Source organism: Eptatretus burgeri, chromosome 16 (assembly GCF_056783735.1).
Source record: "Eptatretus burgeri isolate ZD-2024b chromosome 16, Ebu_testis_v1, whole genome shotgun sequence".
NCBI lineage: Eukaryota > Metazoa > Chordata > Myxini > Myxiniformes > Myxinidae > Eptatretus > Eptatretus burgeri.
In genome coordinates, this window is record NC_140976.1 from 4464926 (window position 1) to 4609104 (window position 144179).

The window sequence follows — 144179 nt, forward strand, 5'->3', positions numbered from 1 at the left end:
CAATTACTTACAGTGGGGAGAACAAGTATTTGATACACTGCCAATTTTGCAGGTTTTCCCACTTACAAAGCACGTAGAGGTCTGTAATTTTTATCATAGATACACTTCAACTGTGAAAGACGGAATCTAAAACAAAAATCCTGAAAATCACATTGTATGATTTTAAATAATTAATTTGTATTTTATTGCATGAAATAAGTATTTGATAAATCAGAAAAACAGAACTTAATATTTGGTACTGAAACCTTTGTTTGCAATTACAGAGATCAGACATTTCCTGTAGTTCTTAACCAGGTTTGCACAGACTGCAGCAGGGATTTTGGCCCACTCCTCCATACAGATCTTCTCCAGATCCTTCAGGTTTCGGGGCTGTCGCTGGGCAACACAGACTTTCAGCTCCCTCCAAAGATTTTTCTATTGGGTTCAGGTCTGGAGACTGGCTCGGCCACTCCAGCACCTTGAGATGCTTCTTAGGGAGCCACTCCTTAGTTGCCCTGGCTGTGTGTTTCGGGTCGTTGTCATGCTGGAAGACCCAGCCACGCCCCATCTTCAATGCTCTTGTTGAGGGAAGGAGGTTGTTGGCCAAGATCTCGTGATACATGACCCCATCCATCCTCCCCTCAATACGGTGCAGTCGTCCTGTCCCCTTTGCAGAAAAGCATCCCCAAAGAATGATGTTTCCACCTCCATGCCTTACGGTTGGGATGGTGTTCTTGGGGTTGTACTCATCCTTCTTCTTCCTCCAAACATGGCGAGTGGAGTTTAAACCAAAAAGCTCTATTTTGGTCTCATCAGACCACATGACCTTCTCCCATTCCTCCTCTGGATCATCCAGATGGTCATTGGCAAACTTCAGACGGGCCTGGACATGCGCTGGCTTGAGCAGAGGGACCTTGCGTGCGCTGCACGATTTTAATCCATGACGGCGTAGTGTGTTACTTATGGTTTTCTTTGATACCGTGGTCCCAGCTCTCTTCAGGTCATTGACCTGGTCCTGCCGTGTAGTTCTGGGCTGATGCCTCACCTTTCTCATGATCATTGAGGCTCCACGAGGTGAGATCTTGCATGGAGCCCCAGACCGAGGGAGATTGACTGTTATCTTGAACTTCTTCCATTTTCTAATAATTGCGCCAACAGTTGTTGCCTTCTCACCAAGCTGCTTGCCTATTGTCCTGTAGCCCATCCCAGCCTTGTGCAAGTCTACAATTTTGTCCCTGATGTCCTTAGACAGCTCTCTGGTCTTGCCCATTGTGGAGAGGTTGGAGTCTGATTGATTGAATGTGGACAGCTGTCTTTTATGCAGATAACGAGTTCAAACAGGTGCAGTTAATACAGGTAATGAGTGGAGAATGGGAGGGCTTCTTAAAGACAAAACTAACAGGTCTGTGAGAGGCGGAATTCTTACTTGTTGGTCGGTGATCAAATACTTATTTCATGCAATAAAATGCAAATTAATTATTTTAAAAATCATACAATGTGATTTTCAGGATTTTTGTTTTAGATTCCGTCTTTCACAGTTGAAGTGTACCGATGATAAAAATTAGACCTCTACGTGCTTTGTAAGTGGGAAAACCTGCAAAATCGGCAGTGTATCAAATACTTGTTCTCCCCACTGTATGTTGAAGACTCAAGGCCAGGTCTTAAATAAAAGAATCCATAAATAGAAAAGTGAAGAAAGAGGGAATAGTCTTAAAAATTTTTGAGGAAGTTAAAAAAAAATCTGCCTTTTGAAAAATGGAAGGCCATAAGTATTTGGAAAGCCATCAGAAGGTAAAGAGTTCCAGAGTTTGGCAGTGAAGGTGAAGAAACAAATGCCATAACAACCCACCATATGCCTGGTGTTGGCTTCATGGTTAGGGTGGTGGGCTTGGGATCCTAGAGTCCTGAGTTCAAATCCCACTTGGCTGCTGAATTAATAGCAGGAAGGAGTTGTCATCCTTCCGAGATCTGCTTGTCATCATCTGCCTCTGCCTGTCATCCTTCCAAGGTTGGCAAAAATGAGCGCCAGCTTGCTGGTATCCTGTGTCGGAGTGGCGACCCGTCCAGGATTGTGCCCAATCGCCAAGGAGACTGCTTAGGCAGCACCAACGCTCTGTACAGAGTATGGTCTCAATGGATTGAGTTGCCAATGCCTACACAATGACCATGCGATGAAATGGCTTGTCGAGTATTTTGTGATCTCACTAATGGTGGAGGTACACAAGCAGCAAGTCCTCGGGAGCAGAAACCGAAGTAATACCTGTATAAAAGAGAGACAGAGACGGACAACGCCAACTTTGCGGCGTAATTTGAGTGAGTCGAGTTTTGAGGTCACATCGGATTACTTTGGATTCAATTCTGTCCAGTAAGTATGTTGAGCTGGAACCTCCCCAGATGTGAGAGCAGTACTCCGTACAAGGATGAAATAAATATTTTATATTTATTTTTGAAGCAACTGCTCAGAGGACAAGAATCTTCAACATCTGAACAGGACTCCGAGTTTCTTCGAGGCACACTTGGCTATTTGAGTAATGTGTGGATTCTTGGATAAATTTGATGTTAGGGTAATACCTAGTTGCTTTATTGTATCACATGGTGTAATTAGGGAGCCTTCAAAGGATATAATTAACACTAATAATATTTACAACAATAATAATAATAATAGTATCAAACATATAATGCCTGCACTGGCCCCAAACACATCTGGCCTTGGTGAAAGGCAAGGACCAACAGGCCGACCAGTTCTGATAAATATGGATGGATGGATAGCGCTGGGTGGTTACCATCATGTCTGTTATGCAAGGTTCACAAACAAAACAAACATAGATCATGCTCAGAAACACAAAGGTTCTTTTTCTCAAGACTGTGTGACATCAGGTGTTCTATGAACTCTGTAATTAGTGACCGAAGTATTGGCTGTGGGACCAAAATCACTTTGTGAGCGTGACAGATCGAGACTCACTTTGTGCACGTTGCAGCAACAGAAAATGGTCACACCTTATACACCATTCACGTTGCACACGGACTCGTGATAAAACAAAGCTGAAGACTTACCGCACTGATCGATCGTACGAGCAGGTAGCAAGCACTGAACGTTGGAAAGGTGAGCACTGGAAGAAGAAGAAAAAGACAACAACACATCCGTTTCCATTGCTCTGCTTTGAACGAAGTTTGATTTGAGCTTAATGTGTGGACTACCCTTGCTAAAACTACATCTGCCTCCCATTGAATCAGGAAATACAATGCAAAAGGACAAGGCGGGTCATTGTGCTAGGTGGACGGGTGGTGTCTGGTTGCGTGTTTGTAGTGAAGAGGCCATGAGCTCAAAGCACCTTCAATCTTCGGATGGCGTAGTCGTGACCGCGCAGTTCAAACACGTGATGTCGTGCTTGCCGCAGGTCCCAACCTCTCACGCTACAGTCCACGGCTCCCGTGAGCACCAGGTGCTGTGAACACCAGACGGATATTCTGAGCGAGAGCAGAATTCGCCGTCAAATCGGTCACGCAACATTCATGGACAACCTAAGAAAGGTCATCAGAGCTATGGACGTTTACCTCTGTTGTGTATCTAATGATCCCATTGGTGGAGGGCAGAAGTGGTGTTGCCTCTGGATTTGTTGGGCTGGATTTTAAATGTCAGTTAAGAAAGCGAATGGCCAAAAGTGCGGTCGCAATCGACCGTTGGCCCGAGGTTGTTTAACCTTTCACCATGAACTCTTCCACGGACACTTGGCCTTTGACAAGTTCAAAGGAATGGCTTTGGGAGACCTTTCCGGGAAAGACATCGCTGCCTGGCTGTGCCCGTATCGTGCTTCAGCAGCCAATGTGTACTCCAGATACCATAATGTCGTCGAGGAAATGGAGGTGCACCACACGTGCCCTCATCGAGTTAGAGAAAGGAAATGAGGTTACGAGAATGTTATGGTGCGGGTCGCATGGCAGGGATAACAATTTAATACTATTTGTACGATCGATAGGACCACGGTTGGCACAGCCGGCAAAATAACTTTTAAACGACTATCAGATGAGACGGACGTCCATAACTGCCGTTTTGATAACCGAGTTAGGGATAAAAGGTAAACGGTTAATCTTAACATCGTATGAGTGAATCCATTTGCATCTAATGGCCATTTTCTGTCATGCGTAAGCCATTCATTTTGGGGTGCATCGAGTTGGTTGCACAATGTGCTTGTGGGAGCTCTTTTAAATTGAAAAAAAAAAGGAGTTCTGCTGTGACAAAATCACTTTGTCATGCGGTGTGAGGTGGGCTTGTGACACCCCACCCCTCCTTATCACACATTCCTGAAGTTTTCTCCTACCTCATCGTACTTGCACCAGTCACACGAGAGCACTTCGGACGTGTGGGCTGGGATGACGAGTCGAGCAAACGATGGGTTCTTGATGTCCCACACCCTCAACGTGCCATCCCCTGCACACACCCATCCAATGCTCTGAACGTGCTGATTCTTGCACACTCTAAGTGCACACTCTGGCAAGTAAACCAAACCCACACCCTCAATCTGCACACATCAAACTATTCACTCTCATCAGCCTAATCCACCACAAAAATCCAAGTGCTCGCACTGTTGGCAGAGTTTTTCTTCATTAAAAGCATCATTTCTTACCCGAGCATGTGGCAAAGCATCCTGGGATATGAGGCGACCACATACTGCTGTAGATGACCGCTTCGTGCCCTCGGCAGGTAAACAAGCATTCTGAGCTCGAGATGTCCCACTGTATGGCGAGGATTCCAGGGAAGTGGTGAGTGCATTTAAACATTTCATCTCGAAGTTCATTTTTACATTCCAGTTGATAATTATGATGGTTGTGCTCCGGCAATCGAGTCCCAAAAAGTTAAAGGGCCCGAAGCAGCGAGCAGCGTACCACTTTAGCCGAACCGTCCCACGATCCAGATGCGACGAGGTTTTCTCCACGTGTCTGGCTCCAGTGCACACTGTACACCTGTCCGGCACACATAGAACACAGGTGAGTGAAATATGGGACTGGAATCTAAATAATGTGTGCTTGCTCTGGTCCTGTCCCTACCTCCCTTTCATGGCCTTGGTAAACTTGTAATGGTGGACCTGGCTGTGTTACATCCCATAGCTGTAGCCGGCCATCACCACTCGCCGTAAGCACCAATCGTTCACTCGTTTCACTCCACGCCACGTCGAACAGCCCATCTCCCCACGATCGCCTGAAATGAAATGGATCCGATAGCCTCGAGTCAAGATTTCTGGACTCGGCTGCTTCCCACGATAGCGTCTTTCGGGGAAGAGGGATTTGGACCTTGTCTCAAGTCCTTTCAGGTATTGCAGCATGAAGAACGAGTGCTGCCCGTGAATACTTGTGTGGGTATCATTATACACATCGGTAAAGACAAAAGTACCCTGCAAGTGTAAAATTATAGTTTTAGGTGACATAGTGTTTTTTGAAAGAAATAGAAACGAGCCAATCGGATTGAATTTCATGAGGAAATGAAGATATTGAGGTGAGTATCGGTGAAATGTCTTGGTTCAGACCCACCTGGTGACCTGCTTTAAACCGTGCGTGGATATGTCGAGGATAAACAGACTGCCCGACCCTGCGGGACAAGTAGGTGCAGATGCGGTCAAAAAAAGATTTGCGAGTGATCTGATGGATCGACATGAAAGGGTAGCATTCATTGTTCAGGGACAGAAAATAAGAGCTTATTGGGTATAAAAGTTAATATTACAGTGAAATAATGATGTTACCTGCAATACCATAGTGCTGACAGGCCACGCAGGCCAGCCGTTGGGGAAGAAACGGAGAGAATTGGACAGAGTATCCATGAGACGCCTCCGTATGAAACTCTGACATCTCTCGTGGTCTTTCACAATGTCGAGTTCATCCCAAGTAACACCCAGCAACCTGCCTTGCACAAGAACACATGCCATGCTAAATATACAGCTCGTGGATTTGCTGGCCTCATCTCCGTACACTTCATTAATGGGGATTGTGAACACGAGCAAACAGACCCACGATGGGACAATCTCACACGTCCCGAATTCCCTTTTTTGTTTACGGTGTACGAGGACCATGGCTGAAGGAGGTTGTAGTGTAGATATCTATAAAGCAAGGCGACGACATGAGAAGACACCAGTGTATGTTTTACAGGAAAAGGCAAGACCTAGATAGTCATTAACAACTTCCTGTAATAAAGAAAAGGAAGAAGTTGACCACTATGAGTGAGCTAGCATCATCACATGGAGACCAGACAAGGTGGGGTTGAGAGATTATCTCACAGTCTGCAGATCGTTTGTTGAGCTACTTTGGACGGTAATACTGACCAGGCCAAACCAAAATTCACTGACGGTTGCATCACCAATGGGAAGAATGACATTTCAAAAACTTATATTACAAAAAATGATCATTTAATAGCAGTTTTTTCCTGAAGGACTCATTTTTCCTTCACACAACCTCTCGATGCTCTGATAAGCCCTCTCGCTTTCTTAAAATGGCTCCAGATTATGTCGCACAGTACCCTAAACGAATGGCAGGAGGCAGCAGCCCAACAATGGAGGGAGGGAGGTGCTCAATATCAGACGCAAGATCAGGGCCGTCTCTCTGGACGTATCTCGAGCTTTTGATGCATTCTGGCTCTGGAGTATGATCCCCTTCCATCTATTCCCTCACTTCAGGTGGCACCGGAGCCGACTCTGCTCGTGAGAAGGCCGAATGCCTCAATTCTGTGTTTGATTCAAAATCTTGTGTCCCGAGCCCCATTCTCTCTGTACCCACCCTTCCCAGTCATACCCAACTTGCCCTCGACTCTGTGTCTTTCGCACCTGAGAAGGTGGAGAAGTTTCTAGCAACCCTCAACTCCGATTCAGCAACTGGACCAGATGACGTCAGCTCACATGTTCTAAAAACCTGCTCTGCTACTCTTGCACTTCCTCTTTTCCCCTGTCATTTACCATGGGTCATCTTCCATCTGCTTGGAAATCATCAAACATCACAGCATTACAAAAAAAGGGTGTAAAACAGATCCCCTTAACTACAGACCAATTGGGTTACTTCCAATCATCAGGAAGGTCATGGAATCCATCATCACGGTTCACATAAAATCATTCCTTTTCTACAACATCCTCATCTCAGATCATAAATTCAGATTCAGACCTGGTCACTCTTCCTTGGACATGCTGCTTCTACTTCCCCAACAATGGGATGGAGGCCCTCAATATCAGACATAAGATCAGGGACATCTCTCTGGACATATCTCGAGCTTTTGATACATTCTGGCATCCTGCCTTGATCTCCAAAATGTCTGCCTATGGAATCCAAGGCCAACTCCACTGGGAGTATTGACTTCCTCCCCTCTCATAGTCAACGTGTGGCTCTCAATGGAACCCTTTCTTCTCCTCTCCCTGTCAAGGCTGGAGTACCCCAAGGCACTGTTCTCGGCCCCATCTTATTGATCGGCGGCACTTTCGGAGAGCAATTGGCTGTATTCAAGTCTCACAGCGTACAAACAATGCAGGCCCAACTCCCGTGCCGAACCCAGCATGCATTGCCTGGTCCCACCTTCAACATAAAAGCCTTGGCTCCCCATAATGGTTGTAGCAACACTAAATGTAACAACTTCTTTCCTCTAACAATAATTCAACACAGAAATACAACCCCCAAAAAAAAAAAAATCCAATGAACAGTTCAAATTTCCTTTTGTCATGGATCACAGACAGAATCATTCAGCCTGGCTCGTCTACGTACAAGTCTGCTAGACCGTGTCTGCCTCCCGGGTTGATTATACATCACTGACTCCCATGCGGGTGAGGCCTCCCATTCACCCATGACTGGAGGTGGCTCAACGCTGGTCAGACCATCAGACACATCACCATCTGCAGGGGCCTCACAAACATTAATGTCATCAATCGCCCCCCTCGATTGCCGGAGATGCCTTCTGTTCCGCCGATACAATATGTCTGCTGCCAGTTTCTCCCATGGACGTTGCAAGATGTCATGAGACTTTAGTGTCTCCTTGGTTTGTTTGGCTGCTGTTGCACTGCAAGTGTCGCATTTCTGGATGAAGTCCCGAACATCTGCATTCGTGCCGGGCCAGTAAATGCATTCACGAGCCCGCCGTAAGCTGCTTTCCACACCAGGTAAGCTGAATGAAGGCGCTTCATAAGATCAAGGCGAAGAGACCGTGGTAAGACAAGGCGTTCACCACGATAAACAAGTCCGTGCTGCGTCGCGAGCTCATTGCGAACGTGATCGTGTGGTCGAATTTCCTCAGGCACAGAGCGGATTGGTTCTGGCCATCCATCTCGAATCGTTTGCTGCAACAGCTGTAATGTTCCATCGTTTGTAAGTGCTGCTGTATTCCGACTGGTTCCGGAACATGATTCAGCATGTTGACATCCTATTGCTGATGTTCACAGATCGCTTCATTGGCAAATACGCCCTGCTCAAGGTGTCAGCCAAGTACATCATGGCTGCATCAACAGTAGCATCCTCTGCAAGCATTTTGGAGCTTGAGCTAAATCCTTCTTGGCAATAATTTTTCATGGTCTGTGATCTGTGTGCACTCTCACCTTCCGGCCGTAAGTATAACTGATGGAACTTCGAGCCTGAACTGTAAGGCCAAAAGTTGTTTTTTTTTGTCTTCTCAATTTAGGCATTTCTAGTCTCTGCATCAGTCATGGCTCCACTGGCAAACGTGAATGGCCGACGATGTTGAAGTAGCGCAACAAGAAGTCCGATGTCAGAGGGATCAGTTTGAAGGGGGAGCTCAGTCTGTGGGCAATAGTAACGTAGTATGGGCTGTGCGGTGACGAGTTGCTTGATCTCAGACGGTGAATCTTCACGGATTTCTGTCCAGTGTCGGACAATATCTCACCGAGTCAGTTGTCTGAGAGGATTGCAGAGGTCGCTTAGCTTTGGCAGAAACGTGCTCAGGTACATAACAAATCCGACGAAGTGACGTACTGCTGGGACGTCTGTCGGCGTAGGCATCCCCACTACAGTTTGCACTTTGAGGGTTCGGCTTCACTCCCTCCTTCGTACGTAAACGCCCGAGATGGGAGACTTGTGACTGATGCAGTTCCATTTTCTCAGGGTTTAAACGCATTCCTTTCAGTCTGCACCACTCGTAAAACAGGATGAGCTTCTGATCGTGGTCGGCTGATGCTTCCTCATCCGTTCTTCCCTCCCCGAACAACAAAATGTCATCATGAACCTTCTTACAGCTGGGTAGGCCCTCCAAGGCCTGATCAACGCGCCTCTGGAATACTTCTGGTGCAGATTTAATTCCAAATGGCATCTTCATTCAACGGTGACGACCGAATGGTGTATTGAATGTTGTCAGATCGGAACTTGGCTCATCTGACTGCACGTGCCGGAACCCATTTTTCACGTCGAATGCGCTGAAGCTACGTGTATTCCACAAACCCGGCAGGATATCATCAATGACCGCCATTGGGTAACGACTCCGCATGATAGCAGTGTTGAGGTGTTCCATATCAATGCATATCCTCAATTTTCCTGGTGATTGTTTTATCACAGTTACCATACTGTTCACCCATGGGGTTGGCGTTGCCACCGGTGTGATGATGCCTAGCCCTTCCAAATGGCTGAGTTCCTCCTCGAGCTTGGAACGCAGAGCTACTAGAACTCTGCGTGGTGGATGTACGACTGGTTTGACGCTGGGATGAGTCTCGATATGATACTCCCCTTCCAGCAGTCCAATGCCGGTGAAGATATAACCACAGCATTCCATCACATTATCAAGTGTCAGCTAATTGCCTGGAGGATTTGTTGCTGGTGTCATGTCATGAGATCATGTCGGATCTCAAGTAACTGCAGTTGCTGGGCTATGGCCCCCCAGTAGTATCGGTGTGCAGTCCTGCTCCAGGATAACAAACTGAATATGATAGCGCTTGGAATTCCTGTGATTTATGAGTTGTGTCTGACAGCTGCCTTTTGGTTTAGCTTTAGTCTTGTTGAAGAACACCAGTGTCTGATCCATTGGTTTAAATTTGATAATCCAGACCCATGAGATATTTCATTGGCGGAACGTCACATGTTGCTCCACCATCCACTTGGAACCTCCCGATCTTCACAGGCATGTTCATGTTCGCAAAGATCTACTTCAGATATGCTGTCTGCACTTTGTTGACATGCTCCGTAGGACCCAAGGTTTCTGGAAGCAATGAGACAGTCAGGACATCCTCCTTGGGTCGCCTCTGCTGTACATCCAACCTGCTATCCAATTCTAGAAAGTTGATAAACCTATTCCGGGATTGTATGCAAACCGAGCTGAAATTATCGAGTGACGAGCACTTGCGGCACCGCTGTCCACATGCCGGGCAATTGTGCGCTCCCGTGCACAATAACTGCATGACCCCTGACATCGCTGCGGTTGTTTGCTGTTAGCTCGTTGTGGTTGCTGCTGTGCTTGACGTGCTTTCTGTGGTCTGTACGGCATGAACGGATGACTCCATTGGAGGCTCAGTCTCTTGTACCTGCAGTTTTGACAGTTCAGTGGCTCTGCATATCTGGAGGCATCTTGGGAGGTCCATATCAGCTTCCCCGAGCAGCCGTTCTCGCTGTGCCCCATCTGTAATGCCACAATTTTATCCTATCCCTGATTAAGGAATCACGGATGGTCCCAAAGTTACATGTCGTGACTCGTACACGCAACTCAGTCACGTATGTGTCCATATTTTCACCTCCATGCTGATCTCTTGTGAAGAACTTATCACGCTGCGCAGTCTCATTGGGATGAGGATTACAACGCGTGGTGAATGCCTCCATTACGTGTTCGATGCTGGACCCGTCACCGTATTCCAGGGACATGGTATCGTATGTTCCCCTCCCTTCAGTCCCAATAAGGTGTACAATCATCGTCACTTTGTTCTCCTCGAGTAATCCTGCCATGGTGAGATTCAAGTACGACTCCATGCTCTCCCTCCACTTCTTCCAAGTGCCAGGAAGGTCAGCAGCGTGCAAGTCAAGAGAACAGGGAGGCTGGAGGTGCGGCTGGCGTGCCCCAGACTACTGACGTACCCGTAGCTGTGGTCGCCGTTGCTCGTGTCGAAGTCTCCGCACTGTTGGAATCCCCAGGTGGTGAATCTGATTTCTGTTGTTGCTTGTTGTTGTTGGAGGCCCTAAAAAATGGCGGCCATCGAAGAGCAATCCATTGTATTCAAATCTTACAACGTACAAACAATGCAGGCCCAACTCCCAGGCCGTGCCCAGCAGGCATGGCCCGGTCCCACCTTCAACAACAAAAGCCTTGCCCACCACATACTGCTTGAAGCACCACTACATGTAACAGATGGACATTCGATCTGTTCATTGTGTATGACAGCTTCGTTTGCCAAGTGGCTGTCATTTATTGGAGGGCAGCTGTGCCATTGATGCAGTGCCCCTGCACCAGTACACTGGTGCTCACTTGGGCGACCTCGTGAGGATGATTGGCTGAGTCAACCCCACCTAATGTTAATTCAGCGGACAAAAGGGGCTCGAACTCAGGACCCGAAGATCCCAAGCCAAGCCACCTGAACCACGAAGCCAACTCCAGGCTTATGATGGATATTAAATAAATAAGGGTAAACAAGTAGAAGGGTAAAGGGAACGTGTGACGTCATCACAACATCGGGAATGTCTCGAGATTCCGCCCGAGCCGCCGATCCGGCACGGCGGAGCGATCCCCCTCCCCCCCCCCCCAGCCCGACAAGGGTGTAACGAATACTCTTCCATTCCCCCATTTCTCGCTTGTTCTCACGTCTCCGTGCACGTTCAATGCTCCCCTCGCGATCCCAAGAACGAGGTTCAAATCACCGAAGTACGACTCCTCACAGCGTCCGTCTCCTCACAACTCCACAGTTTTCACGATCTTCAACAACACGAGGCCCTATTGTTTTGTTATTGTTATTTTTTATTATTTTTCTTTTCTCTCACACCGATTTTCTCATCGCGCACGTGCGAACTGGACTCGCGCTGCCGCACGCAGTGACGTCATGAGCACGCAGAGCGTGCGAGGTGACGTCAGAATCTTTGTGGGTTGGAATCGAGTCCAGAGAACCGCCGAAAGCATGCCGAGGGAATGGAGGGGTGAGTGTCGCTCGTTTACTCGTCATTTTTTTCCTCACATTCTGTGTGTTTGTGTTTGTTTGTGATACATTTTCCATGTTTCGAAATCATCGATTTCTCCACTGATGACGATGTTGGAGACTGGGCGCCGTGGCTATCTTCATGGTTTTGGTGCGTGAACACAAGAGGAGTTTGATAACTTTGTCAGGAGTTTCCTGCGGTGGGGAATTAATTACGTTTTCCCCGACAAAGCTGAAAAACTGAGATTTAAAGCGCGACGTCGATATCACAGTGTTTACATGTTTAAAAGAAATTAAAATAAAAAAAATCCAACAATTTAACAAGTTTTTACCCTGATTTAATTAATTAACGCATATTCGTTTATTGCTCAGTGGCATTGTGACGTCATATACGGATTTTTATGCCTTGAGTATGGCGTGCTTATTCATACTTTAACTTTTGCACAGGAATTTTAAAAAGACACCCTTTTAAGAAAATCGTTTTTATTATTTTAAAACCAACGGCTTTTCTGGCTCGTCTGGTTCGACGACTATGCCGCCCTTGTCATGTGAATGACAGTATCTGAAGTATGACTTGAGCCGTTTTGTTGCCTTGGGGTTAGATGTATATATATATATATATATATATATATATATATATATATATATATATATATATATATATATATATATATATATACTATACACACACACACACACACACACACACACACACACACACACCACTAGCAGGGTGTGCTTACGCATTGTGCAAGCATATGAATCATGCTTCCCCCATTGTCTTGGGTCACTCACCTGCATTTGATTTTTAATATTTTTTTATTTATTTATATTTTCATTTATGGATGTTGTCTGACGGTTCTGTGGTTTTTACCGGTGTACTGGCTTCAATGTCCATCGGCACACAAAATTTCAGCTTTCTTCGTCACCTGGAAGGTACCGATCTTTAATATCAGTCAGTGAATGAGTGAGTGTCAGTCAGTTATTGGTTAAAAAGAGCTTTATATATCAGATATGGATGTCTTATCTAATATATAAAGCTTTTTCGAACTATTGACTCACTCACTCTCTCACTCACTCACTCACTCACTCACTCACTGATATTATTGGTATTACCACTGATACCATTATTGGTATTATCACTGATAAACCCATTGGCTGGAGGGCTGGCTTGACTCCACCCACAGTTGTTGAGAAGAAATTTGAGGCACCACCATGTTGGTTTTCTGGTAAACCTAAGATGTTACGGAAAGCCTCATAGTCACAATTTGAACAAGAAAAAGAGCAATCAGAGATTGCAAACCCTCGCCTGGAATTATTTTGAGTGGTGTACTTTTTTTTTTTTTTAATAGATTTTAGGGTAAATCCAATATGGTTGCCAAACCATGTGACCTTTTACCATGTGACCATCATATGTGTAAACCTTTTGTTCCTCATGGACAAGCAGTCATACATGTAACGTTTCGCCTCAATCTGTTCAGCCACTTCAGAGAAGAAGATTTTTGAGGGTTTTAATTTTTTTAAAAACATTATGGCTGCGAAATCACATGACCAATGATGTCATGATTTTTTGTTTTCTGTGAACCATTGTATCTCTAAATTGCCCTCAAAATTTTTCATGCTGATTGCACATGGCGTTGTACATATGCAATTATGATGTCATAATGAGGGCACCGATGAGATCATAAAAAATCACTCATTCCCCATGAGGACTACTTGCTATGTGCCAAATTTCAATTTTTTCTTGGTGCGGTTTCAGAGATACAGATGTCCAAAGTTTTTCCGTTTTTCCAATATGGCTGCCACACCACGTAACCTATGACATCATAATTATCATTAAAACATTCTACATGAGTAGTCGCACCAATGCTGAAAATTTCGTCTCAATCGGACAAGCACTTGCGGAGAAAAACACAAAAGATTTGTGTGGACAAACAAACAGACAGAAAAAATATAAACCAATGTCACCCGCAGGGTGACCCGTATCTTGCCAAAAGGTGACCACGTGTGACTTCTTTAAGGTCACACTGAGGTGAACAGAGCTGCTATCCACCAGGAGCGACTCCTTGAGGAATATCTGCCAACGAGAGATTCCGATGAGAATCGTTTTACAGAGAAACCATGAAAAATATACGTTTGCTTCATAACGTCACCAAATGACGTCATAATGTCTCAAGCTTGACATATCTAGAAAGCACTCGTCGAGGTGTTCAATTTGAGGTACTACACGATATGGTTCCTAAAACTTGAAAATTTGACCTTGGGGTCAAATATGTTTGACATTAGGCGCTAACCATGAAGGTCAAGGCCAATCGCCACCAAAAATTAATCAGCTGAGCGCCAGACCATGAACTATATTCCCATGAAGTTTGAAGACGATCCGATCAAAATTACTCAAAAAATAAGGGTTTCATCGACTCCCCTGATTTGCGACAAAGTGACCTTGACCTTTGACCTTGACCTTCAAAATTTTGTGCACTGAAAGGGACCTCTATAGGCCTTTGATATGCGAAGTTACAAAAATTTCCAATGATAACTTTACTCTGCAGAATTTTTTATACATGATTACAGACAAACAAAAAAAACATACAAGCTGACTAACATATCTTGCAAAAACTTCGTTTTGGCAAGACAACAAACGGACCCAAATATGAGGGTAACTACAACAGCATTTACAGAGCGTATCTCCGCCGGGCTGAACAGGTTACGTTTTTTTTATCCCCTGATAGGCTGGATCTGGTTGCAGACCTGAACCAAAATTGAATCGGCTTGTTCTTGTCACCTAACCAACTCATCCACCAAGTTTCATCCAAATCCGTCCACAACTTTTTCAGATATCCTGTTCACAGTAAGCTCTGGCGATACAACGATATACCGCTTTCATGGATATACGGAAATTGGAAAGTTGAATATACTGGTATACCGAAAAATTAGTTATGAAAAAAATCGATACATCTACAAACAAAAACCGGTACAGCTACAAACAAAAATCGGAACATCTGCAAACAAATATCGGTATATCTACAAACAAAAATCGGTATATCTACAAACAAAAATCGGTATATCTACAAACAAAAATCAGCATATCTACAAACAAAAATCGGTACTGCTACAAACAAAAATCGGTATTGCTGCAAACAAAAATCGGTACATCTCCAAACAAAAATCGGCATATATACAAACAAAAATCGGCAAATCTACAAACAAAAATTGGTACAGCTACAAACAAAAATCTGCATATCTACAAACAAAAATTGGTACAGCTACAAACAAAAATCAGCATATCTACAAACAAAAATCGGTACTGCTACAAACAAAAATCGGTACATCTCCAAACAAAAATCAGCATATCTACAAACAAAAATTGGTACAGCTACAAACAAAAATCAGCATATCTACAAACAAAAATCAGCATATCTACAAACAAAAATTGGTACAGCTACAAACAAAAATCTGCATATCTACAAACAAAAATTGGTACAGCTACAAACAAAAATCAGCATATCTACAAACAAAAATCGGTACATCTACAAACAAGAGTTGGTACATCTACAGACAAAAATTGGTGTATCTACAAACAAAAATCGACACATCTACAAACAAGAATCGGTATATCTACAAACAAAAATCTGCATAGCTACAAACAAAAATTGGTGCAGTTACAAACAAAAATCAGCATATCTACAAACAAAAATCGGTACATCTACAAACAAGAGTTGGTACATCTACAAACAAAAATTGGTGTATTGACAAATAAAAATCGGTCCATCTACAAACAAAAATCGGCACATCTCCAAACAAAAATCGGTACATCTACAAACAAAAATTGGAACATCTTCAAACAAAAATTGGTGTATTGACAAATAAAAATCGGTCCATCTACAAACAAAAATCGGCACATCTACAAACCAAAATTGGTACATCTACAAACCAAAATTGGTACATCTACAAACAAAAATCGGTACATCGACAAACAAAAATCGGCACATCTACAAACAAAAATCGGTATATCACCAACACATCGAAGAGTAAGGTGTTTACAATCCTTAAATACATGATATCAATATCAGAAAAAGGATGACCCCAATTTATTTACTCAAAATACGATGAAAAAGACAACTTCAAATTTTCCTATGATCTCATACCACGCACCAAAATCAGTGTACAGGGCTAGAGTAGCGCTAATTTATCTCTCAGTGCCTTGTGTTGCATGCATCCTGCACTCGCTGCCTTCATAATTGACAAATCACACATTGTATCCATACTTGTATGCCTGGTGTTGGCTTCATGGCTGGAGTGGTGGGCTTCAGATCCTAGGGTCCTGAGTTGAAATCTTGCTCGGCTGTTGAATTAACACCAGGTGTGGTTGACTCTGCCTGTCATACTTCTGAGGTCGGCAAAATGAGTGCCAGCTTGCTGGTATCCTGTGTCAGAGTGGCGACCCGTCCAGGATTGTGCCCAACAGCCAAGGAGACTGCTTTGGTGGCACCAATGCTCTGCACAGAGTATGGTCCCGATCGGTGCATCACTCGGTTAAATAAATGGTCCCAATGAATATCGTAGAGTGATAAATAAGTCCGGGAACTTGCTCGGGATTTTTGACTTAGCTGGTGGTTGCAGTCGTTTTGACATGACCCACGGAACTCAAACTGGGTAACTGGGACTCTCTTGCGGCTGTTACAATTTATATGTCCTTGCAGAAAAGCCTGTCAAAATGAAGGAAAACCCTTTTGTATTTTCACATCATTCAGCCTTGAAAACTCGTGCTAAAACCGAAAGTATGCACAAAAACCTTAATTTATCTCACAAATTGCTCATGCTTTTGTTTGGGGGGTGTATAGGCCACAGACTGCTGCTGCAATCACTCCCAGAAATAATAAAAATAACCCGGGGTACATCCATAAAACAAAAACACGCCTACAGCTTATGTACATATATACCGTAATATATTGTGGTTATATAGCTCGGGTAACTCCATTTCCACTTGGCTGACAGCAGAGGCCTGCAGCCGAAGACCTGATGCCTGGGACGACGTGGCTTCACAAAATGGCAGCCGTATGACTTTCTTTTTAGGTCACAATTGTGGGTGGAGTCAGGCCGGCTGTCCAACCAATGGGGTCATAGCAGTCTGTCCACACATGCTGTACTTGGTTGAACTAGCTCATATATTTATATATATATATATATATATATATTTATATATCCCTCTGGGAATTTAAACACATCAAATCAAAGGCATGAAAGGAATGCATCAACGGAATTGCATTTCACACAATAAAGGAATGTGACCCATATGGTATGTGAAAGGAGACCATCTTCTCTGCCTTGCCATCTCGCAAGCTGCTGCATCCGGTTATGCTACTGCATGTTCCTCCACGTGTTCACAGAAGACTTTGACAGCAGAGTTACGAAGGCGACGCCGCAAGATGCAACACCAAAAAAAAATACAAAGTCCAGATTCGAATTTGTCAAGAAATACAGAGGTGAGCTCGTGGAGTTCTGGAACAAAGTTTTCTGGACAGATGAGACCAAGATAAACCTTTACCAAAGTGATGGAAAGGCGAAAGCGTGGAGAAAGGAAGGGACCGCGTACGATCTAAAGCATACCACTTCCTGGTGGGAGTAGTGTCATGGCTTGGACTTGCATGACTTGCCTCTGGAACTGGCTCACTCATCTTTATTGATGATGTAACTAATGATGGCAGCAGCAGAATGAATGTGGAAGTGTACAGAAACATTTTGTCTGCTTATGTACAAGAAAATGCCTCCAAACTCATTGGGTGGCACTTCACCATGTAACAAGACAACGACCCAAAGCACACTACCATCACAACCAAGGAGTTCATGGGGGGGGGGGTATTTAGATATGCAACCAAATACTACCAGTTATGGAGGGCACTGTATGTGCAGCAGACTCGGTGGCATAATGGTTCGAGCGTCTGAGAGGTCAGTGGTTCAAACCCTGGCCGATACCTACCAAAGACTTTACATTGTGTGTGTTTGTGTGTACCTACACATATACAACTCCCTGGTGATGTCACCATATCTGCCCCCACTCTTCTCCCCACTCTTCTCCCCCCAGATAAATTGTTGATGAACCAATTTATTAATCGTCCGGTTGATGTCGCGCAGGCACGATGGGTCAAACGGCCTCTTCGTGTGTTGAAGTTATTTATATTTACTCGTATAACCTGTAGGTATCATGAAGGTAGAGAGGGTTGTGTGTGCCTGTCTGTTATGTAGTTTTTTTTGTTTTTTTTTAATTTCTGACTAAAGGTGGAAAATGTTTTTGATATCAATCTTTGCTGCAAACTGCTGATTGCTACCAAAGCCTTTGTTTGCCTCTCTCTCTCTCTCTCTCTCTCTCTCTCTCTCTCTCTGCAGGACAGCCAATTGGCAGACACTGCAGCTGTACACGCTGAGTCGGTCACGCTTTGTTTTGGTCTTGGTGTCTTTCTTTGGCGCCGTGTTTATCACATTCCTCATCGGAGTCAGTGGTGAGTATCAAACGATGCGATGCGTGATGCACCTGCTCAGACGGTCTTTGGTGAAGGTGTGTTGTTGAAGATGCATAATGTGGACCTCACTTGCGATGTCCTTTTGGTTAGACATATAAAGTATGGAAACGTGCTTAGAGGCTGCGTTTTGTCCCAGGTCCAGCGATTACCGCTTCGAGCATTGCCAAGGTGATCAAGCCGCCACATGGCAAGAATCCGAAGGTGACTTCATCTACGATTCATGACTTTTACTTTTTGCTGTGATTCAGAGTTCATTCAAAACCACCACTGTTGTGATGTGCCTTTTCCTCTAAAACTGTCACAACTTTCACTTAACCGTGGAATTTCATGAATAATGGGGTAGAACACTCGCTGAAACCAATCTCCGTTGTTTCTCATCGTATGACTAACGAACGACGTGTCCTGTGCTCCAGAACTCAAGGGAGTTTTCCCTTCGATCACCAACATTCACCGCATTTCACCAGCAGGTCTGGCTCCTGTGCCGCGTGCAGCTGCAACAAGCCCCACGTAGGCCTCAGGCCGTGACATGGCGGCAACTATGCACTTTACGCATCATGATGATTCTCTCTGCGCTGGGACTTGACTTGGACATTTTTTGTTGTTGTTTTGTTGTTGTTTACCCCCCGAAGCCGTTCCCCTACACGTAAACCTGAACGTGTCCGTTGGCTTGGTCGGCTCCACGAGTGAAGGAAGCAGGGAACTCCTGCGGCGGGACACCGTTCAACCTCGAAAGCGGTCGCTGCGATGCTCACAGGTAGGAAGCGGTGACCGTGGTCAACCGTTAAAGATGGTGGTCTGTGTCCGCAGTGCAATCCCAACCCCAGAAAAAATGCTACCATCATTGATTAAGGCTGGAGCCATATTTAGAATCCACACCTTTTCTTAAAAGACATGGGGCGGGGGGGGGGGGGTTGGGGGAGTATTGTAATCGGCTTCTGTCTCTCTATACCTGTTGTTGGCTGAATGGTTCGGGTGGTGGGCTTTGGATCCTATGATCCTGAGTTCAAATCCCACTTGGCTGTTGAATTAATACCAGGTGGGGTTGACTCAGCCTGTCATCCTTCTGAGGTCGGTAAAATGAGTGCCAGCTTGCTGGTATCCTGTGTCGGAGTGGTGACCCGTCCAGGATTGTGCTCAATCGTCAAGGAGATTGCTTTTGCAGCACCAACGATCTGCACAGAGTATGGTCCCAATCTCCTCCTCCTCCCCCTCCTCCTACTCCTCCTTCTTGGGGCCCTATGGTGGAGTCAAAAGGTCAAATCCCAAAAGATGCGATTATGGACACATTTAAAAATATTTTCTAATGAAACTTCGTACATACAATCAACATTGGGGGGACACATGAAATATGTGTTTTTTTTATTTTATTTGACCCCTGGTTCATGCCCCCAGGGAGTGAGAACTTGGGGTCACAGGGGTCAAAACAAGATTGTTTTTTTCATTTTTTTTTTTTTTAGCTCAAGTTTGATATCGCCTCATTCCTGGTGGAACTTTTTGCCATCTTTCAAATTACCTTTAGACGGGAAGCTTAGGGATTTACGATGACGTGCAATCGACTTCGCTCTAATTAATCATATTTTAATTGAATCAACACAGACCCGCGTCATGACCTTCACCAGTAAGGATCTGCTGGTGCTGCAATGTGTTGGTTGAATGACCCTCGCTCACCAGATTGTACAACCAGTAATAAGTTTACGGCTTCACCCCTGAGAAGGTGGGAGAAAATTACAGCCAGCCAATCAAAAGAATCTGTAAAATGATCTTACTGTTGGCTGTATAATGGAAGGGGCAGGCATATCGCATCTTCGTCTTCTGTGTTATACAGCATGTGGCTGCAGGTAACATTACTTCCAGGGGGTGTGGCTGTGCCGCTGATGCAGTGCCCTCTGTCGGTTAGGGCAGGAATTTGTACTCTGTTCAGGGTGCTTGCGATAGCTCGCCTACTCTTTGCAAAGGACACCGTGGGATCTTTAACGCCCACCAACTAATGCCGGCAGACGGGACACCCAGTTTAACGTCCGTCCGAGGCACGGCACACACTTTGTTGAATCACCCTGCCAGTGACACACTCGGGTGGCGGTTTATATCCGGGTCGAGATTTTAATCCAGGTGATGTTGTAATGCAATCGTGGGTTGTACATCTCGTACCCTGACACCAATTTAATTCAGATTGTTGTTATTTTTTTTTTTGTGGTGCAAACGGCAGGAAATGTGTGAGGATATGGTGATTTTGCACCTTGGTTCGGTGGCGTACACTCAGTACCGGGTGAGCGTTTCCATTGATGGTCTTGTTGCTGCCCTGATGGAAGACTCTGAAGTGCACTTCATGGTGAGTTACTGCCATGCTGCTGTTCTCTTTGGAATGGAGGAGGGGGCAGAACTAATTGAGATCTCTTGGACCTCCTGCAGTTCAAAACGTACAACCCGGCTTTCACCATGTTGGAGATCTGGTTCCGTTTTGCCTTCATCCTGTGCACCTTCATTGTCATGGTAGGACCCAGGACCACTCCTTTGCTCATCAATGGTTGAATTTTCTGAACTGGTCATGAATGATCATGCTCCAACTCAAACGGTATCACAGCTTAGCTCACCAGTTATAGTTGAGCCTTTAACCATGAATGGTTATTGGCTGTCTATGTAAACAGGCATCAGACGAAGCCTGCATCATGTCATGTGACTGGACTTTCTAATAATTAATTTAACAGTAGGCTAATGATGATGTGAAGTGAAGCTGCAGATCCAACAATGTGATCATGAATCGCTAGTTTGATGAGAAATGTCAGTGTGTCCTCTCTCTACACACACACACAGTGTGTCTACGGCTGGAAGATACTCTCCATCCCGATGGCATCGTGGACTGTGGAACAGTCATGGTTGATGGCTTTGTTGCCTCTACTCCTCCTTTACAATGGTATGGGTCTATCATGAAATGAAGTGCAAGCAACTTGTATTCTCTTATTTCCACTGTGTTGCATGGTTGTCTACCACACTGGCATGGTGTCCGCCGCGTCACGTGTCCCCATCTGCCATTTTCGGGGTGGGTGGGGGGGGGTTCCACTTTTATGGTTTCAAATCGGTTATTTATTATGATTTTTTTAAAATTGAAATATAATTGATTTGGTTTCCTCACATTCAGACTAATGAGAATGTACACATCACAGGATGACATCGCAACCAAGTCCGCCTCATGGAACAGCATGCCTTTATACCACACCACACAACCAACTCCATGTCATAGGCCTGAAGGCCTCATTGGAGTAAAATGTTGGGTTTTAGGATTATAATTATTATTATTATTCTTTTGAGCGTTTTCCAACTCGATTGGAATCATGCAAGGCACATTCAAACCACCTCCGCAACAGAACAAATACAGTACCAGCCCCACGTGGCCAACAACAATGTTGTATCGTGAGTGTGGTATCACATACAAACCCTCATGCTTGTCCCAACAGATCCTGCTTTCCCTCTGTCTCTACTTTTGCGACACTGGTCGGCTGCAGTGGTTGACGTGACATTTCAGACATGCTTTCTGTCGGCACTGCTGCTTTTCTGGCTCTGCTCTGCGCATTGCTTGCTTCTTGAGGTATCGACCGGCCCTTCCATTATAAAACGCCGTGATGTTCTGTGTGCATTACACAATGGCAGAAAGCCAGCCCTCGTCGTGCATCGGAGTAGCCTTCCAAACATTGCTGATCTCTTTTATCTTCATCATCCCTTGATCCCCTGCAGCCCCCACGGCACCGATTGACTTTCTATATGCCAAAAGTCCTCATCATCGGTCCACTCTGGGCTCTGGCTCTTACTCTTGGCATCTGGAAAATGTACGTTGCTTTTTTTATCAGCTGCGTAATAATCCCTGACAACTGTTATTGTGATAATCGCTGTCATACATATCATCATACTCCCACCTGGTACAGCTGCATCTCTCATTCTCACCTTCACTATTATCCCTGTTATGTTTCATCTAGCTTGTGTTATCCATTATTCCCAAACCTGGACGATTCTCTACACAACTTGTTTTATTTCTCATAGTGTGAATGAAGGACACGATCCATCTTACCATTCCCAAGTGGATGCAGGTGCATTCTTGGTGAGTTTAAAACTATCAGGTATCTCAGCCTGGATGGTGTATGGTTTCTAGTGGAGCATGTGACATTTGTGACGGTGTGTTTGTGCACAGGTGGTGCGTATAGCATTCTGCTTCCTCGGTGCACTGTACATAATCTACTTCCTGGCTATGGTAATAGCTGCCTGGAGGAGACGGCAGCGGCCTGCTCACGACGGTGACTTCAACATGGTGTTCTCTCATTGGAATTCCTCTCAAACAGCCGTACCTCTCCATACCTAACCCCATACCTCTTGCATTTCCAGATGAGATGACTATTGTGAAGGTTTTGATTCCAAATTTGCGACTCAAGTTCCTCGCTGCCCTCACATTCATCGAGTTGATCATCAGGTGGACATGTCTCCCCCTCCCCAATAAAATGAAATGCTGATCCAATTACCCCTGAAAGTGAGATATTCATTCATATCCCCCTGAAACTGAGATGTCTGTTCATTTTTCATGAAATTGGGATGTTGATTGATTTATCCCAAAATAGAGATTTTGATTGATTTACCCTGACAGACATTCCGGTCGATTTACCCTGAAATTGAGATTCCGGTTGATTTGCCCCAAAAAAATTTTTGGGGTTAATTGCTTTAATCAATTTTTTGGGGCAAACATTAATCAAAAAGGGATTTTAAATAATATTCCCCGAAAGTGAGAGTTTGATTAATGTTCCCTGAAAGAGATTTTGATTAATCTTCCCCGAAATTGAGATTTTGGTTAATCTTGCCAGAAATTGGGATTTTGATTAATCTTGCCAGAAAGTGAGATTTTTATGAGTCTTTCCTGAAATTGAGATTTTGATTCATGTTTGCAGAAAGAGATTTTGACAAATCTTCCCAAAAATTGAGATTTTGATTACTCATCCCAGAAATTGAGATTTTGGTTAATCTTGCCAGAAATTGAGATTTTGGTGAATCTTGCCAGAAATTGATTTTTTGATTAGTCTTTCCTGAAATTGAGATTTTGATTAATCATGCCAGAAATTGAGTTTTTGATGAGTCTTTTCGGAAATTGAGATTTTGATTAATCTTCCCAGAAATTGAGATTTTGATTAATCTGCCCCAAAATTTCGATTTTCATTAATCGTCCCAGAAATTGAGATTTTGGTTAATCTTGCCAGAGATTGAGATTTTGGTTAATCTTCCCAGAAATTGAAATTTTGATGTCTTTCCTGAAATTTAGATGTTGATTAATCTTCCCCGAAATTGAGATTTTGATTACTCTTCCCCGAAATTGAAATTTTGATTAATCTTCCCAGAAATTGAGATTTTGGTTAATCTTCCCAGAAATTGAGATTTTGGTTAATCTTGCCAGAAATTGAGATTTTGATTGATCTTCCCCATAATTCAGATTTTGATTAATCTTCCCAGAAATTGAGGTTTTCATTAATCTTCCCCAAAATTGAGGTTTTGATTAATCTTCCCAGAAATTGAGATTTTGATTAATCTTCCCCAAAATTGAGATTTCGATTAATCTTCCCCAAAATTGAGGTTTCGATAATCTTCCCAGAAATTGAGATTTCGATTAATCTTCCCCAAAATTGAGATTTTGATTAATCTTCCCCAAAATTGAGATTTTGATTAATCTTCCCCAAAATTGAGATTTCGATTAATCTTCCCCAAAATTGAGATTTCGATTAATCTTTCTTCCCTGAAATTGAGATTTTGATTAATCTTCCCCGAAATTGAGATTTTGATTAATCTTCCCAGACATTGAGATTTTGATTAATATTCCCCGAAATTGAGATTTCGATTAATCTTCCCCGAAATTGAGATTTTGATTAATATTCCCCAAAATTGAGGTTTTGATTAATCTTCCCTGAAATTACGATTTTGATGAATGTTCTCTGAAATTGAGATTTTGATCAATTTATTTTCCTGAGAATAGAGACGTCGATCGATTTACCCTGAAATGAAGACGTCGATTTAATTTCTCCCTGGAATTGAAATTTTTGAATAACTTATCCTGAAATTGAGGGATCATGTATTTTACCCTGTCATGTTTCGGCATCTCAAGGAGATGGGGATGAGCCAGACATCAGCCTGGAGGATGGCCAGACGGAGGCCTCTGGAGTAGTGGTGAAAAGTGGACGCAGCAACACGCTGCTCCGGCACATGCTCTCATACCTGACCTGACGTTTCTCCCCGAGCATTTGTTTAATACTCGAATAACACGCTACCTTTTCTGAATCCGAGTAAAGGGCTCGTAATTCTACTTTGCATGTCTTCCTGTGGTTTGGTGCTAACTTGGTGGATTATGTATGGAAAGTACCTTGTGAGACAGGGTCTGATATCATGACTTGACTTTTTTGATGGTTGTGTTTGCAGCTTGACTGTTCTTTTCCTACGCTTTGGCACACATGTTCTGCAAAACAATTTTGTGGCTGAGCTCTCGACTCACTACCAGAACTATATCCTTTCCTAATGTGGCTGGAGAAATGGATCTCAGTTAATATGGTGAACAGCACTCACCTAGTAACCAGTGTATGCATCATAACCGAGCCTTTTAACGTACAACCATAAACCACACAACCAAATTACAACTCCACATGTGAATGTGAGCTTATCCATCCAGAACATTCCCTTCAAGTTCAGGGTTTTCCCTAGGGTTTAAAAATGACTTGGGTAAACTGCCAACATGTATAATTTTGCGGCCACGACAAGTGGGCGCAGGGGGGGGGGGGAGAGTGGGAGAGGGGGGGCCTCTCCCCCTTTCGCTGTCAGGGGGTCTGGGGGTTCTCCCCAAGGAAATTTAGCAATTTTACATGCTCGTAGGTGCATTCTGGGCATGCAAGTAGAGACACAAATTATTATCTTGGCATCATCAATTTTGTAAAAAATATTCTCACTTACAACATATCTTAGATTTAGCATGTGTGTATCTTCACCATAAATATTTAAAATCTTTTTTTTTAATCTTTTTTTTTTATTTTTTAAATTTAAAAGCAGTTGGGCGGCCAGAAATTGACTTAGGCGGCCGCCCAAGTGAGCCCTATGGATGGAAAACACTGCAAGTTTAGCATCCATCAAGCAGGTCAAAGTCCTCTGGGGGGGTGGGGGGGGGCTCAGAATGAGACACACAGGTTTGTTGTTTTTTTAACTACTTTGTTTGTATACTTATCTAAGACCCATTGAGGACCTTCCACATATGACAGGCAGGACTAGAATGCCACTTGGTAGAGCGCATACCTCCATTAGGCTGAACAGTTTGTTTTGCATCTCACTGATAGGCCGGATCTGCATCCCGGACCCGAACAAAAATCTAATCGGCTTAATCTTCTCACCCACCCAGCCACCTCATCCACCAAGTTTCGTCCGAATCTGTCTCCAACTTTGAGATATCCTACTCAGACAGACAGACAAGGGTGAATACATAACCTCTGTCCACCTTCGTTGGCAGAGGTAACTATGACATATGACAACTCTGGCACATGTCACTATACTTGCAAGGACCAGAGATGATGAAGGACAAACCAACAGCATTTGGGCTTTAACATGCAATTCCAGCAACACCAGGCTCAGATGACAGTGCCATGTCAGATCCTGTGTTGTGCTTCCGAATCTTCTGACGGTGCCGTATCGGATCCTGCTATGTGCACCGTTCCTACAAATTGTGGGTAAATCCCTTGAACGTGCCATAAAAATAATAACCAGTGAAACAATGTTTACAGTGTCATTGGAACCACTTCCATTCTTCTCTGGACGAAAGCAACAGGACATTGATGGAGGTAAGCTAACTGCTGTGGGAAGCAAGAAGCTTCTCAAGCGTTAACCCTCATGCTCTTTTGCTCCAATGAAGGGTTAACGTCCAAAACGTCAGCTTCTCCTTGCTTCCCATGGCGGTTAGTATAACCTCGATCAACATCTTCATGATTTCATCCATTGTTCTACCCGTCCGCCAAAGCAGATAGACAATAGCCTTCACGAGCAAGATGAGTTCTTCATTCCACCTCCTCATTTCACCTGCATAACCGAGGACAGTTTTTCATTTTTACAGAAACTGGCTCCATGAAGGAGTGCAAGAAGTATATTGAAGTAATCACTAGTTAAATTAACACTATTAAAAATGGTTATCATTTGCTTTAACCTCATCACAACTGTTTGTGGATTCATCAAAAAATACCTGTTTATTTATTACTTACCATGGTGACACCGTATGTACTCATACAATGCCAACGGTTACGTGACTGTCTTTTTGAAATTAGTCACTTTCAATGCACGAGCAAAACAAACCCTTTAACTAGGGATTACCAGCAGAATTTCTGACGTTTTTTGGAGTCTTGAATTACTACATCTACACGCTCGCGTTTGTCTACTCTCCCTCCAAGTTCACAAACAGAGGTGAGGTTCTTGGGACTGGATGAAGGGTAGGTACTAAGAGTACGGTACATCTTAACATAATGGAGGTAATGTGTACATTCTTCCCTATTCACCCTATCATTTGCCCGAGGTCATCTTCCATCTGCGGGGAAGTCAGCTAACATCACCTTCATCAACCATCGTTGCTGCTTATATATGGTGCAAGCAAAAATCACTTCCGCTTCACGATGAAGCTCAATGTTGGATTCTTTCGTTTGAACCCACAATTATTATTTAAATGACACATTTCGAATTATTCTCACTCAGAATTCAATATCACCATAATGTATATTATCAAATTGTTTCAACTTTCTTTATGTAAGAAGATGATGATTTGTAATACTGGATACCACCGGGTGGCGCTATATGATGTACATTCAGATCGAGAGAATTGGGGTCTTCTCCCACCATCAACCCCATCTCTCTCAGATATGATACTCCAACAGAAACCATACTTGGGGTACCCTTGGGCAACATGCAAAATTTGGTTCAGCAGTTTTGTTTTGTTTTACTTTGCTGTGATGGCTAATTAATAGGACAAGGAGAAAAAGGATTCCTGGGAGTAAGGGGATAACCAGCGTCGCAAGTCAGCATTTGCAGTTTCGCCACGTGTGCCCATTTAGCCATGAAAAAAAAAGGACAACTAAAAAGAAAGTTTTTTTTTTTCCGTCACAAACTTTCCCGGGAGTTTCCTGAATCCAACGTAGTTCGATTTATTGAAATTTGTTAATCCGTTATCAAGGTATAACATGACAAACAAACAGACATGACTCCTTTTATTAGTATAGATGACAAAAATTTCAAAATTGATCACTTGGCGTTTTACATCACAAAAACTCAACAGTGTTGTCCAGCAAAGCCAAATATGGTTGGAGTAGATCCCAGTTTTCCAAGTGTACAATGTTTTCCAGAAGAAAGTATCATTTTCTGGAAATATCACCATTTTGAATTGCTCACCAAACATGGGCCGAGATGGGCACTCGCGCCTTTTGGGCGTGAGTGCCGATGCTGGCGTTTGTTGATGTGTGATCATGTCTGCCCCGTCTTAAACTGGACTTTCAACTTTGATTCCTGTCCTGCATGTAATGCAATAGTGTTGAAAAATGAAAATAGATGTCGAGACATCTCACGGTAACTTTTACACGATTCGGGTCCAGTACCATGGTGGACCTTGCCAGCACACCAAATTGTATGTGCATGTTGAAAGTAAATGGATAGACTAAGGGGTTAAAGTTGAGCAAACAGCTGATGTTTTGGACAACGGCTCCATGTTGTCATTGTCCGTGTGCCGAGGTTCATGGGCACCCGGTCGATCAGGTTGTCCTCTAATCCTCAGCACATCTTTAAGGGCTGTCAGACACATTTTCCAAGTTTTTGTCCACATAGCTGCCTTTTCTGATAAGTTTCCGATTTTTTTTCAGAATGGACAGCAAGTGGTGACTCGATGCCGATGCTCCGGAGAGTCTACCAGCTCCAAGGACAACGGAAGCATGATGGTAAATTGCACGGGCAGGCATCACCATAACAGTGTGTGTAAACAACACGCAGTTACCTTTGTGCCTACAGGTGGTTTGTCACTAAAGCTGTGAAACAATCTCATATGATGAGTTAAGGGAGATGAAGTACTTCGTTCCTGGGCTGGACTTTTAATATGACCACACACTTTCTCTCCCTAGAGTCGCAACCTTTCATGCGTCTCACATTAAGTGATTCCGAAGAAGAGGTATGACGAGGACTGCCACCAGGAACTATGGCTGCAGATACACATCATGTTTTCAGGACGAATGGAGCAGAGAGTGTCATGTGCAAGTCATACCAATGTGGAAAACAAAACGTCCTTTGTACATTTAATTAAACGGATTTGCTCATAGTACAATCGTAAACCACACTTACTGGAAGATTTTTGTGACGTACGCTCACCTGCTGGAGGAGGGTGATGCTCACGGCGCAGTTACTGGAAGATTTTTGTGACGTACGCTCACCGGCTCGAGGAGGGCGATGCTCGTGGCGCGGTTACTGGAAGATTTTTGTGACGTACGCTCACCTGCTCGTGGCGCGGTTACTGGAAGACTTTGACGTCCGCTCACCTACTCGAGGAGGGCGATGCTCGTGGCGCCGTTACTCGAAGATTTTTGTGACGTACGCTCGCCTACTTAAGGAATGACAACACGCTGATTTTCCCTTTCTCTGCGAGGAAAGGTGTTCTCTCACCCCCCTCCCCACCCTCCATGTTGTCCCATCTGTATTTAAACACAAAGAGTCGATTTGTACGCTTCATGTTGACAGAATTTAAAGAGCCAGTGAAAGTCTGTTTGCTTTCCTTTTAATATTAAACAATACAATCAAAAGAGTTGATATTGCAATGCATTTTGGGTAACATCTTTAAATTGCAGTTTTGCTAATGGTCATCGTCTGGGTGAAGATGCGAGGACAATAAGTACATGTAAAAAGCAAATGTTTCGGTCACATGGTCTCCTGTAATGTTCACGGCTCATCCGAAACATGTCAGTCGGTCTGCGTCACGACTCGTATGGGACGGTGCAAACAACAATGGGAAATGCAAAAGTGTTAAACTCAAGTATTCATGTCGACACAGACTCCATTATTCTCCCCTCCTTTGTGCCGAGGGACCATGTGCTGCAGGGTCCTCCGTTTGAGATACGTGCTCAGATGGCGAGGCCAAACACGGACACAATGCAGTAAATCGTTTTGTTTTCCCATCTGACGGTGCAGCTTCCTGTGTAGATACACATCATGCTTTCAGGGAAAAATGCATTAAAAACTCTCAGATGCTTTCACCCAATGATAGGATCCATGTTTATACAACATGTTAATGTGTTAAATAGCTTTGAAGGCCCAAAGTGGGTGGGGGTGTAAGAGGAGTCTGAGTGAGGGGGAAGAGTCTAAGGGGAGAGTACCGTCAGTAGTGTTGTCCCAAAAGCACGAGCTGGCCAAGTGCAGGCCAGCACCATTCTTCTGTACAATGGTGCAAGTCACTGTGGGAAACAGTCTGCCGTTACAGGCCTCCTGGCTTACGGAGGTATAAACAGAGACCGAGATGCCACCAAGACCGACGGTCATGCTCGAACAAAGCAGCATCTTTCGAGTCAAAATAACATGATTTTTCTAACCTTTCAAAACAATTTCGATATAAAGTTGCTGGAATTATCAACACTTGTTTAACCGAAACAGAGCTAGTCCATTTTATCTGATTAACGTGATGATGTAACAAAACGAGCATGGAGTCTTTCAATCCTCCAGGACAATTTATTTTGCTTCTCACCGATGTACTTGAAAGGCTTGTTCAGCTTTGCCAGGTGATTTAGACATTGATCCACGATGTTCGATGACCACTGGTTGACCTTGCTGTGTTGGTAAGACATTCCGCCAATGGCCGCCTCCACACACTGCACGTCACACCGAATGGACTTTCAATCATTCATTCATTTCTACTCGATCCTCCTCACGAGCTTCTTGACATCAGTTTCTCACAATCATCATTTATTTAAGTTGGCTGTAAAGATCTCCGAACGGTGGGTCCACGTCCCATCCACGGCCAGTCAGCGAACCTGCCAATGCGATCTCGCTTTTAAACTCCCTACTTGTACATGCTTTCCATAATGATGGCTGTCCGTCGGTGTCGACGGTGACTGTCACAATGTTTCGGTGCGCTATTGGCCTCTGTGCACACGTTCATGCGAGTGAAGCCCTATCCTTGATCTACAGTCTACACACTCTCTGGCACACTCGGCAGATCCATGTGGCATCCGTTTCATCGGTTGCTATTTACACTCGTTCGTTCCTTCCTTCGAACACACCTCTCCTTCAGGTTATTTACATGATTGGTTTCAGCTGTTCTCACACCACTCTGTACTGCTACTCTCCATTTTGCTCCGTCACGCACGATATCCTCCCAAGCCCAAGGTCGCTTTCAGATGTTCTTTAATCACATCCTCGAATCTACGCTTCGGACCACCTCGATGTCATTTGCCATCTTTCATCCGTCCAAAAAACATTTGCTTCGGCAGACGAGTGTCCGGCGTACAAGCAACATGTGCAATCGAACGTTGCAGTGCGTTCATCAGCGTTGCCTCTATGCTCGACAACCTGGCTTGCTCCAGCACTCTATAGTTACATACGTGCTGCTGCCATGAGACACGCTTATGGAAAGCCTCAAAGTGCTTCATGTGGTGTCGGTACGTTGTCCAGGTCTCCGACCCATCGAGCAGTGTGGTGAGGACAACCGCCCGGTACATTTGGATTTTAGTGTGAAGATGGCTCCTTCTAACTCTCCACCCTCTGATAATCAGCAGACCAAAGGCTTTTGAGGCTTTGTTAATATGGCTGGCTATGTCTGAATCCAGGTTGACATCATCTTGGAGAACACTATCAAGGTAGGTGAACTGACGGACTCGCTCAAGTTCTGCACCCTCGATCGTTATTAGCTCAGGGTGCTGCTTGCACCGTGACTTCGGTTTTCCTCAAGCTGAGAGTCGGTCCAAATTTAGCAGCAGCAGGAGGAGCAAGTTTGTCAGATGGTTTGTGGGCTCTCGGCCGAACGTGTCGTGAAGGAACAGGATTTCCAGAAGTATCTCCGAGCTCACGTTGCCCGGTGCGTCGAACCTTCGCCGATTAATCGGCAAGCCACCGGGGTTCTCTGTACCGAATAACCCGCATTAAGAAAGCACATTTATACGTGAACCCACGAGCACACTCACCTCCTTAATGATGTTGCTCACCTCTTCAGTGACAAAAACAGTCTGTAAGAAACGCACAGCACAGGAATGGGTGAATGAGCCGAGAAAGCTCGAGCAGTGAACACTGCGCTCAACATGCATGCTCTGGTGTTAATCACCCCACCTGTAGAACAAACCATGAGCGTCACAAAGGTACCATTGAGGTTCATGCTGGAAGGGGAGGGGGGTAGGGGGAGGGGCTAGGCTGTTTGTTATGAATATTTTATATCGTTATCATCAAAACCATAATTTCACATCATCCACCACAAGGGAACGATGAAATATTCCAACGGTCGACGAGCGTCATGTCGGTCGACGACACAACACAGGGAGCAGTCAAAGCACAACGTCCTGGGAGCACGGAGAGGTGGAGACGAGGAGGAGGAAGAAGTGGGGGTTAAATGAGGGGAAAAGAGGGAAAGTGTTGCTCACAATGTAAGGGGAGTCACGTCGGGTAACACGGATGTTGATAAGTCATCATGTAACGAATGTTTGGGGGGAAGAGGAGCGAAAGAGGAGCGTAAGAGGCGCGAAAGAAGAGCGTAAGAGGACGAAAGAGGAGCGAAAGAGGAGCGTACGAGGAGCGTAAGAGGCGCGAAAGAAGAGCGTAAGAGGACGAAAGAGGAGCGAAAGAGGAGCGTACGAGGAGCGTAAGAGGCGCGAAAGAGGAGCGTAAGAGGACGAAAGAGGAGCGAGAGGAGCGTAATGGGCGGAAAGCACGAGTCGCCATGGGAACGGACGGGCCTGGCCGACGAGGTGTAAAAAAAAATCTAAACATTTCCTCCTGTGAGGGCCCAGGGATTACAGGGCCCAGGGATTCCCTCCCTCTGGACGGGCTCGCACCTCGTCCGAACCCTGGTACTCATCCATAGCGATGGCCGGCGGTCTGACTGAGGAAACGCCGAAAAACCAGCTCCCTCAGGTAAACTTCCGGCGCAGTGACGCACACGATCTCGACGCACACTCAAACCGGAAACAAATGTCGTTGTTTTGTGAGAAATTAAACAAACACACACACACATATATATACATATACACAGAGAGTGAAATAATTTTGATTCACGATGTATGCATAATCTCGTGGAGTCGTTATTTGTATCACGTGATGTCAGAGCGACCCTGCCATTGGAAGTTCCTCATGTCGTATTTGTATCACGTGAGGTTAATAAAACCGTCCTCTCGGAGAAAGCACCGCCCTCTCGGAGAAAGCACCGCCCTCTCTGAGCAAGCACCGCCCTCTCTGAGCAAGCACCGCCCTCTCTGAGAAAGCACCGCCCTTTCTGAGAAAGCACCGCCCTCTCTGGGAAAGCACCGCCCTCTCTGAGAAAGCACCGCCCTCTCTGAGCAAGCACCGCCCTCTCTGAGAAAGCACCGCCCTCTCGGAGAAAGCACCGCCCTCTCGGTGCAAGCATCGCCCTCTCTGAGCAAGCACCGCCCTCTCTGAGAAAGCACCGCCCTCTCGGAGAAAGCACCGCCCTCTCGGTGCAAGCATCGCCCTCTCTGAGCAAGCACCGCCCTCTCGGAGAAATGACCCAGTGGTGCCATCCTGCCTGCGCTGCACAAACCCCATGAACCACCACCCACCCACACACAAGCTCGTAGCTACCCACAAATCCTACCCAGGTATCTATCCAATTCCAATTTAAACCTGTCTACTATTCCTGTTTCCACTGCCACGACCTTCCCAGGTATTCCATGCGTTATTACTAATCTAATCTCAAGTGTATTCCGTGTATTCCGTATTGGAATGTAGTGTATTCCGTATTCGTTCTTTCTGCTCGTGTTTATTAAGATGATAATACCACGTTATGTTGAACTAGTTTGTGCCATTTTCTGCACAACTTCCCAATTAGTGGGGCAACTTAGCATCACAATTGTGCATTTTGTGAGGAAAGCACCAAATTTGGCACACTAGTGGCCAATCATATTATGAACAGATTTGGATATTGGGCCATCTCAAATTTTTGATGGCAGTGGAAAATGGCTGCCACAGCCATCAGCGGCTGAATTTGAGATGGCCCAATATCCAAATCTGTTCATAATATGATGGGCTACTAGTGGGCCAAATTTGGTGCTTTCCTCACAAAATGCACAATTGTTATGCTATATTTAGCTAAGTTGCCCCACTAAATACAACACCAAATGTTCACGTAATCTCAAAATGTACTTTACAAACAATATAATTATAATTCATTCCAAATGGCTATTAGTGGAATAAGAGATCATTGGCCGAGACTGAAAACACATTACATCAAATTCAGGTTTTATGGTATAAGATGTATTAAAATGTTACCACCGAAGCAGAACGAGACAGTGAATTATAAACATCCTGATTATCTCTTGATTTGTCCATCATCATGTCCGCAGATCACGTGAACACTCCGCTTTTGTACCTGATGCAGTTGAACGGTACGCTTCAGGGGTTAACTACCTAAACTGGCGTGGTGGCAGTGGTAGGATTACCCAAATTAGTCAAACTGAAGTACACGACAGAACTATGGTTCCGCACACTTGCAATCATCAAGCCGGAGATTTATCGAGCTTTATCGCCCTTGCTTGATGAAATCGACATGACCGAAACGCCAAGGTAACTCGCGCTGCCACATCTCGCACGAATTCATCCCATCGTCAGTCTACCGGCTCACAATCAACGATGAATGTTCGGCCTTACAAACCCCAACACCCACAAATATCATGACCTTTGTGTTGTCAGGCATGGAGACCAGATCACCACTTCCTTAGCGGATGTAAATACCTCCAAGACCGGGATCGGAAGGCACGGCAAATCTTCAACGTCTTGGAACAGTCGGATGATGATACAAACGACACTACTCCGGATTCGCCGGGTGTCCTTACTGAAGTTGCCCTTCTTACGAATGTGGTGGCTTTGGCACACAGAATCTTGGTCCACCATTCACCTTACATAAATGCCTTTTACAGCCATCACACCACTCATAACACCATTGATAGCGATGCCACAGGAAACATGATATGCCTATCTACTGCACAGAATTTAGGCCTGAACATGAAGAAGGGCTCCCAGTAAGCTCAGTAGGCAGATGGCTCTTCACCACTTGAAGTAGTTGGTGAAGTTGATATAACCCTGTCATGCGAAAAGAAAGAATTCAGCTTCCAAGGCCTTGTAGAGGACGTAGACGTTGATTATACGAGGTGGGACACCTTTTATGGAGCAAAATAATGTCTCTGTTTGCCCAGCAAAGCGTCAAGTTTTATTCTATAATGGAACTATCTATACATATGGGTCATCTGAGACATCTTCCACCAACGATAATATTCGCTGCACCATGTTACCCAGATCGCCCAGACTCCTGCCCATTCTGGACGCTGTCGTCACTGGTCGTCCTTCCCAGGACAATGTTGTTTTGGTTGAGGAACTAACCAACGTCTTTCGTACAGCTCAAGAAGCCAGATCTTTACACCGCACAATCCTACTCCCCTGACCCGAAGATCAATTGTGGATCATCACCGATGCATCTGTGAAGAAGCGTGGTATCGGTGCTACTCCGAATCACCCGGGATGGAAAACCACGGCTGGCTGGTTGTTTCAGCAGAAAACGATGCGGTCGCCGGATAACCTGGCTGCCCTGTAAAGTTGAAGCACTGTCTATCGCTGTCACAACCAAACATTTTCATCTGCGCTTCATATGTTTATCTGAGAAATCCATAGGAAGGATTAATTTTATGAATTTAGACCGGTCTTTTTATGATCCTTACCTCCGCCATCGAAGGTGAAGGAGGTTATGTTTTCACCCCTTTCTATCTGTTTGTTTGTCCGTTTGTGTACAGGATATCTAAAAAAGTTGTGGATGGATCCGGACAAAATTTTGTGGACAGGTTCGGTGTTTGGCAAGGATGAACTGATTAGATTTTGTTGAAAACCTGGATCCAGATCCGACTACTAGTGATTCTTCACTATTGAGAGATAGTGCCAAAAACGATGTTTCAAAAATGTATTGGGCCAGATATATTCTCATGGATCAGGCATTGTGGGGCGGAGGTATGCGCTCTATCGAGTGCCCTTCTAGATTTGTCATAAAATGAGCATAAAAACCTACAAAAAACCTTTTGGTATTTTATTACATACTAACCCATTGGGTTCCCGCCGTAACAGCGGTTGATAAAAAAAATCATTTCAAGAAAAAAAAAGATAGCTCCAGCGAACTATACCGCGGACGTTGTTTGCATTGATCAAATTCTCCCGAAGAGTACTTGACTGAATCGGGAATTGATTTTTTAATAATTTGCCTGATTTCAACGAAACTTGATACTGCACACCGCAGGAGAATGGTGAGTAAGGTGTGCTGAAATTTTTGCGCTATCGTGTACCGTTTTGGCTGTATTTCGGGAACATACAAACATACATACGTACAAGATGAGAGTTTTAGTAATATATAGATTGTTGTATTCCATATTCAAACAGGTTATTTAATTTTGTATTTGTATCAGTGTTTTTATGTCCCTGCATGTAATTTCTCATTTTACAATATTAAACCCAGAGAGTACATGTTGTCTTACAAAAAAAAAAAAAATTCAGATCATGGATGCTGAGAAAGCGGATACACACCGACTGGAGAGCTAGACTGAGCTAGACGAGAGAGGAGAGGAGACCAACAGAGCTAGACGAGACTATTCATGCCGTATCATCTGCTGAAGTGTGAGCCTTGAGGGACGTGATGACCAAGCCAAAGGATGATAGCGTAAACTGCTAAATGTTGCAAACCAAAGAGCAGGATATGGTGAGAATGAGTTTGTGATCATCAAGGATCGGCTTCAGGGCACCTCTCGAACAGACCTGAAGGATAATAACATCTTGTGGCACGAAGCGTGTTGCGCTAACTGTACAAGTGCAATACACATCAAATGATCAGAAGAGCGTCATACAAGGGCTCTCACCAATGAAGGGACTGGTCTGCTTCGGAAAAGGAAAGGACGGCTGGCAAAGTCACAGCATGGGCCACCTGCTCAAACAATTTCTGCAGAGGAGCCATTCACCAGATCTCGGAAAATCATCATTTAAGAGAACTGAATGCTTTTTTTTTTGCCAGGGATCAAGATTTGTCAAGGATCAACTTCATGTCTGCCAAAGTTATAATGTTGGCAAAAGAATTGCCCATGTTGTGGAGACCTCTGGCAATGAACAGTGGTGTGTCAACTATGCTGAACTGATAGCTCCTTCAGATGCTCTGTCAAGGGACATCCTTTACCATAAAGCTTGCATGACAGAAAATTGTCAGAAGTATCAAGGATGTGCAAACATCGTCGGTTCCTCATCATTCCCTGCTACATCATCAGAAGAATCTCCAGAAGAGTTAATAAACTTTGTTGCTGCCGTAACGCAGTTTTACAGTCAGTTGAAAGAGAGACTAAACCAAGGGAAAATAATTCCCATTGAAGAAGCTGAACAGGACGATGAGAATATGATGAGAGACCACGGTCAAAACAGAACTTTGGAGAGAGCCGCTCTCAGAGATGGTATAAAGCAACACATAAAACGGGTGCAGTTCGGTAAACCGAAGAATCTGGCAAAACCAAGCCTGATCCATACGGCGAAAACTGGGAATGTTGCCGTTGAAGAGCATTCGATCAAAGATGGAGTTGACATCTTTCAATGTGCTTTGCTTATTAAAAAAGCCATTGAACGATTACAGTCGTGGAAATTTGGTGGATCACTCCAAACAGGTGATTCTCATGTCGTTCCAGATGAATTAGATAATATAGAGAAATGCTGCATCAAGCTCTGATACACGTGATAATACACTCGATAAATCCATCACTCACCTGTCACAGCAAATACTACAGGCCTTCAACACAAAAAACAGAGGTATCATGCAAACCAAAGTCTACATCTGCTGACTTTAGACCCCACACTGAAACTCCACCAGCTGTAGGCATGTCCCTGGATCGCTTTCACAACAGCAGAAGCAAGAAAATGAGAGATGTACTTGCCAATATCAACGCTGGCATTTCATCCAACCAAACATTGGATAAAGTAACCCGTATTACCTTAGCTGTTCAATAGAATTCCGATGCTAATGGTGGAGTCGACTTACCTCCTGGTATGAATACTAAAGCAGCCTTCAGAGCAGCGATTGATAACATAGATGCCAATGTTGACACACCTGATGTAGTACAGTAGATTAAGTCAACATTTCACCAGAATCGTTCAAAATGTGAAAAAGTGTGAAAACTGGGACACATGACTACTTTTATATGCTCTTCCATATAAGAGCAGGACACACATGATCAGACGACAATTACGGCCACCATCTTGAATTTCAAAATGACCGCCACCGAAAACGATTTTTACGATATCTTGGTAACCAAGAGGCTTAAGGACTTGAATAAAGAGTCTAATCCAATGTCTTCACACACAAGGAATCCAATAAACACACTTAAAATGCTCCATTTTCAGTCTTTCTGCTTTAAAATCGACATGAGACCCTTTCATAAACAACTAAATAGTTAAAAGTGTTTGCTCGATGTTTGATATCCAAATGCTATGAGTGTGTAGAAATGGCTTTATCCAATTTAATTTTCAATATAATGTTTTGAAAGGTGTTATAATTCTAAGAGTCTGTCTGTCATTCGCTCTGAAGCTATGGTCCGCGGTCGTTCCAGCTGTCAATCGATCCATGCGTTCCAGAGAACATCCATATGCGTGGGTCAACCACTATCACTCTTTGCAATGCATGAATATGATCTGTATTGCAATTTATGCACTAAAAATCAGTTGCTGTCTGAACATAATGAGATGTATGCATGTATATATGTGTATAAGCAGAAATATATGTTGTAAATTGTAATGGTGGTGGACTAAGATTTTTTTACCCTTTTTTCAGGACATTTGATACGGTGATACCAATGCACTGACATGCTATAACGATGTCCAAAAAGTGCAAGATAAAATAATCGATGCTGGTGAAGGTGCATCTTCTAAAAGACAATGAATGCCCAGAGAAAACAGCCTTGATTGACTGGAAATTGTGTGCAATTTGCCAACAGGACACCGAAGAAAAGCTTGTTAATCCCAGCATAGCTAAATATAGAGGAAGTGATAAAGAATGCGGCTACAAACTATTTGCTGAGAATATTTTGGAGTTTCATCAAATTGATGCCTTACCAGAGGATATTCACATTGTGAAGTGGGACAGTGGAGATGACATTGAAGCCACGCTCACAACAAACCAGGCAGTATGGCACAACAACTGCAGAAACAGGTTTGACATACAAAAGCTCCAACATGCTCAGAAAAAGAAGTCGAAAGAAAACCTGGAATATGAGACAAGTCCTGTTAAGACCAGGCGACGCAGTGTGGGTTAAATGGCAAGAATAGTAATTGTTTCTTTTGTGAAGAAGATGATACAAATGAGTATCTCCATAATGCAAGGACTGACAAAATTGATATTTGAGTTCGTCGATATGCACATGTGTTACAAGATAGGAAACTGTTGGGAAAGCTCTCCGAAGGTGACATGTAGCCTTAGATGCGAGGTATCATCTATCATGTCTGACTTCCGTCACCAGCCGTGTGCGAAAACATAATGCTCAGCATGTAAGAGACACCCAAAGCACTAAAGTCGATAGTCTAATACTTGGTGAGCTAGTTTCGTACATCGAAGAATTCCTCCAAGATGAAACGTTGCCAGTCTTCAGATTGTCAGATATGGGGCAACTTTACGAGTCCAGATTAAGAGAAGAAGATCCAGACTTTTCTAGAAAGGTCAATACAACACGATTGAAGGAGAGACTGTTGTGCTTAATCCCAGATATGAGAGCTCAAACTCAAGGAAGAGATGTGGTCGTCATGTTTAATTCCGACATTGGAGAAGTGATTAAAATAGCTTGATCCAACAATGATGATGGTGATGCAATCCACTTAGTTCCTGTCACAGTGCGTTGCTAAGTTATCCACACAAGAGAAGGAGCTATATAGCACACAAGATACCAATGTCATCTCTTCCCAAGAGTCCAACATAGAATCTTCTCTAGCCCCATGCAACCATGAAGAAGCCGATACGAGGTTATTCTTGCATGCTCTCTATTGTGCACAAAATGGCCATCACAGAATCCTGATCAGGTCAGTCGACACCGACGTTGTTGTCCTTGCAATTGCCATATTTCACGCTTTATCCCTTGATGAACTATGGGTTGCATGTGGAGTCAAGAAACACTACAGGTTAATACCGGCTCACAAGATTGCAAACAGTCTTGGTGAAAATAAGGCCAAAGCTCTTCTGTTCTTCCATGCCTTCACTGGCTGACATGTTGTCGTCATTCAGTGGTATTGGGAAGAAAACAGCTTGGGACACCTGGACCAATTTCCCTGATATAATGGGCACTTTCTTGAGTTTATGCCAAAAGCCTTCATCAGTCTCAGATGAGAATGTGTGTCAACTGGAAAAGTTCGTCATACGTCTTTATGATAGAACTAGTGAATGCACCGAGGTGAATCAGGCAAGGAAGCTTCTGTTTGCGAAAGGAAGACAAATAGATTGCCTACTCCCCACAAAGGCAGCGCTCACGGAACATATCAAGAGGTCGACATACCAGGCAGGACACATCTGGGGCCAAGCGCTGATATCTAAGCAGCAGTTACCAAGTCCATGCGACTGGGGATGGACGAAGAACACCATTGAACAGTGGATACCTTTCTGGACAGCACTTTCCGAGGGGGCCAAATCCTGCACAGAGCTGATCAAATGCGGCTGCAAAAAGGCATGCAGACCACCATGCAAATGTTTCTGTGCATCTCTCCCGTGCACTGAACTTTCCCATTGTGCAGGAACATGTTATCAGACAGATTGAAGTCAGAACTGTATCTAGACCAGATTAACTATACTTAGGACAGTGTATATGTCATTTTAAAGCAGAAATGCTGACAATAGAGCATTTTAAGTGTGTTTATTGGATTCCTTGTGTGTGAAAACATTGGATTAGACTCTTTATTCATTTTGCTCGGTCTCTTGGTGACCGAGATATTGTAAAATATTATTTTCGGTGGGCGGCCATTTTTAAATTCAAGATGGCGGCCGTAAATGTATTCTGATCAGGTGTGTCCTGCTCTTGTATGAAAGAACATATTGAAATGGACATGTATGCCAATTTGCACACTTATTTCACAATTTTTCTTTAATCTACTGTACTATAGTGCGTAATTAATAGACGTATGTGTGTGAAGTCAGGATGCAGCTTACGTTCCAACAGCACATAATTAATAGACGTATGTTCAGTCTGCAAACGACATTCAAACAGTACGTAATTAATAGACATATAGTGACACCTTCACTGTGAAAGGAATCTTTAAATAGTATGTAATTTATAGACGTTTGTGTAGTTTGCAATTAACGTTCAAATGGGACGTGAATCATAGGCATATTTATCTTCACTGACTGACGGACGGCTTCAAGGCTTCACCACCTCACCGCTTCACCGCCACACAATGGTTTTTATTTTTATATAATACTAGATGACCACTGAACCCATTGGGTTCCCGTTGTGACAGCGGTTGATAAAAAAAACAATCATTTCAAAAAAGAAAAAAGAAAAAAAAAAGATAGCTCCAGTGAACTATACCGCTGAGGTTGTTTGCATTGATCAAATACTCCCAAAGAGTACTTGACTGAATCGGGAATTGATTTTTAAATAATTTTTTCGTTGCCCGATTTGAGCGAAACTTGATACTGCACACCGCAGGTGAACGGTAATTAAGGCGGCCCTAAATTTTTTGCGCTATCGTGTACCGTTTTGGCTGTATTTCGGGAACATACATACATACATACATACATACCTACATACAAACATATATACACTAGGGTGTTTCATATTGCAACTTTTTTACGCTAGTCAAGTTGGCTACGGGTCTTAGCTTTCCAATATTGATAAAAACCCCACTCGCCGATTATTAGAATTTTCCTCCCCAAAATGGCCGCCGGCGGCTATTTTTTCCAAAAATGGCGGCCTTTTTTTGCGTTTTGACACAGAAATCGACTCCTACACCTGCTAAAATACATTAATGTTACTTGATATGTGTATGTTTGTCGATGATTATGATTGCTATGTCTGCTTGCAGTCGGGGACGAGACATTAGGCATCCAATCTTGCGGAAAAAATCCAAAATGGCGTCCAAGATGGCCGATTTTTCGCCACTGGAAAGTTGTTCCCTCCGATGTGGGTTCTAATATGTCGAGTTATAGGTTTTTGGATGTGCTGAATTCGTTTTTATGCTCTAAAATGCAGTATATCTGTCACAGAGACGTCTGTGGGGGTCATGCTCTCGCGTTAAGAAGTAGTTCTTGCAAGTCCGAAGAAGAATTTTGAATATTCTCGCCCTCATTGATATCAGAAAATAACAATTAAATATTCGAAGGTCAAACATGTATTTATTTAACATGTACAGTATATACACGAATTACAAGTATGCCAATGCCATAATGAATGTTCTAATATGAATTAATGTATGCGTGCCTATCAGCCTCGATAATAATCAATAATATTGGCCATGGCATGGCATACATGGCTGTAGCGACATTTCAAATTAAAATTTCCATAGTTCAAAAACATCAATGTTCACACTTCGCTTCATATAGTTATCTACATTTTCTGAAGAGTGGATTTCGTGTATCCAGAATAATTCTGCCTGTGCCACTCAACCACTTGAAGCAAAGCTTGCCTTTGCTGTTCATCCCTCGTTTTGCCTATAAAATCCGAAATCAACTTAATTCCACGCTCTGCAAGGTCGTTAACTACGTGAACATTGTGCACATAGTTTGCGAATTTTTGGTAACCATCACTTTCTGGCCATGTGCTTGCAGGCTCACACATCCATTCTACATCTAGTACATCATATAGTTCAAGAAGATTGAATAACCGCCACGAGTCGTCATCCATGAAACTGCTGAGACACAGGTCACCACTCTCATTCTCATCCACGGCCAGATACCACTCTCATTCTCATCCACGGCCAGAAATTTTGGCTTTCCTGAGCTGAGTTGATTATGAGGTAGTCTAGGTGTCTGATGCAACAGTTTTGCCATCGTTTCTCGCTCATCTGTGGGCACGTTGGAATAGGCAAGAGCGAAAATTACCAATTGCGGTGTCAAATACCATAGGTGTCGAATCGACACCTGATATCAATGAGGGCGAGAATATTCAAAATTCTTCTTCGGACTTGCAAGAACTACTTCTTAACGCGAGAGCATGACCCCCGCAGACGTCTCTGTGACAGATATACTGTATTTTAGAGCATAAAAACGAATTCAGCACACCCAAAAACCTATAACTAGACATATTAGAACCCACATCGGAGGGAACAACTTTCCAGTAGCCAAAAATCGGCCATCTTGGACGCCATTTTGGATTTTTCCGCCATAGAGGATGCCTAATGTTTAGTCCCCGTATAGGCTATTGAAAAGTAATCCTCACTGCTTGGCATGTATGCTTCTGTAGTTTAGATAGTTCGCGTTGCTTGAAATGTATACTCCTGTAGCGCTGAAGTAATCATGGTGCGTTAGTTGGGCCTCTAGTTACATTTTAAAGATGGGGAAAATGTGGTGAATTGAAGGTCGTGACGTGTGATCACATGTTGCACGCCTCGAGCACGGAATAGATAAAGCTAAGGTTCCGCTCGGTCGGGGGCGATTGTCCCAGGGGCATTGTCGTTTACGGCGGCGGTTCACTTGGTGCTCGTTGAATGGTGAGAATTGAGAGTATATCGGACTCCGTGCTTATACTGATTTATTTTGCGGTGATTAGTTGCACGTGTATACCTTACTGCTTATGTACTCCATGCTGCACCTGCATCCCCTGATATGCCCGTAGAAGCGGCTTCAATCAAATGGAATAAAGCCTACACTCTGAAGGTTCTTCTCTCGTTTTCATTTCAGCCCCCTTGACAAAAAATTCAGCCCGCTCCCATGAAAACTGTGAGAGAAGATAAACTTTGAATGAACCCTGGTTAAAAACAATAAAAAAAACGAAGTTCGTTATATCTCAGAGACTATGAGTCAGATATACATGAAACTGGTATGGTAGGTTCATGGTATGTCCTAGTTATGTGTGAGAAAGAACTGTTGCTGTGGACCCCTCCATTGCCTAGCAACGGCCAAAAAACCTCTAAATGTGGGGGTATTTTAATGAAAAAACAATCTGCAGCATTAACCCTTGAAGCTAGAATCATGAATTTTCTTGTGCTTGATCCTCAGGTCATTCCCCATCGAACGGGCCCATCGCGTCAGGTTCTATTGGGTCGGCGACGACCTATGTCCGCCTACCGGTTTGTCTGTCTGTCTGTCTGTCCTGAGCATAGCTCCGTGGGGTTTGATCCAATCCTGATAAAATTTCGGTGGGAGGTTTATATCATGATCTAGTTGTGTTTTCCTGAGAATGGGAATGCTGCGCCCATAATGGGCGGAGCCACGCCCAAAAAACGTGTTTTTAGGGGGTAGCCAATTTCAATTTGCATCTTCTCCAAGGGGGTTTGTCGAATCTGGCAGGGGTTTCAGTATTTGGTTAGCCCAATGGCACCTGCATAGCCCCACAGAGCTCGATTTTTCATTCTCGTCCCAAGGTCAAAAACTTAAAAAATTGCGAATTTTGACATAAAAAATCATACAACCACCCAAACTTTGAGACCTCGGATGACAATATTTTTATGCATAATCTTGAGGTTATTCCTCACCTAAAGTCTTGAAACCATTTTGCTCTATCTCGAACACCTTGCCCGTGGCGCCCCCTTCAAGTTTGTTTTTATGCTGATTTCATCAAAGTATGGATAATCCGAGGAGTGTGAAATGCCATATAGCCTATACGACGTTATATTGTTCCTGGAATGTTCCAGAGGAAGTTTTGCACCATAGGTTATAATCCTTGACCTTTGACCTTTAAAGTTCACAAAGGTCAAATTTTCAAACTTGTGGGAATCAAACCGGGTTTTCGACCTTCTTCGACGAACTAACTCCAATAAGCTATATAGCACGTATCCTATTTCCTTATTTTAATGTCCACAACATTGTTTTGTGACCTTTAAAGGTTATGCAAAGGTCAAATTTTTAAAGTTGTTGAACGAAACCAGGTTTTTGATATTTTGTAGCAAATAACCTGTCACTCGTACCACATCATGTTGATCATTTTTATAACTTGGTCAAACATTATCACATTGTCTCATCCTTGACTTCTGAAACAATCTACATCGTCAAATACTGCTCGTGAACCATTGTCGTCTTCAGACTTGTATCCCTTATTAGCCTGTCAAACTTTGATTTGAGTGGAAATAAATTTTGAATCTGAACATGTAGACCTTAAATTGTTCCAAGATTACTTTTTTTCAGTGTGAGAAATGTATTAATTATATATTTTGGTTATTTCTCCAAAATGTGCTCATCGAGTGAGTCCCAGTGTCTGTCCGTAAACATTTGTCTTCCTCCTCTTCTCCTTCTCCTTCGTAGATATAATTTTGTTGGCCGGCGACTATGCCGCTCGCTGATGCTGTGCCTCTCCACCAGGACGCTGGTACTCATTTTGCCGATGCTGACCTCGGTAGGATGACAGTCTGAGTCAGCCCCACCTGGTGTTAATTCAGTGGAAAAACGGGGTTCAACCTCAGGACTCTAAGATCCAAAGCCAGTCACCTGAACTACAAAGCCAACACAACATTCGACTAAAACATCTCATGAACTTCCTGACCGATATGGACCAAATTTGGTAACGATGCATCAGGGCAGCAAGGTCTCACGGGGTCGTGCTCCCCACCCAGATTCACCCCCTATAAAGGGGGTGAAAGGGGTTTTTTCCTCCAAACATTGTTGTTTTATTAAAAAAATCCTCTTCTCAGAAACCATTAAAACTAGACCCAGACCAAACTCGCTTCAAGGCATCGGGACCATGCCCTAACCATAAGTTGTGCTTCCATGAACATGAACGTACCACTTCCGAAAGGGGAGCAATGCCCCCTTCCCCCTAATCCCCCATTTTCACCTTACCTGTTGGGGAAATAACTGTCAGTCCCCAACGGAGCTATTTATTTAATTATGTCACTTTTCACCTGTATGTCGCGATTGTTATGTGGAGCTTGTAAGTTGTAAAAGTCATAAATTAAATTAACCCCCCCCGCCCCCCACTGGGAATTGTACAAATCTCACGCTGCATGAAGATGATAAACGATGTCGCTTGGCAGAGTTTACAGATTTAATATTCCTCGTCTTGTTCAGCACAAATTGTCCATGGTTGTATTAACACGTAAAATATTGGATTTCCGACGAGGTGTGATCTCATTTACACATCATTAACAAGACCATCACGATTCCCTGTCGAGGTGTGATGGACGAACTTGAATGGGAACCAAATTCCTCGAACCGAAGTGTCCGATGGGCTGAGTCGCTTCGCCCTCTCAATTAACCTGCCGCAGGTGCATTTGGGATTGCAAAACGAACGAATGACAGAACGAACGAACGAACGAAATACCGATGGAAAAGCGCAAGAGAATGAATGGCGTTCGGTGTTCATTCGAGCGCGTTCCATTGGGTTCGATGCTGGGACATGAGAAACACGGAGTGCAGCTTGGGACACGACCGCCCTGCGCACCGTAGCTTCCCCCATTTCCTCCACTCGACCCCCAGTTTTTCATGGTCCACTCAACCCCCAATTGCTGCTGCTGCTCCACTCGACCCCTTGCTCTGGTCCATCGAGTGGTTCACCCAAACCTCCCGCTCGGTGTAACCCGTGAGTTCTCCTTGTACGTACAGTGAGTGAGTGAGTGAGTGAGTGTACCAATGTTTACACCGTGCAAGTTCAACATGAACATGTCATTTCGAACTTCCATCGTGGATGCCTGTTGTGGGCTTTGTGGAAACGTGGGTGGTTTTTTTGTAGGATTTAAGGAAGGGTGTTTTGGGGTTTTGGATGTGTTTTAGAGTTAGTGGAGTATGCACACGTCGTGGAATACGTGCGGGCATGGGCATGAGCATCGTCAGGTATGATCTCATTTATCATCGTCATCCTATCGTCATCGAGTGCAGAGGGCTATCCTTCGTCGGCTATCGTTGGGGGGGTGGAGAGGGTGCTCGGAGTCAGCTATCTGGGGGGGCGCCTGTCGTTGGGTATAGGGGGGGCCACACGGGGTTGGCCACCAGTTGGGCGCTCGTAGTCAGCTATAGGGGGGTGTCTGTCGTCTGCTATCAGTGGAGTCACCCGTTGTCTAGTATTGGCGGGAGTGCTCGCCGTGGGCTATCGGGGTGGCACCCATTGATGGGAATCTGGGAATGCGGTGGGAGAGTGAGCGGGAATGCGGTTCATGGAGAAGTGATATCCCTAGACATATCGCGTGCTTTTGACACAGTCTGGTACCGTGCCCTGCTCACCAAACTCTCTTCCTATGGTATCCAAGGCCATCTCCACTCATGGCTCGCAGACTTCCTCTCCTGTTGCAGTCAACGTGTGGCCCTAAATGGAGTTCTTTCATCCCCTCTTCCTGTCCAGGCTGGAGTTCCTCAAGGCAGCGTTCTGGGCACTGTTCTTTTTCTGGTTTTTTATCAATGATCTCTTCAATTCCCTGGAAAATCCTCTTTATCCCTTTGCTGATGACTCCACCTTCTGCCGTACCATCTGTCATCTCTCAGATCGGCAAGCAGCAGCTTTTTCGCTCACTGCAGATCTGGATAAAATCACAAACTGGTCCAACACGTGGAACATGCCTTTCAACCCGGACAAATCTCACACTCTCACCATGTCTCTCCAAAAGGACTGTTTGGACCCCCCCCCCCACCACCCATCTACTTTCTCAACAATCCTCTGGAAGAAGTCCTTTCATTCAAGCTTCTGGGTCTCACTATCTGGGTCTCACTATCACCTATCTGGGACTTCTGGGTCTCACTATCACCTGCGGCAGGTTAATATCTCACTATCTCACTATTTCGTCAGAAAGCCACATTTCCAACCTGGCCTCCAAAGCCAGTCGCTGACTGGGCATCCTCCGTCATGCAAAGTCCTTCCTCGGCCCACCTGAGCTCCTGACCACATACAAAGCTTTCATCCACAGCCTGATGGAGCACTGCTCTCCCCTCTGGGCTGGCAGTCCTGCCTCTCACCTTTCTCGTCTTCATGCTGTGGAAACCAAGGCATTTCGGATCATTGGTATCTCCCGTGATGAGGCTGAGTCTTTTGGTCTCTCACTCTCTCATGGCATGCAGTTTTGTTGTCTTTCCGTCTTCTACTGTCTCCTCTCTAGTCCCGTCCTCCCTGCTCTGTCTGCAATGTGTCCCCCCCATATTTCCACAGGTCGCTCAAGGTCCACCAATAACCCCATCCATCCATTGGGTCTATACTCTGTGCAGAGCGTTGGTGCTGCCTCAGCAGTCTCCTTGGTTATTGGGCACAATGCTGGACAGGTTGCCACTCCGACACAGGATACCAGCAAGCTGGCACTCATTTTGCCGACCTCGGAAGGATGACCGGCAGAGGCAACCCCACCTCTCTTCCCCACTGTTTTTCCTTCCCTTTCCCACCTCTCTTGCCTCCTGCCCCCCTTGTTGTGCATTGTGTGTTAACTCTCATACGATCCTCGGCAATGTCAGCAAAAAAATAACGTGGGGAGAGGTGTGGTGGCTGCTGAGGGAGTTGAGAGATCTGAAATAATTTTAGCTCATTTTTGTTAATTATGACTTGCTGTTAATCACGTGTTTTGTAAAGGCTCATTATAGTTTATATCCTTCGGCATTTACTTTGTGTGTCTGATTAAGGCTGAGTTGGATATGATTGGATTTTTCTGCAGCAGGTTGTTTTCATCCCCTTGTTGCATTAGCAGTGCGAAAACGTATCTATATTGTTCAGGGTCCACCACCACAACTTTATCTTCGATGCCCTTTATTCTTACCCTATCTTTGAGCAAGCAATCAAATGTGACAATTCTTTGAAAAAAAGGAAACTATGGAATCCATTCTTTCCATCAGCATCAAGTGTCATCTCCAACCTGCCCATCGGTGATCATCGGTTTGGTTTCGTTCTGGTCACTGATTTGGATAGGGCAGGAGGTTTTAGATCGCAGAAAATGGAAGAGGGGTCTCCTTGCATTCTTCTCGTGCTTTTGATACTGAACACCGACTCTTCTGTCCCCCATGGCCATTGATGGATCTTTTTCACTTCTTCAACCATGAGTGATGTCTTTGAGTCAGTCACTCTTCCTCCAGTTTGATTTGTTCTTGCCATCGGTATGATTTACTTCATGGGGCCTAATGAAGCGTGGGAAAGAATGCTCAGGTGTTAATTACTCGCTTTTTGAGCTTCCAGTTCTAATTGCCTCCGAGCGGTAGCCGAGCTGTGAATTCTTGTCTCGGCTCCTCGTCTCTCCTTGTTGTCTCGGCTCTTCGTCTCTCGTTGTTGTCTCGGCTCCTCGTCTCTCCTCATTGTCTCGGCTCCTCATCTCTCCTCATTGTCTCGGCTCATCCTCAGCTCATCTCAGCTGGTCCATGACTCAGTTAGTCCTCCTGTTACCTTTCCTTTTGCTCTTGTTATTTTTGCAGTTTTGTTTTATTTGTGTAATAGCATGTTGAGCAACCCTTTGTTGTTGTGTTGAATGTGATGATTGAAGGGTTTCTATCATATGAAGTGCATCTGTTTCATTGCTTTCTCTCTTTCAAATCGATGAATAGTCACCATCACTAGCTGCTTTACTTCGTTAACACATCATGGCTTTGTACACTATCGATGCATTTCTTTGAGGCTGCTTTGATCTGCTTATTATCTTTAGAACACAATGTGGATTGTAGTCCTTTTACTCTTGTCCTTCTCTTCATGTTGTAAATCCGTTGATATCTCCTTAGGTCCTACCAACTGAAGAAGTGATCTTACTCTTGGGGTATGTCAATCATGCTGTGAGATGGTGGCTCCTGGTCCAAGAAACAGCATCGGTATTCTCTCCACTGTAGAGCGATGTTTTGTGTGGTGTCCATCTTGTTGGTTCTTTTTGCCTTGGTGCTGTGTCCTTGAGATGCAGGTGTGATGCTGACCTCTCATGCTGTGAAATACCTTGCCTTCATGTGAAGCATCTATAGTTGAGCTGCTCCATTACAGGTAGGAAGTACACAAGGTTTAATACACTCCACTTGATCTCGGAAGCCGACAACTGCAATGGCTGTAACCGGACTCCAATATTGATGGATCAAGTCATCGACCTGATTGGGATCATGATCATCAAAAGTTACAAACACAATGGAGACTTTTTTCCAAAGTGCATCAGCACAGTGATCATGAGGGTTAAGGGCGGGGAGGGAGGTAGGTAGGTAGGTAGAGGAGTGTGTTCAAATCTAAACCGCTTCAATCTAGGGTTGATTGTCTTCAGAGGTTACTGAACCCTGGTGCAACGCTGGCTGTTTGCGTTTGTGGGAACATCAAATATTATATTGAGCTATCTTGCATGTGAGCTATTAACATGGCCAAATTGATCTGCCCAAGAAATGGCATGGACTTGAATGTGTAAGCTGAGAAATGGTACATTTGCCAAGCAGTACATAATGAAAGTGTTTATTACAGTTCCTATAGAAAGTGTACACCCCCTTTCAAAATTTTGACCTTTTCTTGCCTCTTAGCTTTTAAATCAAACATTTTCCATCTTTATTTGCACATTGTAACCCACAACTTCCAAGTGAAAAACAAATTCTACAAATTTCAGAATATTAATTAAAAACACAAAACTAGAATATCTTGGTCGTATAAGTGTCCCCCCCCTTATCTATCTATTATTCCAGCAATCTCTGTGTGTCTGTCTGTTTGTCTGCGACCGTCGTTTCTCGACGACCGCCGGTCCCATCTCATTGAAACTTGCCAGGAATATTGCCGGGGACCCCCGGATGTGCCTTTTCAAGGTTTGATATCGATCGGACGAGCGGTTCCCAAGTTACGGCAATTTCATTGCTTTTTCAGTGTTGAAAAGGTGTATATAAGGCAGCTGAACGTGTCGTTTCACCTTCTCACCTTATCATGCCATTTTTTTTCCCAAATTATAAATAACCGGACGACCACCGGTCCGATCGGATTGAAACTTGCCAGGAATATTTCCGGGGACCCGCGGATGTGCCTTTTCGAGGTTTGATATCGATCGGACGAGCGGTTCCCAAGTTACGGCCATGTATCTGTGAACCAATGACGACACGGTGCTATGACGTCACAATTAATGTATTTAATTAATTGATTTTTTTTTTGAAGTATTGACGTCACAATTCTTCTTCTTCGTTTGGTATGACGTCACAATCGAGACTGGGGACCTGGGTATGTGCCTTTCTCTGGATATGTGCCAAACTCCCAAGGTTTGATTATTATTCAAATTATTAATTAATTCTCTCGGTTTGAATTTTCCCGAGGGAAACAGCTGTTTCCCAAGGGTTTAAAAGCTGTTTTTTCCCAAGATTGGAATTAATCGTTGTGCTTGGTAGACATTTGTGAATACATTTACAGAGAGAGGGACGAGAGAGGAGGGGAGAGGGGCGAGAAAGGAGGTGAGGGGGGCCAAGAGAGGGGAGGGAGAGAGGAGGAGGACAGAGGAGGGGGAGAGAGGGGGGCGAGAGAGAAAGGGGGAGAGAGGGGGCGAGAGAGAGAGGAAGGGGGAGAGAGAGGGGGTGCAAGAGAGGGGAGGGAGAGAGGAGGGGGAAGAGAGAAGGGAGAGAGGAGGGGGAGAGAGAAGGGTGAGAGAGGGGGTGAAAGGGGGGGCAAGAGAGGGGAGAGAGGAGGGGGAGAGAAGGGTGAGAGGGGGGCAAGAGAAGGGAGAAAGGAGGGGGAGGGAGGGGGGACAGAGGAGGGGGGAGAGAGAAGGGCGAGAGAGAGGGGGGAGAGGGGGCGTCACAATTCTTCTTCTTCTTCGTTTGATATGACGTCACGATTGATGCTGGGGATCTGATACTGCAGGCACGAAGCTGCACATACTGACACGCCCCTACAGGCCCGCCCTAGTAATAGCAATTGTAAATTAGCTCAGGTGTAACCAATCACCTTCAAAATCACACACCAAGTTAATTGGCCTCCACCTATGTTAAATTGTCATGATTCTGATTATTTCAGAATAAAGTCGGCTGTTCCTGCATGTTTCCACTACTGGGAAGTGCATTTCACAGCAAAGACTCAACCATGAGCACCAAGGAGCTCTCAAAAGTCCTCCAGGATAAAGGTGTGGTAAGGCACCGATCAAGGGATGGGTATAAAAATATTTCAAAGGCCTTGAATATCCCTTGGAGCACAGTCAAGACAATCATTAAGAAGTGGAAGATGTATGGAACCACCAACACCCTGCCGAGATCAGACCGTCCTTCCAAACTGGATGACCGAGTAAGCACTGATCAAAGAGGCCAATGGCAACTTTGAAAGAGCTACAGGCCTTTATGGTAAAGACTGGTCATTGTGTGCATGCGACAACAATATCCCAAGAATTCCACAAGTCTGGCCTGAACAGAAAGGTGGCAAGAAGGAAGCCATTACTCAAAAAAGCTCACCTTGAGTCCCACTTGAGGTATGCAAAAAAAAACACTCCAGAGATTCTGAAGCCATGTGGAAAAACGTTTTGTGCTCTGACGAAACCAAGATGGAACTTTTTGGCCCAAATGCAAAATTTACATTTGGTGCAAACCCAACACAGCACATCATCCAAAGAACATCATCCCTACTGTGAAGCATGGTGGGGACAGCATCAAGTTATGGGGATGTTTCTCATCAGCAGGGACTGGAACACTTGTCAGAAGGGAAAATGGATGGAGCAAAATACATTAAAATCCGAGAGGAAAACTTGCTGCCTTCTGCAAGAAAGCTGAGATTGGGTTGGAAATTCACCTTTGAGAATGACAGCGACCCAAAGCACACAGCCAAAGCTACACTGGAGTAGCTAAAGAACAAAAATATAAATGTCCTTGAGTGGCCCAGTCAGAGCCTGGTCGTAAATCCAATCGAAAATCGGTGGCACGACTTGAAGATCGCTGTCCATCAGCGCTCCCCATGCAACTTGACTGAGCTTGAACAGTTTTGTACAGAAGAATGGGCAAATATTGTCCAATCAAGGTGTGCCAAGTTGGTGGAGTCCTCTCCCAACAGACGCACAGCTGTAATTGCTGTCAAAGGTGCTTCCACCAAGTATTAACTCAGGGGGGTGCACCCTTGTACAACCAACATATTCTCGTTTTGTATTTTTTTATTAACTTTTTGAAATTTCTAGAATTTGTTTTTCACTTGGAAGTTGTGTGTTACGATGTGTAACTAAAGGTGGAAAAATTCTGATTTAATTCCAGGTTATAAGGTAACAAAAGGTGATCATTTTGAAAGAGGGTGTGTACACTTTCTATAGGCAGTGTCAGTGAATGGACCTGCCGGGTTTATGATATTTCTCCTGACATCAGGCTGGTGCCACTGTCGCCTGCATGTTCCGGTGCGTGTGGTTTACCCTCTCTACCTGCTGGGTAATACTAGATGTGAAGCTCGGCTGTACAATTTTGCATCAATTGCTATAACAGTCGCTCCACCAGTCCAGTAGGGCAGACCCCACTCAGTAGGGAAGATCCCATTAAGCGTAGTCACATGCATGTCATGATGGTATTGAGCTGATATATATATATATATATATATATATATATATATATATATATATATATATATATATATATATATATATATATATATATATATATATATATATATATATATATATCTCTCTCTCTCTCTCTCTCTCTCTCTCTCTCTCTCTCTCTCTCTCTCTCTCTCTCTCTCTCTCTCTCTCTCTCTCTCTCTCTCTCTCTCTCTCTCTCTCTCTCTCTCTCCATTGATGTGGGATTGTGAGCCCATTAGTTTAATGGTGGGAAAAGCCCAGATCAAATCAATAGTCCACATCGAGTCATCCAGGATTCTTTGATCACTTCCTTTCACCAATCAACAAAATTTGAACCTCATTTTGCTGTTTCATCATTTTCTGATTTGTAGTTATGTTCTGTGCATAATCCTTAGATATTTACAAAGTCCTGTGTTGACGTCCATAACTGCATAGGTTATTTGATTATATCTTTGGTAACATCATTTTATTACGGATTGGGGGAAAGTGGTGAGGTCTTTCGCTCCCCTTGCTCCCATCTCCTATTTTCTCTTCTCTCCCCACTCCTTCCATCCCACCTCTTTCCCCTCTCCTATCGTACTCCTTGCTCTTCCAATTCTCAATTTTAATCTCTCTTTACAGCCCTCCTTACCCAAACTATTCATCTTCGTATGTAATAAGTAGATTATAATGCCCTCGTCTGAAGTACCTAAATCTTCCTTTATATTTCCCGTTCACCTTTGATTCCTGAGTGAACTCGATTCCCAAGGTCATTGTGATAAGGAACCGATGCCTGGCAAAAGGACTGGATTTGTATGTGTGATCCATTTTTGTGACCCCCCCTCTCCAATTCCGAGACTGAACAGGTAAGCGGTTTATTCGATGCACGACTGCCCCTCATTCACCAAGGTTACACGCACGGTCTCTACGGCTCTGTGCTCTTGTGGGTTGCCACGGTAACTGCTCCTCCCCTTATGTTCCCCACCCATCGTCCCTCATTGTCATCCACATCCCCAAGTGCTCTGGGTTCTTTGTTTTCCATGACTCTTCACATCCTCCTCATTTTGCGTTTCCATCAAATTATTTTCTCTGTATTCAAGAGCGCCCAGAGTTTCAAAAAACGAGCTAACAAGTTGGGGTTAGATAATTTCTGGTGACACCACGAGGATCTATTCTGTAAAACCCCATCCACTTTACACCTATTGTGTCCTCGTGACGTCGAGACCGTCGGGTTTCTCGTGACCGTCGGGTCCTCGTGACATCGAGAACCGTCGGGTCCTCATGATGTCGAGACCGTCGGGTTCCTCATGACCGTCGGGTCCTCGTGGCATCGAGAACCATCGGGTCCTCATGATGTCGAGACCGTCGGGCCGTCGTGACATCGGAGGCCGTCGGGACATCGGAGACCGTCGGGCCGTCATGACATCGGAGACCGTCGGGCCGTCGTGACATCGGAGACCGTCGTGACATCGGAGACCGTTGGGCTGTCATGACATCGGAGACCGTCGTGACTTCGGAGACCATCGGACCGTCATGACATCGGTGACAATTGTGTAAACGTGTGATTGCTGCGCCACAAGGTGTTGACATAACGTCCTGTTGTTCATTCTGTTCTTCAATTGGTCACCATTACCTTTTATGCACGGAGAGAAGAGTTATACTAGATAATGGTGTGAAGTAGTCACCTGTTCCCTCTCATAAGCTGATGACTGACAGTGCTGGTGTTATGATAATGTGAGGTGGGTTTTTGTTGATCCTCCATCCTTCTCTGTGAAAGACCAACAAGTTTTCCTTTCCTTGAAAAAAGTCTAACCATGTCAGGAGGTTGTGAATTTATGAACATCATCATCGTCTTGCACACAGTCCCGTTCGTGCAAGTTTTGGTGGTCCAAGTATTTCACAAACTGACTGGCCAAACCTGATATTCTTTCAAAGCTTTTAGGAACTTGTAATTTGTTCAGGGTGCTGGTGACAGCTTGCCTACTCTTCGTCAAAAGACACCTTGGGACCTTTAACATCGATCAACTAATGCTAGAAGACGGGACACCTGGCCCAACGTCCTGAGGGTTCAGCACACATTGATGCAACGCTTTGCCTGACCAACGCCAGGGTGCCAGTCGATAGTCAATTTGGAGATCGTACCTCGACTGGACACCTGAAGGTAAGTGGGCCATCCTTGCACCGCCCTGTCAGATTCGGGATGTTCCAAACTCAACCACCAATGTATTCACCACGTTGGAATCTGCACGTGATGTATCATGTCCACTCCCTTCAAGCCTTTGCTGTTGATGTTCCATTCCTGACCCTAATAAACAGTAAGCAGGTAATGTTGTATGGTAATGGGCGAACAATACCTTCATATACTGTGCACACAAATTTGTTTTGAATTGCTGTCGGCCGGAGAGTTGGCTGAATCACCGATGCCAGTCCCCTTGATATTGCGCACTGCAGGTGGGAAAATGACGTTGTGCACCCCTCAGACAAAGTGGGGTAGACAGAGGGGGTAAGTATAGGGATCGAGAAAATCAAGATCATGGAAGGTCACCCTTGGATGAAGACCTTCTCGACATCTTGTCCATCAAGATGTCTACGGTTGTTCTTGTGAATCTGAGATGTCCCTCACAAATCCTGGGTGCTCCTTGGCGCAGTATTTCCGGCATGATGCTCTGAAGTCATGGCGTTCAACGTAGCTTTTCTTTTCCAACCCAGGTTCAGGTCAACAGATACTTTTACAACACCCCATAATCGTTCTGAGGGTTGTTACCGACACATTGTGTACTCTCCTGAGCTCCCTCATTTACATTCCAAACAACAAATGTCAGATACAGGTGATCTGACCTCTTTGGGAGATTTGAATCATGTTGGTGCACCTTACGTACGCCACAATCTTAGATCTTAAAGTAGAACTAAAGAGCTCCTGGAGGTCAGAATGTGCAAGAATAATGTGTTTAGGTTCCGAGTGTCATTGTCGTATCTGTAGTGGATAAAGGCGTTATCCAAGGGTTAGAATACTGTGGTCATTTTGGGTGCTATGGTGTGGTATCCTCAAAATATTTCACCTTTCATGCCTGCGGTTCCTTTATATTGGTAATGTCTATCTCTATCTCTATCTCTATCTCTATCTCTATCTATCACAAGCATCTGCTCTTGTCCAATAACACTGGGTTTGTTCGATGTGATGTGGTGGAAGACCAGTAAATGTGTACTTGGGAAGGAAGCCAAAGGGCCTTGGAGGGATGTGGGTCAGGTCCACTTGGGGCTGAACACCATGAATGGTACCACTCCGTGTGCAATTTCCTCAAACGTTTCAAAAGAGAAAGACATTGCAGGTAGGATTGTTGTGCAAAAGCATTTGCACTCGCTTGGCGGTGGCTAACAGCCCAGGGGTACGATAAAAGTGGTGCGAATGGTTTGAGTTTGTGTGAATTGGATGCTGAAAATGATGTGTTCTACTTTCCTCGTCATCTGTGTCTTTACAAAGCAATGAAACTGAAGAACTTGGGCCGGCGGTGGGTGCTTTGTCTCTGAGATCCTTTCATGCTCCATCAGAGCACAGTGACATGGTGTGTTTGCTGTGAGAATATGAAATGTGTACCACACACGTTCCTCCCTAACCCCCTCCAATTGACTCAATTGCTGCCCCTCTAGTTGCCCGATTGCCCCCCCCCCCCAGTTGCCCCATTCACCTCTGCCCTCCCCAGATGCCCAAATTTGTAATTGCCTCCATTTTCCCCAATTGGTCTCCTTTTCCCCAGTTATTTTTTTAATATACATGCACTAGGCTTGTGGAAGAGCTGTGACAGAACAAAATCAGAACACAACCAACAAAAGGAACAGCGTGGCAGATGGAGAAGGTAGATGGAGATTGGCAAACAAGGGATGTAAGTAACGAGGAGGGTTAGGGGAGAATGCAAAGGGTGGATAATATTCATACAAAAGCCAAATTTTTGAAGGGTGGGGTGGTTTAATGGGTGTGGAAAAGATCATGATTTTGGATGGGGGATGACGTGAGATGGTGGTGAACAGCTGTCTTGAAGACCTGGAGGGAAGAATGACATGGAAGGTGGTTACACATGTGAGAAAAAGAGGAATAAGTGAGTGGAGGTGAGCAGTGGTTCTGGATTTTGGCAGTGTCACTAGGAGGGGGTTGATGGTGGACTGTGTGCATCCTACAGATACATGGGGGGGGGGATAAAGCATGGAGAACAGAGGGTGCAAGACTGGAAATGAGGTGTAAGAAGACAGGGAGACCATCAACCTGTTGGCAATGGCGAAGTGATGTGCCCATAGATTCAGCTTCATCGTGAGAGAATGCAATGATATTGAAGGCCTTTGTTTCTACAGTATCAAACTGAGTAAAATGTGGGGCAGAGGACCTAGCCCAGAGGGGAGAACAGTACTCTATCGAGCTGCGGATGAAAGCCTTGGAGGTGCATATGAGCTCAGGTGTGCCAAGGAAGGACTTTGCATGACAGAGGATGCCCAGTCGGCATCTGGCTTTGGAGGCCAATTTTGAAATGTGGATTGTCCAAGAGAGATCATGACAGAGTGAGACCCAAGAGTTTGAGTGATTGAACCTCTTCGAGAGGGTTGTTGAGAAAGTAGATGGGAGGGTTTGCAGAAGTCTTTTTGGAAAGAGAGACAGAGACAGACACAGACAGAGAGTCTCTCTGTCTAACAGACAGACATTTTGATTTCTCAGAATTTAAAGACATGTTCCAAGTGTTTGACCATTTTATGATTTTGTCAAGGCCTGAGGAGAGGGAAGAGGCTGCTGCCTGATTGTCAGAAGGATGAGGAATGTTGCAGCAGATGGTGGAGTCATTAGCAAAGAGATAGAGATGTTTTTCCAGAGTCAGTGAGATCATTGATGAAGATTAAGAATAACACGGGGCCTAAAACACTGCCTTGGGGTACTCCAGCCTTGACAGGGAGGAGAAGAAAGGGTTCTGTTGAGAGCCACACATTGGCTATGAGAGTGGAGGAAGTCAGTACTCCAAGTGGAGTTGGCTTGGATTCCATCAGCAGACATTTTGGAGAGCAGTGTAGGATGCCAGAATGTATCAAAAGCTTGAGATATGTCCAGAGAGATCTCATGACTGATATTGAGGACCTCCATCCATTGTTGGGAGAGTAGAAGCAGCATATCCAAGGTAGAGTGACCAGGTTTGAATCTGAATTGATGATCTGAGATGAGGATGTTTTCGAAAAGCAACGATTTTATGTGAACTGCGATGATGGAGTCCATGACTTTGCTGATGAGTGAAAGGAAGCTAATTGGTCCAGAGTTAAGGGGATATGTTTTTACACCTTTTTAATGTAATGTAGTGATGTTGGCTGATTTCCAAGCATATGGGAGATAACCCATGGTTAATGACAGAGTGAAAAGAGCAGCAGACCAAGTTTTTAGAACACGTGAGCTGATGCTGTCCAGTCCAGTTGCAGAGTCAGAGTCTTGGGTTGCCATAAACTTTTCCACCTTTTCATGTGCAACAGACATGGAAATAAGGAGCAATTGAGTATGACTGGGAAGGGTGGGTATCGAGAGAAAGGAGCTCGAGACACAAGATTTTGAAGCAAACACAAAATTGAGGCATTTGCCTTCTCACAAGTGGAGTTGGCTGTGGCACCATTTTAAGTGAGGGAAGAGACGCAAGGGGAGCATACTCCAGAGACTGACTTGACAAGGTGCCACCAGGTTTTAGAGGAGGGAGACAAGTTTGAATGTTAATTCTTGAGATTGGGCAGCTGTTGTTTTCTGGCTCGCCTGAGAGTGGACACACATTTGTTGTGGGCTTTGTGGAATGATCTGTGGTTGTCCTTGGTTGGACTTGCCTTCAAGGAGGAGAATGCAAATTGTTTTAAAGCAACTGCTTCACCACAGGATTCAGAGTACCAATAATGGGAGGATGGGTCAGATAACTGAACATGAGATGGGATGAATCTGTGTATAATAGAGAGCAAGTTTCTGTGCAAGAATCCTCAGGCTAAATTAATATTAGTGGCAGTAGATATGTAGATGTAGATCAGTTCTGAAGTGTAACGGCTGCTTGCAGTCCCTGCCAGTTTGCTTGAGTGAACTGTCAGACTCGCCAGCACTTTAGATGTTCTCTGACAATGGCCAGAGAGATGTAGACGAGTTGCCACGATTGGTCTGTTTTTCCCTAGTTGCCACGATTGGTCTCCTTTCCCCCAGTTTCCACGAATGGTCTCCTTTCCCCCAGTTTCCACGAATGGTCTCCTTTCCCCCAGTTTCCACAAATGGTCTCCTTTCCCCCAGTTTCCACGATTGGTCTCCTTTCCCCCAGTTTCCACGAATGGTCTCCTTTCCCCCAGTTTCCACGAATGGTCTCCTTTCCCCCAGTTTCCACGAATGGTCTCCTTTCCCCCAGTTTCCACGAATGGTCTCCCTTCCCCCAGTTTCTACGAATGGTCTCCTTTCCCCCAGTTTCTACGAATGGTCTCCTTTCCCCCAGTTTCCACGAATGGTCTCCTTTCCCCCAGTTTCCATGAATGTTTTCCTTTTCCCCAGTTTCCACGATTGGTCTCCTTTTCCTCAGTTTCCACGAATGGTCTCCTTTCCCCCAGTTTCCACGAATGGTCTCCTTTCCCCCAGTTTCCACGAATGGTCTCCTTTCCCCCAGTTTCCACGAATGGTCTCCTTTCCCCCAGTTTCCACGAATGGTCTCCCTTCCCCCAGTTTCCACGATTGGTCTCCTTTCCCCCAGTTTCCACGAATGGTCTCCTTTCCCCCAGTTTCCACGAATGGTCTCCTTTCCCCCAGTTTCCACGAATGGTCTCCTTTCCCCCAGTTTCCACGAATGGTCTCCTTTCCCCCAGTTTCCACGAATGGTCTCCTTTCCCCCAGTTTCCACGAATGGTCTCCTTTCCCCCAGTTTCCACGAATGGTCTCCTTTCCCCCAGTTTCCACGAATGGTCTCCTTTCCCCCAGTTTCCACGAATGGTCTCCTTTCCCCCAGTTTCCACGAATGGTCTCCTTTCCCCCAGTTTCCACGAATGGTCTCCTTTCCCCCAGTTTCCACGAATGGTCTCCTTTCCCCAGTTTCCACGAATGGTCTCCTTTCCCCCAGTTTCCACGAATGGTCTCCTTTCCCCCAGTTTCCACGAATGGTCTCCTTTCCCCCAGTTTCCACGAATGGTCTCCTTTCCCCCAGTTTCCACGAATGGTCTCCTTTCCCCCAGTTTCCACGAATGTTTTCCTTTTCCCCAGTTTCCACGAATGGTCTCCTTTCCCCCAGTTTCCACGAATGTTTTCCTTTTCCCCAGTTTCCACGATTGGTCTCCTTTTCCTCAGTTTCCACAAATGGTCTCCTTTTCTCCAGTTGCCACAGTTGGTCCCCACTCCCCTTGATTTTGGCATTTGTATTGATTTGTGGTTTGTTAATGTGTGGGATCACCTCACTGTGTCCCAAGAAGTCCAACCTAATAGCAGTTGGTAAATCAGGCGACAGGCCGCACTCTTATTTTTTAACAGACACAATTATTCCCACGTTATTGTGGGTTTGGCCGAGGGAGGTTTTTGGAGTGTCTTTCACGAATCGGCTGGCTAGGCTTGACACTCGACAAAGTAATTGGAGCAGGAATTTGCAAATTGTTCTGGGTGCCAGCAATAGCCTGCATACTCTTCATGAAGGACACCGTGGGATATTTAACATCCACAAACTAATGCCGGCAGAAGGGACGTCCATTTTAACGTCCATCCGAGGGATGACACTCCATCAACACATTGATGAATCACCCTGCCAAACACAATATAAAGGCCACAGAAACAGGTCACAATATAAAGTCATCAAAGGTTTGATGGTGGCCACATACTTTTCAAACACTGATGGGAAAAAAAAATTTTGCATCAGTAATCGACCATTCATGCGAAATAAAAATCAACGCTGAGAGAAGAAGACTTAGTGATCATATGGTCCTCAATGGGTGATTGATTAAACGACCACCTCATATAAATGATTTTCTGATGACGTAGCTTCAAGTCGTGCAAGTAAAATCTTTTTTTTTTTTAAATCTCTTGTCATTCATAGATGGCTGGAACAGCCCTAACTGGTGCAGCAACACCTGATTTGAGCTATCTCTCTGAGACTGAGCATGATGCCATCGTGGAGGTTTTGATGAGAGACCGGCAGCTCCGTGATGCCGAGGCTCGACGACTTCTGTGGGTATTTCTCATTATCCAATGACTCTTACATTTTACTCGTGGAGTGTGCTTGTATTTTGTTTGCAGATAAACAAATCGATTAAAAGAAGAACGAGAGAGTTCATAGAACACAACACCCCACACAGTGTTTTAGTGTATATATATATATATATATATATATATATATATATATATACATACACACACACACACACACACACACACACACACACACACACACACACACACACACACACACACACACACACACACACACACACACACAAAAACTGGGCTGTAAATTGTAGTGAGGATATACTGTATCTATAATTTTTTTGCCTGCGCAGCAGGAAACGGTTCTGCAATCACTCTGTGTATCTGGGTCTATGTCTGTATGTATCTGTCAGGGCCATAACTTTTTTTTTTTTACCATTTGAGCTTTTGTCATCAAATTTTCAACAAAGCTTCATTATGAGAATATGGAGAAGATAAATTAATAATTTGGTGAAAAGGTCGAAGGTCAAGGTCACGTAAAAATCTTCAATTTTCATCCAATTGGCCTGATTTTTAAAGAATTTGCATATTGTGTCACTGAATTGGTTCACAAATGAAAAGCTCGAAGACGATTGTTTTTCAGATAAAAAGGTCAAAGGTCAAGGTTTCATCGAATCATTAATTTCCATGTGGTTTACTTGAAGTTTTATATATATATATATATATATATATATATATATATATATATATATATATATATATATATATATATATATTGTTGTGGTTACCAGATTCGCAAACCACCATTCAGGTCCCTTAGGTGAGGTATCTCGGTAAGTGCATGTGTAGTTAGGCCCAAACCCGTTGTCTAGTGGGAATACATGTCATTTATACGTGCTGCGACTCTTCAGGATAGCCGTTTTTCTTTTACTATCTTTATTTTGGACCAATCGCCACCATCACAACCACAACATCAACCACCGACCACAACCACCGCTTCACCACAACCGCCACGACCTTTACCGTCACAACTCGCCACCATCGCATCGCCGTCGTCTCGCGCCACTCATGGGCACCGATGCTGGACTCGTGTAGGGCGCACGTTGAACAGCGTGTACAAAAACACGGATTTTCTGCTTCAAAAACGGATCCAAAACGACACACGCCCACTTTTTGCCGTCCAATCGGTGAGCGAGGGGCGAATTGGCCCCGCCCCCAGGGCGATCGATATATGCAAATTTGTGGATCAAAAAGCCTTCACGCCCACTTTTTGTCGGGCCAATGGGGAGCGAGTTGAAAGGTCAAAGGGAGGGGGTCAAAGGCGAAGTTACGGGGGGATAAAAGGACGGTGTTCGTCAGTAAAGGTCGGAACGAGGAGTAAGAAGTCGGAACGAGGAAGAAGGGAGTCGTAAAGGTCGGAACGAGGCGAAGGAGAGTCGGAACGGAGGGGACGAGCTGTGGAGAGGCGGCGAGTCGGACGAAGGGTGCTCGCGTCGTGCAAGGAGCTGCGCGCCCGAGGGAGGCCGGCAGCGCGACCTGGCCGAGGTGGAGACGCTCGTCGCCCATAATAAAGATCCTCTATACCCCGAGCATCAGCAACCCCCCCCTCCTGTTTCCCCCCGCGCTGAGATAGTGCGACCAAGGGGGCCCCGTTCCCACCCCCCTGCCAGGCACTGTCCACGAGGCCCGCGGGTTGCGGGGCCGTCGCCGCTCCGCGTCTCATCACCAGACGGGTAGGCCCGACCAGGTCTCGGCCCCAGGCCTACCTCATTCTTGAGGGTATTTCTTTTCCTTGGTTTTGGGTATGTGTTGTCGGCGCCGTCCGTGAAGTGGCAGAAATTGTATAAGTGTTGCCGTGTGCTCGGTAGTCGGTATTAGCTCTGCACTGTGTTTTCACTTTTATGTTTGCTTTTTATGTAAATGGAATTGTGTTTTCTTTTTTTGTGTGCATTTGGTGGAATTGTATTTGTGTGCTTCCCGTGTGCCGAGAATAAATGTGCTTTATTGTTGAACTGTTTCCCGCTTCGCTTCGTCTTTTTCCTCCATTGAATCCCCATCTTGCTTCACGTAAAGGGTTGGTAGTGGGCTGAATACGCCCGATAATTAATCGAACCGTCGAGGTCGACGATAACACCGCTCGGTTATTCTGATAGTACGGAACGGGTCGCTTAAGTGGCCCGTGTCCGAAGTCGACCTGCGGCGAGGTGCGATCGCCCGGTCTACCCTCCGCGTGGGTACTTAGGTAGTTCGAATTTGGCGAGCAACCCTATCCCACGCGGGGGCTGATTAACTCGATCGCGGTGAGACCGAAAGGTCCACCCGTGACTGGTTCCCGGCGTTAGTCCGAGAGGGTCACGACTGGATTGTCCGTCCGGTGGGCGACGTGCCGCGATTCGAGTTACGTGGCCGTCGCACGCCGGCGAAGACCGAACCACAACACTGGTGTCAGGTCGTGCGATACAAATTCATCGCCCTCCTCGCGGCACTGGTATCGGAGAACAGGAAAACGGGCTCTCCTGTCTCCGGCTAAATTTACGGGAATCGGTCCAGGGGTGAGAGAAGCGACCCCGATTCCCTCCAAATTACGAGCGAGCGAAATTAACCCTTCACGAGAAGCAAGATGGCGTCTCAAGGCGAGCGGGAGCCGGGGGTATTAGAAATGTATATGTGTAATAATGTAGAGTCCATGGTCCAGGATGGAATCCCCGAGCAGGAAATGTTGATTGTGCAGGAACACGGACTCGCCCAACTGAACCCAGGATCCGAGGTGGGTGCGGCGGCGGCCGCGGTGTATGACACCTCCCCCCCCCTCTCCACCAAGACCCTTCCCCAACCTTTGCCGAAACGGCTCAGCTGAGTGCATCCAACATGGCCCAGCTATGCGCCATGCTGGCGGCAATGAACAAACAAATGAATGAAGTGAAAACGACGATGGATACAAATACAAATGAAATGAAAAACGAAATGAAAGGCATGAACAAACAAATGAACGAAAAGATGGATACAAATACAAATGAAGTGAAAACGACGATGGATGCGAATACACAGCAAATGAGGGAAGAAATGAAAAAGCTGCGGGGTGAGACGCAGAACATGGGCCGAAGCCTGCAGGCGGGCATGAAGGCCGTGACCGGGGAGATAAAAATGGCGACTCCACGTGTGGGAGCAAACGAGCTGGATGGGGGTGCAACGGCTGACAGGCCTGCGGTGGAGGCGGGTGAAAAAATAATTCGTGGAACGTGTTGGGCGAGGGTCGTGACGATGACCGAAAGGGAAAAATTAAATGGGGAGACCAAAACGTGTGAGACGAGACACGAGGTGACGACAACAGAAATAATAGTTGAGACAAGGGAGGTAAAGGGTGAAGAGTTGGCAGTGACGGTAGCCGGGAAGGGAACCATAGAGGAGAGACTACACGAGGAAGACGGGGTAAGTGACGCGCACGCACACACGGAGGTAGTGGAGGACAATGGGGTTGAGCTCGCGGAGCGTGTTGGGACCCGGTGCGAGCACCTGGATGGCCTCCTCCAGGAACGAGGGGAGGGAGTATGCCCCCTTGAGGCGAGTCACGACCAGGTGAGTTCGGTCGTGCTTTGCGAGGTTGAGGGGACGAGTGCTGTGGACGGGTGCACGGAGAGCTTGGGGGGTATAGAGGCCCCGGAGACCCTTGTGGGGACACAAATCCCCAGTGTGGTTGTCCCTGTGTGTGTGGTGCAAGGTGTGAGTGCGGCACCGTGTGTGGAAGCGACCCCGTGTGTGAGTGGTGTGGTGGCGATGGTGCCAGAGTGCGTGCTTCCCAGCACGCCGGGTGTGGATGAGGCACCGTGTGTGGAAGAGGCCGTGTGTGTGAGTGAAACGGCCAGTGTGGATGAGGCACCGCGGGTTAGTGCCCCCGCGTGTGTGGGTGAGGAACCGTGTGTGGATGAGGCACGGAGTGTGAGTGAGGCACCGCGGGTTAGTGCCCCCGCGTGTGTGGGTGAGGCACCGTGTGTGGAAGAGACCGCGTGTGTGAGTGTCGCCGTGTGTATGAGTGAGGTACCGCGGGTGAGTGCCCCCGCGTGTGTGGATGAGGCACGGTGTGAGAGTAGTGAGGCACGCGTGAGTGAACGGCCGTGTGCAAGGTCGCTGTGAGCCAGGAGACCGTGTGTGTGAGAGAGCGGTATGAGAGGGAGATGTCGGTTGGCATGCGGGAGCACGCAGCCGCGTCTCCCCGTGTGAATGTGATGGAGTGGACTGTGTGCGTCGTAACACGCAGGTGTGCGTGGGTTGAATGGCGACGACGAAGGCGACAGAAGAAAGAAAGCCGAGTAGCGGCTGTAGTTGTTTCGAGGACCGTGCCGGGTTCACCCAGCAGTGAGCACGCGGTTCGTGCTGTGCAACGCACGAGACCGCCACGTGCTCGCTTGCGAGAGTGAAGTCCCGGTCCGGAAACGCACGCGGTGGATTTGCCGATCCCGCGGACGGACAAAGTTTAGGCAGGTAAATGGATTTGGACCGGACGGGTTCTCCACGCGATCGTGCGTGTTAAGCTCCAACGGGCAAAGCACATGTGTTCGCGTGGGGAACCCCTCGAGACGTGTGGCTTGTGTTTTTTTTTATGCGCACGGTGACGTCATGGCTGCACGTGGGGTTGGAATCCGGCAGGAGGGGTATCTCTGCCGGATGGTCCCGTCCAAGGAGGGACGAGGAACACGTGCAGCTGCATGACGTCACGGGCAGGTGCAAAGTGCGCGAGCTCTGAGTTGCCGCGCAGGTGCTGGGCATGAAAAAAAAAAAAGGAACAAGCCTCACTTTCGGGTGTACAGGATTCCTGGGCAAGGGGTGAAAGACCCCCTTACCCTGGGCACAGGATGGAAACTAGTTAGGGGGAAGGGTTAGCTTAGTTAGACCGACTTCATGGGGCAGGGGTAAGTCCTCATGGAGTCCGTGGAATGGATTAGATAGAGGGATTGTAGCCAGATTTAGGTTGGGAAATTGATTAATGGGATATTTGGAGACCGTGACAGACTTGTGGATGTGTAGAGGGGACGTAGCTTAGCTACGTAGTGTTAAAAGGAACGTGCTGTAGTTTAAGGGACGACGTGGGAGCACGAGTTAGTTAGGGGATGTAGTTAGAAGAATGGCAGAGTTCAGTGGTGTGTGTGTGTTGAAGAGTTGTTGGTGAGTGAATTGGAAGCATGTGCTTGGTGAGTGAGTGAGGCCAGCGGGTCTGTGTGTGTGGAGTGAATGGGGAATGCATGGTGCGATGAGTGATTGGGGGGAGGAGTGACTCCCGCCCAAGGGACCCCGGGGTCAGTGTAGAGTGAGTTAGCTGGGTTAGTCAAATTGAAAAATGGAGGTCGTTTTGTTGTTGGTGGGAAAGTAGGCTCGAGACCCATTTGGAGGGGTGCAGGAGCCCTGTTGACGGGCTTGGGAGCGTGGCTGCGAAAGGTGAGTATCGCTGAGTGGGTACCCCGGGCACCAGGCTAGTCGGCCGCGGTAGGCCATGGGCCCATGGGGGGGCCGGGATAGAGTAGTGGGCACGGGTGCGGCTGCTTGGTGCGGGGGCCCGCGGCGCCATTAGCCGCGTGGGCAGTGTTGTGGGCACGGGTGACCCTCGGAAAGGGGCCCGGGAGGCCGGCCTGCCACGTGTGCGTTTCAGGGGAGGTGCCATGGGGGGCACTCCCCGGTGTTAGGGAGCTGGTAGGCTCGGAGGCAGTGTAGTGCCCGGGGGTGCCATGGCGGGAGATTCGGCAGAGGGTCGTGCCTGCCAAAGGGAGCCACGTGTCCCAGCCAGGAGACCGTGTGAGGGCAGGGAGAGAAGATTGGGGAGCGAGGCGCGAGGTTGTGAGGACAGCAACACATGGGACGGGAATCTGGGTTGATAGAACCAATAGTTTAAGCGAGAGGCGCTTGTTGAAAGCCCCGGGGTAGTTTAAGAGTTAATGGTTAGGGTAGATTAGGAGATGTACCCCTCCGCACCATCCATCCCCTCGCTGTCGTTGTGGGCCGCTGGACCCACTTTGGGTTAGATCGCCGAACTCTGGGGAGGCCATTCTGAGGCTTCGTTGGGCCTCGACACAGGACATTAGCTCTCCCTTATTCCCCTCTGGGAAGGGAACGTAGGGGTTGGGAGTAGGCTAGGTGACAGGATAGGTTAGCCGAACAAGGACGATAAAGGGGGTTAGGGGACGATTTATAGTGGGGAAGTAAAAATAAAAACAACAGAAAAAAAATAAGTTGGGGCTAAATTGGGGTTTGACAAATTAAGGGAGTGGGTATGTACAGTGACAGGCAAAGGCGATAGGTTGGGAGGGAGACAGGTAGGTAGGTCCGAGCCCGCCTTCCAAGTGGCCAGCACCACCGCACTCCCTCCACCAACCTCCACTGAACGGCAAAAGCTGGCCAACTTCATCGGCTGGCCGTGTTTTGTCTTCAAGGCGGAGGCCGGCCAACTTCATCGGCAGCTGTTGTTTTGCTGCAAGGTCTGTGCCATCGGCTGGCCGTGTTTGCTTCAAGGCCTGTGCCGGCCAGTTCATCTGCTGGCTGTTTTCTCCGAGGCCTGTGCCGGCCAGTTCATCTGCCGGCTGTGTTTGCCTGCAGCGGCCTTCTTCTGCGGGCTGTGTTTGCCTGCTACCTTTGCCATGCCATGCCCACTGCCCACGTTCACCAGCCCCGTTCAATTTTTGCTTTGCCCCCCCCCCCCCTGTTCATTTCCATGTGCGCCAGGATCAAGGCAACAGTTTCCAAGCTGCAAGAACTGCCCTGTTGGCAGCTACAACACGGGCCTGCAGTGGCGGCCCGTGCACCGTGTTTGCGTTCATGCATCCATTCGTTGTGCTCATTGCGTGTGCCACTTGAGCTGGCACGGAGACTGCGTTGTGCAGCCCAAGCACCGTTGTGGTTCACTGAGTTCAGTTCAAAAGGGAAGGCCTTGGACTGCGTGTGAGCAGCCAGCCACGTTCCCTGTCACCTGCATTGTTTGAGCCAGAGACTGCATGTGGGCAGCCTGGCTCCCTGCTAACTGCTTTTCTTTTGCAGAGTTCAGTGATCCTGGGCCATGGTTTAGTGTAAAATTTGTAAGTTAAGGTTAAGATGTACTGTAAATATGAGTGCGCCCCCGGCATGTCTGTCTAGCGCCGGCAATTTTATTTTAAGTCGTCCGTGTGAGTGAGTTTGTTTAGATAGTTACGCAGCCCTCAGGTTATTTATTTTGGGGACACGAATACCATGAATGTCGCACTCAGGGATCCGTAGGTAAAATGTACTAGGGGAAAACTACACATGATGGCACACGAAAATTTGACGACTCGGGACGAGTCTGTAAAAAGGGAAGGGGTAGTGTTGTGGTTACCAGATTCGCAAACCACCATTCAGGGCCCTTAGGTGAGGTATCTCGGTAAGTGCATGTGTAGTTAGGCCCAAACCCGTTGTCTAGTGGGAATACATGTCATTTATACGTGCTGCGACTCTTCAGGATAGCCGTTTTCTTTTACTATCTTTATTTTGGACCAATCGCCACCATCACAACCACAACATCAACCACCGACCACAACCACCGCTTCACCACAACCGCCACGACCTTTACCGTCACAACTCGCCACCATCGCATCGCCGTCGTCTCGCGCCACTCATGGGCACCGATGCTGGACTCGTGTAGGGCGCACGTTGAACAGCGTGTACAAAAACACGGATTTTCTGCTTCAAAAACGGATCCAAAACGACACACGCCCACTTTTTGCCGTCCAATCGGTGAGCGAGGGGCGAATTGGCCCCGCCCCCAGGGCGATCGATATATGCAAATTTGTGGATCAAAAGCCTTCACGCCCACTTTTGTCGGGCCAATGGGGAGCGAGTTGAAAGGTCAAAGGGAGGGGGTCAAAGGCGAAGTTACGGGGGATAAAAGGACGGTGTTCGTCAGTAAAGGTCGGAACGAGGAGTAAGAAGTCGGAACGAGGAAGAAGGGAGTCGTAAAGGTCGGAACGAGGCGAAGGAGAGTCGGAACGGAGGGACGAGCTGTGGAGAGGCGGCGAGTCGGACGAAGGGTGCTCGCGTCGTGCAAGGAGCTGCGCGCCCGAGGGAGGCCGGCAGCGCGACCTGGCCGAGGTGGAGACGCTCGTCGCCCATAATAAAGATCCTCTATACCCCGAGCATCAGCAACCCCCCCCTCCTCTTTCCCCCCGCGCTGAGATAGTGTGACCAAGGGAGCCCCGGTCCCACCCCCCTGCCAGGCACTGTCCACGAGGCCCGCGGGTTGCGGGGCCATCGCCGCTCCGCGTCTCATCACCAGACGGGTAGGCCCGACCAGGTCTCGGCCCCAGGCCTACCTCATTCTTGAGGGTATTTCTTTTCCTTGGTTTTGGGTATGTGTTGTCGGCGCCGTCCGTGAAGTAGAATTGTATAAGTGTTGCCGTGTGCTCGGTAGTCGGTATTAGCTCTGCACTGTGTTTTCACTTTTATGTTTGCTTTTTATGTAAATGGAATTGTGTTTTCTTTTTTTGTGTGCATTTGGTGGAATTGTATTTGTGTGCTTCCCGTGTGCCGAGAATAAATGTACTTTATTGTTGAACTGTTTCCGCTTCGCTTCGTCTTTTTTCCTCCATTGAATCCCCATCTTGCTTCACGTAAAGGGTTGGTAGTGGGCTGAATACGCCCGATAATTAATCGAACCGTCGAGGTCGACGATAACACCGCTCGGTTATTCTGATAGTACGGAACGGGTCGCTTAAGTGGCCCGTGTCCGAAGTCGACCTGCGGCGAGGTGCGATCGCCCGGTCTACCCTCCGCGTGGGTACTTAGGTAGTTCGAATTTGGCGAGCAACCCTATCCCACGCGGGGGCTGATTGGCTCGATCGCGGTGAGACCGAAAGGTCCACCCGTGACTGGTTCCCGGCGTTAGTCCGAGAGGGTCACGACTGGATTGTCCGTCCGGTGGGCGACGTGCCGCGATTCGAGTTACGTGGCCGTCGCACGCCGGCGGGCGCGAAGACCGCAACAATATATATATATATATATATATATATACACACACACACACACACAATGTCAAGGCTCGTATAAGAGCTAATGCACGGAACATATAACAAGGGCAGCAGGAGACAAGAGGGGTGGGAGTGGGAAGCACAACACAGCAGGGAACAGAGATGTTAGGAGATCTTTGGAAGGGAGAGTGATGGGGCGGGGAACACGGGGTAAACAAGATGGACACCACAGGGGCTTTCAGGAAGGAAAGCAGGGAATTTGAAGGAGGTGGGTTTGGGTGTATTGTCGGGGGTAGAAAAGATCGAGGATTTGGATGGGGGAAGATATGATATGCTGGTGAACAGCTGTTTTGAAGACCTGGAGGGAAGAGTGGGATTGAAGAGAGTGTGGGAGTTCCAAAGGTGGAAAAAGAAGAGGAATGAAAGAGTGAAGGTGAGAAGTGATTCTTGATTTTGGAAGTTTTAACAGAAAGGGGTTGCTGGCAGACCTTGAGTACCCTGCAGAAATATGGAGGGGGGGAGGGGGACACATAGCAGACAGAGCGGGGGTTGAGGGTGGCGGTGCAGGGAGGAGATGGTAGAAGACAGGAAGACCACCGACCTGCCTGCGGTGAGAGAGTGAGAGGCCCAAAGACTCAATCTCATTGTGGGAGATACCAATGATCCTAAATGCCTTAGTTTGCAGAGTGTGAAGCCGAGAAAGGTGAGAGGCGGGATCACCAGCCCCGAGGGGACAGCAGTAGTCCATCATGCTGCGGATGAAAGCTTTGTATGTGGTCAGGAGTTCAGGTGTGCCAAAGAAGGACATTGCATGACAGAGGATGCCCAGTTGGTGACTGGCTTTGGAGGGCAGGTTTGCAATTTTGCAATTTGAGCAGAGTTTGCAAATTGGGTCACTGAAGCCTATTGCTTTTGAGAGGAAAAGGTCAAGGTCACCTAAAATCATGGGTTTCAATTATTTATTTATGTATTTTTTAGCTGTCTTCATCATGTTTAGCATACGGAGAAAGAAGAGGTCCGAATACAAAACGGATGTGGACGGGCTTTGCATTTTTCGGTGCTTTCTAGTTCAAATATTTATTTCTTGTATGTCAAGGCGAGGGTCATGAATGAGTTAAACATTGCTTTATTGTGCATGGTGTTTCACTCTTAATATCATTCAGATGGTTACAAACCTCGTTAGGATTTCAATCAGGTGTCCCATGAACAAATTATGTTGACATAGGTTTACTGTTGATCAGGTGTGACTGCCAGTTCCCTGATTATAAATTATTGAAATTTCCATCAAATTTGAAATTGGTGTCATGAAGCGGTACTTGAAGGAAAGAAGAAACATTAAAGGTAATTTTCGGAAATTCAGCACGATGTTCTCCAGACATCGGAAATAGTCATTGGTAGGCCAAAGCTGTGATGTCCATCTCCAGAGGTTGACTTGCCCTTTGCTCTTGTGGCCACAGGAAACTTCGCTCTGAGTTGCGTGACCTGCGGGTGGCTCGCAAGGACACGTCCAGAGTAACTCGCGAGGGCCAAAGGATGTGCGCAGCCTGTGGGCGACCCTTGGGTATGCTGTCATGGGGTCGTGGTGCTGAGGGGTGCCCGACCTGTGGCCTGCACATGTGCCACACGTGTAAGAACGTGACCCCCATCGGATCCTCAAGGTGCAGCAAGTGCCAGCGTGAGCTGTAAGTTGAACTTGCATTTTCACTCATTGCTAGAGGTGACTGTATTGCATTTGAGTCCGTTTGTTACTTCCAGAATAGAAGGTTCACAAGTACAGGGTGTCCCAAAAGTCACTGTGCACCTCTACAAATTCCATGAAAAGCAGCCCAATTGTTAATACGAAGACATAGCCCACATGACGTTTGATGTGGGTATTGCATCAGCAGCCCGTCAGCCCTTTGCATTGTTGTGAGCCCTGGCAGGCTTTTAGTGTTATCAGATGAGAAAGTTAATATTTTGGTTTGCATATTTAGAATGACAAGGAAATCGGTTTGTAAAGTTGTCATAGCAGGCAGGTGTTTTATGTCCCAGTACACACAGAGCGCTGAAGAAACGTCTGAACCTCCATCCAGACAACCTAACATCTGTGCATGAATTGAAAGAAAGGGACTACATCATGCGTTGTGATTACACTGAACAACAAAAATTTTTTACTGGAGATGTGTAAAGTGATTTAGACTAATTTGGGTACGCTGATTTCAAAAATCATAACCGTTTTGCTGTATCACGTCAGGATTTTCAGTAACAGAAATATTCCCATTGCCTAGAAGTCAGGATTTCAATGAAATTTACAAAAATTCATTTATTCATTTATTTCATCATGAATGCTTCAAAATTATAGAAATTACAGAAAAACTCCACTAGAATGTAATTAAAAATGCTTTAGACATTTGGCTTTGCGTTTGTGCTGCTCTGTGTCAGTTTCACGATGCAGGAACCAGCAGAAATCGCCCATCATGTTCGGGTTGTGCCGCCCTTGGTAACGCGTCTCCATGAGTGAAATCTCTTGGTGGAATCGCTCGCCGTGCTCGTCCGAGACTGCTCCCAAGTTGTCAGGGAAGAAGTTCAGGTGCTGGTGTAGGAAATGGATTTTCAGGGACATCCTGGAGCCAAGTTTCCTGAAGGACTCCAGCAGCTGCTGCACTATTTCTTCATAGTTGTCCGCGCGCTCGTTCCCCAAGAAGTTGTCCGTCACAGCTTTGAAGCTCCTCCATGCTGCCAGCTCTTTGGGGTTTAGAGTTGTCGGAAAAGTTTCGTCCTTCATAATCTGTCGGATTTGCGGTCCAACAAGACACCAGCCTTGATCTTGGCCTCCGACAAGGTGTTGCCAAACTTTTCCTTGAGGTATAAAAACCCACGCCCATTCAGATCCATTGCCCGTACAAAACTTTTCATCAAGCCGAGCTTTATGTGGAGTGGTGGAAGGAAAACCTTGGCTGGGTCGACAAGGGCGACATGCTTCACGTTGTGTTGACCAGGTACATGCTCTTTTCGCTCTTCCCAATCTTTCTTCGTCCAGTGATTCGTGTCGTCTCTGCTATCCCAGAGACAAAGGAAGCACATGTATTTCGTGTAGCCTGACTGCAGCCCTAACAACAGCGCCACCACTTTCAAGTCTCCGCAGATGTGCCAGTTGAAGTCATTGTACTTGATGGAATCAAGCAGCTGCCGCATAGTCTCATAGGTCTCTGTCATGCCGAATGCGTGAGCCAGTGGGACTGATGGTTTCTCGTTGCCATTGTGGAGCAAAACAGCCTTCAAGCTGTTCTTCCCCGAGTCGATGAAGAGGCGCCAGTCTGCAGGATCGTGATCACACCCAAGTTCTTTCAACAGACCGTTGATGTCACTGCAGAATGTCATCGTGTCTTCCATCTCAAAGAACTCAGCCATGTCTCTGTGACGTGCTCTGAACAAGGATATCTTGGTGTTAGGTTCAAGTAGATCTCACTGCTGCAGCCTTGATCCAAGCAGCTCTGCCTTCGCCTTTGACAGTGAGAGATCTCTTACAAGATCATTTAAGTCTCCCTGGTTCAGAAGGTGTGATTCTTGAGTGTCGGGTTCAAAAGGTTCATCATCACCATCCTCTTCACCACTGCTTACAGCTATGTTCTGATCAGCTGGAGGTGTTGGAACGGGGTTCTCGTCATCATGAGGCACAGGTTTACGAGCAGAGACGCAGTCAGCGTACTTGATGTGACCTTTATTCTTCTTGTTGAAGCCGGCGATGCTTGTGCAGCAGAAATAACAATCATCATGATGATTCTGCGGCTCACGCCATATCATGGGCATCGCAAATGGCATGCTCGCGCGCTTGCCCACCAACCACTGAGTCAAGGTTGTGTGACAGCTTGTGCAGCAGATGTGTGGTGCCCAGCTCTGTTCTTGGTCCCCCACCTTACACCCGAAGTAGTGAAAGTAGGCGGCCTTCATTTTCACTGCTGTAGATATACTTCGCTGTTGATCTTTTTTGGTATACCGACCACAGACATAACAGAAGTTGTCAGGATGATTGGTACAGGAACGCCTACTCATCTTTATCTGAAAGAAAGAAATATAACACAAGTTAACAACAATTGTACGAAATAGACATGTTAAAGACATATGTAAATTTCATTGAAATCCTGACTTCTAGGCAATGGGAATATTTCTGTTCCTGAAAATCCTGACGTGATACAGCAAAACGGTTATGATTTTTGAAATCAGCGTACCCAAATTAGTCTTAATCACTTTACACATCTCCAGTAAAAAAAAAAATTTTGAAATTTGTTGTTCAGTGTTATTACCCATGGTTTTGAGACTTTATTGCTGATAATGGAGCCGATGTTATGGAAGTTACCTTTTTTCTCAGATGAGACTTTGTTCCATTTATCTGGCTATGTAACCAGCCAAAACAGCCGTGCTTTGTCATCAGAAAATCCACACGCGAAATTGGAGTCACCCCTGCGTGATGTGAAAGGTTGGTGTGTTGTGTGCTATGTCATATAAGCGGATAAGTCGCCCCATATCTTTCCGCGAGATGATCAACTAGGAACGCCATTGTGACTTGATTATTTACCCTTTGTTTTGGCAGCTGAAGGAAGATGAAATTATCAGTGCATATGTCTAACAGGACAGTGCCCCTGCGAACACTGCTCTTTGCTCCATGATGCTGCTCTGCAATGTGTTTGCAGACAGATTAATTTCAAAGGACAAGTGGCTGCAGACATCCACCGACCTTTCTCCTCCAGACTTTTATCTTTGAGGAGAAATGCAAGGTGCTGCTTATCTATATATAATGGAGCAAGTATGTCTGTCCAGCCACTAATGGCACCTTTTATGACGTAATAAAGAAACAGCGTTTATCCGTGTTGTTTGTGTTCCTGTTGGAGCATAATAAAATACATCACAAATGTATTGGTGGTACTAATGGTCAGCTCATAGGCACAAAAAATAAATCCCCTTCCTCCTCTGCAAGGGGGAAAGGATGTGTACTATTGTCAGGTCAGGCCAGATCAGATCTGTGACTTGCTACAGGTATTATGTAAACCTGTACTCACCTGTTTCATGGTCGGTTTGTCGGCGACTAAGCCGTCTCCCCCACCAGGTTTCCTGGTGAGGAGGGTGTATGGATATGGACACCCAGCAGGATTAAAAACAAGACCTGTCGAAGGGTGGAAGAACTCCTTGTGAGCCAACAGCCATCCATATCTGGTGCTCAACTATCTGTGGATGTCCTTCTGTAGTTGAGTTACCTTTCTCGTCTGTTGGTTGCAGGATTTGCACCCCGGGCACCATAAAACACTTCATTCTGCAAAACACAAACACACCAAAAAAAATGGAAATACAAAGAAAACTAAAAGCCCACTCCATGGGAGAACCTCCTATGGATCTACCCTTCACAGGGCAGCTCACCCACCAGATGACAGGATTGGGGAAAAGCCTTTGAGACCCCCATTCTTTGATGATAGGAGGGAAACCATGGGGTAACCTTACTGGGTCAGATTGCGGTAGTGTGTGTCGGGTGGTGCTGAGGTGTCGTCCACCAGACGGCGGTCTCCTTTGGTTAACCTGAGGTGGTCCCTTCGGGTGGGTGCCTGGAATGTCCTCTCCCGAAGAGAGGATGATCACCTGTCTCTGTTATCATCTGAGCTCAAGCGTTTGGACATCGGTATTGCAGCACTCTCTGAGGTTCAGAGACGGTATTGCGGCGAGATCATGGCGGGTGGTTATATCTACGACTGGTTTGGTCACTGATGGTTACCATGCCCAAGAGTTGCTGTAGATGTGCCCAATTAGCTGACTCCAATGATAATTGAGGTAACACTGGTCAACGAGTGTATTATGAGATGAAGGATTCGTCACTCTTTGGCTGTCATTTCCCTGGTCTTTGTTTATGCTTCGACTGAGGCAAGTGATCTCTCTTTGAAGGATGTCGGCAGGCAAGATCACTGAGGCAAGTGATCTAATGCGATCACTGAGGCAAGTGATCTCTCTTAAGCATTCTATGCCATGCTTAAGTCTGGTTGATTAGTGCCCCAGGCAAAATAGTCTTCTCGTCTTGGGGGATTTCAATGCAATGACTGGAACTGATAGGGATGGTTATGAGACGTGTATTGGTCCCCATGGGTCTGGATCTGTGAACCTGAATAGCACTAAGTTCCTTGACTTTGCAAGAACATGGAGGCTTATGTTTGAGGAATCTGTGAAGGGGTACAGCATCACCTGTGGTCCAATGATTCTCAACCTGCTTGCAGAGGAATTCCTGCATTGCGTTCCTCCAAGCCCGTCCGTCAGTGCACTACAGTCAGAATGGAGGGTGGTGAGCTCTTGACAGAGGAGTCTGAAGTGAAGGCCTGCAAGGCTGGTTGCTTTGAGTGGCTGTACCAGGCTGATCCACGAGCTGTTGAGTTGGATGGCAGGGGTGTTACTATCCCTATTGCTGACGCCTGACCCCCCCAAACCCCCAACCGACTCTAAACTGCCTTTGTTTGTGGAAACACTGGCTGCGGTGAACCAAAAAGGGGGGTAAAAGCTCTTGGGATCTGTGGCATCCATGGTGAACTTCTAAAGGCTGTTGGAAATGCTGTACTCGTGTCGTATGCAGTTCTGTGCTCTGTTTTGAGCACCAGCATCATCCCAACTGCCTGGAAGAGAGGCCTTATTGTCCTCTCTGGAAAGGGAAGGGTGATTGCCAGGACTGCAAAAACTACTGAGAGTAGAGGCTGCTCTCAGTGCCGGGTAAGGTCTTTGCTCGGATAATTCTTGAGAGGGTTCGCCACCATCTGCTTGAGCACCAGCGCCCAGAGCAGTTGGGCTTTCCACCAAAGAGGTCAATGATTGATCGTATCCTTGCTCTTTGGGTCCTCACTGAATGCAGGTGAGAGTTTCATCAGGGGCTGCTTGCAGTCTATGTTTATCTCCACAAAGTGTTCATTTCAGTGAATCAGGAAGTCCTCTGGAGGATTCTCGGTCTTTCATGGGGTGCCACCAAAACGGATCAATCTGATATCTGAAATAAACTCTGGCACTGAGAGTGCTGTGAGATGGAGTGGTTCCCTCCTTTATTTCCAGGTGTTACTAGAGTTCGTCAGGAGTGTGTACTGGTCCCCACATTGTTCAGTGCTGGTATGAACTGGATGTTGGAGAGATCAAGCTGTGGTGCATCGTTTGGGAATGTCAAGATCTCTGGCCTTGATTTCACAGATGATACAGTTATCTTTGCAGAGATGCTGGTTATCTTTATGGGGGCCATCCAGGCACTTGAAGAGGAGTCGGAGCTGCTAGTATTATGCATTTCCTGGGTTAAAACGAAGATCCAGGCTTTCAATGCCATATTGGATGTTGCTATCTTGTCTGTACATGTTTGTGATGAGGATGTTGAGGTCATAGATAAATTCACTTGCATTGGCAGTGATATTCATGTCTCCTCGTGTTGTGAGCCAGAGGTCAATAGATGTCTGGGGCAGGCCTGGGAGTCATGGATTCACTTAATCATGGGGTGTGATGCTGTCGGTACCTATGCAGGACGACGAAAGTCCAAGTCTTTAAGTCCTTGGTTCTTCCAGTCTTGGTCTATGGATGTGAGATTTGGACTCTGACCAGGGATCTGAGATGGAGACTTAACTTCTGCGGTACCAGGTCTCTTCATAGAATCCTTGGCTATTGCTGGTCAGACTTTGGGTCGAACGAGCGGTTGCTGAGGGAGACTCTGAGATTTGTTACCTGTGTAGTCAGCGAGCATCAGTTCTGGCTGTATGGTCATACGGCTCGTTTTCTTGACACTGATCCTGCTCAGCAGATTCTCTCAGCAAGGGAGCCTCATGAGAGGAGGAGGCCAACAGGCTGACCACGTACATTATGGTTGCAGCATGTTGATCGGCATCTCAAGGAGATGGGGATGGGCCAGGCCAGGCCCTTGGAGTACCTGTGGAAAATGGACGTAGCAATGCGTTTCTCCACCGCATGCTCCCATACCTGACCTGACCTGCGAGGGTGGAGGGGGGAGCAGAGGAGACTATTTACAATTTTCACCTGTACATGTGCCACATTGCAAGTGAACTTTATTAGTTAAAGTGAGTCTGCTGCAGATGCAGGATTTTAGCCACGGCGCAAAATTTATTTGCCCCACCCCCCCCCCTCCCCCAGAGTGCTCCCAAAGTGAGTATGTGTGTTTCTAGGGAAGGTGATCTCCACAGCGCTCAATAACTCGAGGAAGCCATCCCAAATTTAATCAACAATATTTCTCGGGCTGAGTTGATGCTTGTCTTTGCGAATACGCAAGGACGTGTGGATATCCGTGTTCACGTGGATGCCACTTGTTGTAAATGTTTAATTTATTTCTTCATAATTCTTAATGATGTTTTTGGTATGTTCTAGTCAATGAGTGCACAGTGACTTTTGGTACACCCTGTGTAGGTATTGCTACGTTTGTGGGGGGGGGGGGGTGGGGTGGGGTGGTAGATATTTCCTTAGAATACATAGAAAGGAATGGAATAGTATGGTCCGTGTATGAGTAGTTTGCCTTTCTCGATGTGGTTAAGTCGGGAGGCATAACTTAAGAATTATCTTGTTTGAATGCGCACCATATAGGGGATGGTGCGTGATTATAATGAATTAGGGATTAAGGTAAAGAAAATTGTATGTACAACCCCTTGTAATGCCCACCGGACGAGGTCGAGAAGACTGAAAGCTCTGTTTAGAGGTGTTGTGCTGTCCAGAGAGCGAGGGAAGGAGTTTTCCGTTACCTGCCGAGGAGTGGAGTTATGGCTGCCTCTGGAGGGGCAGAGGTTTTTTTGCCCTGAGAGGGCAGAGTTTTGGAGATTTCTCACAAGAGCGAGGAGGGGGGGGGGTGGTTGGGATGTCTGAGGAGAATTGGGATTCTCCTCAGAGACCCTTTTGACTCCTAAAACCTCTGGACCTTCACTCCCCTTCAGTCCCTTTCATCCCCTTTGAATTTAACACCATTTAGACTCCATACAGCTTTCAGATGGATGAGACAGCTTCGACCCTTGACCATTAAGAGTTTTAGACCACTTGGACCTTTTGTATTACAAATGAATAACATTAAACATAATAGCACCAATATCTGCAAAAATAAATGTCAGTGCAAGTCCGTCCATTTGTCCGTCAGTCCATCTCCTCCAAAACTCCAAAACCATGAGACCGAGTGGCCCCAAACTTTGCATGCATACCAAGGGAACTCCAAGATGGTGCATGAATGAAAATTGGATCCTTGGTTTAATTTAAACACCCCTTTTGAAGATAATTTATGGGGTGCTCATCACAAAATAACAAAATAAGCCTAATCAAGATGGTGGCACGCCATCTTGGTCAGCCCTCTCTCAGCTCGCCAGAGTGTTCAGCCACCATTTTGTTTTCTTGTTTTTGGCCTGCACAACATTGCCTTGACTTGGAACAGGACGCAATGGTTTCTTAACGTAAAAAATTGTTTTTCACTTTCCTCACTTATATAATTGATTTCCTGATCATCATATATTCAAATCGCTGGATATATCGCAATGCTTATAAATGTCCGGAGGAGACGCCGGCATTCATGGCTTTATTTCATTTCCGCGCATGCCATAACCTCGAGAATCTCTTAATCTCAGCAGAATTTCAAAATTTAAACTTCTTTATTGACTTCAGCAGCAGTTCAGACTGCTAAAAAAAAAAGTGTTCATTTGTCCAAGTCGGACATCACTTGACATTCTGGGTATCTCCGGGTGCATGGTATTTATTTAACTGATCAGCAATCACTAATTGCTTGCCACGCCAGCCGTTCCTTATCAACCGTTTAGTTAGAGTACTTTCCTGAGTGCGTAAGCCACTTGGCTATGGCTCTACAATATTCATACTGTCACTGAATATATCGATCGACTTGACCAAAATTCAGGGCCCACTCGCTTGCGTTTGGCCGTGCCATGCATCGGGCATTGGTTAGCTCGCTGAAAATGTGCAATTTAATGTTACACCACATTTCCACTTTTTGTACGATCTTCTTTCATTATACGACCTGTCACTTTGGCATAGATAGATACATGTAGAAAATTAAAACTTTAGTTTTTAAAAGTTTCTTCAACTGTTTTGTTGGACTGCTTGCTTGAGTGGAGTGCTTAGCATCTCTGGAGTTAGAAAGGCAAAATAAATGAGATGATTACAGTGAGTAAAAAAAGTTTCAGTTGTTCCAGAGCAATGAATCGCCACATCACAGCAGGATAGCTGGAGGTATGGATGCTCGCTCTAACTCGAATAAGCCATCTAGCCTGGGTTTGAATCCCGACCCAACTATAAACTGTCATACCGGTGTTTCAAAGGCAGGGTGATTCATCAATGTGTGTGTGCTGTCTCTTGGATGCATGTTAAAATGGAAGTCACATCTGTGGGAATCCCCCTCCTCTCCCCAACCCCCTTCCCCTCTCCCTCTCTCTCCCCTCTCTGTCTCACATCCCCCCCTTTCTCTCTCATCCTCTCCTCTCTCTTCCCCACTCTCCTTCACACCATATCTCTCTTTCCCCTCTCCCTCTTTCACCCCCCTCTCCCTCCCACCCCTATCCTGCTCTCCTCTCCCTCCCTCTCCCTCTCTCCCACCCTCTGCCCCTGCTTCCCCACCCCTCCCCCTCTGTTAAGTTGACTGTTAACGACTGATAGTTTAGTTTTGAATTTACGAGGTACACAGCATGGGTTTTAAATGTTCCCTCTCAGTTTTATATCGAACCCGGTGGTTAAAAAGACAAGAAGCGAATACTTCGATATCGCACGGCTGGGGGCAGTAAAAGTCGAGGTTAAGAATGATGAAACAATTTTGCAGTTATAAAATTTAAATGTAGACACGGTGAATTAGCATGCATGATGGGAAGAGTTGTGACTTTGGACAAATTTCTATTTATAGCCCTCAGATCAAAGGGACGTACATGGCCATAAGTGTGACAGAAGACGTGACAAGACACAGGACAGAATAGCCAATTATATAACAGCGCGATGTCGCCGCGCTATAAAAATGTTACTACTTGGGCACATTTTGCTGCCTTCCCTTCCCTTCCCTTCCCCTCACTCCGCCTTCCCTTCCCCTCATGCCACCCACCTTCCCTTCCCCTCACGCCGCCTTCCCTTCCCCTCATGCTGCTGTTACGGCTGTGGATATTTGCAAACCACCATTCAGGGCCCGTAGGTGAGATATCTCTAAGTACATGTGTAGTTAGCCCAAACCCGTTGGATAGAGGGAATTTATGTGATCCATTCGGGCTGCGACGCTTTGAGATAGCCGTTTTTCTGTTCTATCTTTATTTTGAACCAACCAAGTCTCAACCGCCATCGCACAACAACCACCACGCCAGCCATCGTCACCAACTGCAACCATGCTCCAACCCTCGGACAACAACAACAACGCCAACAGCCACGACCTTTACCTTCACAACTCGCTCCCACATCATCGCATCACTGCCATTCCCAAACGGCACCATAACCATCAAACCACCACCGAAAACCCTCCACCACCTTTACCTCTCCTTCTACGGCCATTCCCGCACCATCTGTGAACACTGGGCGTCGGGCTGTCTCGGGCCCGTTCGGCGATTGGTGCCGAACGCACCGAGCCGCGAGCGCAAATCTCGGCCTTTCTGAGGGAAAATTCGGATTAAGAACGCAACACGCCCACTTTTCCTCCGTCCAATTAGCAAGTGTGGGGCAGTTTGGCCCCGCCTCCAGGCGCGTCTGTGTGAAATCGATATATGCAAATTCTAGGATCAGGGGAGGCTCACGCCCCCGTTTCCTCCGACCAATGGGCGAGCGTGGCTCCTATCCCTCCCTCTTGGAACAGGACGCAATGGTTTCTTAATGTTAAAATTTTTTTTTTCACTTTCCTCACTTGTATAATTGATTGCCTGATCATCATATATACAAATCGCTGGATATATCGCAATGCTTATAAATGTCGGGATGACCCCGAGGTCATCCTGATCCGAATATTTGCATATTAGCTGCTCCTGCCAGCCTATAAGAAGGCGAGCGCAAGGCGAATGGAGTCAGTCGAGTCGGATGGCGAAGTCATCGGTGTGGCAGAGAGTTGGGTTCTGCAGTCGGTTGAGGAGAGTGTCATCGAGTTGGGTTCTAGAGTCGGCTGAGAAGAGTTGCGGGAAGAGGAAAAGGAGCTCGGGTCCGAGGCGAGAAGGACGGCGGTCGGTGACGAGGTCGCGGTGTGGGATCGCTCGTCGCGGGACCCAAGCCAGCCAGCCATCTCCCTCGCCCAGGGCATCAACAATTCCCCCTTTCCCCTGCGCTGAGATAGTGCAAAAGGGGGCCCCGTTCCCACCCCACCCCAAACGTCGTGCCAACGAAACCCGCCAAGGAGCACGGAGTCGGGGCACAGCCACGCGGCCACATCTGCAGCTCGCCCGCCAACGCATCACGAGGATGCTGGTAGGACCCCCCCGGTCTCGCCGGCCTGGCCGCTCCTCCCAGTCACGTGCACGTTTGGCCTACAGGCCTCTCTGCCCCCTTGTCTATGAGGGTGGCTTCTTTCCTTTGCTTTTGAGTAAATGTGTGTTGGCGCCATCTGTAAAGTAGAACTGTATAAGTGTTGCCGTGTGTGCGCGTAGTCAGTAGTAACTCTGCGTCGTTGTTGCTTTCGTTTTGGTTGCTATATGTGCATTTTGACTGTATGGCTGTATATATGTGCTTTCCGTGTGCCGGGAAATAAATGTGCTTTGTGTGAACTGTTTTCCCGTTTCGCTTCGTCTTTTCTTGATTGACCCTCCATCCTGCTTCACGTAAAGGGTTCGTAGTGGGCTTAATACGCCCGGTAATTAATCGGAACGGTCGAGGCCGATGATAACACCGCTCGGTTATCACTGTACCATGGACCGCTTAAGCGGTTCATGTCCGGAGTCGGCCTGTGGCGTGGTACGATCGCCCGGTCGACCATCCGTGCAGGTACTTAGGTAGATCGAATTTGGTGAGCAACCCTATCCTGCGCGGGTGGGCAATTGGCACGGTCGTGGTGGGGTTAAACCCCCACCCGTGACTAGCTCGTGGCGTTGTTCCGAGAGGGTCACAATTGAATTGTCCGTCCGGTGGGCGACGTGCCGCGATCCGAGTTACGTGGCCGTCCGCACGCCGGCGGGCGCGAATTCGCAACACCGCCTTCCCTTCTCCTCATGCCGCCTTCCCTTCCCCTCACACCACTTTCCCTTCCCCTTACACTGCCTTCCCTTCCCCTCACACTGTCTTCCTTTCCCATCACACTGGCTTACCTCCTCCCAAACCCCATCCTCTCTCCACTCTCCCATGGACATCTCTCGGCGGTCTCCGCATGCTTAGTTGACGTGCTGTTTTAACCTACCCCATTTTGTTCAATCCTGTGCTCTCCCTCTCCCCCTCCTCCCCCTTCCTAGCTTCCATCTTCCTCATCCCTCCTTGCTCCCCCACTCCTCCTGCACCCCCGCCTTGCCCCCCCTCCTCTCCTCTCTCCCCCTCCTCTCAATCCTCACCCCCTTTCTCCCCCCCCCCTCTTTAATATTCCCATTAGCAAAGCAATGAGTTGTATCTGCCAGTTACAAATAAATTTGTTCATGTTACAGGTACAGTCAAATACAGTCTTGTTGCAGATCCCATGTGCTACGCACTGTTTTTAGGTCATCTCTTCGAGCATGACCTAATAATATGGGTGTCAATGTCCTTCGATCCTTCCGTCCGTCCGTCTGTTCACAATGAAGTTGAAGTGGGAGATCTGGTCATTAGTGATCCTGATAGAGGTCGATGAGACGTACATGATGGTATAACCTTCAAGGTCAACAGAGGTCAAGGTCAACGTCACAAGGCCTTTGAAGTTGCGAAAATGACGATTTTCAAATTCTATCTCCGCCATTTCTCAAGCAATCTTGAATTTGATTGTAGCATATGAATCTATGGGACAATATCTAAATTTGGTTGGGCCGGATTTTCGATATTCACTTTCGTTTTCGTGTCACGTGACTTCAAAGTTTGCAAAAAATGCGAAAATGACGATTTTCAAAATCTATCTCCTCATACATTTCTCAAGCAATCTTGAATTTGATTGTGGCGTATGAATCTATGGGACAATATCTAAATTTGGTTGGGCCGGATTTTCGATATTCGCTTTCGTTTTCGTGTCACGTGACTTCAAAGTTGGCAAAAAATGCGAAAATGACGATTTTCAAAATCTATCTCCCTCCTACATTTCTCAAGCAATCTTGAATTTGATTGTGGCATATGAATCTATGGTACAATATCTAAGTTTGGTCAGGACGGATTTTCGAATTTCGCTTTCATTTTCGTGTCACGTGACTTCAAAGTTTGCAAAAACTGCCCTACCTTCAGGAGGCTATATATTCTCTACTGGGCATGGTAAAAGTTAGTGAATGGTGTCATTGCATAGCAGCTGACCTTGTATATTATATTTATACATTTTCCGCCGAAAGTGCAAAAGTTTCAAAACCCGAAATGTAAACGTCGGCATTTATTTTCAAAATATAATTTCGTGCACGCGCGCCAAAATGCCGAGTCATCTTTAACCAAACTGCGCAGTTCGAGCTGCGCAGTGGAGCTGCGCAGTAGTCTTCGGTCATTACTGAACATTGAGAACTTGTGGTATTATTTCTCGCAGAGATGACTGTCACTCCTGCATGGAGGTAATTTTCTTGGTAGCTCGAGGTCAAATGCTTTTCTTGGTAGCTCGAGGTCAATGGTTCTCTTGGTAGCTCGAGGTCAAATGGTTTTCTTGGTAGCTCGAGGTCAAATGGTTTGCTCTTGCACAAACCACAGACAGACAAACAGACAAATAGACAGGCTGACCGACTCTGTGTTCCAATTCTTCATCCCATTAGAAGTTCCTGTGCCAAATTTGGTAGCTCTCAGTCAAACGGTTTGCACTTTCATAAAGGACAGACAAACAAACAGGCCAATATATATATATATATATATATATATATATATATATATATATATATATATATATATATATATATATATATATATATATATATTGTTGTGGTTACCAGATTCGCAAACCACCATTCAGGTCCCTTAGGTGAGGTATCTCGGTAAGTGCATGTGTAGTTAGGCCCAAACCCGTTGTCTAGTGGGAATACATGTCATTTATACGTGCTGCGACTCTTCAGGATAGCCGTTTTTCTTTTACTATCTTTATTTTGGACCAATCGCCACCATCACAACCACAACATCAACCACCGACCACAACCACCGCTTCACCACAACCGCCACGACCTTTACCGTCACAACTCGCCACCATCGCATCGCCGTCGTCTCGCGCCACTCATGGGCACCGATGCTGGACTCGTGTAGGGCGCACGTTGAACAGCGTGTACAAAATCACGGATTTTCTGCTTCAAAAACGGATCCAAAACGATACACGCCCACTTTTTGCCGTCCAATCGGTGAGCGAGGGGCGAATTGGCCCCGCCCCCAGGGCGATCGATATATGCAAATTTGTGGATCAAAAAGCCTTCACGCCCACTTTTTGTCGGGCCAATGGGGAGCGAGTTGAAAGGTCAAAGGGAGGGGGTCAAAGGCGAAGTTACGGGGGGATAAAAGGACGGTGTTCGTCAGTAAAAAGCAGTAGTAAGAAGTCGGAACGAGGAAGAAAAAGGTAGTAAGAAGTCGGAACGAGGAAGAAGGGAGTCGTAAAGGTCGGAACGAGGCGAAGGAGAGTCGGAACGGAGGGGACGAGCTGTGGAGAGGCGGCGAGTCGGACGAAGGGTGCTCGCGTCGTGCAGGGAGCTGCACCCCTGGGAGGCCGGCAGCGCGACCTGGCCGAGGTGGAGACGCTCGTCGCGCACATAATAAAGATCCTCTATACCCCGAGCATCAGCAACCCCTCCTGTTCCCCCCGCGCTGAGATAGTGCGACCAAGGGGGCCCCGTTCCCACCCCCTGCCAGGCACTGTCCACGAGGCCCGCGGGTTGCGGGGCCATCGCCGCTCCGCGTCTCATCACCAGACGGGTAGGCCCGACCAGGTCTCGGCCCCAGGCCTACCCCATTCTTGAGGGTATTTCTTTTCCTTGGTTTTGGGTATGTGTTGTCGGCGCCGTCTGTGAAGTAGAATTGTATAAGTGTTGCCGTGTGCTCGGTAGTCGGAATTAGCTCTGCACTGTGTTTTCACTTTTGTGTTTGCTTTTTGTGTAAATGGAATTGTGTTTTCTTTTTTGTGTGCATTTGGTGGAATTGTATTTGTGTGCTTCCCGTGTGCCGAGAATAAACGTGCTTTATTGTTGAACTGTTCTCCCGCTTCGCTTCGTCTTTTCCCCCATTGAACCCCCATCTTGCTTCACGTGAAGGGTTGGTAGTGGGCTGAGTACGCCCGATAATTAATCGAACCGTCGAGGTCGACGATAACACCGCTCGGTTATTCTGATAGTACGGAACGGGTCGCTTAAGTGGCCCGTGTCCGAAGTCGACCTGCGGCGAGGTGCGATCGCCCGGTCTACCCTCCGCGTGGGTACTTAGGTAGTTCGAATTTGGCGAGCAACCCTATCCCACGCGGGGGCTGATTGGCTCGATCGCGGTGAGACCGAAAGGTCCACCCGTGACTGGTTCCCGGCGTTAGTCCGAGAGGGTCACGACTGGATTGTCCGTCCGGTGGGCGACGTGCCGCGATTCGAGTTACGTGGCCGTCGCACGCCGGCGGGCGCGAAGACCGCAACACTGGTGTCAGGAGTGGGATACAAATTCATCGCCCTCCTCGCGGCACTGGTATTGGAGAGCGGGACAACAGGCTCTCCTGTCTCCAGCGAAATTCACGGGAATCGGTCCAGGGGTGAGAGAAGCGACCCCCGATTCCCTCCAAATTACGAGCGAGCAAATTAACCCTTCACGAGAAGCAAGATGGCGTCTCAAGGCGAGCGGGAGCCGGGGGTATTAGAAATGTATATGTGTAATAATGTAGAGTCCATGGCCCAGGATGGAATCCCCGAGCAGGAAATGTTGATTGTGCAGGAACACGGACTCGCCCAACTGAACCCAGGGCCCGAGGTGGGTGCGGCAGCGGCCGCAGTGTATGACACCTCCCCCCCCCCTCTCCACCAAGACCCTTCCCCAACCCCTGCCGAAACGGCTCACTTGAGTGCATCCGACATGGCCCAGCTATTCACCATGCTGGCACAAATGAATGCGGCAATGACAAATGAAATGAAAAACGAAATGAAAGGCATGAACAAACAAATGATCGAAAAGATGGATGCGAATATGAAGAACGAAATGAAAGGCATGAACGAAAAGATGGATGCGAATACACAAAAAATGGATGAAAAGATGGATACAAATACAAATGAAGTGAAAACGACGATGGATGCGAATACACAGCAAATAAACGGAATGGAAGCAAACATGAAAGAAGAAATGAAAGAGCTGCGGGGTGAGACGCAGAACATGGGCCGATGCCTGCAGGCGGGCATGAAGGCCATGACCAGGGAGATCAAAATGGCGACTCCACGTGTGGGAGCAAACGAGCTGGGTGGGGGTGCAACGGCTGACAGGCCCGCGGTGGAGGCGGGTGAAAAAATAATTCGTGGAACGTGTTGGGCGAGGGTCGTGACGATGACCGAAAGGGAAAAATTAAATGGGGAGACCAAAACGTGTGAGACGAGACACGAGGTGACGACAACAGAAATAATAGTTGAGACAAGGGAGGTAAAGGGTGAAGAGTTGGCAGAGACACGGGAGACAGAAAAAATAGAGGGAAGACTACACGATGAAGACGGGGTAAGTGACGCGCACGCACACACGGAGGTAGTGGAGGACAATGGGGTTGAGCTCGCGGAGCGTGCAGGGACCCGGTGCGAGCAGCGGGATGGCCTCCTCCAGGAACGAGGGGAGGGAGTATGCCCCCTTGAGGCGAGTCACGACCAGGTGAGTTCGGTCGTGCTTTGCGAGGTTGAGGGGACGAGTGCTGTGGACGGGTGCACGGAGAGCTTGGGGGGTGTAGAGGCCCCGGAGACCCTTGTGGGGACACAAATCCCCAGTGTGGTTGTCCCTGTGTGTGTGGTGCAAGGTGTGAGTGCGGCACCGTGTGTGGAAGCGACCCCGTGTGTGAGTGGTGTGGTGGCGATGGTGCCGGAGTACGTGCTTCCCAGCACGCCGTGTGTGGATGAGGCACGGAGTGTGAGTGAGGCACCGCGGGTTAGTGCCCCCGCGTGTATGAGTGAGGCACGGTGTGTGGATGAGGCACAGCGGTTGAGTGCACTTGCGTGCGTGGGTGAGGCACCGCGGGTGAGTGCCCCCGCGCGAGTGAATGGAGCACCACGTGTGAGTAGTATGGTTTGTGTGAGTAGTGAGGCACGCGTGAGTGAACGGCCGTGTGCAAGGTCGCTGTGTGCCAGGGAGACCGTGTGTGTGAGAGAGCGGTATGAGAGGGAGATGTCGGTCGGCATGCGGGAGCACGCAGCCGCGTCTCCCCGTGTGGATGTGATGGTGTGGACTGTGTGCGTCGTAACACGCAGGTGTGCGTGGGTTGAATGGAGACGGAGACGGCGACATGGGAGAAACGAAAGCCGAGTAGCGGCTGTAGTTGTTTCGAGGACCGTGCCGGGTTCGCCCAGCAGTGAGCACGCGGTTCGTGCTGTGCAACGCACGAGACCGCCACGTGCTCGCTTGCGAGAGTGAAGTCCCGGTCCGGAAACGCACGCGGTGGATTTGCCGATCCCGCGGACGGACAAAGTTTAGGCAGGTAAATGGATTTGGACCGGACGGGTTCTCCACGCGATCGTGTGTGTTAAGCTCCAACGGGCAAAGCACATGTGTTCGCGTGGGAAACCCCTCGAGACGTGTGGCTTGTTTTTTTTTTTTTTTATGCGCACGGTGACGCCATGGCTGCACGTGGGGTTGGAATCCGGCAGGAGGGGTATCCCGGCCGATGGTACCGTCCAAGGAGGGACGAGGAACACGTGCAGCTGCATGACGTCACGGGCAGTTGCAAAGAGCGCGAGTTGCCGCGCTGGCGCTGCGCATGTAAAGAAAAAAAAAAAAAGAACAAGCCTCACTTTCGGGTGTACAGGATTCCTGGGCAAGGGGTGAAAGACCCCCTTACCGGGGCACAGGATGGAAACTAGTTAGGGGGAAGGGTTAGCTTAGTTAGACCGACTCCATGGGGCAGGGGTAAGTCCTCATGGAGTCCGTGGAATGGATTAGTTAGAGGGATTGTAGCCAGATTTAGGTTGGGAAATAAAATGAATTTATGATTTGGAGACAGAGACAGACTGACAGTGAGTGTGTAGAGGGGACGTAGTTTAGCTACGTAGTGTTAAAAGGAACGTGCTATAGTTTAAGGGACGACGTGGGAGCACGAGTTAGTTAGGGGAGGTAGTTAGAAGGATGGCAGAGTTCAGTGGTGTGTGTGTTGAAGAGTTGGTGAGTTGTGAGGTGAGTACTTGTTGAGTGAGTGAGGCCAGCGGGTCTGTGTGAGTGGAGCGAATGGGGAATGCATGGTGCGATGAGTGATTGGGGGGAGGAGTGACTCCCGCCCAAGGGACCCCGGGGTCAGAGTAAAGTGAGTTAGCTGGGTTAGTCAAATTGAAAAATGGAGGTCGTTTTGCTGTTGGTGGGAATGTAGGCTCGAAACCCATTTGGAGGGGTGCAGGAGCCCTGTTGACGGGCTTGGGAGCGTGGCTGCGAAAGGTGAGTATCGCTGAGTGGGTACCCCGGGCACCAGGCTAGTCGGCCGCGGTAGGCCATGGGCCCATGGGGGGCCGGGATAGAGTAGTGGGCACGGGTGCGCCTGCTTGGTGCGGGGGCCCGGGGCGCCATTAGCCGCGTGGGCAGTGCAGTGGGCACGGGTGACCCTCGGAAAGGGGCCCGGGAGGCCGGCCTGCCACGTGTGCGTTTCAGGGGAGGTGCCATGGGGGGCACTCCCCGGTGTTAGGGAGCTGGTAGGCTCGGAGGCAGTGTAGTGCCCGGGGGTGCCATAGCGGGAGAATCGGCAGAGGGTCGTGCCTGCCAAAGGGAGCCACGTGTCCCAGCCAGGAGACCGTGTGAGGGCACGGAGAGAAAATTGGGGGGCGAGGCCCGAAATTGTAAGGACACCAACACAGGCGACGGGAATCTGGGTTTATAGAACCAATAGTTTAAGCGAGAGGCGCTTGTTGAAAGCCCCGGGGTAGTTTAAGAGTTAATGGTTAGGGTAGATTAGGAAGTGTACCCCTCCGCACCATCCATCCCCTCGCTGTCGTTGTGGGCCGCTGGACCCACTTTGGGTTAGATCGCCGAACTCTGGGGAGGCCATTCTGAGGCTTCGTTGGGCCTCGACACAGGACGTTAGCTCTCCCTTGTTCCCCTCCGGGAAGGGAACGTAGGGGTTGGGAGTAGGCTAGGTGACAGGATAGGTTAGCCGAACAAGGACGATAAAGGGGGTTAGGGGACGATTTATAGTGGGGGAGTAAAAATAAAAACAACAAAAAAATAAGTTGGGGCTAAATTGGGGTTTGACAAATTAAGGGAGTGGGTATGTACAGTGACAGGCAAAGGCGATAGGTTGGGAGGGAGACAGGTAGGTAGGTCCGAGCCCGCCTTCCAAGTGGCCAGCACCACCGCACTCCCTCCACCAACCTCCATTGAACGGCAAAGGCTGGCCAACTTCATCGGCTGGCCGTGTTTTGCTTCAAGGCGGAGGCCGGCCAAGTTCATCGGCAGCTGTGTGCTGCAAGGCCTGTGCCGGCCAGTTCATCTGCTGGCTGTTTTACTTCAAGGCCTGTGCCGGCCAGTTCATCTGCCGGCTGTGTTTGCCTGCGGCGGCCTTCTTCGGCGGGCTGTGTTTGCCTGCTACCTTTGCCATGCCATGCCCACTGCCCATGTTCACCAGCCCCGTTCAATTTTTGCTTTCCCCCCCCCCCTGTTCATTTCCATGTGCGCCAGGATCCGCAAGGCAACAGTTTGCAAGCTGCAAGAACTGCCCTGTTGGCAGCTACAACACGGGCCTGCAGTGGCGGCCCGTGCACCGTGTTTGTGTTCATGCATCCATTCGTTGTGCTCATTGCGTGTGCCACTTGAGCTGGCACGGAGACTACGTTTGTGCGGCCCATGCACCGTTGTGGTTCACTGAGTTCAGTTCAAAAGGGAAGGCCTTGGACTGCGTGTGAGCAGCCAGCCACGTTCCCTGTCACCTGCATTGTTTGAGTCAGAGACTGCATGTGGGCAGCCTGGCTCCCTGCTAACTGCTTTCTTTTGCAGAGTTCAATGATCCTGGGCCATGGTTTAGTGTAAGATTTGTAAGTTAAGGGTAAGATGTACTGTAAATATGAGTGCGCCCCCGGCATGTCTGTCTAGCGCCGGCAATTTTATTTAAGTCGTCCGTGTGAGTGAGTTTGTTTAGGTAGTTACGCAGCCCTCAGGTTATTTATTTTGGGGACACGAATACCATGAATGTCGCACTCAGGGATCCGTAGGTAAAGTGTACTAGGGGAAAACTACACATGATGGCACACGAAAATTTGACGACTCGGGACGAGTCTGTAAAAAGGGAAGGGGGTAGTGTTGTGGTTACCAGATTCGCAAACCACCATTCAGGTCCCTTAGGTGAGGTATCTCGGTAAGTGCATGTGTAGTTAGGCCCAAACCCGTTGTCTAGTGGGAATACATGTCATTTATACGTGCTGCGACTCTTCAGGATAGCCGTTTTTCTTTTACTATCTTTATTTTGGACCAATCGCCACCATCACAACCACAACATCAACCACCGACCACAACCACCGCTTCACCACAACCGCCACGACCTTTACCGTCACAACTCGCCACCATCGCATCGCCGTCGTCTCGCGCCACTCATGGGCACCGATGCTGGACTCGTGTAGGGCGCACGTTGAACAGCGTGTACAAAATCACGGATTTTCTGCTTCAAAAACGGATCCAAAACGATACACGCCCACTTTTTGCCGTCCAATCGGTGAGCGAGGAGCGACTTGGCCCCGGCCCCAGGGCGATCGATATATGCAAATTTGTGGATCAAAAAGCCTTCACGCCCACTTTTTGTCGGGCCAATGGGGAGCGAGTTGAAAGGTCAAAGGGAGGGGGTCAAAGGCGAAGTTACGGGGGGATAAAAGGACGGTGTTCGTCAGTAAAAAGCAGTAGTAAGAAGTCGGAACGAGGAAGAAAAAGGTAGTAAGAAGTCGGAACGAGGAAGAAGGGAGTCGTAAAGGTCGGAACGAGGCGAAGGAGAGTCGGAACGGAGGGGACGAGCTGTGGAGAGGCGGCGAGTCGGACGAAGGGTGCTCGCGTCGTGCAGGGAGCTGCACCCCTGGGAGGCCGGCAGCGCGACCTGGCCGAGGTGGAGACGCTCGTCGCGCACATAATAAAGATCCTCTATACCCCGAGCATCAGCAACCCCCTCCTGTTCCCCCCGCGCTGAGATAGTGCGACCAAGGGGGCCCCGTTCCCACCCCCCTGCCAGGCACTGTCCACGAGGCCCGCGGGTTGCGGGGCCATCGCCGCTCCGCGTCTCATCACCAGACGGGTAGGCCCGACCAGGTCTCGGCCCCAGGCCTACCCCATTCTTGAGGGTATTTCTTTTCCTTGGTTTTGGGTATGTGTTGTCGGCGCCGTCTGTGAAGTAGAATTGTATAAGTGTTGCCGTGTGCTCGGTAGTCGGAATTAGCTCTGCACTGTGTTTTCACTTTTGTGTTTGCTTTTTGTGTAAATGGAATTGTGTTTTCTTTTTTGTGTGCATTTGGTGGAATTGTATTTGTGTGCTTCCCGTGTGCCGAGAATAAACGTGCTTTATTGTTGAACTGTTCTCCCGCTTCGCTTCGTCTTTTCCCCCATTGAACCCCCATCTTGCTTCACGTGAAGGGTTGGTAGTGGGCTGAGTACGCCCGATAATTAATCGAACCGTCGAGGTCGACGATAACACCGCTCGGTTATTCTGATAGTACGGAACGGGTCGCTTAAGTGGCCCGTGTCCGAAGTCGACCTGCGGCGAGGTGCGATCGCCCGGTCTACCCTCCGCGTGGGTACTTAGGTAGTTCGAATTTGGCGAGCAACCCTATCCCACGCGGGGGCTGATTGGCTCGATCGCGGTGAGACCGAAAGGTCCACCCGTGACTGGTTCCCGGCGTTAGTCCGAGAGGGTCACGACTGGATTGTCCGTCCGGTGGGCGACGTGCCGCGATTCGAGTTACGTGGCCGTCGCACGCCGGCGGGCGCGAAGACCGCAACAATATATATGTTTATGTATCCCTGTGTCGCAAGAGTTGACCAGGGTTGTATCAGGAAGGGCATCTGGCGTAAAACCTGTGCCAAATCATTATGCGCATCATAACGGATGATCCGTTATGATGCGCACAACAACAACAACACGCTCACCTTCTCCCGATTCTTCTTCCTCTTAACTTCCTCCTCGTCTTCTTCCTCGATTTTTTTTATTTTTTATTTTTTATTTTTTACACTTCCATGACCTAATCTGTTGAACTCTCTCATACATTATTTTTAACAACAAAAACGATCTTATAATGCTTCATCTTCCTCTCTCACACATGTGGTACTCTTTACTGTTTCACAATGCACTACTCTTCTGCTATTTTAACAGACTGCTCTCATTTCGACCTCTCCTTCATTCCTTGCCTAAAAAATCCAACGATTACAGCGCTTCTTCTCTCCATTCTCTGAATTCGCCTTCATTGCATCCATCAAGAATTGTGTTAAATCGCATCTCTGACCTAAAACTTTTAAAAACCACAGTTTGCCATGGATGCTCGCCTTCCATCAACCATTATTTTTTTCCAACTTCAGTGCCAACTCACCCCCCTCACCCCTCACTCTCACTCTCAAAGCAACCATCCCACTCTTCTCCCTCCAAGCCTCCCTCTCACCTCTCTCAAAAATTCCCCCCTCACCTTTCTCCCACCTTTCATCCCCCTCACTCTTCCTTCTCAAAGTTGCCCCCTCTCTCATCCACCAACCTGCCTCCCTCCACTGCCCTCTCACCTCCATCTCTTCACTTCACCAGCTCAAAGCCTCAACTGCCTTCTTCCTTGTCACTAGTCCACCCTCTCCCCCAGCAGCACAGAGCCTTCGCTCCTCCTCATTCGGCCCCCTCCCCTCGTTATTCTGCAATACCCCACACTGCTTCAGCAACCCTCCTTACCTGCCCCCTCGTCCCTTGTCCTACCCTCCCCCTCCCCTCCACCTCCTGCACCCAAAGCCTCCTCCCCTTCCTCTTCATTAAAAGTGTGGACCTCAAATATCCGGGGCCTTCGCTCAAACCTTTCAGATCTTTCCATACAGGTTGCCACTGACAAACCAGACATTATCTGCCTAACAGAAACTTTCCTCTCCCAAGACGTGTCTGACTCCCAAGTATCTCTCCCTGGCTACTCCCTCTTACGGTATGACAGACCTGAGCCTCGTCCTGGTGGAGGTGTTGCTCTCTTCATCAAAGACTCTATTCCTCACTCTCCATGCACTGCTCTCACTCCCCCACACCCCCAGGAATACCTCTGGCTTCGGCTTCCCCTCCACTCCCACCTCATGTTTATATGTGTACTGTACCGTCCACCGAACAGTGATGACTCCATCTACACCTCACTATCCGAAAACATGGACCATCTTCTATCTTCTCATCCAAACTCTAAATTCCTCTTATGTGGTGACTTCAATTGTCATCACGCCAGTTGGCTAGGTGTGGGTACCTCTCTCACCTGCCATGGCACCTCAGCAAAAGCTTTCTGCGACTCATTGGGACTGACTCAATCGGTCAACTTCCCGACCCGGATCTCAACCAATGGTACTCCATCTCTTCTGGATCTGGTTTTGACAAATTTCCCTGACAATATCTGCTGCTCTTCCTTCGCTCCAATTGGTTCTTCTGACCACGTCCTTGTCAAAGTGGACATCTCTCTGGCTGTTATCAGAGAACCACCTCACCGCCGTCGAGTCTGGCATTTCACTCAAGCCGACTGGCAGGGTCTCCGAGCAGCCATCAAACTTACAGACTGGTCTCCTATCACTACTTTCTCAAACATCAACTCATCCTAGGAATTCTTTCAAAGAAACTTGCTCTCCCTCATGCACAGATTTATCCCCTCTCGTGTTCAGTTGTCTTACCCTTCCTCCCACCCTTGGTTTACTGAAGCTTGTGGCGAGGCAGTTGTCCTGAAACAACTTGCCTTTGCCTCATGGAAAGCAAACCCAACTGAGGGCAATCTCAGTTCTTTCCACAAAGCTCGGAACAAGTGTGTATCTACCCTCAGGAGAGCCAGAAAACAACATCTTTCTCATCTCAAGTCTGAACTCTCAAACCTCTCTCCCTCCTCAAAATCCTGGTGGCGTTTAATCAAATCTGTTTCTGGTGTATGTTCCCCCTCCATCCCCTCCCTTACCTCAAATGGCCGCACTGCTGATTCCACACGTGATAAAGCTGAATGTCTAAACTCGGTGTTTGCAGCTAAATCTTGTGTCCTAAACCCATCACTATCTCTACCCACTTTACCCAGTTGCACCCAACTGTCCCTGGACTCTGTATCCTTTTCTCCTGACAAGGTGGAGAGCTTGCTTTCAAACCTCGAGTCAGATTCTGCAACCGGTCCAGACGGCATCAGCCCACGTGTCCTCAAAGCCTGCTCTTCTGCTCTTGCTCACCCTCTCTCTGTTCTATTCACCCTCTCATTTGCCCAAGGTCATCTGCCATCTGCTTGGAAATCTGCTAACATCACTGCCCTGCATAAAAAAGGTGCAAAAACAGATCCCTGCAACTACAGACCAATTAGCCTTCTCCCAATCATCAGCAAGGTGATGGAATCCATCATCGCTTCAGATATGAAATCCTTCCTCTTCTCCAATGGCTTGATTTCCAATCATCAATTTGGTTTCAGACCAGGTCACTCTACCCTGGATATGCTGCTTCTGCTCTCCCATCAATGGATGGAGGTCCTCAATGCCAGACAGGAAATCCGAGCCGTATCCCTGGACATATCACGTGCTTTTGACACAGTCTGGCACCCTGCCCTACTCACCAAACTCTCTTCCCATGGTATTCAAGGCCATCTCCACTCATGGCTCGCAGACTTCCACTCCTGTCGCAGTCAACGTGTGGCCCTAAATGGAGTTCTTTCATCCCCTCTTCTTGTGCAGGCTGGAGTTCCTCAAGGTAGCGTTCTGGGCCCTGTTCTTTTTCTGGTTTTTATCAATGATCTCTCGGACTCTCTGGAAAATCCTCTATTTCTCTTTGCCGACGACTCCACCCTCTGCCGTACCATCTGTCATCCCTCAGACCGGCAAGCAGCAGCTTCTTCGCTCACTGCAGATGTGGATAAAATCACAAACTGGTCCAACACGTGGAACATGTCTTTCAATCCAGACAAATCTCACACTCTCACTATGTCTCTTCGAAAGGACTGTTTACAAAACCCCCCCCATCCACTTTCTCAACAATCCTCTGGAAGAAGTCTTTTCTTTCAAGCTTCTGGGTCTCACTATCTGCCATGACCTTTCCTGGGAAAGTCACATTTCCAACCTCGCCTCAAAAGCCAGTCGCCGACTGGGAATCCTCCGTCGTGCTAAGTCCTTCCTCGGCCCTCTTGAGCTCCTGACCACTTACAAAGCTTTTGTCCATAGCCTGATGGAGTACTGCTCTCCCCTCTGGGCTGGTGCTCCTGCCTCCCACCTTTCTCGGCTTCACGCTGTCGAAACCAGGGCATTTAAGATCATCGGCATCTCCCGCAATGAAGCTGAGTCTTTGGGCCTCTCACTCAATCACCGCAGGTTGGTCGGTGGTCTTTCTGTCTTCTACCGACTCCTCTCCAGCCTTGCCCCCCTGCTCTCTCTGCGATTTGTCCCCACCACATTTCCACAGGGCGCTCAAGGTCCGCCAACAACCCCCTTCTGGTAAAACTACCAAAATCACGAATCACTGCTCATCTTCACTCTTTCATTCCTCTTTTTTCCCGCCTTTGGAATAAACTTCCTCACTCTATTCTTTCCCATTCTTCCCTCCAGGCTTTCAAAACAGCTGTTCACCACCACCTCTTATCTTCCCCCATCCAAATCCTCGATCTTTTCTACCCCCGATAATCCACCCAAGCCCACTTCCTTCATTTCTTCTGCTTTCCTTCCTGAAAGTCCCTGAAATGTCCATCTTCTCTTCGCCATGTTCCCCGTCCCATCCCCATCCCTCTCCCTTCCACAGTTCACCTAATGTGTCTGTTCCCCACTGTTTTGTCCCTTCCACTCCCGCCCCTTGTCGTGTTGAAGCCTTGGTCGACCCACGAGAGCACGTCTACTAATTAAGCACTATTTGAGTGTGAGATGGACCGTGAGTATTTCTATTAATTACGTTTTATTGGAATGTACCCAATTCGGCCCTTCAAGACCATTTTAGACCCTTTGGACCTTTTAAGACCTTTTAGACTCCCTTCGACCCTTTAATTCTGTACAACCTTTAGACCGCTTCGACACCTTGACTCCTTTAGACCCATTTAGGATGCTTTAGACTCCTTTTATGCCAAGACTCATTATAAGATCCTTAGACCTTTACACCCATTTTCAACCCATTTAGACTCCTTAGACCCCTGAAGGCTTAAACCCTTAACTACAATAGGAACATACCCTTAAGACCCCTTCCATCCTTTAGACACTTTGGACCCCTTCAGATCCATTCGACCTTTATACCCTTTCAGACCCTTGAAACTCATTGGACCACTTTAGACCCTAACTACAATTGGAAAATACCTTTAGACCTTGACATCCCTTTCAGATTCTTGTATACCGTTTGGACCCTTTAGATCTTCACACCCCTTAATAGACACCTTAGACCCTTTAGACCTGTTTACCCGTTAGACCACTTTCGACGCACATTACACAAACATCTATAGTATTCTAGCAATATACAGAATATACTTTTTTCAGCAAGTAATGAACAATCTCCACCCACCCAGAGTTTGGGTACTCCACTATAGGTTGAAGAGAAATTGTATATTGGGCCACTGAATTGGTTCACCGATCAAAACCTTAAAGCATATTGTTGTTGAGTTAAAAAGGTCAAGGTGGCATAAAATCGTCGATTTTCATCCGACTGACTTGGAATTTTAACAGAACTTGCATCACGGGTCACTGACCTGGTTCACCAAATATCAGAACAATCGATTTAGCCCTTTTTGACATGTCAATGGTTTCCATGATAACAATTTTACGCATTATAATCAAATAGGGCTTTTTGTGAATCTATAATTACCATATCTCAATAATTTTTCAAGATATGAAATTGAAACTTAAACAGTTTATTTCTCTGCATGGGTAGTACAGGTGTTTAAAATTTGGTCAAAAATTGTCGAAGGTCAGGTCAAGGCCATCCAAAACATGCAAAACATCTATCAAGCCGTGATTAGAAAATGCTTCAACCAAATTTGTTATGCACAACATTCCATAATGTAAATCTCTTGAAAGGTAAAATTTTCCAAATTATCAATTTGCTGTTTCCATGGCAACTATTGTTTATTTTGATTTCGCAAATATTGTGCTGTGCATGACATCTTTCTTGTTTGTCCGTCTGTCTGCACAGAATGTATGTCTATTAAGTATGTGGTATTGAAGTTATAATGGTACACGATAACAATGATAATGCTGATAATGACAGCAAAGGTAACTTGAGCAAAGTTGATGGTGCACCATCACAACTCCCCGCACTTCCCATTGAAAGCAAAGTCGAAAGATGGGAAAACGTTCCAACAGGAATGAGCCAATCCAAAACTTGGAGTTCAATATTTTTTCCGCTTTGACTCCGATGACCCCGAATCCCCACCCTCTGAGGCATGATTCATGATGGTGGATCATGATCACCCTTTCAGCCATCATAGTCCCATCATTAGCAACACAATGTTTTGTTGAGCGTGCACGTCTACTTTGATTGTTACCTTCTGGCGGACCGGAGGCGATTGCTTTTCATATCTCTTCTGTGAAACTCAGTGCATTGTCGTGAAACCCAGTTGGGTGAGAACGTTGTCGACTTGAGACTAAAGACATTTTGGTAGGCTTTGCAGGGAATGCGGTGGATCGTAAGCAGTGTGTAATGTTGTGGTCGTTGTGTACAGCCAAGTGCGCATGGCCCTCACCGACTGGTTTATTGAGGAACGCACTCGCCGTTTCCCAAATGTGGACAGTGATGCTGTAGACATGATCCGAGCTTCTCTGCATCTGCATCCTGGTGGGTGCATATGAGAAATTGTGTGCACGCTGTACGTTTTGTACATTTCGATGTGGTGGTGTCTTATTGGTAGTTTTGAAGTTCTCAGAATTGTTTGTTGGGTTATGCTACTTGTGTTAGGTGATGTTTGTAGAATATTCCTCCTCCCTGGTTGTTTTTTTTTATTTCATTACTTTTTTTTTGTAAATGCAGCCAAGCAGTATGCTGCAGGCACCACAGTTCTCGAGGATTTTGAGGACGTCGCAGATGACGGTATCGATGGAGGTGCAGGTAGTTCCAAAACCTGGAGAAACACCGAGATGCCAAAACCATTCAGGTATGGTGGATAATTGTGCCACAAAAGTGTGCAAGTTCAGAGATGTATTTTTGAGGGGGGGGGGGAATCCTTTCCTTTTTCTTTTTCCTGATTACTTTCGCCTTCTTTCCTCAATAGTGGGAGATTTATGAGGAACACTCTGGGATCCTAGTTGCTCTTTTAAGGCTGCACCACATTAGCAGGAGAAAATGTAGGTTTCCATCACTCCGAATGATGACCTTTATCTATAACCCATAGTAAACGATCGGTGTTGTTTACTGCTAGGATGATGTAATGGTCTCCATGACCTTTGGGAGTGATCTATGGCCTAACCTTTTACATTATTTGGAGAGGTTTCACCACGGCCAAGCACTGATGTGTTTTAGCATTTAGTTTCTGTAAGTTCTTTCCCATTGAGTGTATGTAACAGAGATGGTACACCCAATGACATTCCACATTCACTGCTGCCCAGTCAAAGCGAGAGTGGTACCGTGGATGGTAACGGGAATGCCATGGACATTTCCCAGCCCAAACTTCATGGCCATCTCCTAAAATCTTCTCCGAAACGCTCTCCTACTCATCATGGTTCTAACCAAAAGGTGGGCTCGCAGTTTGATGGATTCATCGAGTAGATGGTGGACAAGAAATGGAATAAAAAATTTTTTCCATGTGTTTCTCTGCGGCCTTTATTTCTCTCTGAATATTTTGCTGTCCAATGAGGGACGACTGACATGCTCGGAGCCATTGGCCTTTCCGAATCCAGACTGAGGAACAAGTTGTAATTATGTTTTTATGTTAGTTTCCATTTGAAAATGAATCGATGTTGATCGTCTTATCCTGCTTGTCTTGTGGCTGAGACCAGGGTCGCAGAAGCCCGTTGCTGCTGATCAAGTCACCCACTTTGGGTCGACAACCACACCGGGCCTTGTCCAGGAGCACTGAGCAGAACCCGCTGGCTATGGGTGAGGTTGGCCGTGGGACGCTGCTAAGTATTACGAGTTCTTTAGGAGTAAAGGCCTTCAGACTGCAGTAATTGATGGCTGGGCATATATATATATATGCCTGGTGTTGGCTCAGTGGTTAAGGTGGTGGCGTGGGATCCTAGGGTCCTGAGTTCAAGCCTCATTTCCTGCTGAATTAATTCACCAGGGGGTTGACTCAGCCTGTCATCCTTCCGAGGTCAGCAAAATGAGTACCAGCTTGCTGGGATGATTGAGCCATTCGAGTATCCTGTGTCGGAGTGGCGACCCGTCCAGGATTGTACCCAATAGCCAAGGAGACTGCTTCGGCAGCACCAACGCTCTGTACAGAATATGGTCCCAATGGATGGGCATATATCGGTGCTTATTGAAAGTAAAACTGGGTCAAAGTTATATTTTTCACCGTTTTCTTTGGCCAATACAGGGAGCTATGATTTAGAAATGCGTAATTATAATATCGGTCTTTGGGACCTCACATGGCCGTCCAGGTCCACTCACTCATCATTGAGCACTGAAATCGGTGTCTCGCTCATGTTCATTCGTTCTTGTATTTATTTATTTATATTTAATCTATTTTCTTTATTATTCGCATGAATTATCATAGATAAGTTTTCTTATCTTTATCTAACAGTGAAAGTTAAATGGATGTCAAAATGGCTGCTGTCTGTATATCTGTATAAAAGGATTTTTGTGAACAGGAAAATTGTATCCAAGTCCCTGTTACATATCTTTTACTTTGTAACATCCTTTACTTTCTTTATAAACTCGCATTTATACTTGGCATGCAATTCCCAGATGAACCTACCGATCCTGTGTGGCCATCTTCTTCTTCCGTTTGTAGCATATGACTGCGGGAAGCATCGTTTGCTGGGTGCACAGCTGTGCAACTGATGCACTGCCCCTTGTAGGTTAGAGCAGGAATTTGTAATTTTCTCCAGGGTGCCGATGATGACCAACTAATGCCGGCAGATGGGGGACATCTGGTTTAATGTCAATCCCAAGGACAGCACGCACATTGATGTCTCGCCCTGCATGAGAAACATCAGGATGGTAGTTTATAGCTGGGCTGAGATTCAAACCCAGGCTAGACGGCTCAGAGGTGAGTATCCTGCCAGCCCATTGTGTGGCCTTGGTACACAACCTGACAAATCATCTCTTGTGGAAGCTATATTATTTTGTCTGTTTGATTGCACACAGAACAGCTGGCCTATCAATCCCTTCCAAAGCACCTTCTCTTGCTTTGAAGAAGGATTCACGCCTGGAACCTTACTCACAGAAGTTAGCAAACCTCGGTCTCAACTTTTGGTTGAGGAAATGGACCGTCCTTTTTCTCCACCAATGCACAACGACTCTAGTCTTTATAAATACTTGTTTTCCATTGTGGCTGCAAGAGAACATACACGTAGTGAGCAAAAAAATGGAAGTACCAATGTAAAGTAAATTAATAGTGTGTTGGACTAGCATGTGCGGGCCAGTACAGCTTTTATGTGCCGTGGCATATAATCCACCAGCATCTGGAATTCTGCAGGAGGGATGTGGCACCATTCTTCCAGGAGAAAGTCGATCAATTATACACCTAGCGGTTGTTTTATAGCCCCAGACTGTTCCCCAGACTGCACGGAGACAGCCGATAGATCTCCCAGGAGTGACCCAGAGATCCCCCACATCCAAGATGGGTTATCCCCGCCTTCACAAAGTCAGGGTCACGACAGAGGAAGAGAAGAGACAGACAAGAGGGAATGGGCTGGTCCTTGGGGACCGATCAGCACTCTGACCATGACCGCGCTGCCTTAACAACTCCGGGCAGCAGGGAAGAAAGGGGAATATTTGGCCCCTGGCTTGTGTTGGGGGGTAATACCACCCCAAAGAGGCATCCCCAAGAGTTGTCCTCACATGTGGTTGATGGAGATGGAAAACGCTGTCTCAGGCATCATTCCAGAATATCCTGTAAATGCTCAATTGAGTTCAGATCTGGTGACTGAGAAGGCCATGACACATGGATAACATCAGTGTCATGCTCATCAAACCTTTGGGTGACCACACATGCTCTGTAGATGGGGGCATTGTCATCCTGGAAGACCTGGCAGGAAAGAAATGCTGCAACATGGGGTGAAGATGGTCACTCGGTACCATTTAAGTAGCAAGTGGCATTGATCTTGCCTTCTAAGGGAATGACTGCACCCAAACCATGCCAGGAAAATGCTCCCCACAACATTACACAACCACCAGAACCCTTCACTGTTGGAACCAAGTACTCGGGGTTGTCGAGTTCTTTAGGTTGACGCCACACATGCACTCGTCCATTTGTCGAGAACATGGTGAAGGACGATTCATCTGAACCGAACACATTTCTCCACTGCTCGGTAGTCCATTGTCTGTGCTCTTTGCACCACTGGACTCGCAAATTTGCATTGCTAAGTGTCATGAACGGTTTGGGCACTGCAACCCGACTATGATATTCCACTCTGTGGCGTTCTCGGCGGACCGTTTTTGATGAAATTGGCTGCTCAAGCCCCAGGTTTAAATTTACAATCAATTGATCTGCAGTTGCTTGCCTTCTTTAATTGCCTTGCGTTTCGAATTAATGGAGAGATAGACTTGACAAGGCACGACCAGGTTTTAGTGGATGGAGACAAGTTTGTAAGCTCATTCCTGAGATTGAACAGATGTTGTTTTCTGGCTCTCTTGAGAGTAGACACACACTTGTTGCGGGCTTTGTGGAATGATCTGAGGTTGCCTTCGGTCAGATTTGCCTTCTAGGAGGAGAATGCAAGTTCTTTTAAAGCAACTACCTCACAACCGGATGCAGAGTACCAAGAGCAGGATGGGTAAGATAATTGAAGATGAGGTGGGACGAATCTGTGCATAAGAGAGGGAAGGTTTCTGTGGAAGAATTCCCAGGCTGAATTAATATCAGTGGTGGTGGATATAGGAGACCAGTCCTGAAGTGTTAAAAACAAAAAATAAAAAACATGAATACACGAAGCACGAATGTCAAAGCAAGTCACATTTTATAAACTATGCGTGGTCAGTGAATGTCAGGGTTCCATGGTACTTGGTGCCCCGCCGTTACCCAGGTGTTTCCATTTTTTTCTCCACTACCTGTACATGGACCTTTTAAATCTGACATCCGGTTGTGGCCTCATGAGTCAGTGAGATTGTGATACTTCCCTATTAAACTAGAACGGCACTCGGTAGGGTGCATACCGACGGAGGGCATGTCTTTGAGGATCGAGGAAGCTTTGGCATTCTTCCGGTATTCTGTCTTGCCTATACCACGTTCGACCTTCCATTCATTTCGCCAAATTTAATCTTGCGGGGTGTTTGAAGGAGGTGATCAATGATGGACAACTTGTCTGGCGAAGATGACGAGGGTTCATCACTGATTGTTAATCGGGCTGGGAAGCAAAGTAGGCCTCGGCAGGACAGTAGCGATGAGTCAGACTCTCCCAACGTGGTTAAGGTCCTCACTATCCCAAAAGAGTACCATGCTAAACTGCTGCTAATAGTTTTCGCCTCTGATGGTTCCAAACCCTTGAGCCCCAATAACCCAACTAAAGTGGCTTCACTGATTAAAAACAAATTCAGAGACGTTTACAGTGCCAAAAAGCTCAGATCCAGTGACCTATTTCTTGAGTGTAAATTGGTCGCCCAATGGGAAACAGTGTTGAGAGCCTCTTATTTTGGTGATGTTTGAGTCTCGTGTCAGATTCCTAGTATAGGTCTCTGAGGGAGAGCCGAGGAGTCATTTACGGGATTGATTCCTCCATTGAAATTGCTGACATTAAGAGCCATTTCGCTGATGTGGGAGTTGTTGATGCCCGCTGTCTTACTCCGGTCAGGGATGGGTCAAGGTCAACACCCTATCCGTTTTTTTTCACCTTCAGTAACCCAGTCCTACACCCCCAAATTTTCCGAGGGTATCAAGTCTTCACTGTACGTGAATACATCCCTTCCTCCTTAACTTGTTATAAGTGCCAAAAGTTTGTGCATATTGCTCAAGTCTGTTGGGGCAAACAACTCCGCAGCACATGTAATGGAGACCATGAATACAGAAGCTGCGCTAGTGATAAAATGTCTTGTGCCAACTGTGGTGGGGATCACAGTGCAGCCTTCAGAGGATGCCCTGAATTCCAAAGAGCTGCCCAGATCCAACAGGTGAAAACTGAAGGGAAACTATTCTATGCCAAAGCTGTCCTGAAGGTCCCCAAAATTAAGACCCCAATAAATGAGAGCAACATTAAGACCAAAACTGATGGCCAGAATAAAGTATTTACAAAATCTATGCGATTTCAGACCAAGAGGAGAGCTCTAGAACGCCAAAGTGGTTTTCATCAACGATCTCTCTGACTCTCTGGAAAATCCTCTTTATCTCTTTGCCGATGACTCCACCCTCTGCCGTACCATCTGTCATCCCTCAGACCGGCAAGCAGCAGCTTCTTCACTCACTACAGATCTGGGTAAAATCACAAACTGGTCCAACACGTGGAACATGTCTTTCAATCCTGACAAATTTCACACGATCACTTTGTCTCTCCGAAAGGACCGTTTGGGAACCCCCCCCCCCCATCCACTTTCTCAACAATCCTCTTGAAGAAGTCCTTTCAACCAAGCTTATGGGTCTCACGATCTGCCATGATCTTTCCTGGGAAAGCCACATTTCAAACCTGGCCTCCAAAGCCAATCGTCGACTGGGAATCCTCCATCGTGCAAAGTCCTTCCTCGGCCCACCTGAGCTCCTGACCACTTACAAAAGCTTTCATCCACAGCCTGATGGAGTACTGCTCTCCACTGGGCTGGTGCTCCTGCCTACCACCTTTCTCGGCTTCATGCTGTGGAAACCAAGGCATTTCGGATCATTGGTATCTCCCACGATGAGGCTGAGTCCTTGGGCCTCTCACTCTCTCACCGCAGATAGGTCGGTGGTCTTTCTGTTTTCTACTGTCTCCTCTCCAGTTTTGCCCCCCTGCTCTCTCTGCGATTTGTCCCCACCATATTTCCGCAGGGTGCTCAAGTTCCGCCAACAACCCCCTTTTGGGAAAACTACCAAAATCACGAATCGCTGCTTACCTTCACTTTTTCATTCCTTTTTTTTCTCACCTTTGGAATAAACTCCCTCACTCTGTTCAATCCCATTCTTCCCTCCAGGCCTTCAAAATAGCTGTTCATCACCACCTCTTATCATCCCCCATCCAAATCCTCGATCTTTTCTACCCCCGTTAATCCACCCCAAACCTACCTCCTTCCAATTCCCTGTTTTCCTTCCTGAAAGTCCCTGTAATGTCCATTTTGTATACCCCATGTTCCCTGCCCCATCCCTCTCCCTTCCACAGATCTCCTAATGCCTCTGTTCCCCACTGTTTTGTCCTTTCCTCTACCGCCCCTCTTGTCTCCTGCTTCTTTTGTTATTCGTTCTGTATGTTAGCTCTTATATGAGCCTTGACATTGTATATTAAAAAAAATACAAAAACATCTGAAGAAGGGTAAAATGTACGAACGTAAGCAAAGATGGAGGTTGAAACACCAGGTGCTCGTCTGCAACAACGAAACCCTCTGTCTAAACAGAGACAAGGCTACCACCCTGGGAATACACTTCTCCAACCTCATTGGAGGCACAAACACTGACACAAGTTCAAAGTGTATAAACCTCAATTTACCAACCAACATGAAGACAACCTCAATGACGCCCATTTTTGTAAGCTCTACACTCAACCTGGAATTATCATTTCGGGAACTCAAGCAAGCCATTCTGAAGTCTTCACCAAAATCGAATCGATTCGTCCGAGTCACTCACCCCACCTGCCACCAAGTTTCATCCAAATCCATCCATAATTTTTTGAGATATCCTGCTCACAGACCAACAAACAAACAGGCAGACAGACAGGGGTGAAAACATAAACTCCATCCACCTTTGCTGGTGGAGGGAATGACTCTTGCTGTTAAATTCAAGTTTGTTTCTTTCATCTATTGAGTTAAATGTTCGTATTTTATTCAAATATTGATGAATAATTACTGCCTGCCACATTGTTTTCATGAATGAGTAATCTTTCTGATTATATTTATTGTCGTTGTCATAACTGAGCTAACAGTCATGTGACCCTCCCCTCACCACCCCCATTATTGGTGACTGAAGAAGACCAGAGTGGGGGGGATGGCAATCCAAACTTGTCCCCCTCGGAGGGCAGCCTCATTTCTCTCAAACGGTGCAGGAAACAGAGTCCAGCATCTGACAGGGTAAGTGCGTTTCAACGTCTCGGCCTCACTTCACCGGCCTGTCATGGCTGATAGCGGAATACTACCTTTGTGCGATAATTTGGCAACTCGCCAAAAAGCCATTGTTTTTTCCAAGCTTAGCTCCTCATTAATCCCACTCTGTGTACCAAATTTACCATTTCTTGGTAGAAACGACCATTCTGATGTAACACGCTGAAGGTCATGTGATGCTCGATGCACAAGCTCCTTAAAAAGTTGGCTGTGTCATCTGATGGCACTTTGACAACTTATGGATCCCATGATGTCCATGAGAAAGATTCGCTTTATGTTCCTCTACCCTAGGCACGCTCGGGGTTACATTTAGACCGTTTTCTTGTCCATTTTTGATCCGAATGAGGAAGTGTTACAAATTTGCCTGATGGTGTGGCATTAGGGTAACTTTTCGCGAAACTATGCTGATCAGTCGGTGTTACCTTTTGAACCTGGTTATGTTCCTTCAACATCATGAGGTGACGTGTTGCTGCAACTTGTTTTCATTGTTCGTTGTGTTCATGCACACAGGGAGGTCATTCCGAAACAACGGAAAGTGATACCGGCAGTGGGAGACTGACTCGCGGGACCCCAAGCTGCGCTGGAAGTCCATACAACAACAACAACAACCAGGTCTCGGTCACACAGCAGTAAAGATTTTGAATGACGCAAAGGTTTTAAAAATTAATTACAAGGGTCAAGAAACTAGGTAAGATGTAACCGTATCAGTGACATAATGGTTAGAGCGTCCGCTCTGTCTCTCGGAGGTCGGCGGTTCGAGCAGACCCCAGCCAAGTCATACCAGAGTTATAAAATAGTACGTGTTGCTGCCTTGCTTGATACTCAGCATTTAATGAGGATAGAACACAGACAAACAACCAAAAGTTGGAAATGATAGTATTACATGTTGACCTCAGGGCACCACAGCGAGTGCACCGTGTCCTGGAGGGTGTCACGGCAGAAAAGAAATAGACACTGATGTGCCCTTAGTGGTGTTTTGAGGGTGAAACCAACTTTACAGGAGACATATGACAAGGGTAACACTTTAAAGGTAACACACGACAGGAGACAGAAGGGTAACTTTATAAGGAATATTTATTAATCCTCACTGTCCACCTTAAAGCGGAACCCAAATACTCAGACCACCTCGATGCTATTCTATCCCTTGATGCCCGAACAAAATAGATATGATGAGTCTTTTTCCGATTTATAAAGTCGGTGATTTTGCGATTAAAAGTTGAAATGTTCTTCTTTTTCACGCTGAGCTGTGACGTCACGCCCCCATTCTAACCAGGGACGAGCAGTTCCTGCATCCTTCTCTGTGGACATGGAGAGGATCAGATGCTGGTCTGACACATGGGACAAGTTATTCAATCCAGGAAAGTCTCACATTCTCTCATTGTTTCTCTGGAGGATTGTCGGGTTAAGCCACTTACCATCTTCAGTTCTGCAAACCTCTGAACCTTACCATGAGCCATGGCCTCTCTTGAGCAGACGATCAAAGCTGGCCTCCAAAACCAACCACATACTTGGCATCTCAGTCAATCTGAACTTCTTATGAACTACAACTTCTCTGCCTATAGCTCGGTGGAATACTGCTCTCCACTGTGAGTGCTGCTGCCTCAGACCCTCTCACTCCTGAATACTGTTGAATTGAAAGCTCTCAACATTATCTCTGTTTTCTACCACCTATCTTCTGGTCTTGCTCTTCCCAGTCCCTCCACGGCGCACACATTCTTACAGAAAGCTCCTCTTGCTAACCCTCCAAATCCAGGCTTACTGCACACATCCTCTCTTTTGTTCCTATTTTCTTCTGCTTGTGGAACCACCTTCCTGAGTCAGTACAACGGCACACCCTTTACCTCCAGAGCTTCAAGACTTGAAGTCAATCTCATAGCGTTTCCCGTCTCTATCCGTGATGTTTTCTATCCCTTTTAACCCTCCCGATCCCTCTTACCTGAAGGTCACCATCTTCCTTCCCTTCGCTTTCCTCTCTCCTATCTCTTATTTCATTCATTCATCCGCCTGCTCATTTATCCTTGATTTATTGCCCGACCCCTTCTACCTTGATGCCATTTTATCATCAGTGACCTTGCTCTTCCAAGATTATTTTTTAGATCCTCGTGGAGGATCTCTAAGTCTTACTCGCGTTGTTGTTCTTCATCTTCTTCTTGTGGACTTTTTTGTTTCACAGCCTACAGTTTTCATCGAAACTTCCTGAAACTTGGCATATATATGTAACAATACCTTGCGCAGACAGTAACCATCTCCGATTTTGAAAATTCCTCCTAGAAAAAAAGTTATGACGTCAAAATATCTCCGCTAATGGAAATCGCCAAAAAATTATCTCCGAAACTTGGCAAGCTTTTTGAATTCTGTTTGCGGGAATCGAACAGGGCATTAGCAGAGATGAATTACCATGCATATGATACATCACTATGACGTCATATCAATTTTCATGACGTCATCCCTATTTTTGGTCATTTTTTGTTTCACAACCCAGAGTTTTCATCGGATCTTCGTGAAACTTGCCATGTATATGCAGAATGCCCATGCGCAGGTAGTAACCATCTCCGATTTTGGTAATTCTTCCGAGATAAAAAGTTGACGTCATAATATCGCCGCTAATGGAAATCGCCTTTCCCATTATCTCCGAAACTAGGCAAGGTGTTTGAATTTTGTTTGCGGGAATCAAGCCGGGCATTAGCACAGATAATTTATCGCAAACCTGATGCATCACAATGACGTCATATTCGTTTTTATGACGTCATCATTAAGAGGACGAGGATCTTAGCTCATTTGAGCTGTTTTCCAAGTCCTTGCTCCAAGTGTGTTTGTTTTTTTTTGTTTTTTTTTATTACAAAAGCTGCGTTTTCTAAAATTGTTTATGTTGAGGCTTGTTTCAGCATCTGTTGCTTTTTTGAATCAAAGTGCAATATAATAAGGCTAAATATAAAGAATAAGCAAAATGTTGGTGGAATGCTGTTACATATTTTAAAATATTTAATAAGTTTGGATCTAAATGTGCCAATGTGAGAATTTAAGGGTTGGGGGATGAGGAGTGGGGAGGAGGGAGATGCCCTCACTGCTTCTCTCAACCCCTGATGAGAGGAAGTGGGGGGGGGGGGTGCTTGAGGGAAGCAACACAATTACATCAGTTTTTCTCTCACATCAGTTGTGCTGATCTGCAAACAATTGTGTTTTGCGACTCATTATCCTTCACCTTTGACTCAGCCCGGCTTTTTGTGCGACCCCTGCCCTCCAATCTCAGCCCACCTCAGTGAGCCCAGGGGGCTACTCGTACCTGTCACATGTGGAGCAAGAATGGGACTCTGTGAGTAAAGCTTTCCCACATTAACCTCACCACCAACCAAGTCCTTGAAAACCGGCGATTGCTTTCCACTACAACCTCGTTAGCTTGCTCGTGGTGACGGCCATTTCAATATCCTGTTGGATGTTTCGATATTCATTGATGATTGTTTGCATTTCACCATGACGCTTGTTTTTCCTCCTGCATTGCTGACTAGGCATTACACATAATCTGAAAGCATGAGTTTGCTCTGTTTGTACCATCAAGATACACTTCATAAATTTCACCCCTGACCTTATCCCTATTTCCCTTGCCTCCATAGAGCAGTGCATGTAGCAGCGGCAGTTTACGTAGCGAGGGTTTAGGAGAAGCTTGGGGAGTCCAGTGGACCAGAGGAGGAGCTTTGGTTCAGGGTGAGCTGCAGTGCGGTGTGCTGTACGAGTACTGCACAGGCAGCTTGGCAGTGAGCGTGATTTGCTGCCGGGACCTGGCACACGGAGATGTCAGACATCGTCGGACGGATGCGTAAGCTCCAGACATTTGACAATTTCCTGTGTGTTTGTAACTTTGTTTGGTGTGATATTTCTGATGCTAGTCACGAGTCTTACATTCACGGTGTCTTTTGGCTTTAACGCAGGGGTTTTATTCCACTCGTTTAATATCGATCATTAGGTTCTCCTGGTGCAACCATTAAGACAGAAACAGTGCTGTATAGGCTCGGTGTTGACGTAAACTAGTGAAGATCCACATTGCTGTTGTACACTGACCAATTTGGGTGTTGGTTCCTGGTGATATGACCACCCTGTACGTAATATGTAAATCTCTGTTTTAAACGTCCATGCTGTTGAGTTGTCATCGAAGAAAGCTGCTTCCCACAAACTCGGCCAAAGGTATTACAGCTCGGGGATCTACTCCTTGATTCTTTGTATTGTTCATCAGCTACGTCAAGGCCTACTTGCTACCAGACACATCGCGGCAAGGAAAGCGGAAAACCAAAGTGAAGAAAAACACCATCAACCCTCATTTTAATGAAACCCTCAAGGTGAGTACGCACGGGAATGTTCTTCGGGACATGATGAGCTACCACTGAGGCACCTTGTGCTAAGTGGACTATTTTTGTAGAGCACACTGCAGCTTTCCCACTGTCACGACTCATGATGCTGTAAGGGACCATTTATTTTTTTACATATGCAAATGTGGTGGGAAGTGGTCCCTCACATCTCTCCCTCGCCTGTTTATGCACAATTTGCACATCGGTCCGCACCCTCCTGCCCATCTGCTGCACGCATGATCAATCAATCGTCCCAAATGATGCATTTTAAAGTTTCTCGTCGATTTCATCAGCAATGGTCATTGGAGATGATGTTGAGGGAAACTTCACTGAATATTGAGTCAATCTTCACAATATCTTTCATGTATTTACTTGGTTGTCTAAAGTTCACGTTTGCAAATAACATTCGCACGCTCCCGAAGAGTTTGTCAATTAGCAATGTGCAGCCGATCTCTTGACTCATCCATCACGAGCTCCAATTAATGAGGAGTTGAATTATTAGGGCAACATCTTGGTGGGAAACGCTACTTACCATGTTCAACCAATGGATACCACTCACACCCTCCAGTTCACCATCAGCCACACACAGCTGGAGCTTCGCAGCCTTTGGCTGTCTGTCTGGCACTACGATCGTCTCCATCGGAACGTCTTCCTCGGACAGCTGGAGTTGCCTCTGGACACACTGAACCTGGGTGACAGCCCCCCGTCGTGGTACCCTCTGCAGCCTCTGGTGAGAGATCCTTGCACCGCCACCATACTCATCCATAAACATCACTGCTTTGGGTTCCATAAACACAGACTCTCAATGGTGCCTTAAGATAACTTCACATCTTGTGAGCGAAGCATAATTGATGCCTTTCAAACTGTTTTTTATTTGATATAAAAGTTGACTTGTGAGGCCTATATGAATTGTAAAACAATAACGACAATATACTATATTGCCAGAACATATCCAAACATATTTAAGGCCTTCATTGCAGGAACTTGATAAATGTACAAGGCTAGTGGCAGGAGTCTTGTCAAAACCAATGTTTTACTGCGGTTGTGATGTGGTCACCCTGTGGAGTGTGGGACTTGATGCTGCTATTAAGCTTTAAGTGTTGTCACCCACACTCAAGGTGGAACCCTTGGCTCTGGCTCCACCTCAATACAAAGGAGAGCTCATGTTGGCTCTAAAGTACCTGCCACCGCCATCCTCTTGCGACAAGAGCACACCACCGTTGGGACCCCCCGTTCCACCCGGTGCTCCACCCGCTCCCCTGGGCCCCTCACTAGCCGCACCTGGTGAGCTACACGTGAGGGTAAAAGGAGCGAAGAACCTGACTGCTACTAGGAATCCTCCGGCGTGCAACTCCTACGTTAAAGGGTGAGGTTTTTTGGAATATCGATGTCGTACGACAAGAGTCGTGATGCGTTTCACGCATTTACCGAGGTCTTTATTGGTTAAATCTTAGTCTTATTTAAATCCCGACTGCTCTCCTGGACCTCTTTTGAAGTCACGTGATCAAAGAGGCAACTTTGTGTGACTATAGAAGCCCCAGGAAAAGTGAAGGCGATTTGTGAGGGCCCACTTGCCTCTGAGCTTGTCTAGCGTGGGTTCAAATCCCGATCCAGCTGCCAACTTTCATCCTGGTGTTTCTCATGCAGGGTGATGCATCACAAAGTGCGCCTTCCCCTGTCTTTTTCGGCCTAGCCAGTCACTGCCTCCCTGTTTCAGGACTAGGTGAATGTTTTGCCAGTTTTTCCTCTTCTTTTTCTCAGTATACCTTTACATTTAGTGGCTCTCAGCCTTGTTTGGGGCGAATTTCAATAAAAATAAATAAATAGTTGATGGACGACTGGACGTTAAAGATTCCACGGTGTCCTTCGTGAAGAGTAGGTGAGCTATTGTAGGCACCATAGCCAAATCCCTTCTCAAACATACAGGGGGAACTCCTTATTTATTTATTTTTTTATTGAAATTCGTACAGCTATGCCCCCAGAAAATGATACTACCTGCAGCCACGTCCTGCCAATGGAAGAAGAAGAAGAAGAAGAAGAAGAAGAAGAAGAAGATGATCATCCTCCATTTGTATTTTTCACAGCTTCATCGTTAAAATTCTGACAAAGATACGTTGTGATACGAACACTGTGCACGTCCGTGCAAAATGGCGGGGGAAATACAAATGTTTTATACTTAACAACCGCATTCAAACAAGAGAGATCCTTGTGAATGAATTGTGTTGGCATGTATAAGATGGTCGACAAGAGGTTAAAGGTTATGTGCTAACATAAACAAGCCAATGAGAGAGCTATTGAGTGACCTGTGTTTGTAATGGGGCAGTTGCCTGCTGCCCGACGAGCAACGCGTCACAAAACAGAAGACCGGCGTTGTGCGTGGCACCGTGAGCCCCGTTTGGAACCACACGTTCATCTTCGATGGACTACCCCCGTCTGATCTCCTGCACGTCTCCCTGGAGCTGACCCTTTGGGACCGCGAGGCCTTTGGTGGGAAACGCTTCCTGGGAGGCGTGCGTCTCGGCTCCGGCACCGGTCAGTGTCACCCACATCCGGTCTTTTGTGGCTGTGGTAGATCCTTGTATGCATCGCATCCTTCTCATTATATATCACCACCATGACATAATGATCCTCTCCATCCCCCTAACTGCTTTGGACACATTTCTGATGACACATCTCTGCAGGAGCTCAAAGCCAAAGACATTGGGAGCATTTTACTGTTGAATGATGAGATAGTCACACTTCTATTTTTACAGATTGTAAGAAACTTTACCGAGGAAGAACTAACTAATCATGACCTTGCATCCAAAGTCGTGTTGTGTGTCGCCTTTCCAATTTGTCATCCTCCTGATAAGTGATTCGATGCATCGAAGCAGTCCCGCATCAAGGAATCTACTTGGAGTTTGGCATTTGCCTTCCAATCCCCTTGAACTGACTTTGATCTTGAGGGTACTAAGATGAAGTTTTGCATGGTGTGATCCATTCATAATCATCATCTGAATGTGTGGGATCTGCAGGAGTGAGCTACGGACAGATCGCACCTTGGAATGATGCAATGGGAGTTGAGGTGGATGCATGGCGTAAGCTACAGAGCTGCCCTGGCACTTGGCACGAAGTCTTGTTCATGCTCCGATCTTCCATGGAACCCGGGAACCTCTGAGGCCACACCCAATGCTGGCTATCTCGAGACCTCCCCCGCCCCCTCACCCTCACCCCAACCCCCACTCACTTTCGCCTATTTTTGTCGACTACAGGACAAAGGCTTCTCTCAAATCACATTGAGGGGCCCTTTGGCATACTCAGCACACTTGCCAAGTATGGTTCGGCAAGAATGAATAGCCACAGGAATCGAATCCATGCAAGCCAGAGGGAGAAAGAATCAAGTCTTTAACCACTCAACAAAACAGCCAGCTCCCTTTTAAGGCTTCAGATCTCAACATGAAAGGTCATTGGATGAGCCGGACAATCCACAGCCTTATGGGTATACTGTGACACTCTTGCTGCTGACTCCCTTATTACCTCCACCACCGAAGGTGAAGGAGCTTATGTTTTCACCCCCTTTCTGTCTGTCTGTTTGTTTGTTTGATTGTTTGAGTGCAGGATATCTCAAAAAGTTGTTGACTGATCTGGATGAAATTTTGTGTACAAGTTCGGTGTGTTGACAAGGACCAACTGATTAGATTTGGGTGAAGATCCGGATTCAGATCCGACTACTAGAATTTAAAGTGGTTCTTCACCATTGAGAGATAGGGCCCAAAATGATATGTAGCACGATATCTCAAAAAAGTTGTGCACGGATTCGGATGAAACTTGGTGGAAATGTTCGGTGTTTGGCAAGGAAGAATCGATTCGATTTTCGTGAAGATCCGAATCCGGATCTGGACACGAGAATTATTTAATTTTTAAAGTTATTCTTCACCATTGAGAGATCGGGCCAAAAGCGATATAGTCCTGTATAACATGATATTTCAAACATGTATTGGGCCCGATATGTTCTCGTGGATCAGGCATTACGTGGCGGAGGTTTGCGCTCTACCGAGTGTCCTAGTTTGTTTCTGCTTTGAGCTTGGGTCCTCCTGACGGGCTTCTCTTCGGTTTTCTGAAACCACTTTTGAAATGTGAATTTGAAAAGAGTAAACGGTTGGTGTGTTGTTAGGAAATTCACGTTATGAAGAGATCAAGACTTGAAACGCTAAAGAACAGAAGGTGGAAGACCTTGATGGATCGGTCAGGAACGAATGTCCTCACCTTCAGGAATGGCTATCTCACATTGAGACGCCTTGTTTATCTATATACCGCGTTGGTGTCTCGATCATCTTGTTTAATCAAACGACGTAATAATTTCGCCCTCTACGATGCGAATGTAGCCGTTGTGTGTAGGTGTGTAGTCAATGGCTCCAAGCTTTCCACAACATGTCACAACAAATTGCAGTGCATTCTCGCAATCCAAAAAAAGAAACGTCATGTGATTTGGATTCTCAACAAGTTCCATTAACTTGCAAAAAGTTTGGTGTGAAGTTTTGTTGGACTTTGCCTTTATAATCGACAAAAATGTTCTCTTGTGGTTGTCTCTCTCTGTCCTCTCTGTGACATAGAGCGTCCGCTCTCAGCGTTTGTCTGTGGGTGTCCGGAGGAATAAAACTCGTTGAAAATTCGTTTTGTTGTCGTTTATCTCTGTTCCAAGGTCTTTGTGATCATAACAGTCTCCGCAAACCACCACCACCACCACAACTCATCCTCACCTCAATTGTTCCCAAGTTGCAGGCCCTCGTCTATATTAAGCTCATTTGGGTCATGTCCGTCGTGATATTTCAGGATGTCTGAGTCCTCACCTCTGTCACGGAAGGTGGATGGAGGTAATATATTTTTGTCTGTTATTTGCGAAAGCGAACATTCACAAGTATATTGGTCTGTCTGTCTGTCTGTCTGTCTGCATGTCAATCGCCTACAGATCACATGTTTTACTCCGATCTTCACACTTATCGCTCCTGGTATCATGCAGCAAGAGCTGTACGTGACTCTCTGCCGGAGCTTTCACCGCTCATAGTTTGGAAGTCACACATTATGTGGTTTATAACTGAAATGTTTCCCATCACAAGTGTATGGAGGCTTGCTATGTTGCCCTGATGATGCCCAAATGAGGGTGAAACCAGTGGGTAACTGCATTTTCCATGCACTTGTGACAGTATCTGAAATTACATCTTTGCAATTAACGCTGCGAGATAGCTCTTCCAGGAGCCACATCCAGAATGTGCGTTGTGACAGTGTGGTCACGCATTAGTCTCAGGTCGGAGAACGACATCGATTATAATTATCGTCATTGTGCCTGACCGCCAAGCGTTAACGACTCCAGATTGATTTTTGGTAAAGCGGTAGATAATGTTCTGCAAGGCACGAGGCAGTTATCGCTCCCAGTATCATGCAGCAAGGGCTGTATGGGACTCGGTGTCGGTGCTTTCATCACTCATAGTTTGGAGTTGCACATTATCTGATATTTTATATATGTATATACGAACAAATAAATACTACCCATCACTTCACCTGTGGGAATACTAAGAATTGGGGGGAGGGGGGACAGAAAGAGGAGAGAGAGAGAGGAGGGTGGGGTGGGGGGAGTAAGGAGGTGAGAGGGAGGATGAGAGAGAGAGGAAGGAGACTCTAAGAGGGGGGGGGAAGCGATGCTTCACCACACGTCGCAATACACTATGGAAGGTAGGGGGTGCAAGGGTGGGGTGGGCGCAAAGATGAGGGGGAAGGGGGTGTTATGGATATGCGTGTGGTAGTGGACTTGAAGTGAGGAGGGGGTGGTTCAACTTGCATTTGGGAGGGGGACTTGAGGTGAAGTGGGTGGGGGGGGGGGAGGAGGTCTGCCAGCATTTGTCCAGGAATGAACAAAATGGGGTACGTTCAAATAGGATAGCAAAACCACCCATCACTTTCAAACAGCACATACCATTTTAAAAGAGATTATAACATGGGCTTCCCTTAAGGTATGCAACTCGAACGGTGGCTTGCCACCATGTACACCTGCTCTGGAACTGGATCTCTCTGAGGGGGTCAAACACAGCCCTGAGACACCCGGAATGCCAAAGAATGCGCAAATCGGACAAACGAACACCCCTCCAGCAGCCAGACCCGTCGCCAAGCCCAACCTCTCTGTCCAAACCCCAAAACCCAGCTCAGGCTCGGAGATCTTACAGCCCAGCGAATACGAGCTGCAATGCTTTTGAACACCAGGAGATGCCAGTGTTTTTTGCCTTTATTTAATTTCAGTACACGTTTTACAACCGAAATGCAATAAGCCCCAGAATCTCTCAACTCGAGCCGAATCCCAAAATTCAAACTGCGGAATCGAACCTACCAGCAGCCCGGACCACCAAAGAGTATGCAAAATTTCAGCTTCTTCCCCACCTTGAAGACACTCAAATTTATATCAGTGAGTGAGTGAGTGACTGAGTCATTAGTTAGAAAGTGCCCATCCACCCAACCCACACACTACCTGGCACTTCAGGCTCAAAACACAACCCAAACACCACGGCACAATAACCACCTCCAAACCACAACACAACTACCTGTGGGAAAAATTATCACAACCACCCATTGTTTATGACTTCATTTAAGTTGAAAGAAGGGTAATGGAGGGAGGAAAGAGAGGAAGGAGGGGTGTGGCAGCAAGGACAAACGAATAGATTGGGAGAAGGGATGAATGGAAGAATGAATGGAGGGAGGGAAAGTGGATTCACAGTAAGTTCCACGGTTGTTCATGAACAGACGATACTTCAATCTCACAGAGTGAACACGAGGTTTAATGAATGAATGAGTTCTCACCTGCTGTTCCTTCATCTGCCATTACATTCCCTGAGCATCTGCAATGAGCTTGGGTTTTGGAACCAACTCTCCCCAAATAACCTCTAAAGTACTCCAACAGGGGCTCCTTCTCTGAGCAGTGCTCAGTATGCCCCTCCTGAGATGAAGGTAACATTTGAAACATTTGTCAGATTTAACAAAGACAACGGATCACACATATATACTTCATTTACATTATCACCTTAACATTGTCTTGAGTGTCAATTTGTAATTTTATCTATCTATAATTCCAGCAATGTCTGTGTGTGTGTCTGTGTGTCTGTGACCGCTGTTTCTCGACAAACACTTGTTCGATCTCATTATAACGTGCCAGGTATATTGCTGGGGACCTGAGTATGTGCCTTTTCAAGGTTTGATATTAATCGGACAAGTGGTCCCCAAGTTATGGCCATTTATTTACCAAACCAATGACAGGACACGGTGCTATGACATCACGATTGACGTCACAATTCTTCTTCTTCGTTTGATATGATGTCACAATTGACACTGGGGACCTGAGTATGTGCCCTTTCAAGGTTTGATATCGTTCTTCTTCATCCGTTTCAGCTGTTTCCCAAGTTATGGCCATTTATTTAGCAAACCAATGACGACACGGTGCTATGACGTCACAATTGACGTTCCAATTTTTTTTTGCACGGCCGTATGGCTACGCACGTACAGGCATGCACTAACTTTTCTAAATGACAGCAACTGTGATAAAAAGTCTTAAACACCTCCTCCTACGATCTCACAATGGCTGATAAACATCGGTTGATAAGTCACAGCAGGCTTGTCACCGCCGTGCGTTGATCGATGTATCTTTGATTATGTTCAGCAGAGGGACAGTGCAGAATGACTCCTCCTCCTGCTCTTCCTCCTCTTCCTCCCCCTCCTTCCTTCGTGTGCGCACAAGGCTGTGAATAGCATCTTGCCTGGGGGCATGGCTGTGCCTGGGGGCAATGCCCATTCCCAGGACCCAAGTACTCATTTTGCCGATGTCGGAAGCATGATTGGCTGAGTCAACCCCAGCAGCTGTTAATTAAACCGGCTGACAGGCGCTTGAACTCAAGACACAGTGACAGTGTGAGTACGTTTGCCGAGTATCGTCATGGCTTACAAACTAACACTGCAAACAAACATCTCTCTGCATAGTCTTTCAACGAAGTGAACAAGAAAAAGAGCAATCAGAGATTGCAGAACCTTACTGGGACTTATTTTGTGTAGGTTTGTGTGGTTTATTTTGTGTGGTGTTTGTGTACTGGTGTGTTAAATAATTAATAAGAGATATAATTAGAACTGCCACTTTATAACTTCCAGCAGTGATGACCGGGTACCAAGACGTCGGGCTTTGATACAACCCTGCCTTGATACAACACGGGATTGATGAGTTACGGGCCGAGTAACATGAGGTGTTCAATCTATTTATTAGGTATGCAGTTAGCCATTTTTCCTGGGGACATCGTCGGTATTAAAATGGCATTTAAATTACCTGAACACAAAGTAATAAATGTGCGGGAAATGTCATCATGGGCCCACAGGGTAAACTGGAACTCCACCGTGTAATACAAAGCCCCCCCACATGTCTCTACTATGCGGGATTGATGAGTTATGGACCGAGTAACACACCACATTCAATCTATTATGTACAGAGTTGACCATTTTTCTTGGGGCCATCATCAATAATGATTGAAATGCTTCTCCTGTACCCTCAAACGCATGCTAAAGTGAGCCTTATGCAAAAAAAAAAAAAACAATTTAAATCTGAAAGTTCTCACATTCAAGTAATTAAATAGTTCTGGCTGCCAGACCTTGTGGCCAATCGGGTTGAAATTTTAAAACATATATTCCGCATGTCTACTAGATCACAACTGTGAAGTTTTACGATGACTGATGAAGCGGTTCCAGAGAAAACTTTATTTAATATTTTACTTCAATCCAATATGGCCGATCAGGTTGAAATTTAAAATACACATTTCCCATGGCAGATAGATCATAACTGTGAAGATTCACATTGATTGATGCAGTAATTCCAGAGTAAACATTATTTAATATTTTCCTTCAATCCAATATGGCTGCCAAAGCATGTGATCTACATCAAAAGGGGTAGGGAGCTTTTTGTTCGTCATGAATAGACAATCATACTTTTAAAGTTTCGTCTTAATCTGTTTAGCCGTTTCAGAGAAGAAGATTTTTTAAATTATTTAATTTTCAATCCAATATGGCTGGTGAACCATGTGACAAATGACATTATAAATTTATATTCTGCCTCTAATGGTGTAGGGAATCATGCTGGTTAAGTTTCGTGGTAATCGGATAAGGTGTGTTTTTCTATCCAAGATGGCCACCAAACCACGTGAGTTGTGATGTCATAATTTTTATCCAATATGCAGGAATGGCGTTAGATAATAGTTGCAAAGTTTTGCTTCGATAGGATAAGTAGTTCCAGAGAAAACATTTAATATTTTTCTTCAATCAAATATGGCTGCCAAACCATGTGACCTAGCAATTGCTCATTAACAAACTTGTATCCCCTCGTCTTTGAGAATATGTGTGTGAAGTTTCCCCTCAATCTGACCAGCCATTCTGGAGAAGATTTTTGAAGGTTTTAGGGTAAATTTAATATGACCGCCAAACCATGTGACCTATCAATAGGAAATTAACAAACTTGAACAAGCATATCTTGGGGAACATGTATGTAAAGTTTCACCTCGATCTGTCCAGCTGTTGTGGTGATGATAAAAAAAATTCAAAACATATGGCTGCCGTACCACATTAATATATTTTTATATTAATTATAATATATTTTTTCTTCTATGAGTTGTTGCGTATTGTTACGTAGATGACACTGAAGAAATTTCAAATTTTTTGGATGCAGCGTTCTACATGTCAACTTTTCATCAGGATACCACTTCACTAATGATGTCACAAAAAAATCACACTTCTACCCCATGGGAATTCTTGCCATGTGCCAAGTTTAAATTTTTTCCATCGTGCAGTTTCGGAGATACAGAGGTCCAAACTTTTTGGGTTTTTCAAAGATGGCGCCCATACCACGTGACCTATGACATCATAATTACCAAATATTCTTCGAAAAAAGGAACAAACTACGGTGAAAATTTCATGTTGATCGGACTAACAGTTGCTGAGAAAATGAATTTTAAAGTGAAAAAAACCCCGAAAATTGCTGGCGCAATAATAATAAAAAAAAAAAAAACCGGAAGAAATACAATAGGTTACCCAGCCTTGTCAGCTTGTTACCTGAATAATAAAAGAACCCAGATCAAAAAGTAATAAATAATTCTGGCTGACAGACCATGTGTCTGATCAAGTTTAAATTTAAAACATGTATTCCCCATCACGACTAGATCGTAATTGTAAAGTTTCACGTCAATTGATTAAGCGGTTCCAGAGAAAACATTATTTAATATTTTCTTCAATCCGATATGGCTGCCAAACCATGTGACCTATCAATTATTCCTGAACAAACTTGTGCACCCAAGGCTTGGGGAACATTTTTGTGAAGTTTCCCCAAGATCTGTCCAACTGTTCTGGAGAAGATTTTTTATGGGTTTTACGGTAAATCCAATATGGCTGATAAATTATGTGACATCATGTGTGTGATCTTTTTCTTCCTCATGAATAGGCAGACGTGTAAAGTTTCACCTCAATCTGTTCAGCCATTTCAGAGGGTATTTTGAAGGTTTTTTTTTTGTTTTAAACAATATGGCTGCTGAATCATGTGACCGATTACATCATCAAATTTTTTTTTCGGTGGACCATTTTATCCCTCAATGACCCTCAAAAATTTTCATACTGATTAGATGTAGCGTTCTACATATGCAATTATGACGTCATAACGAAGGTACCTATGACATAAGAAATTACACTTATTCCCCATGAGGAGTACGTGCGATGTGCCAAGTTTCAATTTTTTCCTTGGTGCGATTTCAGAGATAGAGGTCAAGTTTTTTTTTTTTCAAAATGGCTGCCACACCACGTGACCTATGATGTCATAATTATCAATAAAACATTCCACGTAAGTAGTCACATCTATGGTGAAAATTTTGTCTCAATCCGACAAGCGGTTGCGGAGAAAAACACGAAAGTTTTGTGTGGACAAACAGACAAAACAAACAAGAAAAAGACATTGTGCAGAGCATGATACTTGCAAAATCCACACCCCTCTCCAAAGGTTGCCATGGATACATCAAATTGTCCATTTCATTAACATTAAAATTCACAACCTTAATCAAAGTTCAGGTCAATCGGATGAAAATTGATTATTTTTCAGAATTAAATTGATGAATTTAGAAGTTTGAACTTGAGTTGACCTTTGACCTCAAAAATAGTTGGTTCCCAAATTCAGTAATGTACGATGCAATTGCTGTTTAATATTTCGGTAAATCAGATGAAAATTGTCAATTTTTCAAATAAAATTTAATGATTTTAGAAGTTTGACCTTGAGTTGACCGTTGACTTTTTTGACCCCAAAATTATTGGTTTCGCAATTCAGTGACGCAAAATGCAAATCTTGTTCAAATTTCAAGTCAATCTGATGAAAAAATGACTTTCAGAAATTTGATCCCAAGATGACCTTTGACCTTGGACCTCAAAATCAATAGGCTTTTCAGTTGAGACTACCTCTACAACTTGGTAAAGCTTCACGACGATCGGTTTGGAATTGTGACCTGTCGGCGACAAGCACAGACAAACAGACAAACAGAATAACAAAATCGACAAACCAATATACTTGAAAAATCTTTGATTTTTCATGGAACAAACGGACCCAAATGCAACACCCTCTCCTTCAGCGAGGGTAAAAATAAAACTTAAAACCTGAGAATGAGGATTCAAATCGATGATCTTAAATTCATTTCTGAGGCTACACCCATTCCATTACGCCGATGTGAGACGTTGCTGCTTTTGATAGAAGACATGTCTATGCAAGTCTGGTATTGCTGTCATGTGCCAAGGAGTGCTCGGGCTTTTTCGATATGAAGTTGTCTCAATCACGTTTTGGTTGCACCTGATGCAACATTGTATAAATGTACCCAAGGAAATCCATCCAAGAAAATGATCATCATGGGGGCAAACGGCCCTACAAAGATCATTATCACTGACGATGATGATGAAGCAGCTTGTAGAGTGCTCGCTAAGTGGCTTAAGCACTCAAGAAAGCACTTAAATGAAATGGGTGTTGAGGAACGGCAGGCTTGGCAACTCCGATCGCTCATTATTGAACACGAAACTGAGATGCCCAGAGCGTCGATAAATGTCCGAATTGAACAAATGAACACTTTTTTAATATATATTTTTGGCAGTCAGAACTGCTGCTGAAGTCAATTCTGCCATTTAAATTTTGAAATTCACGTTAAGAGATCCTAGAGGTTATCATATGCGGAAATGAAATAAAGCCGTGAACATTGGCATCTCTGGGTGTTTATAAGCATTGCAATGTATCCAGTGATTCAAAGGTATGATGATCAGGCATTTGATGATACGAGTGAGGAAAGTGAAAAAAATTCATGAGTGTTTTATTGTTAAGAAACCATTGTGGCCTGTTCCAAGTCAAGGCATTGTTGAGCAGGCCAAACAAAATGGCGAATTAAGACCCATCAAGCTGACAGAGGGCTGACCACGGATGACACTTTGATGAAGGATAATTAAATATGATAGTTAATTATCTTCAAAAAAGGGTGTTTAAATTAATCCAAATGTCCAATTTTCATTCATGCACTACCTTGGAGGTCCTGTAGTATGCATGCAAAGTTAGGGGCCTCTTGGTTTCATGGTTTTGGAGTTATGGAGGACAGACACACACACACACACACACACACACACACACACACACACACACACACACACACACACACACACACACTGATATTTATCATCGATGTTCTTTGTCATTGAAGTTCAACCAGCTTGTAGCATCCTTTCCTCCATTTGGTCCAGCATTGCCCACATGTATTGTTAGCCAGGAAGTTTTACCCCACCGATTGGATCTACACGTTAGCCAGTGCATACTTGGCAGCTCCGCTCGGCTGCACCTGATTGATTAAGATCGGGCAATTACGCTTCGAGGGCACAAACCCCCTTGATTCTGCCAATCGGCTGGAAACGGTAATGTGTGAAGTAGCAAGAACCCTGCCCAGATTGACGGTAACAATCGACGTTCGTGGTTGATTTGCAGCCCACTAGACCGTGGATTTTTCCACGGCACGTCAGCCTCCAGGACCGGCCATTCGGAAGTAACCCGAGTGCTTCCCCTCATGGCAAACCCCGAAGCCTGGGTCTGCAACAATACTGTTACGGCCACGGATACCGAGGGTATCATGAGAGGGTTAATCCTCGTTTCTTCTCGGAAGAACCGGACCTGGGGCCACATCTCACAGTTAACTTTGTGGTGCGATGGGTTAGTTAACAACCACAAACAGCCTGGTGTTGGCTCAGTGGTGAGGGTGGCGGCTTGGGATCCTAGGGTCCTGAGTTCAAGCCCCATCGGCTGCTGAATTAATACACGAGGGGGTTGACTCAGTCTGTCATCCTTCCGAGGTCGGCAAAATGAGCTCCAGTGTACTGGTAAGGGGGACACTGCATCAGCGACATAGCCACGTCCCAACCAATGATGCAACCAGCAGCCACAGGCTGCACTCATAGCGTGGTGTTGGCTCGGTGGTTAGGGTGGCGGTTTGGGATCCGAGGGTTCAAGCCCCGTCGGCCACTGAATTAATACACCAGGGGGTTGACTCAGCCTGTCATCCTTCTGAGGTTTGTGAAATGAGTACCAGTTCCACTGTGTGTACTGGTAGAGGGGCACTGCATCAGCGACACAGTCACGCTTCAAGAAATGATAGCTACCCTGGCAGCTAAGCTGCCATATGGCCACCACAACCACAAACACCAATCGGTTAACCATGAGTTCCAGTGTCCATCGCCTAATTTGCCTTTTAACTACAGATCACGTGGCCTCCTGACCAGGGAATGTCCCCTTGGCGACGCACCAATCTTATCTTGATTAGATTTAAGTAATGTGGCTGAGCATTTACTGCTGGAGCACGCCAACTATGACAGGTTAATTAATTTGGGAATTATAATCTTCCAGTCTATCTAGGCTCGGCCAATGCTGGATCAATGGAAGGAAATGACAATCATGGACAGGTTGAAACGTCAACAAGGAATTTATTAAGAAAAATAAATAAACTGAAGGACTTTTTATTTCCTCGTTGATTAAATGGATGAATTGAAATGAAATGTTCCATCAACAAAATAATCTCAATCAAATGAAGAATTAAACAAGCATTTATAGAAAAATGGACAAAGAGCAGATGCTTATCACTGAGCCTTACTTAACAAAGAAACATAAGACATGAGTACCCAGCTGCCCATTCCATGAGAACACACACACAGACACGGATATTAGATTTAGCTCAGAAAGAGAAGCAGTTGAGGTTTAGGTGACCTTGTTATAACTGGCATGGTCGACGGACCTTGGCAACCCAATCGCTTAGGAAAGGGGAGGAGGGAAGAAAACTCAGGTGTCGATGATGCATGAGTGGGAGGTGCAAAATGTAGTGCAACGTGTTGCAAGAGGAAGGTGTGAGAGGTGCGAATCAGTAATTCTCTTTTAGTGAACGAGACAGATTGAGAAAAGATGCGTGAGAAGAAAGCTTAAAGGGGACGTGTGAGAAAGTCTGCGGGTGTTACGAATATTGGCAGCGGAACGCAGCCGAAGCCGAGTGCCGATGACCCGGAAATGCTCGCTCCACCCCACTTGGTTGCACTGCCCTCTCAGCTTGGTGGCACTGGGTTGGGAAAAGGTGCTGGAGAGATTCTGTTTGGAGGCTGGATGAAAGAAAAAGCCAAGACAAAAGAGCGTAGATGAACGCAAAAGAGCCTGGACGAAAGATACCAACTGAGCCTGATTTGCTCTTTTATTGAGCCTGTGTGAGGAAGGGGCAAAAAGCTGCTCTGGAGGCCTGGTGGGCATTCCTGAGCTCCCTCATTGGCGCATAGCAGTCCCCCCTCACCGTAGCCACTCTCCAGAGTTCGACTCAGGAGTCGAACATGGCCTCATTTGCTTCTTGGCCGGCCACGCAACACCACTTCACAAATGAACATTGGCCGAGGGTTTTTGTGAGTGCTCTCTGGTCCTGAACGTGTGCTGGACCCCGTTGGAGCGTGGTTATATAGGGAAACATCAGAGCTACCCGCACGTCGCCGACCGAACACCAGCGCATGCCTGCGCTTCGAGTTACACGCCGAAACACCCCGGCTCGTAATGTCCTTCGTTCCTCCGGCACTCTCAGCGACTGTGGTGAGCATTCAGGGAGCTGTGGTTCGGGCAGTTTGTAGTGGTTGTTGTGAGGTTGAGGAAGCGCTGTGGTGTTTGTGTTGAGGCGTTGAAACATTGGGAGTGGTTGAGGTGATTTCAGTTAGGACGTTGAAGTGGTTGGTCACAGTTGTGGCGTTTCTAGTGAAGAGTTCGGGCGTAGCTTGTTGTGGGGAATATTAGGAGACGTTTGTTGTGATCATGGTGAGCGTTGCGTCGTGGTGAGCATGGTGAGGATCTGAGGTGAGGGAGGGTCGGTTGGGCTATGGCCGCCATTTGAACAGGAACTTGGCATGCATTTGCAAATGAGGCGGCTAAGGATGCTTTCCTCCTCCCTCTGACGAGTAACCTCACTGATCTGTTGTTCGTGCATGGTAGGTTCACTGAATTGGTTCACCAAAAATCAGAACAATTGATTCAGCGGTTTTGATATGTCAACGGTTTCCATGACAACCATTTCACCCCATTATAATCAAATGGGACTTTTTGTGAAGTTATAATTGCCATTCCTCAATAATTTTTCAAGATAGCAAATTGAAACTTCCACAGCTTATTTGTACGTATGTGTAGTTAGTTCATGTGAGTAAATACGGGTCAAAATTAGTCAAAGGTCAAGGTCAAAGCCGTCTGAAACATGTGAAAACACCAATTAAGCCACAATTAGAATATGTATCAGCCAAATTTGTTCTGCATAACAACCGACAACGTAAAACACTTGATGGGTCAAATTTTCAAGATTGCCAAATTGCTGTTTCCATGGCAACTATTGTTTATTTGGATTTCACAACTATTGTGCTGTGTATGACATCTTTTTTGTTTGTTTGTTTGTCTTTTTGTGAGCAGGATATCTCAAAAATTTATGGATTCGTAGCAAACTTGATGGGCAGGTTGGGTGGGTGTGTGACATGGACTAATTGATTTGGTGAAGATTCTAATCCGTATCTGGATACGAGAATTTGCATTGATTCTTCACCATTGGGAGATCGGGTGAAAAATGATATATTGCACGATATCTCAAAAAGTTGTGGATTACGACAAAACTTGGTAAATGAGTTGTTATGGTGACTAGAACAAGCCAATTAGATTTTGGTTGAGGTCCGGATTCAGATCCGGCCAATCGGTGAGATACAAAACGTAAAACGTTCATCCTGACGGAGATAATGTTACGAATCTGGAAGCCATGAGCACTCAACATACAGATCCTATAGAACAGTTATATCGGTAAGTATGTGTTTTTTTTGTTGGGGTCCCCATCCCTTGTTTAATGGGTGAATAAACGTACATGCGCTGAGTTATTTTGATAGTTAGGGTTTTTACATCATTCACAACAACTACAGCTACTACATGTACAGTTACAACAACGCCATCTTCGCTCTCACAGTGACGACCCTCTGCTCCCGGCATTCTCCGCGCTCTCGCTGGAATGCGGGCGTGTTCGGAATTCGTTCGGGGATGGAATTCCATTCCCAAATATGGTCATGAAGCGGTTCGCTTGGCTGCGTGCCAAATAAGGGAATGTGTCGTGTCCCACCCAATGAGAGCGGGCCACGATGAGCGGACGGCGCCCGAGAGCGACAAAAAGGAACGAAGAGAAAAAGAATCGGGGGATCTGCTGGAGCTCGGAGAGGAAGAATTCGCGCCCGTTCAAAACTCATCTCTCGAGGCTGGGCGAAAGGCATCTCGTCGCTGGCGTGCTCTGGTTCTCGGCTCGTCTTGTGTCTGGCGTGGTCTGCGTCTGGCTGCCCTGGTTCCTTCTTGGCTGACTGGTGCTCCGGGAAGGTGCGGACGTCGAGCCGTGCGGCGCGGCCCGGTAGCCTGCTATTTTCTCGTCCCTCAGCTCGACTTCCCTCTGAGCTGAAGGGATAATAGAGACCATTTTGGGTCCATTTCTTTTGGGTGTGCGTCTGTCTGTGGGCACGTCTTTAAGTAGGAATTGTTTAAGTGCTTGTGTGTAAATTTGCATTCTCTATTAGTCGTGATAACTCTGCCCTTACGTGCTTCCCTCGTTTCCCCGATTACTGTTAATAAATACCCTATTTGTTAAATGTATCAGCTCGTTTCTGTGTTTCTTCCATTGGCACAGCATGGCGCGTGTTGGTGAATTACAAAGGCTGTTGCCGCTATAAATGTACTTTTTGACCGACAGGACTACTGCAACCATCCGCTCGGGTTGCGCACGGGTCGGGCACGCTAACGGCTCGACTCGTACGAGTTCCGTTGAGGGTGTGAATACTCGGTAGGTCGCCACGTGGATCTCTAGGTATTTTGAAGATTGGCAAATAACCCTGTACCACGTGGTAAAATTATTGATGATTCACGGTCCGGTAAGGGACCCATACCATCGGAGTTTTCTGAAAGGTACGATCTAGATTCCGGGTGTTCGGTAGAGTCGACCCTACTGCTCCACTTAGTGGTCGTGCTCGCAGCCGATACCCGGGTCCGCAACAATAAGTGCTCTACCGAGTGACTTTCTAGTTATACAATTGTTCAGATTGTTCTTTGAAAATAATTCGAAATGCCCAACGAGTTGGTTCATGAATGTTTTAGTTTGTTTGTTTTGTTTATTTATTTATTTATTTATTAGCAGATGCTTACGTTTAACATTTTTTCCCCACTGTTTCCTGTTTTTATTTGTCAGAACTATCTTCAGTGTCTGGCACGTAAGATGTCCAGCGATTGGTTGTTTTGTTCATCACGAGTTTGTTTGGATTAACACTGGACAACAAAGATTTTGCTACTGGAGTGGAAACATATGTTCTCGAGTCGAGACTGAATCGAGGATGCTGATTCTGAATCTGAAGTCAGAATTTCATCAGCACGTCAGGATTTTGAGTTATACATATGGTCCATTTACAGTAGCTTGCCCTGGTGGGTGATTTTTGAGTGATCATAAATTATAATCGATGCGCTACAAACAGGTAAAAGGGAAAGCCTTGAGTTGAATAATTCCATGTAATGATATCAAAAAAAGCGCAATTTGTGTCCTCCATATCTCCAGATGTTGTAAGTTCTGCATGGCTTATCTTGGTTAGCTTATCTCCTGGATGTGGGTGAAAGTGGCGTGTGTATCTCTGATAAAGCATGACTGTGTACATGTATCTAGATTAGGTGGAAATATTCCAGGAAATTGAATTGTGTTTGCCAGGCTTGGGGTAGGCGTGCACATGCGCAGCATGGAAAGCAGTTTGATCGGTCACACCACCACCCTCTCCCCCAAATATCCACCCTTCCTAAATCCTCGAATTGGCTCTGCTGGAGATATGAAGAGGAAAAAAGCATTTGGACTCTTTCGTTGCTTTATTTGGTAAATATGCCTCAAGGCTTAACACAAACCAAGCATAATTCCTTTCCCAGGGTTTTGATGGTGCGTGTGGTGTGGTTGCACCACGCCCATGAGTTGAAGGTTTTGAATTTTTCGTTTGCTTTGTTAGTATTCCCTCCTGAATGGATGACTTATGAAAGTGTGAACCCTGGTGTAAACGCTGTATGCTTTAAACATCTCTTCATTTTCTGCTGATATCTTTGTAATTCCTGTAAAAGTGCACACTAATGTTTCCTCGTGTCTTCTTGCATGTGATTTATATCCAAGTTCCACCATGAGCCTTGGATTGCTGTTGAAATTTTTTTTTTAACTTCCTCACTTAACACTTTCTGAACATTTTGAAAATTGATGGATGGGTTTGACGGAGGACTCGGTGGGCAGCAGATGCTAGTCGTCCAGTAGTTCATTGCACAAGCTCGTGCATTCCCCCCCCTCCCCGTAGACCCCCTACATGAGCGCAGATTTTGATGCAGTTGATAAACTTTGGTACAACATGCGTGATGAAGGTTGTGGTCAAGTTTCATCGAAATTGTGTGTGTCGTTTTCGAGAAGAGAGCAAATATACCTTCGTTGGGCATCAGATATGAAGCTTGTGTCCAAGATTCATCCAAATCGTGTGCTTAGTGGAAGCGATAATGACTGAAGTGTTTACAGACTGACTGAATGACTGACTGACTCACTGACTCACTCACCAATGGACACTGCTCGATCGCATAAGCTCACATGACTAAAGTCCATGTGAGCTGAAAGTAGGACCACTGGACCTGTAGCTTATCTGGGCCCTGTCCTAATGTTGTAACCCAAATTTGTCAGCAATCTGACTGGTGGGTCTGGAGAAGGTTTTTGAAGGCATTAACTCAATTTTCCCAAACATTTACTAAATCCGCATTTTGACACACTTCCGGTCATGTCATCAACATGGCCTCTGCAATTTAGCATCAGGAACCAATATTAATGTTGTTACCCAAATTTGGTAGCATTCTCACTACTGAAACTGGAGAAGAAGACTTTTGAAGGAATTTACTAAGTTGGCCATTTTGACTTACTTAGTCGGGTGACCGGAACCAGCTTTACAATTCCTGTTACCAGTCACGAGATGATCGTTGCTGCCAAATGTCAGCCGGATTAGCCCAGTGGGTTTGGCAGGAGAAGTAGAAATAGGAGACAGACAGACGGTGCATAATGACAATACGCTATCTGGAATTTAAGTTCAAGATAAGCTAAAAATACACATCACAGGGATAAAAAAGAAATACAAAAAATATACAACCTCGGGAGGAACAAAAAAATATGACCACTGGAACTGGGAGCATACCTGGGTCCTAGCCTAATGTTGTAACCCAAATTTGGTAGCATTCTGACCGGTGAGTCTGGATAAGGTTTTTGAAGGAATTTACTCTATTTTACCAAACATTTTTGCAATTGGCCAATTTGACACAATTCAGGTCATGTGATTGGCATGACTTGCACAATTTATCATCCCTACCCTGGCCTAATACTGTCACCAAAATTTTGTGGCATTCTGTCTGGTGGGTCTGAAAAAGAACATTTTGGAAGGAATTTTTACGACTGCCATTTTGACACACTTCCGGTCATGTGATTGGCATGGCCTTCGCAATTTAACATCAGGACCCTGTCCCAATGTTGTAACCCAAATGTGGAAGCATTCCAATTGGTGGGTCTGGAGAAGAAGATTTTTGAAGGAATTTATGTGATTGTTTTTTTCCCAAAAATTGAGCAAGTAGGCCATTTTGACAGCTTCTGGTTACGTAATTGGCATGACCTCTGAAATTTAAAATCCCTAACCTAGCCTAATGCTGTAACCCAAATTTGGTAGCATTCTGATTGGTGGTTCTGGAGAAGAATATTTTTGAAGGAATTTGCTAAGTCGGCCATTTTGACCTTCTTAAAGTCATGTGATCAGAACAAGCTTTGTAATACCTGTTACTGTTTGGAGGGGAATGTTGCTGCCAAATTTCAGCCGGATCGACCCAGCAGTTTGGCTGGAGAAGTTGAAATAGGAGACAGATAGACGGACCGTATTCAATGACAATACCTTATCTAGAATTTAAATTACAGATAAGGTAAATATACAACCTCGGAAGGAACAAAAATACGGGAAATACCTCTGGGCGTTCACCTGGTAGAATAATGATACTGAGGAGGAAGTCAACATGGGACGGAATCGGCAAAATGTACCAATGAACCAGTGTTATAGCAAACACCTATTTTGGGGGGCAACCCCCCACAGGCCAGAAATCCCCTTCGACACTGATTTTTTTTTTAAGAGCAAGAACCAACTTTGATACATCACAGGTGATGAAGGTTGTGGTGAAGTTTCATCAGAATTGCATGTGTAGTTCCTGAAAAGAAAGCAAATACCTCTTTTGGGAGGGCATCCCCTCCCCCATAAACTCCCTCCGTAGACCCGGTCAAACCCTTATTTATGTTTTTTAATCCCGTAAACAAACTGCACTACATCATGGGTGATGAAGGTTGTGGTGAAGTTTCATCGGAATTGCATGTGTAGTTTCTGAGAAGAAGTTGCAAGTATTTGTGGATGGACGGACGATGTGCCGTCCCATAAGCACCCCAGAACTTCGGTACAGCTGAGCTAAAATTAGTAAAATACACAACCTAGGAAAAATGAAAAATACACAATCCAAGAATTATAAAAATATACAACCTCGGAAGGACTGAAAATATAAAACCTAGAAATAATAAAAAAATACAAAAATATACAACCTAGGAACTACCAAATAAATAGAACCTCGAAATAATAAAACATCGGGACAATATGAGGCTGGTAGAGGTAGAGCCTGGTAGAGGTAGAGGCTGGATAAGATAACCAGGGAACCACTGGTAGGCATGGACGACCCATAAAATATGTCATGGAAAAGAAAGTAAATACCTATGGATTTTGTTTTTTCATGACAGGAACAAACTTTGGTAGATCACTGCTGATGAAGGTTGTGGTGAAGTTTCATTGGAATTGTGTGTGTTGTTTCTGGGAAGAAAGCAAATATCAATTTTGGGGAACAACCCCTGTAGACCCCTTAAGGCCCGACTTTTAGCCGCGTCTCGCTTCGCGAACGCTGGCTCGAAGAGAGCTCCGTGTTGTTGTTCTTCTTCTTCTTCTTCTTCTTCTTCTTCTTCTTCTTCTTCTTCTTCTTCTTCTTCTTCTTCTTCTTCTTCTTCTTCTTCTTCTTCTTCTTCTTCTTCTTCTTCTTCTTCTTCTTCTTCTTCTTCTTCTTCTTCTTCTTCTTCTTCTTCTTCTTCTTCTTCTTCTTCTTCTTCTTCTTCTTCTTCTTCTTCAAAACCTTTAGGACGCGGCTCTTTTATATATAGGATCCGGATCTCCTTCAATACTACGCACCTCCACAAATCCTCGCATTGAGGGTTCCTTTTGAGAGCGTCTATCATGAACCTTTAAATATATTCGGACATTTCCATTAAAGTTTCGAAAAGTTCACGTTACTATTTAAAGATTATTCTGTTTTATGTATTGTCATTTCGTAAATACACTATTTTCTCGTCATGAACGAGGAGCCTCCATGACGGGTCTCGCTATTGGCTCCATCAAGGCACGTGCTGAAATATCGGAAGTTGTTGTTATATATATATATATATATATATATACATATATATATATATATATATATATATATATATATATATATATATATATATATATATATATATATATATATATATATATATATTAGCCGCATCGCGTTGCGAACGCTGGCTCTAAGAGAGCTCCGCGTTCTTCTTCGTCTTCGTCTTCGTCTTCTTCTTCTTGTGAAGACAAAACCTTTAGGACGGGGCTCTTGGACACATTTGTCCTTGTTTTTAATGCCATGAACAAACATTGGTACATACATGGTGAAGAACATTGTGGTAAAGTTTCGTCGAAATCCCATATGTAATTTCAGAGAAGTTGAAAGTATTTGTGGATGGATGGATGACGCGCCATCCCATAAGCTCGCCGGAACGACGTTCCAGGTGACCTAAAAATACAAAAATATACAACGTAAGAAGGAATAAAAACATACAACCAAGGAATAATAATAAAAAAATGCCCAATCAAAGAATAATATAAAATAGAAAATTATACAACCTTGAAATAATAAAAGTACACAATCTAAAGAAAATACAAAAACAAGTACAGATACATTCAAAGTACACCATCCCCATGCCAAATAAATAAATAATAAATCCTCAGGCACGCAACTTTGCCGGGGCGTCCGGCGATGCCTCCGTGCAGTGCATAGAGACGGAATTGGGAGGGAACAGTGTACAATAATTGATTGATTAATTGCATAATTAAAACAAACCGGAAAGAGCAGAGATTGCAGACCCTCGCCAGAACTTGTTTTGTGTGGCGTTTGTGTACATTATGGCTGCCGAATGACGGGACCAATGACTTCATCAAAAAATTTTTTCTGTGGACCATTTTATCCCAAGATGACCCTCAAAATTCTCACACTGATCAGATTTGGCGTTCTACATATGCAATTATGACATCATAATGAAGGCACATATGATGTCATAAAAATTACCCTTATTCCCCATGAGTACGTGCTATGTGCAAGTGCTGAATGATGTGACTGATGACTTCATCAATTTTTTTTTTCTGTGGACCATTTTATCCGAGATGACCCTCAAAAATTTTCATACTGATCAGATTTGGCGTTCTACATGCAATTATGACATCATAAAGAAGGGAACTATGATGTCAAAAAAAATCACACATTCCCCATGAGGAGTACTTGCCATGTGCCAAGTTTCAATTTTATCCTTGGTGCAATTTCAGAGATTTGGAGGTCCAAATTTTTCTGTTTTTCCAACATTGCTGCCACACCACGTGGCCTCTGACGTCATATTTATGATTAAAACATTCTGCATGCATAGTCGAAACTATGCTGAAAATTTTCTCTCAATCCACAAGCAGTTGCAGAGAAAAAACAGGAAAGTTCTGTGCGGACAGACAAACAAACAGATCCAAATGTAATACCCTCTCCTTCGGCAAGGGTAATAATGAATCGATTAACTATTTAAGCAATCAATCAAAACACCCCTTTAAAAAAAATCAAAACAATCAAAACATCACTTCTTCACTATCATGTCCAAATATCAGCTTCTTAGCTCAAAAAGTGCCTGAGATATTGCCCAGATAAGAAGCAAAATGATTAAGTAATAAATAAATTGATGATAATGAAGTAATTAATCAATTAGTTGATTAATAAAAAAAATAAAAAACAAACTTTTTTGCAAAAGCACATCTTCACTTTTGTCCCCAAATTTCAGCTTTCTCGCTCAAAGGATGGCTGAGATATTTCCAAAGGATGGCTGAGATATTTCCAAAGGATGGCTGAGATATTTCCCGGAAAAACAAGAAAACAAACCAACAAATGGAGTAAAAACTGAGTCCTCCCTTCCTTCGGCGCCCAGCGATGATGTCGTGCATCGCTTGGATATGGAATTGGGAAGGAGTGGTGTACAATATGCAACCGAGGAAGGACCAAAAATATACAACCTATACATAATCAAAAATACACAACCCAGGAATAATAAAAAATATACAATCTAAGAATAAAAACAAATACAAAAATATACAACTTAGGAATAATAATAAAAAAATACACAACCCAGAAATAACAAGTAAAAATGACATAAAAAGTCATAGTGCCCGTTGTTTTAGTAATTTTGCGATATGGAGTTAAGGGGCGAGCCCATATTTACGCACAACTAAAATGGCCGCCACTCTACCAGTCAGCCATCTTTGATCAGATCACAAATTAAGGTCAGGTGTGAGTGTATGCCATTGTGTGCTGCACCTTTGCCAAGTTTGAACAAAACCAGACCCTGCATGTCGGAGAAATTGCTGGGGACACATTTAAGTAACAAAATGGTCGCCAGTCGTCCATCTTGAATCTGATCTCGAAAAAAAAAATGTGTGTATGTAAGCCATCCTTCCTGATCTGTGTGCAAAGTTTGAACATCATCAGTGAAGGCATGTCCAAGAAATGGTTGAGGACATGTCCAAAATTAGGTTTTTAGATCATCGTGGAGGATCTCTAAGTCTTACTCACGTTGTTGTTCTTCATCTTCTTCTTGTGGACTTTTTTGTTTCACAGCCTACAGTTTTCATCGAAACTTCCTGAAACGTGGCATATATATGTAGAAATACCCTGTGCAGACAGTGACGATGTCCGATTTTGAAAATTCCTCCTAGAAAAAAAAGTTATGACGTCAAAATATCTCCGCTAATGGAAATCGCCTAAAAAATTATCTCCGAAACTAGGCAAGCTTTTTGAATTCTGTTTGCGGGAATCGAACAGAGCATTAGCAGAGATGAATTATCGCACATATGATACATCACTATGACGTCATATCAATTTTTATGACGCCATTCCTATTTTTTGACATTTTTTGTTTCACAACCCAGAGTTTTCATCGGATCTTCGTGAAACTTGCCATGTATATGCAGAAAGCCCACGCGCAGGCAGTAACCATCTCCGATTTTGGAAATTCTTCCTAGAAAAAAAAGTTGACGTCATAATATCACCGCTAATGGAAATCGCCTATACCTTTATCTCCAAAACAAGGTAAGCTGTTTGAATTTTGTTTGCGGGAATCAAGCCGGGCATTAGCACAGATAATTTATCGCAAACCTGATACATCACAATGACGTCATATTCGTTTTTATGACGTCATCATTAAGAGGACGAGGATCTTAGCTCATTTGAGCTTGTTATATAAATGTTTTCATTTTCATCAGGGTTTCATCAGGTTTTTAAAATAAACTAAAATGGCCGCCAGTCTTCCATCTTGGATCTGATCTCGAAAAAAACCCCAAAATGTGCGCATGTAAGCCATCCTTCCTGATCTGTGTGCAAAGTTTGAACAACATCGGTAAATGCATGTCCGAGAAATCGTTGAGGACATGTATAACATCAGGTTTTTATATGAATGTTTTCATTTTCATCAGCTTTTTAAAAAAATCTAAAATGGCCACTAGTCGTCGTCCATCTTGGATCTGATATCGAAAAAAAAATTGAAGTGCTGATGTAAGCCATAATTCATTATCTTTGTGCCAAGTTTGAACAAGATCGTGTAAATGCAGGTCCAGCAAATGGTTGAGGATGTGTTTGACATTGGGGGTTTTTTTTACAACTAAAATGGCCGCCAGTCGGCCATCTTGGTTCTTATATGCTTCCCATCATGTGTTGTCTTTGTGCCAAGTACAAATAAAATCAGTCCATATATGAACGAGATATGGTTGCAGATGCACGCACACACACACGCGCACATGCACGTGCAAGAAAATCAAGACCAAATCGAAGAGCCGCCATTTTGGACTCGATGCAACAGGGGCTAATAAAAAATACGCAATCTAAGAATAATAAAAATACAAAAATAGACAACCTAGGAAAGATCAAAAATATACAACCTAGTAATAATAAAAAAATACAAAACCTCAAAATAATAAAAAATACAAATACAAAAATACCAAGGAAGGACCAAAAATACACAACCTCGGAATGATAAAAAGTACCAAAATATATAACCAAGTGAGGACCAAAAATACACAACCTCTAAATAATAAAGAAATACACAACCTCGGAATGATTTAAAAAAAAAAAAAAAAATATATATATATATATATATATATATATATATATATATATATTGTTGCGGATTCGCGCCCGCCGGTGTGCGAGTAGCCACGTAACTCGAATCGCGGCACGTCGCCCACCGGACGGACAATTCCGTCGTGACCCTCTCGGACTAACGCCGGGAACTAGTCACGGGTGGGCCTTTCGGCCTCACCACGATCGTGCCAATCGGCCCCCCGCGTGGGATAGGGTTGTTCGCCAAATTCGACCTACCTAAGTACCCACACGGAGGGTAAACCGGGCGATCGCACCTCGCCGCAGGTCGACTTCGGACATGGGCCACTTTAAGCGACCTGTTGCGTACTATCGGGATAACCGAGCGGTGTTATCGTCAACCTCGACGGTTCTGATTAATTATTGGGCGTATTTAGCCCACGACCAACCCTTTACGTGAAGTAAGATGGAGATTCAATTAAAGAAAAGACGAAGCGAAACGGGAAAAACAGTTCAACATAATTCACATTTATTCCTCGGCAAACGGAAAGCACACATATACAATTACAACAATCATGCACCAAAAGCAAATGTAAAAGAAACACAATGCAGATCTACTACCGACTACGCGAGCACACGGCAACACTTACACAGTTTTACTTTACAGACGGCGCCGACAACACATATACTCAAAAGCAAAAGAAAAAGGGCCACCCTCTACGACAAGGGGGCAGACGAGCCTGGGGCCGAAACCGCGTGGAGCCTACCCGTCTTGTGATGAGCCGCAAAATGGCGGCGGTGCCCTGACTCCGCGCTCCTCCGCGGGTTTCGTTGGCACTGCTTGGAATGGGGTGGGAACGGGGCCCCCTTTTTGCACTATTTCAGCGCGGGGGGGGGGAACAGGGGGGGGAATTGTTGATGCTCTGGGGAAAGAGGATAGCTGGCTTGCTTGGGTCCCACGACGAGCAACTCCACTGCGCCCTCGCCCGCGTTCCCGGCTTCTCCTCTCTGCAGCTCCCCGACAGACTCCGAACCCCGACAGACCGACTCTCCTCCAGACCCGTCTTGACGGCTGCTGCCACACTTCGCCGCCGCCACACCTCTCCAACTCGCCCGAGCCCAAAACAGAAACTCTCTACTCAATTCGCCCCGCGCTCGGCGCTTTATAGTGCAACAGGAGAAACCATATGCAGATTTTCGGATCAGGATGGGCTCGGGGGCGGAGCCACGCTCGCCCATTGGACGGAGGAAAAGTGGGCGTGAATCATTCCTGATCCGCGAATCTGCATATATCGATTCTACTCCGACGCGCCTGGAGGCGGGGCCAAATCGCCCCGCACTTAATGATTGGACGGATCGGAAGTGGGCGTGAATCATTCCTGATCCGACTTCCCCTCGGAAAGGCCGCTTTTTGCACCCGCTGCTCGGCGCGCGCCCCGCACGAGGCCAGGACAGCCTGACGCTCGGCGTTCACAAGCGGCACGGGAATGGCCGCAGGAGGAGAGGTGAAGGTGGTGGAGGGTTTATTGTGGCGGTGATGGCCATGGCGACGCTTGGAATGGCGGTGATGCGATGGTTGCGAGAGCGAGTTGTGAAGGTAAAGGCCGTGGCTGTTGGCGTTGTTGTTGTTGTGAAGCGGCGTTGCGGTCGGTGGTTGTTGTGTGATGGAGGTTGAGACGTGGTTGGTTCAAAATAAAAATAGAACAGAAATAAAATCTTAAAGGGTCGCAGCCCGGATGAATCACATTTATTCCCTCTAAACAACGGGTTTGGGCTAACTACACATGTACTTACAGAGATATCTCACCTACGGGACCTGAATGGTGGTTTGCGAATTTCCTCAACCACAACACTACCCCCTCCCCTTTTTACAGACTCGTCCCGAGTCGTCAAATTTTCGTGTGCCATCATGTGTAGTTCTCCCCTAGTATGTTTTACCTACGGATCCCTGAGTGCGACATTCATGGTATTCGTGTCCCCAAAATAAATAACCTGAGGGCTGAGTAACTAACTAAACAAATCCACTCACACAGACGACTTAAATAAAATTGCCGGCGCTAAGACAGACATGCCGGGGGTGCACTCATATGTACAGTACATCTTACCTTAACTTACAAATTTTACACTAAACCATGGCCAAGGATCAATGGACTCTGCAAAAAGAAAGCAGTTAGCAGGGAGCCAGGCTGCTCGCGTGCAGTCTCTGGCTCAAACAATGCAGGTGACAGGGAACGTGGCCGGCTGCTCACACGCAGTCCAAGGCCTTCCCTTTTGAAATGAACCCAGTGAACCACAACGGTGCATGGGCTGCACAAACGCAGACTCCGTGCCAGCTCAAGTGGCACACGCAATGAGCACAACGGATGGATGGATGGATGGACGCAAACACGGTGCACGGGCTGCCACTGCAGGCCCGTATTGTGGCTGCCAACAGGACAGTTCTCGCAGCTTGCAAACTGTTGCCTTGATCCTGGCGCACATGGAAATGAACAGGAGGGGGGGGGGCAAAGCAAGATTGAACGGGCCTGGTGAACAGGGGCAGTGGGCATAGAATGGCAAAGGCAGCAGGCACACAAAGCCTACAGAACAGGGCCGCTGCAGGCAAACACAGCCGGCAGACGATCTGGCCGGCACAGGCCTTGAAGCACAGCAGCTGCAGACGATCCGGCCGGCACAGGCCTTGTAGTACAGCAGCTGCAGACGATCCAGCCGGCACAGGCCTTGCAGCAAAACAACAGCTGCCGATGAAGTGGGCCGGCCTTTGCCTTGCAGTGGAGGTTGGTGGAGGGAGTGCGGTGGTGCTGGCCACACAGAAGGCGGGCTCTAACCTACCCTACGGTCTCCCTCCCAACCTATCGCCTTGGCCTGTCACTGTCCATCCCCACCCCCTTAATTTGTCAAAAACCAATTTAGCCCCAACTTATTTTTTGGTTGTTTTTATTTTTACTTCCCCTCTATAAATCGTCCCCTAACCCCCTTTGTCGTCCTTGTTCAGCTAACCTATCCTGTCTACTAGCCTACTCCCAACCCCTACGTTCCCTTCCCGGAGGGGATCAAGGGAGAGCTAGCGTCCTGTGTCGAGGCCCAACGAAGCCTCAAGATGGCTTCCCCAGACTTCAGCGATCTATAACACAAAGTGGGTCCAGCGGCCCACAACGAGAGCGAGGGGATGGATGGTGCGGAGGGGTACACTTCCTATCTACCCTAACCATTTAACTGTTAAACTACCCCGGGGCTTTCAACAAGCGCCTCGCGCTTAAACTATTGGTTCTATAAACCCAAATTCCCGTCGCCTGTGTTGGTGTCCTCACAATTTCGGGCCTTGCCCGCCAATTTTCTTTCCGTGCCCTCACACGGTCTCATGGCTGGGACGCGTGGCTCCCTTTGGCAGGCACGACCCTCTGCCGATTCTCCCGCTATGGCACCCCCGGGCACTACACTGCCTCCGAGCCTACCAGCTCCCTAAACACCGGGGAGTGCCCCCCATGGCACCTCCCCTGAAACGCACACATGGCAGGCTGGCTTCCCAGGCCCCTTTCCGAGGGTCACCCATGCCCACAACACTGCCCACGCGGCTAATGGCGCCCCGGGCCCCCCGCACCAAACAGGCGCTCCCGTGCCCACTACGCTATCCCGGCCCCCCCATGGGCCCTTGGCCTACCGCGGCCGACTAGCCTGGTGCCCGGGGTACCCACTCAGCGATACTCACCTTTCGCAGCCACGCTCCCAGCCCGTCAACAGGGCTCCTGCACCCCTCCAAACAGGTTTAGAGCCTACTTCCCCACCAACAACAAAACGACCTCCATTTTGTCAATTTAACTAACCCACTAACTCAGTCTACACTGACCCCGGGGGTCCCTTGGGCAGGAGTCACTCCTCCCCCCAATCACTCATCGCACCATGCATTCCCCATTCGCTCCATATACACAGACCCGCTGGCCTCACTCACTCAACTCGCACATGTACTCACCTCACAACTCCTCAACACACATACCGCTGAACTCTGCCATCCTTCTAACTACATCCCCTAACTAACTCGTGCTCCCACGTCGTCCCTTAAACTATAGCACGTTTCATTTAACACTACGTAGCTAAGCTACGTCCTCTCTACACATCCACAGTCTGTCACTGTCTCCAAATCCTAAAATCACTTTCCCAACCTAAATCTCACTAAATCCCTCTACCTGATCCATTCCACGGGCCCCCATGAGGACTTACCCCTGCCCCATGGAGCCGGTCTAACTAAGCGAACCCTTCCCCCTAACTAGTTTCATCCTGTGCCCAGGTCAAGGGGATCATCCACCCCTTGCCCGGGAATCCTGTTCACCCGAAAGTGAGGCTTGCTTTTTTTTTTCCCACATGCACAGCACCAGCGCGGCAACTCACAGCTCGCGCACTTTGCACCTGCCCGTGACGTCATGCAGATGCACGTGTACCTCATCCCTCCTTGGATGGTACCATCCGGCAGGGATACCCCTCCTGCCAGATTCCAACCTCACGTGCAGCCATGACGTCACCGTGCGCAAAAAAAAAAGAAAAAACAAGCCCCACGTCTCGAGGGGTTCCCCACGCGAACACATGTGCTCTGCCCGTTGGAGCTTAACACACCCGCTCGCGTGGAGAACCCGTCCGGTCCAAATTCGTTTACCTACCTAAACTTTGTCCGTCCGCGGGATCGGCAAATCCACCGCGTGCGTTTCCGGACCGGGACTTCACTCCCGCAAGCGAGCACGTGGGGGCCTCGTGCGTTGCACAGCACGGACCTCACGCTCGCTGCTTAGTGAACCCGGCACGGTCCCCGAAACAGCTACAGCCGCGACTCGGCTTTTGTCCCTCTGTCGCCGTCTCCATCGCCATTCAACACACGCACTCCCGCGTGCCACGACACTCACACTCCATTCCATTGCACTCACACCGGGAGACGCGGCTGCATGCTCACACATACCCACCGACATCTCCCTTACACACCGCTCTCTCACACACACGGTCTCCCTTGCACTCGGCCGTTCACTCACTCGTGCCACTTCCCTCGCACACGTGGCTCCACTCACTCGCGGCCTTCCACTCACTCGTGCCTTTTCCCTCAGACAAACCATACTACTCAAACACGCGGGGGAACTCGCCCGCGGTGTCTCACTCACAAACCGTGCCTCACTCGCACACGCGGGGGCACTCACCCGCGGTGTTTCACTCACACACGGCGCGCTGGGAAGCACGCCCTTCGGCACACTTGCCACCACACCACCCACACACGGGGTCGCTTCCACACACGGGGACGCACTCACACCTTGCACCACACACACAGGGACAGCCACACTGGGGATTCGTGTCCCCACAAGAGTGTCCGGGGCCTCTATACCCACCAAGCTCTCCGTGCACCCGTTCACAGCACTCCTCCCCTCGACCTCGCAAAGCACGACCGGACCCACCTGGTCATGATTCGCCTCAAGGGGCATACTCCCTCCCCTCGTTCCTGGAGGAGGCCATCTAGCTGCTCGCACTGGGTCTCTACCCAGTCCACCAGCTCACCCCCATTATCCTCCACTACCTCCGTGTGTGTGTGTTCGTCTCTAACCCCGTCTTCATCGTGTAGTCTTCCCTCTATCGTTCCCATCTCCCGTGTCTCTGTACATTTATTAGTTTCTGTTGTCCCCTCGTGTCTATTGGTCTCTGCTTCTTTCTGGCGTTTTTCCCTTATCTTTATGTAGGTCAACCTTGCTTTCTCCTTAAGTCGCTCCCGTCCTTCCCTCTGTTTCACTCCTTGCTCTTTCACGATCTCCACGTACCTCATCCTTGCTTTCCGTCTTAATTGTTCTTTTCTCTTCCTCGCAATTCCTTTCACCTCGTCTCTTATCTCCCTCGTGCACGTCTCTGTCACCCCAATTAGTTTTTCCCTCTCGGTCACCGTCACGCTTCTCGCCCAATACGTCCCCCGAATTATTTTCTCCTGTCTTTCCTTATCCAGTTTCATGGTTTGCTTCATTTGGTTAATCTCCTTTTTGTGTTTCATTTGCTGCTGTCTCATTACTCTTCCTCGTTTCCTCTCCTGTCCTTCCTTCTCCAGTTTCATGGTTTTCTTCATTTGGTTCATCTCCATTTTGTGTTTTATTCGCTGTTCTTTGTCTATCTCCTCGTACTCCAGCCTCAGCTTTTCTTTCAATTGGTCAACCTCAGATTCATGTTCTTTTTGTTTTCTATTCCATTGTTCCTCTCGTTCTTCCCTCTCCAATCTCCTTGTGTTCTTCAATCTCCTGATTTCTCCTTCCTGCTTCATTCCTTGCTCCTTCAACTTCTCGTATTCCAACCTATTTTTTTCCTTTTGTGGTTCAGTTTCAAATTCATACTCTTTCAGTTTTTTATTCCACTGTCTCTCTTGTTCCTCGTTCTGCAATCTCATCGTTTCCTTTAATTAACGGATTTCTTTCTCCTGTCTCATTCCTTGTTCTTTGTATTTCCTATTCCACTGTCTTCCTTGTTCCTCATTCTGCAATCTCATTATTTCTTTCGGTTGGCTGACTTCCTTCTCCTGTCTGATTCGTTCTTCCATCATTACTCTTTCTTGCATCTCATTCTTTAATCTGGCCTTCGCTT

General features: G+C 46.2%; 4 protein-coding genes across 17 annotated transcripts in view; 2 read left to right on the forward strand and 2 right to left on the reverse strand.

The window, feature by feature from the left end:
- The window catches only part of PEX7 (peroxisomal biogenesis factor 7), a 13549-nt gene extending 1588 nt beyond the window's left edge, over positions 1–11961 (reverse strand). The window contains exons 1-9 of one of the 4 annotated variants that reach the window (XM_085860218.1): positions 11785–11961; positions 5715–5871; positions 5506–5563; positions 5026–5176; positions 4864–4941; positions 4605–4713; positions 4299–4408; positions 3312–3425; positions 3034–3089 (exon numbers count right to left, since the gene is read on the reverse strand). In XM_085860218.1, coding sequence (XP_085716344.1) covers positions 3034–3089; positions 3312–3425; positions 4299–4408; positions 4605–4713; positions 4864–4941; positions 5026–5176; positions 5506–5563; positions 5715–5820 — 782 coding nt within the window. In that variant the 5' untranslated portion in view covers positions 5821–5871; positions 11785–11961. Of the gene's footprint in view, positions 1–3033; positions 3090–3311; positions 3426–4298; positions 4409–4604; positions 4714–4863; positions 4942–5025; positions 5177–5505; positions 5564–5714; positions 5876–11728 lie in introns of all 4 variants that reach the window. The other 3 variants (XM_085860216.1, XM_085860220.1, XM_085860219.1) reach the window with 3 other exon arrangements.
- On the forward strand, positions 11919–29393 carry LOC147010358 (transmembrane protein 181-like). 3 transcript variants are annotated; one of them, XM_085860210.1, is made up of 17 exons: positions 11919–12057; positions 18441–18553; positions 18711–18775; positions 18988–19081; positions 19204–19328; positions 20781–20903; positions 20984–21064; positions 21386–21485; positions 22027–22157; positions 22304–22395; positions 22607–22664; positions 22755–22857; positions 22946–23030; positions 25013–25095; positions 26936–27025; positions 28465–28539; positions 28720–29393. In XM_085860210.1, exons 1-17 carry the CDS (start codon positions 12050–12052, stop codon positions 28770–28772), a joined length of 1479 nt encoding a protein of 492 aa, XP_085716336.1. In that variant the 5' UTR covers positions 11919–12049; the 3' UTR covers positions 28773–29393. The 3 variants fall into 3 exon arrangements, with proteins under 3 accessions (XP_085716336.1, XP_085716338.1, XP_085716337.1); XM_085860211.1 differs by lacking the exon at positions 11919–12057 and adding an exon at positions 12083–12207 and having other exon boundaries at positions 18988–19041; XM_085860212.1 differs by lacking the exons at positions 25013–25095; positions 26936–27025; positions 28465–28539; positions 28720–29393 and adding an exon at positions 24702–25005.
- Positions 29351–32775, reverse strand: DYNLT1 (dynein light chain Tctex-type 1). Its single transcript, XM_085860223.1, has 5 exons — positions 32623–32775; positions 31762–31803; positions 30327–30450; positions 29962–30039; positions 29351–29780 (listed from the first exon to the last, which is right to left on the reverse strand). The coding sequence occupies exons 1-5, from the start codon at positions 32647–32649 to the stop codon at positions 29710–29712; spliced, it is 342 nt and encodes a 113-aa protein (XP_085716349.1). The 5' UTR covers positions 32650–32775; the 3' UTR covers positions 29351–29709.
- A 13475-nt stretch (positions 32776–46250) lies between these two features.
- Positions 46251–116127, forward strand: LOC147010360 (synaptotagmin-like protein 5). Of its 9 annotated transcripts, XM_085860630.1 has the most exons (17): positions 46251–46528; positions 49611–49697; positions 61399–61529; positions 71923–72147; positions 99484–99596; positions 99789–99912; positions 100364–100490; positions 100754–100853; positions 107005–107105; positions 107646–107747; positions 110386–110448; positions 110747–110949; positions 111364–111466; positions 111978–112205; positions 112594–112841; positions 113799–114007; positions 114490–116127. In XM_085860630.1, the coding sequence occupies exons 3-17, from the start codon at positions 61399–61401 to the stop codon at positions 114630–114632; spliced, it is 2220 nt and encodes a 739-aa protein (XP_085716756.1). In that variant the 5' UTR covers positions 46251–46528; positions 49611–49697; the 3' UTR covers positions 114633–116127. The 9 variants fall into 9 exon arrangements, with proteins under 9 accessions (XP_085716756.1, XP_085716754.1, XP_085716755.1 ...); XM_085860628.1 differs by lacking the exon at positions 49611–49697; XM_085860629.1 differs by lacking the exon at positions 49611–49697 and having other exon boundaries at positions 46251–46515.
- Positions 116128–144179: the final 28052 nt, after the last annotated feature.

Excerpts from the sequence above, each read along its gene's own strand:
- LOC147010358 (XM_085860210.1), top strand. Across the intron at positions 18,554-18,710 it reads ATTCCTCATCGGAGTCAGTG|GTCCAGCGATTACCGCTTCG; the intron begins GTGAGTATCAAA and ends GTTTTGTCCCAG. Across the intron at positions 28,540-28,719 it reads AGGACAACGGAAGCATGATG|AGTCGCAACCTTTCATGCGT; the intron begins GTAAATTGCACG and ends TTCTCTCCCTAG.
- LOC147010360 (XM_085860624.1), top strand. The coding sequence starts at position 55,548 with ATGTTCCAAACTCAACCACCAATGTATTCACCACGTTGGAATCTGCAC. Across the intron at positions 111,467-111,977 it reads ATTTTAATGAAACCCTCAAG|GGCAACATCTTGGTGGGAAA; the intron begins GTGAGTACGCAC and ends TTGAATTATTAG. Across the intron at positions 114,008-114,489 it reads GCGTCTCGGCTCCGGCACCG|GAGTGAGCTACGGACAGATC; the intron begins GTCAGTGTCACC and ends TGGGATCTGCAG.
- DYNLT1 (XM_085860223.1), bottom strand. The coding sequence starts at position 32,649 with ATGGATGAGTACCAGGGTTCGGACGAG. Across the intron at positions 30,040-30,326 it reads CAAGCCTTTCAAGTACATCG|TGACTTGCACCATTGTACAG; the intron begins GTGAGAAGCAAA and ends TGTTTCCCACAG. Across the intron at positions 29,781-29,961 it reads TTGGGACAACACTACTGACG|GAAGCTGCACCGTCAGATGG; the intron begins GTACTCTCCCCT and ends GTATCTACACAG.